Raw genomic sequence first — 144179 nt, 5'->3', positions numbered from 1 at the left:
ATTTTTAATCTCCTTGCACCGAAAAGCTTTGCAAATTACCTGCTAACCTAACCCAATAAACTTCCATATGCTCAATTCAATTTATATTATTTTTCTGTCAAAAAATATGGTAATAAAAAATAAAAAATAATGTTATTAAGAAATTATTTAAGTTATTTATTACGATAATAAACAATAATAATATACTTAATAGGACCATAATACAATACAACTATTCTGTCAATACCCCGATGAATATAATTCAAAGATTGTATCCTCAATGTAAAATTAATTATAGTTGTTAATTTGTTATCAAATTATTTTACTAGGTGATTATAGAAGAACCTCGAGAAAAACCAAATGGTTTTCATAAACGTTTAAAAAAATATCTGTTTGATTTTCTATTAGTTTATTTTATTGCAAAAATATTGAAACCGGTTTTTAACAATTATTCCACTCGTTACGGAGACACGAGGACATAGACAAATGGACGACAATAATAGCATCGATTTTAAGCATCTTTTGAAAGATTAAAAAATAATGATTCCTACAAGATGTTTGAAATCAAAAATTATCCAGGATCAAATATAATAAATGTCCGATGAAAATACAAAAAAAAAAAATTTGTATCATAATATTATAATATTATAACAATATACTAATATAATAAGATAAATCACAATAAATGAGTTGAATGCATTTAGGTTTAATTATTAAATAGCTTTAATGTGTTTAGACAATACGTTTAATGACGACCGTCACGAAACAGAAAAGCTATTTAGAGCATCTAAAAAAATAATATTTATTATTTAAATTCAGACATTGCATCAACATTAATACACCGAAGTCGTACTTTATACATAAACCGTACTAATAAACCATAAACCATAAGTTATGGTCATTAAAAATAAAAAAAATCATAAAACGGTTATACCTGTAATGAAAATAATTACGAAACAAACTTTTCAAAGTGTAATTATGAATATACAATTATATAGAGATTAAACACCAAATAAAATGTAATTTATAAATTATAGTCTACAACTCTTATTTTTATTTTCAAGAATTTATACATAATAAATTATATTTATAAATTGTATACACCTTTCATTAAAACTTAACACGATAATAATTTATAATTACCAAAAAGATTGAAAAAACTTATTATAAGAATCTTAAATTATGAATTTTATTATTTTTAATGATATATTTTTGCTACTAAATTATTTTCTATATTTTACGATTAAATTGATAAAAACATTTACATCAAGCATAATATAGTATGGATATTGTATTGATAAAAGTATACATATGTTATAACGATATAATTCATATTTACCTACTACTTTTATAAAATATTTAGATTACCTACGTTAAAAAAAATAAGTTTAAATAATAATATTATGTTAACAAGCAAATTAAGTCTTTTCACACTGTGACCAAACATACTTTCTTTTTTGATAAAATCAAAACTCAATACAATTTTCTAGTTTAGTCTTGAAAAATAAGGTCATTGTAATACAATACAAAATGTAAACAAATCTAGACTCCAAGAATAAATAATTTTTAAGTAGTTATTATGTTTTACTTTTTTAGATGTTATATTACACTTCCGTGTCATTGGTTTTATTTAGGTATATGAGGAATGTAAGCCAATCACAATTGCCGAAATTTGATGCCAACATTTTATTAGTACATAAAAAGACTTAATTATCACATACTTAATATAAAAACTGCTTTACAATTAACCATTTTAACAAAATAAATTAAATTATATATTTACCTAAACAATAGAATATTCAGAACTTGGATTACTACTTGGTAGACTTACAAAATAAGTTACAGAAAAGTTAAGTTTTTTGAAAGAAAATAAATTATAATACAAAATCAGAAATTATCTACATTCTTTTTTTTGTTTAAGGTATCATTTTGCTAATTCATAATTATTTATAGATTTTAATCAAGGTATAATAACACTGGCCAATACAATAATAAGTTATTTTAACCAAGACATTCTTTGGAAGTTGTTATGAAGTAAAGGAGTCTGACTCTGAATAGCATAATGTTGAATTAGCGTAAATATTTATTCTTAAAAAAAAAAACCAAATTAAATTAGAGGTATACAACATTTTCCTTATTTGTACTTTTTTTTTAAAGCACCCCTCATCTTTAGTCCCTCAAATATGCCAATAGGTGAGTGAGTCATTTATATGATAGTTTTTCAGAACACATAAAAATTACTTTGGCGCCACTGATATTTTATCTGATAGTAAAATATGTATACATTATACACTAAAAGTAATTATTAGATTTTTATTAGTTACTGTTCGGTTGTTATTCATTCAATAAAACATAATTATCAATATACAAAGTTAAATCAATTAAACGGAATAACTTGTTATACATACATAAACTAATGGTGTATTACACTATTGCTATTTACTTAATGTTCACTGCACAGAATCAGTATTGGCTATTGACTTCGTAAACGAATGTGTTGATTCCATTTTATTAACACGTAACATAACAAATTGTATGTAAAACAGATTTAACTTAGTTGCGTTGGATTAAATTAGCAATGTATGTATTGATTTTACAATGATGTGGTTTTTTTTTGTGTTTACACATAAATACACATATACACGATAAGTTATTGAAAATAATGTTAAAATTTAAAATTTTGAAAGTAGTTTCGGATAAAAATTGATTCTAGTTTGTACTTTAGAGAATTCAAAATTGTTTTGTTTTTTAGTGTAACTCAAAAACGAATAATTGTAGATACTAGACAATTTTCACCAAATGTTTATATGATAAATTTCTATGTAAAATACAATTTTTTTTCTCTTTTTGAACTATTTATAGACATTTAAAGTTCTTTTTTCCGTATTTTGTATATATGTTGATAAAAAACTATTTGGCGTGTAAAATTTCTTAAAAATGTAATTTTAAGTTATTTATTTAACGATTAAAAATATCAAAAATGTATATCACAATATTTTTTTAAGCGTTTAAATTTAGAATTTTAACAAAATTTGTAAAATCTCGGGAAATTTCAAATTATTTTAAGTTTGAAAATGTAATAAAAAGTTCTTCATAAAGTCACTCATATTGAAACATTTCAAACCAATAAATTTAAAAATAAATAAGCATGCTCTTTTATAGATATTTTAGTTCAAACTTGAATGAAATGATATTTTTAAACGAATAACTATGATATAGTTATTTTATTATAATTCAAAAACATTATTCGTAGGGGGAGGCTTAAAAATATTACGTATATTATGAATTTTACTATACTCAATGACATTTTAAAAATATATAGATAAATTATTAAGCTATTACCTAATTAAGCCAAAAGCCTATTCACACTATTTTACGGTAAGGTTAACTCAGAAGTTAATAGAAATAATATAACACGGTACAAGTATATTATATTAGGTATTATAATAACACTAATATAATAAATGCAATGTTTTCAGCAAAATGTTAATCAATATACCGTACTTATATCAATATGAAAAAACATAACATGAAATATACTTGGCTAATAGACAGTCTTTGCTAAAAATCGTTTTTCGTTAACAATGATATACCATTGAATTCTATCACAGTGACCCATTTGACACCTACCGTACAGTGGAACGGTACCCGCTTGCCCACTTTTTAGAGTAAATAGACCAATAATCAAAATTAAAGGTAAGAATATAATATTTTTAATAAAATGAATAAGAATTATTATTTCAATCAAACCATGTAAATATTAATTTTATTAAATATAGACAAACAATGTTGTTTACGTCCTTATGACCTAGAAGTTTGAGAAATAAGGTCAATAATGGGCTTCATAAAATTAATGGATTTTAACTTGATTAATTTTTCCTTTAAAAAAAATAAATAACAAATAATGAAAAACAATAAAATATATAAAACAACTTTATCATTTTTTATTATTTATAGTTCGTGGGTACAAAAATAAATAAAAACATATAGACAATTTTGAAGGTTGATTTTTTATGTTTTCCCGAATCTGTCGTAAAAATTTAACTGATGTATTTCATATTTTCATTTTCATCCAATAGTTATTAGTTCATAGAAATTTCAATGTAGGTATCAAAATACTGGAATAAAATTGCTGACGCGTCAATTTAAACAAAATATTTAACAACAACGTCTTAACAAATACTTTCAATTGTAATTCTAAGTCGCAAACAGCGAGCTATTGATTTACCTGTATGCCCCCTTCCCTATCTTTATATCACCTTGGCCTATAGTGGGATTGCGATTGCTTTAGCTTTAAGGTAATTTGTCAAAATCGATAACATTGCATACTTAAACATAAAGAATTTTGTTTTATTAAAATTAAATGCATTTGATCAAATGCTAAAATATCACATTAGTTTTCAAAAAAAAATTATTTTTATGCGTTTTATTTTATATACCTTAATAAAAAGATAAAATTTAATTTATTTTGACATTTTGCTAGAAATTAAATATATTTTTTAATATTTTGTTAAGAACAAATAATTGTAAATAAAAATATAAATTTTAATATCGTGCATCTATACAAAAAAAGAATGTTTCGAATGTCTTTTAACTTTCAAAAGAACATAAAGAAATATTTTAAAAGCCACCTACGCAATAAAAAGCATATTTTATATTTATAAATCTTTTACTTCCAAAATAATTATTTACATATTACATCTTATCAAATATTTATTTTATAAATATAGATAGGTCTTATATTAATTAAACAAAAAATTAGTATAAATGTTATAAAAACGTATCTTCTGACTTCTATTAAAATTATTTTCGGCTATTTCAGAACAAACCTATAATGATTATTAATATTAGGAATACTTAGTTAGCAGTATAGTCTTTATTTATAAACTTTAAAGATATAATCAATATGTAACACCAACTAAAAAATACATAAGATGGAAATTAATAGTCGTCAAACAATATGTTTTGTGAGTGATGTCAAAATTGTTTAATGACAAATATTATTAATTATTATAAACAAATAATACCAAGACGTTAATAAGGAATTTATTAGATAGAAAATTACAAATAACAATAGCGGTTTTCATGAATAATCAGGTTATATTTATACACTAATATAAATTACCTGGTATGTAAAATGTAATCAAATATATAGGTATATTATATATATAATAAATGTATAAATACAATAAACAAAGAATTTGATTTGGTTGGTTGCAAAAATACGCATTATAAATTACAATTAATAATTAGAAGCTACATAATAAAATATTATCCTATGAGCAATAAATTCAAATCACATAATCAAACTCGAAGATTATATTATTTAGTTGTGAAAATGAAAAGTTTTTAACGAACTAATTTAATAACAAGGTTTAAAATTTGTGGTGAAAACATGTTTTGTTACTATATCAAACCGTGTTTTTTATCATTAAAAATAAAAAACTTACTTTTAAGTTTTAACATCTGATTAATAATATAAACACGGTACACTAAATCTGAACAAAAGATTAATTTCAAAAATACTGTAGACGGAATCAGGGAAAACACATTCGTAGGTATTATATAATTGCGATATACCAATTTTGTATAAAAAAATCTTTTCACTGATGCCTAATTCATTTAATAATGCAATAAAGGAAATCGTGACAATATTTTTCAGATTGATTACGTACGATTAAAATACATATAATAATAATAATAAATTATTCATTTAAATAATTTTTGAATATTTTTATTAGATTTTCATATTGAAACGATTAAACGAACTAAGTTATACCTACCAACGTACGTACTACGTATACAATACGATATTAGATACCTATTTCTATGATATAAATTTAGTTATGATACAATTTACTAGACACATTTTTTATGAATTAATTCACGATTAACAAGAATTTATGTCCCATACAATTGTAAAATAACAAAACAAAATGTATTGAATTTTATCACATAATTTTTACATTTCAACCATTTTTGTAAAGTCATGAAAAAAATACTCAAAAACTATACAGATATTGTACATATATTTTAGTTAAAAAGTGACGTTTTTGTATGTTTTAAAGTTTAAAATTTTTCATTAATAAACGAACCAGTTTAAATTTACAAATTTTTATTTCATAAAAAACACCTGATTATAGTCTGTAAATAATCAATCTTACCTTTGAGTTTGTTACATGATCAGTCGCAAGCGATTCTGGAACAGTCTGTAAAGTTGTTCTCATGGCGGAAGACATTTCTTAATACATTTGAACAAGTTTTTTTAAGATATCCAACCAATTTTTAACTGAAAAATAAAAACAATTAAAAGTTTAATAATTTTAGACTTTACATTGTTAAGATTATTTTTTAAAATACTCCTATTAAATATGTACTTGTTTAAAATAGTAAATTGTATATTTCAAAAATGACAAGTATTGTTATTTTCCCCAAAAATAAATTATATATATTATATAATCTTAAAATAATAACTATACGTTTATTAACATATTAAGCAAATGCACAAATTCATGACTAAGATTTACCTAACCATAAACCATTCATTAAACGACTTGTGGTACATGCAAGATAACTAATAAATAGTCCAAATACAATTTAAATAATTTATCAGAGTGTAGACCAAAGAAATTTGTATTGTTAATGTTGGTCATCATAAATAACCATAACAACACCACTTTGAAATTATTTTCATCAAACATTTTGAGCATAAACTACAAAAGTCACAAAGTACAAATTTCCTAATTTTGCATAATAAGAAGAAAAATGTTAGTTATTGTTAGGTAACTAAAATTACTCTAGAGACTTAAAAACACATATGCACCCACTCATACATCTTGTACATATCTGTATAACTATTTTTGTTTTTATTTGTTCAATTAAAAATAAATGCATTCTAATGATTAAAATCTAATGAATATATTGTACATTTATAACTCATAAGTTGTAAGTTACACTAAATAAGGAACATTTTGTTACCAATATATTGAGTAAAAACATTATACGATGCAATATGAAGGCCCCTTAAGAGTTGGCTATTTATTTTATTTATCTTTAAAATATATATTACTAGACGCATAAGTTAGTATTAGGTTACCTAACTTACCAAAATTAAGCATATTATATTGCGTCATTTCAACTTAACAACTAAATGTATTAACGGATACTATGATTAATATCCTAATAAAAATAATTCTATTAAAAAGATATAATGAAAATAATAAACATGTACTCATAATAAAGCATTTGATCCTTATAATTTGTATCATTATTAAACAATTTAGTTTTTTAATTAAGTAATAAACATTGAAAATCAAAATGTATAAAATATCATTAAAAATAAAATAAGACCAATTTAATTTGTAAAACTACTTATTTAGTAATGAAAATGTTATAAAACTTACAGTAATGTCTAATACGTTAGATTATTTTATAAAAATAATATTAATGATTACAAGTAATTAATAGTCAATTAAAAAAAATGAATCTGATTAGAATTTAAATTTTTAAAATGAATCAAAATGATCATATGAAACTAAGTGGTATAGTTTAGTAGAAGAGCAATATATATTCACAATTAAAACATCATATTTGCATATTTACTTAAGTAAGAGTCAATGTGAAATTGATTAATGACATAACTCTACACTACAGTTAATTTATTAAGATGACGTTCAAAACATATACATAAAAACAATGTTCTATTGATAGTATAAAATATAAATATAATTACTAGATTTCAATGCACACCATAATTTATAATTAACATATACATCTATAATTTTTAAATATTAGGTATAAGATATTTGGAAAAATCAGATGTATTTTGGGAATACATAATAAAAACTAAATCTATAACAAAATGATAAATTCTGTAGTTTAATGTTATTATATTTTCATTGAATCAAACCAAAATATGAATAATTAATGTTTAAATAACTACATTAAATTTATTATATTGGGGAAAAATTGTTGCAATCTAAGATTCCCATTATATATACTCTAAATAAAAAGTGGCAGCAGGATGTCAGAGGAGTTTAAATCAAAAGTTTAATAAATTAAAACTTATAAAAAGTTTGAAATACTATAACTAAAATTAAATATCAAAATGAAATAAAATAAAAATAGGATCATTAAATGTTGGTTAGGCAATATTTTTTGATGATCCACAAATGTAGGTGTGTTAACATATAAAATTGTATTTAAATAATATCACATTAAAAATAGAAAAACAAGTCTCAGTATAGTTTATTAAATTATAACGTATTCAACGTTCTTAAAAATTTAATCAAGTTTCATTTTTAAAATATTATTAGAATATAATACAAAGAAAACTATTACTTATCATATATATAATTTAAAAAATATAATAAGCATAAAATAAAAATTTGTTTGAAAATTTATTAAAACGACTATTTTATTTTTAATTACAAAATTAATAGAAACAGTACATTTGGTATTTTGATGTATAATTTTACATTTTTATACTATATTTCACAATTTATAAACTATATATAATTTCAACCATTATTAAAAACAAACATGATATTTTTGAACAGTTTTTTATTATTTTTTCAATCTGAAAAACTATGCTCAAGCTCATCAATAATTCAAACTTTTAATAAAATTAAACTTTCAAACTGACAACAGTTGACATATAAGTTAATGAGATTGTTTATAATGTAATGCTATGTATAAACAATGCCGTTTAATATATATCTGAGGATGTTATTAGGTCATTACAATGCCTATATATCTTCCTAAATGGTTTAATCTTTATCTATGTTGGGCACTTGGGTAACATATTATTATGAAATAGTTTAGTAAAAATTTAACTTGGCATTTAAGATCCTAACTGTGAATAAACTTACTATAAGTATTGTTAATTAATCAGTTAACAACTATTTTTTTTTCTAATTAATACAGCCATCTATAATTAATTTAATTTAAAGGCACACTACTATAACACTAGGTTATAGTAACTAAACACATTAATACTCAACATTTAAAGAACACACTAACAATAGTCTTTGAAATTATTACAACTTTAAGACTCTTTTATTAGACAATATATTATTAAGATACCAATATAATACTGAATGATTTAGTTATAGATCTAATTAACTCAATTTCAAAAATTGGATATAAATAAAACGTATCTATCATTTATTTTATATCATATATCTTTTAGTCAATGGGATATTCAAAACTCAAAACAGACATGTGTTGAACAATAAATACTTGAAAAATTGTAGTTTCCTTACAATACCATTATTTACACACAAAATGTCACTCATAATTTGTAATATATACTTTAATCTAAGCATTACAAATGATATTTATTTACCTGATAACAAATATTGGGTTTAGGTTGACAATTGAAATGTACACTTTTCTTTATCACATATACTTTAACCATTCCTGCTTACAAAATGTATTCAAGGTTAAAATAAAATGGATTGAGTGCATTAAATTGACACATCAAACAAACTACCTCAAACATCAAATTTTAAGTTTTAATATAACACAAATAAATAATTGGATTATCCATATTTGAGAAAAACAATTTTTGTAAATGGTGATAATAATTTTAATTTGTTAAAATAATTAAAAACTGAATAAAACCAGAATATTTTAGCAAAAAAATACCTATGAATGAATTTTTAAATTTGTGTTTCATTTAAAATCTATTAGGTATTTATTTGTACCTAATATATTTCTATTAAGTTATATTTTAATTACTTCAATTATTATTATTATTATTTTTTTTTAATATATTTCCACAAATAATTCCATTATAATTTTTAAAATGAATTAAATAAATAGTATGTTACTTAGAAAGTAATAAATAATCTACCTAGAATTTTTTTTTTATAAAATTTGAAGTTAAAACATCAGTAAAAATGATTTTTTGTGTAACCACAATCATCAAATAAACAATACAATTTTAACTAATTTTAACAATTTAAAGACCAACATATTATTCAGTTTCATACTTAGATCTTATATTAATTATATTCATTAATTTTCAACAATTGGTAATACTACTTAGGTACTCATAGCTCAATAATTTAAAGACAACATTTAAATATGCTACTGATATACACTACTATAACATTAAGTACAGCTAAAACAATGTTTTTGTTGTCAATTTACTAAATGTTTATAATTGGCTAGTATTAATTGATAAGTTATAATCATAATAAAGTTTAACTTTACAATAGATTAAATTTAAGTTATAGTTTGGTACACCTTTAAGTATTATATATATGTCATTTATTTATCTACATCTTTTCAATTTAGATATTTAGTAAAATTGTTGTAAGTTACATAGTTTTATTGAAGTCTAATACTAATAAGAATAATAATCGTACAAAAAAACAAATAAAACTACAGGTACTTAGTATTAAGACATACACTTTTACTTCCTCTTCATACTATGTGACAATAATACATATTAAATTTAAAATTAAAACATTTGTTTATGCATAGATGAATAATTTTTATGGGTACTTGTTAAGCAAAAAAATAATTTATAAATAATGGATAGTTTTGATTTATTTTCAATTAATTTGTATATTTTAAGTAAAAAAACCATATGTTATCAAGAACATTTTAAACAAACACAAAAAACATATTTGGCAAATCAATCATTAATTAAATTTAACCACCTAATATTTCATGAATATTAGTATATTATTAGTGAATACTGAATAGCTAAACCTCTATATATTTATGCATAACATGTCAGTAATTAATTAATAAGTAAAATAAATAATTATTTTGATAATAATGTATGTTTTAAGATACTAAAATCAAATATTAAATAATAACATGATAAATTACAGAATAATACTTCAACAGTTTTTAAGTTACTATTTAATACATTTAATTGGATTATTTTAAAATTTGTATACCGAGTTGTAAATATAATTTCAAGGTAAATAGGTAGCTAAAATAAAAATAAAAATGATAGAACAGTCAAATATTTTTTAATTTAATATTTTGAATGTATCTACAAGGAAAAGTAAATAATAATATGAAATATTATAGTTGTAAAATATACTTATTTTTTGACCAAATTTAAAATTAAAAAAATTGTATTCATAATGTAAACTTAAAAATGTAAGAAAGCTCCTTACCTACATATTTGTAATAGTTTCGATAACCTTACTTAGCTAGAATATTTTATTGTCACAAACAAGTATCTACCTAATAATAAGTAATACTGTAATTGTAATTTACCTATCATAAGTAAATACTAATTATACATAATTTTGAATGTAGTTTGTAGTTTTAGTAGTAGTAGATACTATTTAGTAAAAAAATTTATAATATTTGATGATTTAGAAAATTGTTATTTAATTACCAAACTGTTTTTTTCTATTTTATGCACAAGTGTTTAGCAGCAAAAATGAATTATTCCGGAAACAGTAAGTAATGAATTATGTATTGTTCAAACACCTCAAATTTATTTTGTAATTACCAACGATTTCAATTATTACTATAGCCTAATTGAAAACAAAATAGATAGTTAAAAAAAAATTATACCTAAAATTAATGACTACCTACTAATCAACAACTAGAAAAAGTAAAATTCAAATTAACTAGATACCTTGTAACTCCTGATTAAAAACATGGAATTTTATATTAAGCTGTATCAAACCACAGTACCACGTTCATATTATTAATGATATTTTCTAACTAGAAATCAAATAATCATAAAATAATAACGAATACAAAAAACTGACCTACCTACTAAATACCAAATCATCTGTGATTATCTGATGAATTGAAAAGACATGACAGGAATGACACAAAAGTCCATAACACGTAGTGTGATGTTTCTACAGAAAAATCAAAAAGACAGCTTACAACAAACACAGAGCACTTATGGTAGAAACCTAGGTTAGATTATGTGAGCACCCAACATCTGGGCATTGAAACTTTCAATTTGAGAGTAATGCAACACCGAACGGTCGATCGTCAGAATGTGTGATAAATGTGAGCACATCCGTTGACGATTTTCGTCCGGCCAAGCTGGCGAGACGGTCTTTACGCGGGACGCTTAACCATGCCCCCCGAACCGGAAAAGGGGGGCACGCACGCACGGAAGTCCTATCCTGAGATAATATTCACCTACCTATTGGCGGTGGCCGCAGACGGGCGTCCGTATCATCTCGAGCTTCGGCGGCGAAGTCGTCCAACAGCAGCGGCAGCGACAGACGTTGTACATCGACGTCCGTCGTCCGTTGGCGTACCAGTGTACCACTCACACACACACACACACACACACACACACACACGTCGTCACGAGCGGTGTCCGTGGTGTCGGCGACGGCGCGTCAGCAGCAGTAGTAACGGCGGCGGCACCGGACAAGAACGATACACAGGTAATACAATACACCGGGGGGGCTCCCGAGTCGTTGCACACCACCGCGCGTATCAGTATGGCACTAGGTACATCGGACGCGCACACGCACGCACAAACACGCACGCACTCACACTCTATCGCACAGAGACGGCCGCTCGCGCTCGTTCACGCACACGCACGCACCGTCGGTCGGGCGCACGCGCACCGACGACGTTCACGCGCACACGCGAGCGCGCGCGCCCGCGCGTACTACGCTACCCGACCGCACACGTACGTCGCCCCGCCGCAAACGCCGCCGCGTCGTATCGCGTATTGTATAATGTAGCAGACGGCGGACGACCGATCGCCGGGCGGCCCGGCACGTCGGGGTGGGCGTCTCGACCGCGGGAGACGGAAAGGTTTCCGGAGTCGGTAACGTTTTGGTCGTAAACGCACCTCGCCGATAAATTAATTTATTTTCCAACCGTCCTGACAATGTATAATAGTATTATATTAATAATATCATAATGTATCACAAAATATTATTATCACCTCCAAAGTAGATAAGACACAAATATTGTTATCAGTTCACTCTCGCGCTGTCCCGTCCGCCCGATCGTGCGGTGAAGGGGGGAAAGATCTGCCTACCGAAAGCACGTTCGGTACGCGCGTTGGCGGTCCTCTCCGAGACGGCGTGGTCGCGAGAGAGAGCGTTATCAGAGGCTTGGGCGCGATCGTACCGATTTGGACTTGCCGATGATCGCCGTGCCTCGCGCCCCCGCTTTCAGCTATGCCCCTGATAACTACGCCGATCGCCCATTCATTTGGGCGGCGTTTTCGAGTGCGTAAAACGCGGATCACGCGAAAAAAAGGCCGTAGGCGGTTGACAGGCCGGTGGTAAGTCGGCGCGAGCGGTCCCTCTCGCGCGAAACCAGTGTGACCTCCGACACCATAACGGCGATTGGAGTGTTCATTGTTTTCACATGACGCTATAATAATACTATCGTAATTATATTTGTTTTCATTTATCATGACGTATTCATGTTGTTACGAATATCGACCGTTTTCGTACGAGTTATTTTCTTAGAGGATATTACCTATTTGATATTTCGCTTGTACATCTCGATTCTCGACGTCCAACAGCGAACACACACAAGAACTACGTAGATGTGTGGTATATATATTTTCATATCCATTTTCGAATTGTTTTCATTTTTGATAATCAAGTGAAGCCATAAATACATAAATGTGACGTAGCTCTCGCCTTTGTACAGACTTGAGAAATAATAGATATTAGGATTTGGATTTTTAACAGCTTTGTACGATTTTTGACTTAGGCTGTGAAACGGAAAACATGTGTTCAATAGCGATCGGTCTACAGAAAAATTCGATTATAAGAAAATTTAAAATGCTTATAAATAGATTAAGGCAAAATATTTTAAAAATTTCTAGTAAATGTTACTATTAAAATATTTTGTGAAAACTGAAAAACAAACATCAATGAAGAAGAGCGTTCATTATTCCGCGCAAAAGCTATAAAAGATCATCAGTGGAGAAATATTTTAAACCGAAATTATAACTTTCTAACTTAATATAATAAATTTACAATTATCTAGATAATAGAATTGTGATTAATATTACAGGTACTTATCTTTTTATTATTATTTTAAATAATAACTAAGCAAACAATCAAGTATTGCAAATGACAACTAATAAAGACCAATTTCAAATAACTATTACCATTAATAATTTTTACAGCATCACTAAATTAAGCCATTTCATTCTAAAATTATCAAGTTGCTAAAATATAATGCATAGCTACATGAGAATATAAATAATATAAAATACTATTATATATGTATATATAATTATACTATTATATGTCTAGGTATGTAAATATAAAATGTAATATACAAATATTACAACTTACAAGCTTAGTTTTTAAGGGGCGTTACTATATTTACTAATATTTTTGTAATAAATATATTATGTTATAAATACTTACAATTCTTTAAAATTGTTATATGCTGTAGTTTTTTTATATTTTTTCTCGAAAACTACCTACCAGACAAACGAAAAATGAAAATAGTGCATTTAATAAGTCTAGGAGCGGTGTATGAAACTATTAGAGTTTTTTCATTGCCTTAAAAAGTTCTCTCAGAAACAAAAATATATCTTTTGCTGTGAAACCAATGCTCATGCTCCTATTAGTCCTATTAACTCCGCTTAAAATGTTAGTTTTTCCCGCAGATGTATAAAGCTCTTTATGATTAAAACTATTGTATCTTAGCGAACAGTTTTACCAACTGGTGAAACTATGTTCACAAAACTAAATAGGCTCTATGTTATAATTTTATCATAAATTCGTTATAAAATGACTAAGTTCAGTTCTCGATTTTGTAAAAGCTTAATAGTTTAACCCAGTGGCGATGGCGTGGCGAACATAAGTCCCAAACGAGCAATTGCCCTCGTTAAATGTTGACACAGTACCACTATAATTGTGAATCAACATTCCTATATACTTTATTTTTAATAATGCAAAAGAATATGGGACGCTTTAGGCAAACCAAGACTCATTGATAAAATTTGATGACTAAAATTGTGTGAATACAGAAAAAAAATGTTGCCACTTAATCAAATTGATACCGATATCAAAAGTGGGTGGTCTAAAAATATGTATTATTTACTCGTAGTTAATATATCACTTGCCACGCCACTGTGCTAAACTTTAACCTGTTTCTTGCATTGAACATTACTAAAGATTTTTTTCTACTCAATTTTTAAGTTTCAAAGAAGTTACGTTAATATTCACAGACACTGGGGAATATTAAAATTCCCAATATTAAAGAATAAAATACTTAGAATAAGTATACATATACATATATATATTTATCTATACTTCATCAATCACATATAATATATAATAACACTTATAGCCAATACCTATTGATACGTACAAAAGGATCGATTTTATAATATATTAAACATGTTTTGATAGTTTTTCATTTGATTAGATTTTAGCCATTTCGAATATTAAATTCTTGTTAGGTAATAATATAATTTTTTTTTCATTAAGATTTTTTTTATTGAAAGAAAAAAAAATAACTTAATACATCATTCTAATCAGTATAATATGCTTATATGCATCAAATTCCAATAATATTTTAAAAATAGATACCCAAGAATAATACGAATAGATATTTTTATTATTATTTTTTTTTAGTGAAAAAAAGAATTTTTCTTTATTATAAGTATTTATAAGTAAGATATTATATAGTAATGATACCTATACTAATAAATAATAATACCATAATCCAGCTTTGCATCCGATTTTTATTTCAGGTCAACCACAAATCGAAATTTACCTTCTCGTAAAATGTATTAGTCACAAATTATTTTGTGTTTGAATATTAAAGTTCTTTAGCTTACGAATTACGATGTATTTTAAATTACATGTTAATTATAAGAATATATTACATTCAAATAGATAAGTAGGGATTAGGAATATATAAATACAACGAATTTAGCTTTATTGAAGAATTCTAATTTAGATTATTATCTAGGAGTGAACTATTGAAGACATCTTTGAGTAAGCTTGCAATGATAAAATCCTACAATATTTTACCTACACTAAAGATTAAACTATTTAAACATATCTATAAATTATTTTATTTCTAACAAAACTCGGCTATAACTACCTTTAAATATTATCTATTGAAAAAAAAACAAATAAAGAGTACCTAAATAAATTACATTTTAAAGCATTAGAATTTTATTTAAGTGTGTTGAAACTCTTGTTTTTTCAACATTAATCAAATTGATTGCTGTTTAAAACGGTTAAGAATCTTTACTGCCTAATGGTTTGTTAGCTTATTTTTCCGACACCAACTATCAATGAGAGAAAAAATAAATAATAAAAGTATTCATTTACAACTATTTTTTATATTAAAAGCAATGCAACCATCCAGTATGTACGTGTAATCGTGTTTGCACTCCGTGTAAATTATGAACCTACATAATGATTATGTAGGTGCAACTATATGATTGCGTCCTTAATATAATGATGAAAATGTAAACATATTTTTTCAATATTTTCCAAACTTTCAAAACTTGATGAATACAATTCTTCGAACATGACCTCAATTTTTATTTTTATTTCTTGAAATGTATACAAACCATATATAAAACTGTTCATTAAATAATCACACAAATAGACAAGGAAAAATAAGACATTCTCAAATAGTTAATTCGATATGTTGACAATCTAACAACAATTAGTACAATTAAATCTTCTAAGTTCATTTTAAAAAACAAATTTATTTGCTTATACAACAATCGCAGTCATCAGATATTATATACATTTAAAGTATTTATTAGCGCAATTGAAAAAATTAATTATATTGGTAGTTATTATAGGTATAGTAAAATAGATTTAGATAGTGTCGGTAAATTACCATAGTAAATAATTGCAATTAGCAGTTTATACCACCACTCACCAGTAAAATACTAAAATACACAGAAAATAATATAGGTATTACATTCAGGCCCAGATTGGGCCGACAAACTACTGCGCTAAGCGCGGTGGGCCACAAGATTATTATAATATTATGATACATGGGCCGCTTGCGCTAAAATATTCTTCTTTATTTATGCCCTAAAAATGTATTTTAACACTATCGTGTACACAAGTAAAATGTGAAACAATATTTTCAAAACTGAAATACATTTTCAATAGACTGCGAAACACGTTAAGTCAAGAGAAATTGGATATATTTTATTAATGAACGTTGAAAAATATATTTTGTTAAATATTAAAAACGATGACATTATATTATCTAATTACAGAAAAAAGTGATGAATTAAAAAATATACTATTTTATTAGTATTATATTATTGTTATTTAGCATCCTACTGCCCCCTAATAAAAGCTTGATCTTATGCAATTAAAAAAAAAAATGGCGGACCATTGAATAAGTTTGGGGGGAGGGGCTTAGCCCCTAAAACCCCCTAATTGTACTTATGTATATGGAAAACTTGTAAGTTAAATGGGCCGGTAAAATTACTGTACTCGCTAAGTTTTTAAGTCCCAATCCGGCCCTTGGTACATACAATTATATTACATATTATATCGGTCGCTGATTAGAAAATAAAATATTTAAACTTTAAAAAATAATTGTTTTAAAAATAAAAATTAATTCGATTTTATTCTTATTATATTTGACTATTAACAATAATGATATACCTAAATAAATATAATTAGGTAATAATAATATATAGATTATAGTTGTATAAATACAAATAATATATTTATTATTTATTTAGTAATAATGATAAACAGATTTATTTAAAATAAATATACAATTTATACTTTTATTTTATTAAATATTTGTTTTATTGATATTGATATAAGAAAACATAATAACACAAAAGTGGCGTACCCCTACAAGGTTAGGTCCACTCTTTTTTATAGACGATTCTCTAAACAGTTTATAATGTCAAATTGTATTATCTTATTTACAAAACAACATTTTTTTTAAATAAGTACCTATTTTTTTTACTAATTGTTATCGTTATAAATCAAATAGTGCGCTGATTTTTAATTAATATTGGATTTTTTTGTTCGTTTTTCTTAGCAATTGTTAATGACAAAAAAAATAAAAACGTAATACTTATCATTATTTTTGTAATAATAAAATATATAAATGATGACTATCCTATATATTATACAATATCTACTATATTTATGATAGTAATTTATTTAAACAAACTATACACAATGTTGATTATTACATTTTTAATATGTCGTAGTTACAATAACAAGTTACGTATAATTTTTATTCTGGACTGTACTGACTTTTACAACAATTGTTGCATAAAAAAAAAAAATAGTTTTTAAATGTTTTGACTTAATTTCCTGTTTTTCTATATAATTATATATTATTATTATCTGGTTGTAGCACCCTACAGTCGATGAGATCATTTTTTCGTTTTAGGCTTTCAGCTAGGACTTTCACTATGATCCAGAGAATTCTTTTTTTTTATTATATTTCTTATTGGAAATGAGAGAACTTTATTTGGGTTTTTCGTTCATTTCTTATGAAATATTGCGTAGTAATTAAATATTTAAAATAACACAAATCATACAATTTTTAATTTTTTTTTTCGCAAATATTAAAAGGCTGCTAAGAAACGTACCTAGATAATAGCTTGATTTGTTTCAAACTACAAAATAAATTATACACATATACTTCTAATACCATTATATCGATGATACAATTTTACAACATGTAATGAACAATAAATATAAACAATATCTATTTTCAATGAAATCTTAAATAATTAGGATGATTTAAAATATATGGGTTATAATTTTTCGTATGCGATAATTTACAGCGTCCGAATAGAGAATAATATATTGCCTCTACTTCACCCTGTGCTTAGGCGTGATGTATAGAAATCTGAGCGTAGTCTATCTATATAAAATTATTATTATATTACCTAGATATTATCTAATCTAATATTATTATTATTATTACTATTATTATTACTACTATATTAATCTAATATTATTATTATTATTATTACTTTATTAATCTAATATTATTATTATTATTATATTAATGATTAATCGTATGTTATTATTATTGTCTTTTTAAATAAACTAGGTCAACGACAGTTTGCAAACAGAACAATAATGGTAATTAATATTTGTATGTAATAATATTAGCTAGTACAATGTAAATCTACAAAAAATAATATTGATAGTGAAAAATGTTTTATTTTAATTACCGATACATTTTATTATTTCCTATCTCGATAAATATCCAAGTGGTTTACGCAGATTAAACTAAACACAATATAAACACGAACGTGTTATGTTTAAAGTCTACATATACATATATTTTACATTGTATAGTATACAAGTAGTATGTAAGTATTTATTGCTACGACCTACGTAAATATTTATAATTCCATGTAATTTTGATACGCTTTTTAAAAAAAATATATATATACAAGTTAAAATATCATAATGTATGACACTAATCTCTTGAGACAATTTATGGACGTTTGATAATTTAGGGTTCCCATATGTGTAATATATTTTATCAATGAGTTATTAATTATTGGAACTAGCCGTTATAAAGGTATAATAATTAATATCACATCGAAATGATGTTCTAAACTATATATAGGGAATAATAATATGATATTATTATTGTATATTATAAAAAAACTGCGCTACAACAGTAAGTTATATAACAGTATTTTTTTGTGTATAATTTTGAAGGTTACACGTTTCCATAGATAAAACTGTTTAACTGTCGAATACTTATGTTCTTTTTAATCAATTATTATGATAATACATTACTATCATTTTTATTATTTAAGTACTCGCAGTTTTTTAGTACCTAGAGCATATTATCTACTTATTTATATTTCTAACAAATAGGCACAATAATATAAACTATAGTAGGTATAATTAATATTCGAGTCGCGCGAATTTTAGTTTTCAATTTTACCATTTACCTAAAGAGTTTTATCATAATATTTAAATATCCATGAATATTGCATAGATAGTTTTTTCTCGAATATTATTTATTCAACTCTAATGCGTGAAATTATAGCTAGTACCTAGCTAGACATAAAACATAAATATTTCATACATTGTTTATGATGTGTCAACGTAATATAAAGTTTTACATTTTAATATTTGTTTTTTTTTAATATTCTATCTTTATGAAAACCGTTACAACATTTAACGGTTTATCGAGAAATCAATAACATGAAATATACACATAGAGGTAACAGTTAACGGAGGACAAAGAAAATAACATCCGACCAAGGATACTGAATTCAATGTATATAAACGTAACTTGAATTTAGAATAGAGTCTTTCTAAATCATTAAAAATAATGTTAAAATGTTTTACACTTATTCAGAATGAGACATCAGTAGCGATTAACTGCAAGGCATGGGCCATGAATCGTGGCTATAGATATATCTTAGGATAAACCATCAAATTCCATTAAAAGTAATGAATAATTGTAATTTTAAAATTTTAAACAATGCAATATGATTTACTTTAAATTTTATAAATGAGTTATTCAAATTTCAAAAATATAAGAACAATTAGGTACAAAAAGAAAAACTTAAAAGGAATCTTAAATTATATTTTCAAACTATTTGAAAAAGAAACAAACATTTTAAATGTCTGCTTATGATAAATGAATATTGCCTAACAAATAAAATTTAAACTCCAAACGCCTATAAAAATTAAAAATATGACTGTATTTTTTATAAATTTGTACAATTAATAGTAGCCCGTTATAACAATTTATGCGGAACTTTAAATTGTAATTTTCACATTTTTTACGAGAGAAACAAATATGTTATCAATATAAATCAATCTTGGGTTAGGTAAAAATTTAAAATAAGTTATAATATTTATAAGCTATTTAGTCACAATTTTGAAGTATTATTTTACCTACTTAATTAATTCTTAATTAATAGGTACTTACTTAGTTGTTATATTATTTAACTTTAAATATTTATTAATTAGGTACTAAAATGTTACACTATTCGTCTACTCCTAATAATGATTTTATTGGGCCTTTGTTCTTTGTAATGATTGTGGACTTGGACTTTCTCCTTAAACCATACGGCATACTTTGAGCAAGTATTCCCACTAATCACTATCTATATATTAAATAATCGTACAAGGTTACAACACTATTTTAGTCCCTACATTGTTCTGCTCAGTAACGCAACCAAGGGGGGTGTTTTAGTTGTCTGAATAGTGAACACCCCCCTTGAAAAGATTTTACGCTACAGGTTTTGCTATGTGCCTATGAAAATGGTATTTTACAACGATTATATTTTTTTTTTTTGACAATTAATTATTCTTCGTTATTGTCATTGATTATCAATATTTTTTCTTTTATAAAATAATAATACCTAGTAATAATAACATATGGTCATGAACATGTTCATGCATATAGTATACATTATAGTGATTATACAACACTTTCTTGTGTCATTCTAAATTTCAACTGATAAGACGTATTAAAATAATGATAAAAAATTAGACAACAGTCTGAACAGTCTGAATGGGTACAATAATATTCATTATAATAAAACTGTATTTATAATTCATATAATATCTAAATTATTTTCTTAGAAAATCGAGACAAAGGAATCGTCACTTTGAAAATTAAAAACTTATTATGGTAAGTTGTTAAATAATTTTTTTTCTTTAAACAAGCACTTAATTATTATTGTGAAAAACTCGATCATTAATCCTTAGATTAAAATCAAGTAGGTACCTAGTACATAACTTTCAACTTATTAAATTAACTATATATATATTGCTTCGACATCATAAGCGTGTCATACTCATGTACGACCTGAAAAATTTAACAGCACGTAATGTATATATGTGATCAATACTCAATAATTTTGATGTTTCTTTTAATACAAATTTTTATCTACTTAATTATTATTTTTTGTTCTCATAATAAAGTAATGATAATGATTTTTTAAATTTAAAACTCTTCATCCCCACTTGGTTTCACATTTATATATTAAGCTTGTGCACAACCTGCAGATTACGAAAAAAGTCTAGATACACCTATGTCAAGAACATAGGTATTAGGTACTTATTAACTTTATATTGTTATTTGTTTTTAAAGAACTTATTCTAAGTTATAAACTGTATGAATAGTATAGGAAGGCATCTAAAACAAAAAAAAAAAAAGTTAAGTCAGTAAACACTTATCAGTATTTCCTTTAACAATAGTTTAAATCATTAAATTTGTTATAGACCAAATTATATTGTTAAAATAATCAAATAGTTTACTTTAAAGGTTTCAATTTATTTAAAGTTGTTTATCTAGTGTATCACACATACTAATTTCTTAATCAGTACTTGTCTTGTTCCAGTATCATTCTAATACTAGTGTTTTCTATTACACTCAAAATTTTGTTGTCAGCTCTCATTAGTATACTCTTTCTTACCATCATTGTTCTCATCTGTGTCAGTGTTGGAAAATACTACCATAATTAGTCAACAATATGTTCCAATTGGATAATATACTTTGTCTATCATCTTAAGTTTATTATCTTTTCTTATTAATTATTTTATAAACTTTTCATACACATTATTTTGAGAATGTTATTAGTTATTAGTTATTATTGATTATTTATATTTAATCATACTTATGTCAATAAATTTATCATTCTAATTTACCAAAAAAAGTTCTTAACATAATTAAACTTTAAATTGGAAATTGTAATTATTAATTTATTTTTTTATTATTTATCTATTACTGCAAAAATTAAGTATTTAATCATTTTTAGGATTTCTGGTATTTTTATTCATTAATTTATCTATAGTTAATAATTATATAGCATAAAAGTTATGCCCAATTATATAGCATAAAAGTTATGCCCAATTATATAGCATAAAAGTTATGCCAAATAGCCCAATCAATGCACAATTAACATTTGAAGTATGTTATAAACATGATTTCAAAAATATACATATCTCATTGTTTAAATATTTAATTTTGTTGTTTTGATTATTGTAGTTATATTATATTATTTTATTAATTTTGATTAATTATATTTATAGATGAACAATCCATGTTGGATATGAATTTAATGGCATGAATGTACTCTGTGTAATTTATAACGGAATTAAACCTATTGATGGTCAATAAATTAATAATTTTGGATGACAAGTGGAAAATTATTACAACACAAAATCTGTAAGTAAAACCCTTATAGCGTGCTACCAAATTTAACTATATATAATATCTTTGTTATAAAGGTCAGCAAACAGTTATGTATAGATATTGTATAAAGAATAAATAATTCATTAAAATGTATGTCATTACAAAAGAGTTTATGTCAAATTCTTTAAAAATCAATTTTTGAATAGTTTTGAAAAGATCATGAATTACTAAAGTAATGAAGATTTCCCTATTTACAGGTACTTGTCAATAGCACATACTGAGAGAATTTTCCAGCAGAAAACTATTTATATATTTTAGCATCTGAAAAATGGACAGTCAAAGCAGCTGGTATTCAATTTACAAATGTACAGAACTAAATGAACATAGATCATATAAATAGTAGTTTTTGACTAGGTATAATATGATTTTGATCAGAAACATATAATTTTAAAATTGATTATTTTTATGCAAATTAATGTATACGGCGTAATTACTAATAAATGTTTAAACCCATTAAATCCAAATATTTCTACTATTAATGGGTTATTTTTAAATCGACTGAAAAAGTAATTTTGACAGTAAATTAAGTTAATCAAAAATATTATTTTAACTTTTTAACTTCACTTCTACTTTTTAACTAGTTAATATCCTTCATTATAAGTAATAAGTTATTAAAAATATCTATAAATATTTTATTAAAATATTGTGCCATCAACTATAGCTTAATAATTAATAAACTTTAAAATTTTACAATAAATTCTAGCTTAGAAACTATAAAACTTACCAATTTATTAAATGTAATTATTTGTTTAATTTTTGTAAATATATTAAATTGCCCAATTTTTTCTTAGTCTTAAGAATAAACAATTGTAAAAATTAAAAACAAATTAAATTAATTTTTAAAAATTTGTAAAAAATAAATAATAAAGTAAAGAGTAAATGTAATTCGTAAATTTCATTTAAATTTAAAATAGTCAATTTTTTGATTTTGGAAATAATTTTTAGTTTAAAAAAATATTTTAGAACAAATTTTATCCAGCACACAGACAAAAAATAAATAACACATATTACGATAACATTATGTGTTATTGTTGTAAATTATTATTTTTGTTAAATATTATTGGTTTTTAAATAATGTTAATATGTACTTAAAATTTTGATGGCTCGCAAATAATTTTCAGATTCCTAATGTAGCCCTTCAAAAATATTAATTGGTGACCCTTGTTTTATATTATATTAGTGGTTTAATTTTAATATTGTAAATTATATTATAATTTGTTTATTTTAGTTATAAACTAGTTATATATAAATTACTTATCCTATGTCAATATAATATATTTTTAGTGAATCTAGATCAAAATATTTAAACCAAAATATTCATAGAAATTTAAAAATTTAGAAAAACATTTTTATAAATAAACAAAAACATCTTAAAATATCTATAAACCTTAATAATATAACTATATTTTCTAACCAAAATTAGTTCAAATATTAAATTATAAAATTGCAAGCATAGAAAAATTTTTTTTGAATAAAAAGACTAATTGTAACAAGATTTTGTTTGTATATTTGTATGTTTCATGTTTGGTAACTTTGTATTCTTCTAAGACAAAATCTCTCTCCAATCCGCCTCCGAGTTGAACTTTTAATTTTTATTGAAAGCTATAATAATAAAAATAGTAAAAAATACAACCTAAAATGCAGCAGACTATACTAAAGTTACACAGCGTGAACTGTATATCATTAGATCACGATAGATAAAAAAATTAAAAAAAGATGAATTAAAACATCCATCTTTATGAAGAATAAAATGATAGAAGTTGCAAATTTTTTTTATAAAATAATTCATGTCATTGAATTATTTTACATTTTAACATATTTTATTTTGTATTATTTGATAAAAATAATAACTAATGTTTGTGAAGTATACTTTGTGATATTATTGCTATTCATTTATTTTACTATTAGTAATACAGTATATCCTGGTTGAATTAATTTTATTAGAAAATAAAATGTTTAAAAATTTGAATATTTTGTCCATGGATATTTTGACCAATTACTATTTTTTTGATAAAAACTAATTGTTTTAATAATTAATAAGTATTTTGCTTTGAATTTTCTATTTTATGACTAATATAATATAATATTTAAAACTTATATCTTACAATGATAATAAAAATAAAATAAAACAAACAACAATGTTTGTGTTTTAATAAACAATTTAAATTATTTCGTCCGTGATGTTAATTTTAATATTTTGTTTATGTTAACTATTTTAATAGGCATAGAACTCGCGTTATTTAGTAATAAATTATTATATTAGTAAATAACTTTTAAATATTTATATAAGTGTTTACTAACTTTATACTTATTCAAATAATTTAAGATTTTTATGTATATTTGTAAAAATCTTAAATATATACATACTTTTATTTTAAAAATAAATTATATTAAAATTTTTTAGATGTCTTATGGTCATTTGTTGAGAGAAACCAGTATTGTGCCAAATCTGTGGTGAATCTTTAACAGAAAAACAGCTTGTATACTGCCGAAACTAAGAAAAACTAAATTCCATATAACCTATATAAACTCACAAAAAAGCAAGTTAAAGCTGTTTATTATGAATAAAAAAAATAGTTTTAATAATAAAGTTTATTAATATTTAAGTAAAAAGTAATGCATTATAAAAGTGAATATAATGATTCTTACGGGATATATATATCAGGATAATACACATTTTTTTTATTACTATAATTTTTAAGAAAATTTAAAAATATATTTTAAAATCATGTTATAATAAATTATTATCAATATACAATATATTTCTTAGATTAACTGAAAGTACTTAAATCAAAGTTTATCCATCAATAACTAATTTAAGATTGTTGCTAATAAAATATTTTATTTCTTTTTAATACAGTATTATAATGTATAATAACAATATTTAAAAATTCTAATAATTTATTAAAAGTGGAAATTTTATAATCGTAGTTTAGTCTAAACAATTGTCATCTTTATTTTCAATTTTATAATAAATCTAACAAATTTAGTAACCATATGTTTAATTTTTGTACCTAAACATATTATGTACTAATTTATATTATTTTTATTTTCATTGCAATTTTTGTATTCCAAAGATCATAATTATGTTCTAATTCTAAACAATTTAATCATTAATTGCAAATATTGTATTAGGTGTAATTATTATGTATAATGTTTTATAGATGCAAAACAGTTTACATAATATTTAATAATTTGTTAAAATAAGAGACTAATAAATATACACTCATTTTAGTTGCATTTAATATTTAAACGATTATCACAAATTATAAATATATTTTATATTAAAAGTATATAATACCATATATATTTTATAAAAATTAACTTTTAAGAACTTAAAAATATTTTGTTTGTATTTATTTTTAGGTTATTATAAATTATTATTATTCATTACCTATAGTAATAATTATAATCAATAACACTTATAATTATAAAAAATTAACTTGAACATTTTATTTTAGGTTTTTAACAGTGTAAAATCCATGTATATTCCAACAATATTTGTTTTTTTTTAATCACATTTGATAAGTTCTCCAAAAGTTAATGTAATTATTGTCAATTATAAATTAAAAATTGGATACAAAAGCTACTTTGTGATATCTACTAAAAAAAACAACCATTAAAGTTGCCAATTTAATCAGAAAAACTAAATTTGCTTTAATTAATTTTGCTAATAATCATTAATAAATCTATGTAATCTTGAAAATTGTTCCTAAAGTAATATACTTTTTGTTTTTGAAATATGAATTGTACAAATTGAATGTGATTTTTTTTTTAATTTAAAATGTGCAATTAAACTCTTATTTAATTTAATTTTTTGTATATTATAATATTAATCGAATTAAAAAAACTATTATAAATTTAATATAAATATTATTATATTATTCATTTTTCAATACCTATTTATTTTAATAGTATCATTTATAACTATAATACCGTGGTATAATTAATGGGTATTTATTAAAATTGATATTTTTCATGTTGTGAATAATATGTTGATAATCTTAATTTATTAACTTGTAAATAAGTTAACTATTATTGCATTACTATATTTGTGTTATTTTTGTTTTTATTTGTAAAATCTATTCCAAACTTTAAATATTAGTATAATATTTATATAGTGTTACCTATAGATTACTACTTATAGTTATTATAAATAACTGCTTGTTTACATCTTGCATTCATTTTTTTTTTAATTTACTATAACAATCACCTGTTTCCGGTTTAAAAAAAAATCTAATTTTATGTCTTTTTAAGAGTATAGGCCCTACACTGTAGGATGTTTGTAAGACTACTCCAATTAGGCTAGGGAATCATATCAATCATAAAAGAACATCGCCCTATTTTTTAAAACAATAATACTTTTTACTATTATTACTATGGTCTGTTATTGGAAAAATTTGGCAGCCCTATTTTAAAACTTAAATGTTTCCCCCGAATTAAGTGAACTGTAGAAAGTATAAAACTATTAACATCTACAATTAGCTATGAATAAAATTAATACCTTATTTTACTTATTTTTTTTTAATATGTGTAACAGTAATATATCAACATATTAATACAAAAAAATAAATCTAACAGTGATAATTTGCCTAATTGATGAATAAGCAAAATAATATTAAAATATATCCTTTACAAAATATGGAAAATATATCTGAACATTCTAAATCAAAAGTTAGCGCATCTAATAAAAATTTAGTATTTACCTACTTTAGATATTTTATCAAGAAAAAAAATGAAAGTATAAAATTGTATTATTGTATAAAAACAAATTTTAAAAATTTATTTATTTTTCATACTATTGAAAAAAGCTTATGAAAATGTTTATTTTAATCTCAAATAATGTATAAAAAAAAAAATTAATAATTGTATTTTAATTTAATTGTTGTTATTATTATTAATTTGATTAAACAATAAATATTAATAAATTTTGAAAATGATTTAAAAGGATGCAACATTCAAATCATGACGATAAAGTTTGTTAAACGTATAATATTGTCAATTCTCATTCATCAGAACCTATTTTGTGTTAATATTAAAGTACATTAACCTATAATCAAACCTACAAAGTGAGTAGTGGCCTAAATAATATTCTTAATTCTTATTATTAAATTGTATTATAGGTAAGTTCACGCTAAAATTAAAACTAACAACACAAAATTGGTTCTACTGAAAGTAAATTGACCATGTTGTATATTAGTAGGACAAAGAAAACACAATGTATATATAGCTATGGTGCATTTATTAAAAGATAAAGTGTTAACAAGATAAACACAACAGAACTATGAAATACAAAATAGCTTAGAATAATAAAAATAAAAAATGAAAATTTTTGATTTCATTAAAATTTGTTAATCAAAAACATATTATTATTTGGGAATTGAAACAGTTTTTAAGCAATTTTGGTTGATTTACATACCTATTTAGTTTTCAGCATACCATTAACTTGTGTAACTTAGCAAGTATACAGTATATATGTTATTCTTAATAATTATTTTAAAATGTTGCGCAGTAGGTATTTACTTAATAATATAGTAAGACTAACACTTAAAGTGTAGTAAGTTTATGAAATTTGATAAATTTTAGATATTGGCTGATAATTAGGTATTATAATCTAAATAAATTGTATTGATTTTTTCATTTTAAACGTTATATCAAACAGAATATATTTGTTTACATTATATTTTTTCAATTTTTTTTTTATTATCTAAATAATGGTACTGATTTATTTAAATTATTCATTATTACTATTTATTAATACATTATAATTTAGCAATATTTGCACTAATACACCTTTTCTCAAACATTTTATATGGAATAAGATTTTTGTAACAATAAACTAAATTTAAACTAAATATCATGATCAACTAAACCAAACAATTTAAAATAAAAAAGATCAATTATAAATATCTAATTGGTACATATTTTTCATATACCTATAATATATAAAATAAACTATTTAACATTTTGGCTTACTCATTTTTTTACAGTTGGTGGCGGATTATTGTAATTTCTTTTTTTAATATTATATACACCACCTCTAGTTTTTTTTCTTCCCCAAATCAATTTCTTTTTGCTTTGTTTTTAAACTGCTGATTTTTGATGATTTGTTATGGTTTAAACGTTTTACATTTTTTTCCATAATATCCATACCACAGTGAGATTAGCTTAATAAACAAGAAATAAAACAAATTCAACTAAAATTGTATTAATAAATTATGAAAACTTACAAATATTTTGTATAATATCTACTGTTAAAATGAATGTTTTTTCTTCCAGTGCTCAGTTGACCTGAAATTGTAAAACAAATGAATTCACAGGCCACAGTGCTTAAATAATTTTAAATGTATCTTTTATTTCACTGATGTACCTAAATTGAATAGATTTCCTGTTTTATTAAAAGGGTATACTTTGGCTCCCCTATTTTTTTCAGAGTCTTATTGGCCTTGATTAAAATTTGGCCCATGGCCCTACGGTTACGAGTAAAAATTAAAATATATTATTAATTGTTATGAATACTATATAATGTGTAGGTGGTAAGTATAAAATATAAATGTATTATATAATATTATGTTACTTTACTTTACGGGATTTCTAGGAGTTTGCATTTTTTTAAATAATCTTTAAAAACATAGCTAAGTAATATAAAAATTTGTTTCATACCAATACGAGTTCATATTTAAAATGTATAATTGCGTATTTTGCATACTTGACCATTTTTCATTTATAATTGCATATTTGACCATTTTTAATTTTATAAGTGCATATTTGACAATAATTTATGTAAATGGGTAAAATAATGGATCTAATAAACTTTGTAGAATTAATTAATTTGTACAACCGTGCTGAAGAAAATAATGATATATTATATAAATAATATATTAGAGACATGCAAAATCCAATTAATTTTTATGCCGATAAAGAATGGTAAGTGAAATAATTTTCAATAGAAATTACCATATGTGGACGTCATGTATTTTATTTTTATTTTTGCCTAAGTACCCTAAGTTAAAACAAAAATATTCCAAAGCGTAATATTATCATGTGAGTGAATTTATGATAATAAATAAAAATTAAATAATAACGTATTATAAATAAAATAATATATTTTTTTAATATTCATTTTTTACAATTTAATTTGTTAAACACATTTTATTAATATTAAAATATTGAATATTCATAGTATAAAAAAAAATGTGCAGAGTATAATCAAGTGCCTACCTTAACTACTACATGAGCACGCTTATGAGTAGCATATATAATATATTATAGTATAATACCCAAGAAATAATTAAAATGCATTTATACATACCGATTATTCTTAGCTATGAACATAGTTCTACCTATATTAATTAAAATATTTCCACCAAATTATAATTCATAATTTCATGCATCTTATCAAAATAAGAATTATTTTTGCTTAAAACTTCTAAAAGTATGACTTAAGCCTGTTTATGAATACTTATGATTAAGCATTTAAGCATTACTTTTTAAAGTAAAAGATAAAAATAGGCTTAGGAATTGATTATAAATACGGCCCTTTAGATTCTGAGCAAAGCGATGAATGTATTGAATTTATAAATAATAATAATATGTTTTTTATGTGTATACACATTATACAATTAAACAAAATATAATATGTAGTAGAAAAAATTCTTTGGTCTTTAATATTTAAAAAAAATATCTCCCGAAAAACGAAAATAAATATGAATTTTTTTAGAAAAATCAATAAAATTAAATTAAAAACCTTTGAAATCAAGAGGCGCAAAGTTTTGAAAATATCATGGGAGCTCACTATTTTATAAATACATACAGTTTTACCTAAATAATTAGTACCTATGTATTAAACATTACTATAATCGTTAAACAATTACTAAAATATAGTTATTTGTTGTTTTGTATGTTATAACATTTTAATAGTATTAGCAATTTTAATTTTAGGGGGATGAGCTTCACCTAATCGAGCTCATGGGGGCTGCAACTCCCGAGCCCTCTTGTACTCGGTGCCCCTGTTTAAAATAATTTAGTAACTTATTTTTTTCAAATATCTTTAATTAAATAATCTTAAATTATAAATAATATTTAGTATTTTAAATTTAACATATTAAATATCGTATGTATTTGTATCAGCCTTATTTTATAAATAATTTAAATTTTTACTCAATTTTTTCGATGTCAATTCAATTTTTATGCTACACTAGTTGTCTACAAATTGTATTTATTTATGTTGTTATAATTCAAAACAAATAACTGTAGTCTGTAGATGCATGGCATTTTTACCAAATGATAATATTATTATTTTCTATATGATATAACTTTCAACAATTTTTGATTCACTTTGAGTTATTTATAAACATTTGTCATTTTTATTATTTTTTCCTATAGAACTAAACAAGTGCACATATAATTTATTTTTATATTTTGTTTACCTTCATAATATAATAATTTCGTATGAGTATATTGTAATTTAATAATATTTTTTTTTCAGTTTTTGTTCGATTAATTTATCATATCATACAACAACCCTATAAAAATCGGGTAACACTCATTAAGTCATAATATTAACTTACTCCAAATGAAGCTTATCAGCTTAAGCTTAATAAGAATTCTAAATAAACTAAATACTGAAGAAACTGCATTTCTGTTTATATTCTGCGATCAAATAATAATTTCGAAATCAACACTTATTTTATTAGAGACTCGAAATTTGCTGAGGTCTTAACTTGTAATAAACTAATAAAAAACAAATTGTAACCAAACGAATTTTTTAAATTAACGAAGATGCCGTCAGTTGAAGTACGAAAGTATTTTAAAGTACTTTCCCAAGTACCTACTTAAGTATGTAAAATGTAAAAATAACTTTTTTTTTATTAATATTTAATACATAAACATTGTATTTTCAATATAAACATTTCTACATATGTCTTATTTTAATTTTTACTGAGCAAAAGAAAAACTGCGATTAAACGAACATTCAATAGATTTGTTATCGTATCATTTATAATAGTATACATTATAATATAATTATGCAATAACTAATAAGTAATTACGAATGGTATAATTGGTAAGTTTATTTCAACATTAAATAATAAGAGTAACGAGATTATTTATTATATATGTACTTACCAAATTTTCTCTTTCTGATTTACTTCCTCAATTTATTTACTATAATATAACTACAGTTATCTAAAGTAATTTAATTCAATTTATTTTATAATAATACAAAAAAATCTAATACAGTCAATGGGAGTTGTCCGATTTGCATATTATATAATTAATGCCTAAACCTATGCGGGAACCGCCCTGCGCGTGTGCCTAATTATGTAATAAAACGATTTTTTTCCAGTAATTCTACAGTTATATTCACAATTGGATAAGTTTAACAAGTCAATTTATTTTCAATAAAAATACGTGTTTAGGTATTAAATACCAATAAAATATTTTTAAATGCCAACAATTTTTAGTAATGCGTGCCTATCTACATCTTTAAAACTTATTTATTACACGAGATATAAATAATATATATCAATATTAAAAGGTAAGTTTTATTTTATCAAATTATTTTTTCTAATATTCTGTAACTTGTAAAATAAATACCCCATTAACTAAAAATTATAACCAATGATACATATATAATCTAAACATTATATTAATTTTACATTCATCTACTATCCTGCATAGACATTGTCACTTGTCGTACCCATATAGTATTATATTGTCTCTTGTGTACGTCTAATTATTTAACTAAGTAACACATAATATAGTAAATTTTACATTCAGAAGAATTCATTTTACTGTTATTTTTAACATTGTAAAGAATTTATTGAACTATTACCAAATTTAAAAGTAAGAATATTATTCTAAGCCCCACATAGGTTTCTTACTGTACGTTTTAAAATGCTCATGTGAAAAATATGAGAAGATATACGAGTGCAAGTATTCTTTAAAAGACCGACAAAAAAAATACAGACGAAAAGTTCTATGACAACAAGTTGAATGGAATACAATATCGGTAATAAAATCCAATATTTATTTTTATTATTATGTACCTAATACGCAATTACAATTATTTTTTAGTTAACACTTAACATTAATACTTAATTAATATTTTACTAGTCTAAAAATGTTTTTATAGGTACTGAATACTCATCATATTTAGGTTTAAAATATAAACACATTTTATTCTGATATAATTAAAAACAAAAATTTTCATTTAAAGAGTAATATCGTTGATTTCAACCTCAATTATTCCGTCCTCCCTTAAATTCAATGCATTATTATTTTTTGATTTAAACAAAAATTCCAACGTTTCAACAAACAAATAATATGTTTATTTTTATGCTTGGACAGTAAAGGCATAATCAATTTAATAAAATTTATAAAATAATATTTAAGTGGTCTGTAGTATAGACAATATGGTAAACATAAATTGCTATACATTTTAACTAATTTTGAATTCAGATAAAATTTTACTTATAAACATATAGTTTTATTAATATTAACAATTACACAATAATAATTTTATTCTATAGAATTCTATAGTAAATATTAAATAATAATTTATACTACAATTTTATATTTTATATAAGTATATTAAGTAATATATTTGTAATATGACTATACCTATTATATGTTATGTGTTTTTAGTGTTTTTACAATTTAATAATTTATATAATAATAACATTAATAATCAATAAATGTTTAAAAATATTTAAAAAAAAAATATTATATTTACTTCTGGGCGTCTTGTAAGATTATTTTGCTATTGGTTTCTTTTATTCATTTTCACAAGTATAGTATTTGACGTTAAAAAAATCAGTTGTGAAATAAAATTTAAAAAATAGTTCTATAGTAGAATCCTTTATTAAAATTGTTATCTTTTTAAATAATTTTAATTTTTTGTGTGCTGCAGTGTACTAGTGTACTGTGTCCGACGTTCGTATTATTACTTTAAAAGTTCAGATTATCTAAGACAATCACCTATTCATTTTTGTATAAAAAAATAATTAACCTTATCTATAACCTATCTAACCTAATCTTTAATATGATTTTGACATAAAATAAAACGAATAACGATAAATGTTATCTTATTTTAAATTATTGCTTTAACGAATATGTAGATACAATTATTCATAAGAAGATGCTAAAATCTGCATGCGTTGTCTCTCTCTCTATCCTACGAACGCATAATATAGCAAATAAAACGTTCTGAAGAATTCATTAAACTATTTTATATTTACAACGAATTCACCTATTATAAATGCTCATAATTCGCTTCAAAATAAAAATATTAAAAAAAACCTATATAGTTCACTAGACAATATTCATATATTTTAATTTGATAATACTGCAGATTAGGTAAATTCACTGTAAACATAAAATAGTTAAATGGATTCTTCAGAACGTACAATTTACTATGTCATACATTTATAAGACGAGTATAAGGCTTACACGGGTGTATACTTTTATTTATCACTTATTACAACAAGATACAATAATAAAATACAGTATATAAAATTAATACCTATAATGTAATGTATATAATAACATTATAGGTACCTAAACTGACAATACTGTTTTCAGATATTACAAAAATAAAATTATTTTTAAATTAAACAACACATTAAACTAATACCTATTAACTGGTAATTTTGACATGTGTCATCGTAACGAATGTTAACGTATTTAATGTAGGAAGGAAAGTCCTAACACTGTCGGAGTTTCCATGTATTATACTCATTACAGGTAAGAAAATAAAACTGGTGGAGTTTACAATCGCCTATATAATTATATTCATATTCAATATATTATTATCGCACTGCAAGTATAGTAAAGTTATACACTTATATAGTTATATTATACCTAGCGGCTAACATTGAGTTTATAATATAAATAGACTAAAATTAAGTAATTATACATGCTAAATAGTAAATTCTAATGTAATACTCGTAATTAAAAAATTATTGGAAGATAAATATAAATTTTTTATACTATTTGTACATCGTTGAATGGTAATTTAAAAAAGTAAGTCATTTAGTAAGTCAGACTTATGTGTAATTGTACATACTTGGCGAAGAATTTAGCATACATAATATACCTAAAATCTAATATTTTGTTTCACCGTGTATACATAGATAACTTTGTTTATTATTTTATGTCTTATTAGTTATTATGTATAGGTTTGTATTATAATATAGTATATACCTATTCGGCTATTCCTATCTATTCGTTCATTCGCGGGGCATATCAGGTCAATATTTCGGTTTGAACTTTTTTCGTAGGAGTAGGACTTAATAATTTGGGGTGGGGAGTGGCAGAATATTGTGTGTGTATGTCGGTAGAAATAATACAATATTATACCTATAGTGTGATGTCATTTCGAAACAACTTTAAGCCGAGGTATGGAGTCGTCTGAGTGTGTGTGTAACGTGTGCACGGTTTTGATGGTATATGTATATGGTGAAACCAATAATATTAAGTATTAACTTATATTATATATATATATACATACTATAAATATATATGTGTGTGTGCATATATAAATATAACTATAATATAGGTAGTTGTGTCGAATGATGTGTATTGTTGTCTTAACTACATTTGGTTGCTACGCTGTAAATCGTTAAGTCCGTCGCGCGCGTGTCTGTGTGTGTGTTACCGGTGGCGTATTGTATACACTGCAGCGCGATCGCTTTTCAGTGTATCGAAAGCCGCGTCACGGGGTGGATTTTTGACGTAACTACGTAAGTGAAGGACGCACACAGGTAAATGCTCGCACATGTAAACACACACATATAAACATATAAAGCACAAGCATAATTTAAAAAAATATTATACTATTTATGAATTACGAGCACTTAAAACTCAAACAACTACACTATATAGTCTCGTGGATCGATAATTACGTTTTTTCATAAGAATGCAGTTTGCGAATCGCTATTGGTTTAATTGATATGTTACACTGAAATCACATGATATTAATAATATTAAGAACCATTCTAAATTAATGTTATATTATAGTATATTATGCGTTGAAAATGCACTAATGTACATGTACTCAATACTGATGTCGAAACTGCAGTGACCATAGTGGGTATAATAATAAATTAATGAGTAAGCAAATGAATCTTATGACCGTGTCGCGAAAAATATCGTCGGACCACTATTTCAGAAAAACTAAAAGATACGCATCGACAATAATAAGCCAACATCATTTACATATTAATATAAACATTTTAGTGTTATACAATGGGTTCATAATATTAGCCATTAGGTATTATGTCCCATACTGTACCGACAAAAGTTCACACCTTTCGGTTTTGAGGTTTGAAGATATATTACAGACATAGTATGATTCTAGTATATTTTCTATTTTGATCGATTGGTTCGAACTTGCCACCTTATACCACAGTATTACGGTATACCACACCATGGAGTAGGTAAACTGTGGTAAATACATTGCAAACCAACAATCGAATTTAATAATTAAATAGTCGCATAATAGTATTTAGTATTTACCATTGTTAAATTTTTCAAAACTTAATTATTTTGTACACATAAATACATAATATTCCTAGTAGTTCCAGCATACGTTCATTATGTATTTCCGGTACTTAGTCCTGTGTATAAATATCTAAATCGTTTCCAACTATATACGGGCATTCCGAAAACACTTAAGTATGCATTAAGACATAAATAATAAAAGAAAATAACTATGATAAGGTTTTATGTTTTCAATTTCAATATTTATTACGAGATATAATATTATTGAACAAATGCAGTTTAGTTCCCACGCGATTTTTTTCTTCGAAATGTGTGTTTTAAAGCGCTGAATACAAAAGTCTAAATTCAAAAATTCTCGTAAATCATTATTTTGAAAGTTATATCTTTCAAAGTTTACGATTTTACGCATTTACGCATGCATGTATCCTTTTATTTCCTACGTGTTCGTATTGGATTGTTACCTCCTATTAATTATGTTAATTTATCTTGTTATAATATTATTATCTAAAGAAGTTTTGATGAAAAATTTAGATTATACTTAGATTATTATATTTAATGACTTTCAAAAGGCAATAAAATTAATAATGTTTTATCGTGAACAAATTCTTCATTTTCCAAACATTGATAACTATAAAAACAAATTAACACAATATAAAAACTCGATATCACAATATACCTCGGGCAGTGACTACGCGTGTGTCGGCACTCGTCGCTACGCTCCGTAAATTGAAAATATCACTCGACTTGCTATGCAAAACCACCTTATGTGGGCTACAGGGTAAAAACTAAAATATGTATTACCAATAATTAATATTAATACGAAAACGTAAATAAAGCAAATTATACAGCGTTTCGCGTACGCATGCGTTATAAATGCATAAAATCGTAAATTTTAGAAAGTGTAACTCCCAAAATAATGATTTGCGAAAATTTTTGAATTGACTTTTGTATTCAGTGTTTTGAAACACACGTTTTAGAGAAAAAAAATCGCGTGGGAACTAAACAGCATTTATGCCAATATTAGATTTATTATATACTACAAATGTAGACTAAAATGCTAAATCATGTAAAGACTTGTATTGATTAGGGATTGACTAATTAAATTATATTATTAATCTATAAACTCTTATTTATATTTAGAAATTATTTAATTCATTTTATTTCATTTCTCTGTAAACGACATCAGGCGATGTCGCATGTTCGCTCATGTTGAAGATGTTTATGGAATTACATCAGTTTCAGTTATGTTATTTCAATAGTCTGTTTCGATTTAAATTCACAAGAAAACTTTTAATTATTATTTTCTTTTTAATGTATGCATTTTAAGGCTTTAATAGTTTTAAGTCATTAGCATAATAAGATTAAAACTAACAATTTTTTGTACTTACTACTTAGTAATTACTTATTAATGCGTGAAATATAAAAACTATTCTTGACTTTTGTAAAGAGTACAGTATGTCATGTTACAATATGAAGCATGACTAATAAATGTAATAACAGAGTAGGTATACATAAAAAATTAACAATATATAATAAAATTAATCTTATATTATTATACTGATTCAAGTAAATAATCTATGATTTATTGAATCCCTTTTACCATACTCCATTTTTATGAAATGATATGGTTTTCACTGTTTTTAAATCCATCAACCTAAATCTTGGCATCACTAATTCAAAACTTTGAAAACTTTTTTCGAAAATAAATCTATTAGTCACAATTTTCAAGCTAAGTATTACTAATGTATTTTTCAAGGTGCCAGGCTATAGAATCTTATGTTTTTTTTTTTATTTAAAATAAAATAGTTTGTAATTCAAATATATTTGATTTTTTTAATAGGCAAGTCGGTTATAACCTCGTACTATAAATCAAGTGAAACAACCTTGTTGAAAATTACCCGACAAACAGTCCGTATTTCCGTAACACATATACCTACTTTTTTATGTGTTCCCAATAAATTATAAATAAATAAAAAGTGATGATATAATACACAGTTGAATATTGACGGCTATTGGCTTACTATAATTATTAATTATTATCATATTCAACGTGTAAATAATAATAATTATTAGGTTATACTATTAAACAACATTAGTAGAGAATCAATAGAATGTGCTGTTTTCATTTTTCAAATATATTCATTTCATAAGTACAGATAAAAAAATTCAAAATTTATTTAATGACAAATTTGTAAAATATAACTTTGTTTTTTAAATATTTTAAATTATTTAGATAACTTGATGCACTGTAGTCTGTAATATTAAATAATTTATGCACAGAAATTTTCAAATAGATAGTTATATAATGTTGTGCTATCGATATTAATTAAAACGTGTGCCATGTTCAAGTCCAATGTCTAAACCATCCACATCCGAACAATTTGACTGATATTTTAAAATCTAACTATGCTGCGGCCGGGCAGAAGCAGTTGCTAATCTGTACTTTACATTTTAAATATTTATGTACCTATCGATTTATAAAAATTAATTTTGAAAAAAATGAATATCTTGTGCTTATTACTTTATAAGATAGAGTTTATTGATATACAAATGTGACTATAAAGCTACCAACTTTGAGCTGCACTAGCTGCAATACCTTTTTCATTAATTTAATTTATTTAATTGTAAATTATTAATATACGAGTAATATTGAATACAATATTTTGAAATATTTCATATTAATATTTAGTATTAACTAGTAAACTCGGTTGTAAGGCACTTTGTACGGTACTACAGAATTATTTTAAATGTCATCAAACTAATACTACTAACTACTATCTTACGATTGAGATCACTCGAGTTAAGATAAGTAAGTATCTGTTAAGTATTTCATATTTTTAGATATATTTTGCAGTTTATTTTCATTGCACAAATTTTCCACGATCGATTATTATCAGTATTAGTTTTACTAATATGAATAAATAATAAAATCAATAATAATACAAACGTATTTTATAGTTTTTTATTGTTAATTGTCTAAATTGTAATGCATGTATATTTAAAATGATTCATTCACTTAAGATCTATAGACAGTCCCCATCGATCGTGTAATATGATAGTATTATTTAATTAGTATAAATACAACGTGTGACATACATGAAGGCTGAATATGCAACAATTAATGCATTATCACTGTAAAGTGTCCACGATAAATTATTACCCATTTATTTTCTCCTCACAAAATATAAAGATGTGGTATGAAATAATATTGTATCATAAGGGTGTTAGAGCCAAGAAGCTTATACTGACCCGGGAATACAGATATCTAATTTTAAACAAAAATAACAAATTATAATCGGTCAAATAAAAAAGTGTATGATATCGCTTTTTTTGATTTTTATAAAAATCAAATCAAATAAGGGTCTATTTATAAGTAAACAAAATCAGTTACATACACGATACACCCGAGTATCGCTGATTGTAGGTAAAATCAAATATAAAAAAAAATAATTCTAAATTCTAAATACAAAATACAATAGCATAAACTATAACGGCAAACGCCAAATACTGTTCATATACCTACCATATCTAGTCTAGACAACTAGTATTTAGCATCATGGATCAGCGAACATCTATAGTATATTATATTTTTATAATTAATATGTTTTCATAAAAATAAAATTCATAGTATAATTACTTATCAAATACCAAGAACACGTAATAATCATTTTTTCGAAAAAAATTAAAAATACAAGTTATAATTTTTAAATAATTTATACCTATGCCCAATAGCTAGTAACTTAACATTGGTCGTTTTTGTTTATTAAGTGTACAAATTTTAAATTCCTATCTTAATAATATTATTTTATTATACATAAAAACAATTAGATTTAAAAAACAAAATCTAAAATAGGTAATGTTGATAGGTATTATAAACTATGCGAAATTAATTTGAACTATTATACTATTAAACTATTATTTTTTAAACTTTAGTATTTCGTATTACTTGATTAATTAATTATCATAAAAGTTTAAAATCAGACATTTATATGTACTTACGTACTATATAGTAACTAATAATTTAAGAGGATGCCATACTTGCATATGTTGTCTCTGTCTTACTAACGTACATGGGTTTTCTACGATATTCCAATATTTTTGATGTATTTAATATTTTTTTTTTGAATTGTAGGTATGATGTAAAATATTGCAGTTTAAAAGTATTCAAATATCGCAGATAATTGTAAAAAGATATCGTAAAACAGGCGACGCACAAAAGCAGATAACCCGATAATGTTTTTACGTTTTATTGTTTTAACTTCAATTTTTATTTTTATGGTTCAATTCACTCTGATATTAAAGTTATATAGGAAAATGGTAATTAAGTATAGCTGAACAAAAATGTACAATGCTGCGCTGTGGGTCAGAGAGAATAAACAAATAACAATGCCTCGACGGCCTGGCATTCTATTAAGCTTGTTTTTATTCATTTACTCGAATGAATACGACAACTATTTCCAATGCAATATTATTTCAATAACGAACATCAGTCGACAGTCATAATGATTACACTAATGTATTTTTTTTACAACTTTATTGCTCACGGATGTTGAGATAAACAAAATGCCCTTTTTATACTTTTATAGAATTATTATACAAAAATTGCCTTCTCGATGTTTCCTGCTGACTTTTTCACCAACAGGTATACTTGTTCATTATATTATATACAGTATACACCAATAATTCATAATACCTTTGTTGGCACTACGTCACCTATTCATTCATATTATGCAATATGCCATAAACATATATATTATTCGTGTGTTATTATATACACCGCAAAGGCATACAATTATTACAACAAATAATATTGTGGTAAATTCTTCAACTTCTACAATCAATGGTTTGTCGCTCATGAATCGTGATGTATATATTCGGGCAGTGGTTGAAGTGGTTTCCAAACTGCTATAGTTTCGCTAAAAACGGAAAATTTCTTCGTGAATACTTCGTTATTATTCGTGAATGCAGAATAATATAAATAAAATAGGTTGAAAATTATTTAATATTTTATAATTAATTAGATATTTTAGATTTTGATGATGAATATGTTGATTTTACAATCATATGTTATTTTTGTCTGTTTATACTATGTTACTGTAATGGTAAGATACCATTGACACAAAAATTAATATGAAGTTTATATATGTATAACATATTTTTCAATATTTTATAATAAAAAATAATTTAATAAAAATATAATATCTTTTGAAATATACCTTGGTATATTTTATACGTCTATTATGTGTGTATGTATTTTTATCGTGTTTTCACTTTTTTACTCAGTTCAAAGTGCGATATTATTATGTATTTATATTATAAGTAACGGAATGTCGCGTGAGTCTCAGGGCGGTGGCGTGTCTGTTCGCAGTTTGTGTATAGGCATATAGAAATACTCGTCCCTGGTACCGACTACCGACGTTATATTATTTTGCTCTTAACTCCGATTTTCTTAATACATACACACACACACGCAGACTCGATTGCTGGATTTACTTATCGTTATTTATGTTTAATTATATTTCTAAACAAAATATATTGTATTTATATAGGTTGAACTATGTTTATAATATGTCAAATTGTATAGGTACCTACATAAAGTATATTTTATAAGGTGTACTATTATACCGATATGGCGATATGGTAAGTACTAAATAAGAAGTATAATATGTAGAAGTGCTGGTCTGTTGATTTTTTTCCATTCGTAATTTCCTCGATTGCCCAATTATGTGGTTCATGTGCAATAGCCAATAGGTTATTATATTTTTCAAGTATGTAACATTATTATGGTTTCAAATCGGATGCATACACTGATACACTTGAATTATTTTAGTAGTTGGATCAGTTATTTCGAACAGCAATTCAATGAATCAACGCGGAAATATAATATTAATTATTATGTTATATTGTTGTTGCAAACTTGCAGTGAGGTTTTTTGACCCACTATCCACTTTTTTTCTATTAATACCGAAATCAAAAAATATTTAACTTTATTTTTATTTCAGGGAAGAAATATAGGTAATTATATAAAATAAATATAAAATTATGTAACTTTAAGTCCACTTCTTTCGGTTTATTTTGGAAATAATGATGTTTAGATAAAAAATAAATAATACAATTTTAAGAATAATATACTATGAAACATAACGAATTTCTATAAATATAATAATGCATATAAAATAAATATGTTTTGGAACAAAAATAAAAAATTGTGTTCATTTTTACTCAAATCAATATTATTGTACCATTTATACCTAATATTAGTTAGGTAATATTATTATGTATAAAAACTTTTTGCAAATTATAAGCTGAATTTTTACGTTAATGTATGACGTCAAAAGTTATTTATGACGTTTTAATGTTTTATGGAAATAAATGCTAGATGGGGACTTACCTATATTACTATTTACTTATGGTATTTATAATTTATTCATTTAATAATATAATTTATTATTTTTATTTAAATATTATTTAAAAAAATTAATAATAGGTGGCAACTAAATTAACATAAACTTTCTTTTTTTTTTGTTCTAATATATCTATACAAGCCTGGTGGTACTTGATATATTAGGTATAATATATTATTTGTAACAACTATTAACTAATAATATAATTAGTGTGCATTTAAATTTTTTAGTATTTCATTTATAACCCCGGTCCATTAAATTATAAACTAAACACTCGCATGGCTCTAGAGACCAACAGTATTTTCTCATTTTATATGGCTCTCAGTTCTAAATTTATTAATAGACAATACTTATTACTTATTATACAACAATTACAAGTTGACAAGCAGTAATTACGAAGTAAAATATTAACTAAACTTTTAACTTCGGTTTTTACTTAGTTCTATATTTGTATTATGTATAATGAAAATTCTATACGACGAATTTTCATTTAATTTTTCTATAATACAATGTTTTTGCCTATAAGACTGTAATATGAAAGTTTCACTATAATAAACAGTAGAGCGTCGATTATCCATAGGTACGGACCGTACCATAGAATTTTTGTAGAAATTTATTTTTTGTTTAATTTAATTTAGTTTTATCATTTGTTATGTTCGTTTTATCGTGTATCAGGGTGATTCTTTTATCATGAACCACTCATTATTTCAAAAAGTATTCATGTTTTTGTAAATATATTTTTACATTGTTTTAAATTGTTAAAAAATCCACGTTTTTTAAAAAAAATTATATTTTTAAATATTTTTTATCCTTCATTTTTTTTTAAGTTTTTACTTTTTTGAATAACAACATAGTTTTAATTTCATATTCAAAGCAGTATATTTTTCTGAGTATTTTGATTCATAAAAATCTAATTTAGGGCGAGTAGTTTATGAGTTATATAAGTATTTAAAGTTTTGATGCGCGGAGTGGAGTGGTATCTCGCAAAATGTTTGTCCACTACTCCCCTTGTCTAAAATTTAAATACGTATAACGTATAGCTCATAAACTATTCGCCCTAAATTAAAATATCCATTTAAAAAAAAATAAAATCTGTTTAATACTGTTTGACGTACGCTGTCTTCGTAAATCACACTCTTACGCCTACATTATACTGACCTACTGCACTATATTAATATAATACTATATAAGAGATCACCGTCTTTTACTTTATTATATCACGCTCTAACCGCCTTTAATCTATAAATGTAAATATGTGTGTATAATCTACTGCCGATCGTAGTTTTTACCTACGTAGCCGTTGGTAAAAACTAAAAACCAAGAATTATCGTTTTTATTAAATTTATCATCATTTTATCTACGGCTTTCTACAGCAACCTAATGTATATTAAGTATAAACTATAGGTCTATAAATTTATAATATTAAGTGAATAGTAGATTTTATAATTTTAATTTTGGTTTTTTACACTAAACTAACATATTATACAGAATACAATTATAAAAGTTTATATCATAAAATATCATACAGAGTGATTATATAAGTTTTATTTAAAATATTCTAATTTGTTCTTTTTTCTTACCATCAAAATAAACAATAATCGGACTTAAAAAAAATAATTATACAAAAAAAAAACAGAAAATAGGTAATGGCTGTCAAATGTTGTTTTTTTGGTCAATAACAATAATATTATCATTGATTATAGTCTAGTCGCTTACTATTCGTAAATATCTTAGTTCACATAATATTTTAAAATTAAATTTCTATTGTGGAATTGGTATATTTGTTGAACTTAAGTAAAATATAATAGAGCATCTTAAAGTAGTTAATATACTATAGGCAATTGGGAAATGCGCTTTCGGATTCACGGATTCATGTTTCATTTTGAGTGTTCAATCCCAAAATTAATCAAAGAATATTTGGTAAAAAATGTCAAGTATCAAAGGTTATTCATTTTTAATTTACACCAAAAAGACAAAATCGATTTTGTCAAAAACTGGTTTTGTTTAAAAATTCCCGGTTTTCCTCAATGTTTTGTTTGATTTCATCATACTTTTGAAAATAATTATAATAACAATTTAGTTCTCTTTAAAGTAGGTACTATAACTAAAATTAATTTTTCTATCAGAAATTACTCCCAAAGTTGAAAACCGAAATATGTTATACATGTATACATATCGTGTATAAATATCAAAAACACACATTTCAGTATATCATTTCATCACTCAATCTAGAATCTAAAATATAAAACGAACAAAACCTATACTTTTATTATTTTGCTCAGTATCTAAAATAGAACTCGTCATTTTTTTATATGATTTTATTTCTGGTGTAATTTGAGGTTCGAATAGATAATACTTAATTAATACGTCTTAATATGTATAAATTACTTAAAAATTCAATTCAACTGTCTGTTTTTTTTTTAATAAAAATTATTTCAATGAATTTTGACCCTAAAATAATTTTTTATGTGTGATTATTTTACGAAATTTTCGTGTTCTGTAGAATAACACTTTAATATGCTTCTGTAATGCAGAAATTTTCAAAATGTTAAAAATAGTTATCACGTAGTGGCCATATGCCCATATCCTACAAAAATTAAAAGGAAACATTAGAGAGGTAATGTTTGTTCGATTAACAACAATGGGTAGAACTATATACAAATAATGGAAGTAGTTTATATTGTGTGCTATGTCGTGTATTAGATTTTAAATGGAATCTTTTTGGATCTCTTATTGTTACATTTTTGAAAGAAATTTAATGTAGATTTGTAAATTATATTACCTATTACCTAAAGCATTAAAATAAAGGTATATAAGTACAGTATTTTATTAAGGTACTTACTATACATGAGTATTATAAATTTATACGTACGTGTCTCCTCCTCTAATGGTTAAAATATGGTTAATTGATTTTTGTTAAAATGCTTTTCATCTTGTGATCGTTATTTTTCTAGATAGGTACTTAATATAGTATAACTTTTCGTTAAATGTATCAATTGCCCCCACATATTATTATATACAAATCCGTAAAATAGGGGAAGTAAATTATTGAAGATCTGATGTCAATTCAGCCTATATGGCTATATGGCTGTATTAGAAAAATTAATTGAATTTTCTGACTATTTAGTTGACACATATATTTCATCCAATTTAATTTTTCCGCCTTTTCTGTGGGCTATGAATTCGATCGATTCAGAAAGGACTACAAATGCGTGTGAATCATTGAATTAGACTTTTTCGAAAAACTTTAGTAATGCACATCCAAATATTTTTATGAGTAGTGTACAAGAAGCAAAAAATATCACTAATAATCGCTTATACATAAAAAGCAAGTTGAAAATTTTATAAATATATATAAAAATAATAATATTAACAGATTTAGATTTTTAAAATTTATTAGTCATTAATATAAAACATAATACATACTATAGTACTATACTCTACTATACTATTCATACTATTTTACAATGACAAATTACATTGTATGCCGCTAATGTTTATAATTATTGTATTATTCATATTATTTTTATAAATTTTACCAATCATTTTATATTATTTTACTTTTTTGACAAATTACATCGCACGCCGCTTATAATTATTGTATTTATCCTTTTATTATAAATATTATTATTATTTATTTATTTCGTTATTTATTTACCTCTCCTATTTTATAGATTGGTAACATGTACCTATTATAATCATGAATATAATATGTGAGGGCAACTGATGCATGTTGGCATGTTGCTCTAGGTAGTAAAGGAGAGGGATTGGTATAAAAAAGGTACTTTTGAGGATACTGGTACAAGGCCGTTTGTAGTCTGGGCCTAACTTACCTTTACTACCTTTTTACACCTGTGACTCAACTTACTGCTTTCAAAATATATATGTTACGGGCAAAGTGGGGTAGTCGGGCATTGTGCACAATGCCCAATTTTACTGGTTAAAGTGAAAATAAAACACATTGCTCGGACATTGTGTACAATGACCGAATACGTGAAGGGTAATGTATGCTACCATGTATAAAAACTATACCTATTGTAAAATAAATATTATATTTATTTATTATTATACTGATTAGATACAAGATACATGTTAGTATACATGGGAATCGTAATTTATTGTTTGTTTAATAGGCACCTAACACTAAAAAATAGCTGTATGTATTATTTGAGCACGGATTGCTACTGTGGCATTTTGAGTTACACATTTTACCTGTTGCTTTAAATTTACACTTTTTTGTTTGACGCTTTTGCTAAGGTTAGAACGGTTAGGTTTTTAACTAAAAATTTTATCGGGCTGAGCTTATATGTCGATCAAGTCGACCTGGCAACGCGTATTCATTTTTAATGAGAGGATTGATCGTACAACAAAATCTTTTTTGTAGTACTTCCTTTTTTTTGACATGTTATTCACAAATTTAGATATAACATTGTAGTTTTCCTAGTAATATTTGTATACATCAAATTTATGTCGCATATCATTCGATTACGCCCTCCGTGTCTAATATTTAAATGAATTTAATTTATAATTTCAAATATTTTTTCATTATAACCTTTGTACCTATGATAAATTATAATAATATTTAGAGGAAGTCTATAACAGTGGTCTTCAACCTTACTGGATTTATGATCCACATAAGCTTTGTAAAAAAGCTAAAATTGCTTAAAATTGCTAAAAAGAAGACTTATCGCGACCCAATTTTAAAACTTAAGCAACCCACCGGTTGAAGACCACTGGTCTATTTAACTTTTGCAGTATATATTGTATTTTTGTACAACTGTACATATTTATATCAAATAAAATTTAATAAATTAATCTTACATAATATGCTTATGACAATTTAACTATTATTATATTTAGTTATTTAATTAGACATTTGTGATTTATATGACATACAGATTATAAATGTTATCCTGTATAAGCAAACTATATAATGCTATTAGTTTTATATATTAATTATTAAGAATTGACTTATGCATTTTTCCAAACATTATTTGTGTGTGCTTCCTTTAAAGTTAATAATAGGAATTATAAATATTAAATTATAATTAGTATGATTCTGTATGCTAAATGTTAAAAAAAGCATACACTGCAGTGATATTTCAATATATTAAAATATGATGTATTATAATGTATTACTTTTTAAGTTTTAACCCATACATTTTTATTTCGATGATTAGGAATATAACTAGGTTTAAAATGGTGGTATGGGATCCAAAATACCAATTAACCTTAACCTAATTTCCCGACCCAGTGACCTTTTTGATACTATTTCCATCCTGAAAAAACTCAATTTAAAATAAATTGTTGAACATTTTTCTAAACACTTGAAAAATGTGCTTAATTTGATTTGAAAGTTTAATTCTTTAATTCATCAAGCATTGCAATATAAAATATAAATATATGCTTTATAAAAAAAAATCAGAACCTCCAAAACATTTTCCGCTCACGATGATACGTTATAAAAGGATGGGATAAATAAATTACATTAGGTATATCAAAATTCCAGTCCTAATAACCATGATTTTTTCCAGACGTCACTCGATTTAATTTACAAACAATCGGCATTTACGACACCAAAACCTGTATATGAGTTGATTGGCGAGTGCTCGCTGAAAACGGGCAAGAACAGCATCCTCTGTCTACAAGTATTGCAGTGTTTAGTGTTGGTGTACGATTGTATCCAGCACTCTCACCACGGCTGATCCTGTACGGAAATGCTAAATGCGATCGAATCGTTTGCCAGTCGTGTCGGTCATCGTCGTTGCGTTCGCGATGGCCGCGTCTTTACTGTCATCTGCGCCTGGTGCGGCGCGGGCTGGTTTTGCTTGCCTCAGCAGTCCTTGCGTGCACGGCGTATGCGTTGACCAACTTAACGGGCAAGTATTAAAGTATACAATACCATGTTGAGATGGTGTGAGAGAGAGGGGTCCAAAAAGGGCCAATCCTACGGAATGGTGGACACGGTGCTAGTCGGTACATACGGCATACTAGATGCTTCCTATCCTTATTGCAAATAAAAGGTTAATATACACTATATAATGTTGCCTCTTGACCTCTCGTAAAGAATTAAGTAAACTGTTATAAAAAATGTCTTTAGATATTTAAATAAATTACTGGTTTCAACTTTCTTGCAGTCATTGAGACTTGAGAGTATAGAATAGAGTATCAAAACAACATAATACTCTATATCTTTATGATTCTATGGTTAAAAACAAATATGATAATACTATATAGTAAAAACAATATTTTCATGAATTGAAAAGAAAAGAGAAATATCTTTTAAAAATAATATATTGTGAATCAAACATAATATGTCATTCTTTCATTTCTTCTTGGTAATTAATTATTAATAAAGTAATACCCGACTGTTTCGATAAAAATTTTCTTATTCCTACGATAAATATATTGATAATTTACTAACGATCGCTATTCTAATTATTTTTACAATATAATGATTAAGACTATTATATTCCCTTCAAAAGTCATAAGTGATTAGTTCCGGAATAAAAATAAGCCAAAGAAGTCACTTTGGAGTCTGCTGTATTGTATAAATAATAAGGTGTTACATATATATTGTCCTATAGGTTCTTCTTGTAAGTTGTAATACATAAATACATATAAAATTAAAGTATTATTATATTAAATAAATAAATCAAAAATAATTTAAAAAAGGAAAGTAAGTGGGTAGGTATCTATTAGATATAAATTTAGGTGTCGAGTGGTCGATCTACAGGACGAGTAAGGTCATTTTATTGACTATATTTTATCGTGTACACATACACAAAAAAAGATATCATTCAATGCTTCGTTCAGAATCTAAAATTCGAAAAATTCGAATATTTATGAATAAATTGCGTAAAAACAGTCGGAATATTTTGAAAATTGCATAATATTTAGTAAATAAATAAGTAGTATTATAAATACAGTATTTTAACAATTTAAATTTTGTAAATAACTATTTTTTTTTTATTTACTCTATTCTTTTATAACTTACTTAAAAATTCTTATTTTTCCTCTCCGAAAGTAAAAAATGTAAAACCATTAACCAATACATTTATCTCTCCGCTTAGAATCTAAAACATATAACTCATAATTCATAAGCAAATAAATATTTAAAGTTTTTAAGTTATTTTGATTGATTTATTGAATTATTTGAGTTAAAATAAAGGTTATACAAATATAAGTCAATTTATAATTGTGATTTTTATTGCATTATTCCAGATAATTTTACTATTTTTTTTTTTTGTTTCTCCTTTCTTTCTCTATAAATACGGAATTCTACTCATCTAAAAATATCATATGTTATTCCTGACCTATAAATAATATGGAAATAATAAATTTAATCTCGTGTTAGGTGGACACGGACATGCAGTAAATATAATTTTAAAATGTTTGAAATGCTCTGCATTGTTAAACGTGCTTGTTTAAACGGTAGTAACTTTCTTTTTGGAATTAGGTCCACACATGACGTATTTAATGAATATTACGTTCAATATGTAATCGAAATATCAATCGAACAACTCAATAACGCGTCATTCTAATTTTTAATAATATTTTTAATTTTTGCAGCACATACACTTGTTATTGCATTGATGGTTATACAGGTGTCCGGTGTCAGACCAACTGGGACGAATGTTGGTCTTCTCCTTGTCTCAATGGAGGACTTTGTCTTGATGGAATAGCTGATTACAATTGTTCATGTCCTGAAGGCTATACTGGTAAATAATAATAATAATAACATAGTCATATTATTAATATTATTTGTACTGTGTAAATGTCGTAAGTACGCAATATTATAAATTATAATACAAATAAATTCAGTTATACACCAATATTATATTTGGTTTCATATGACATGTATGTATAGAGAACAAAGATTTAAATTGTATCGGTCGCTCTAGAATACCGAAGAAAAGTTATTAAATTTTTATTTTAAGTGTTTTGAATACTCTAATATCATCTGTGCATATTATTTCATATTTTGAAATGAGCTATTAAAGTGAGCAGTGTTGTACACTCACAACAATATGTTTATATACTTTGTGGCTGGTTCCAATCGATTATCTTTTTTCACCGTTTGAACACTGACTTGAGGATAAACAGCATTTATTCTTTCTCAGGATAGGAATTAGTACTATATTCTACATTTTTAAGCTTTAAATATTATTTATTTATCTATTTATACCCCAGGACACGATTGTGAACTCAACGTTAACGAATGTCTCTCAAATCCGTGCCAAAATAACGGAACTTGTTTGGATTTCACCAATGGATTCACGTGTCAATGTTCCGCCGGCTACACTGGTCAGTTGATATTTTAATTTATTTCACGTTTTAATTTATATAGATACAATTTTATATGTATTGCTCTGGTTTTTATGCTTTGCAACGTAAACAGTTATTTTTCTCACAAATATTTCATGTTTATATTTATTTATAGATTTGTATAGTAATTATGTTGTTGTAATTTTTGGTATTGCATATTCTCTAGATATTTTTTGTGTATAGGGAGTGATTGGATGAACTCAAGAATTGTAACGTGAGTGTAGTAAATTTAATGTTTTTTTACCTGTAGTACTTACATTTATTTTGAACACAGATGTAGTAAGAATGCAACAGATATTTTTATCACATAATAATATAATCTATTACCTATTAATAACAAGTATTTTATTTTATTGATTTAAATATTAATAAGAATGTTAATATGTTTACTGTCTATATAATTATACCTACTGAATAAAATATTTATTACAGTTATAGAAATGATCATTGTATTGAAATATTATGAACAAAATATAGAATAGCTATAAAAAAAATGTAGAAACATTTCGGGGGATGGAGGGGTTATAAAAGAGAAAACATTTAAATTAATTAACAAATAAATAATATAAATGAACAAGATATATTTGAACAATAAATAATTATACCATATCATATATTCCGAAAGAATGATTATAAACAATTTCCAAAAGGCGCGTTTTTTTACTCTAAAATACTCTCTCTCTCTCTCTCTCTCTCACACACACACACACACACACATACATACATATCTAAATTAATATATTTTAGGTGAACAAATGAAGATAATAGTGCCTGCTTTTAAAGGAATTTAGCTTATTATTATTTAAACATATTATAATGAACTATGAAGTTTATTAAATGCAAAACGGTAAATACATAAAATAAATTTGCGTTTATTTTGCCTTATATTAAGTACACAATTTAATTATTTATTTTTTTAAATAAATTTACTTTATCAAAATTGTCAATTGTATACGTTTTCAGGGACAAGTTGCGAAATCGACTTGGCTGTGTGCAATTCAACAGGTGAAATACTATGTAAGAACGGTGGCGAATGCATTGAAGGTCCTGGTGTGTCTTTTTCGTGTAACTGCTTACCAGGTATGTCTCATTGATGACGATCAATTGACAGTTATATACTTAATACCAATACGTACCATACTCTACATCATAATAGTTATAATTTTATAACAATAAATCGTGGTGTCCATGTATATTTACTTGTTATAAACGTCTACCTAAATTACAACGTTTAGATTACGATAATAAAGCATTGGCCGTCAATAACACTATAATAAAAATATTATACTTATGTTTAGTCATCATAATAGTACCTACCATCATATATGAATTATATGAACATTGTTTGTCAACGTCGTCAATGACAAGTCATGTCCTAAGAAAAAACCAAGTTTCGCTATAATGCTATAAATATTCGAAAATAAGACCCAATATAGTATAAGTACTCATTCCATTAATATCAATGGTTTTACTTAAAACTTGTAGATTATATAATTAATAATTGATAAACAACCATCATTAATATTAATAATATTTTTAATAGAAAAATTTCAATGTTTCACGTTTTTATGAAATATTTCAGCATATTATGAAATATTTCATACTTCAAATACTAATCATAAGTATCTCTCAATATAACCATTGTGATGTGTAGGGTACGGAACATCATCCACTAATTTTTATTTTACATATAATTTTCATAGACACAAATATTTGACTTAACTATATAAATATCGAATTGCATTTTACTAAACGTTTAACGAACCGTTGGCGCCTTAATGAATGATTAAAATTGTATTCATTCATAAAATTTTTGTAAGCTTTCAATAATTTAATTAGGTTGTTAAAATATAGGTTACCAGCTCATTAAACTGATAATATAATTTTATATAATTAATTAATATAAGTATATTCAATATTCATACATACAAAATATAATATATATATATATACATATGTGTATCATTTTTTTGATATATATATATTTTGATTTTGTTTATTTTTCCACCCTTTCTATAAATAGCGGACAATATCGGTGAATGTGAGTATCCGGTATTTAGAGGTTTCACTGTATTTATTAATACCTGATATGTATGTTATAAGTACATGTATAAATGTATTTATGTATGCACGGAAAAAATAAAATTTTATAATTTACGAAATACAAATTCTCCTCGTCATTACACCACTGTCTAATTATAATACTAAGTTAAGGCTTATGTTTGGGCATATGTATAGGCAATAAGTTATGAATAGATTTTGGAGAATTCGAATGCATTTATTTAAGTATAAGAATAAGAAATACAATTTAAGTATAAGAATATAAGGTACACATTTTTTTAAAATTTGTAATGTACATTTTCATTTTTGTACTGTACACTAAAATAGGGGATGACCGCTTGCATATTAAGATATAGCATAATATTTCACATTTCAGGGTGGAGTGGGTGGACTTGTGAGGAAGAAATCGACCAGTGTGATTCTCGTCCATGTAAAAACGGTGGTCTGTGCATCAATAGACAGACAACATACTCGTGTGCCTGTCTTTTTGGTAATAATTACTTATAGACTATAAATAGTATGCTTATTATTGTTTAAATGATTGGATATTCGCAAAGATTTAAGTAAAATTATGCCTACAATGGCACTGGCTTATGCAGGTTACACGGGTCGTGACTGTGACGTGACACTGCGTCTGTGCGAAGAACATGAGTGCCAAAATCACGCACTTTGCTTAGTCGAGGACCAGATATCGGTTTGTTACTGTGTCCCGGACTATCATGGGAAATACTGCCAATATCAATACGATGAGTGCCAACTAGGAATAAGGTAAGGATATTTAAAAAAAAACCGGTACCATATTATCCTGGTATATCTACGCTTTGTAGAGCCATAATAATTTAATGTATAAGAAGTAAGCACATTGCTAGCTATACCAGGTTAAACATTAAGGTATATTTACACTAGTAAAGTAGTAATCGATATTTCTCATTTAGAGGCATGTATGAACTTTAAAATTAAAGTCAATTTACCTATTATCAAATTTCAAGGTAAGAATATTATTTAGATCATTTCATTTGTATTGGTATTGTCATTTTAAAATGGGTTATAATTATGTAAAATATTAGGTATAGGTAACTTTAAAATTTTTATAATTCACTTTAAAATAATATGAATTTATATTATTATTATTTATTATTTATATTAATATAAAAGTATATGATGTGACCTAGATAATATTCTTACCTTCAAGTTTTTAATTGTTTGATAATAGGTAAATTGACTCCAATGTTAAAGCTAAAGCTAACAACATAAAATTGATTCTACTGAACCCTGAAACAACAAATTTGTTGTTTTATGTTCGTAAGACGTAGAATGCGAGTAATGCATTACGTACTTTTAAAACAACGTAGTAAAAACCGTTTCACACGGACAAGGACTACTCAGGCTGTAATCCAAGTAAAGCAACCAAACTTTAATAGGTAGGTATTAGAAAGAGAAAATTTTGGACTTAACAATATCGTTTTTAGTTTTCCTATATCGAAATCACAAAAAAAGGTTATTCAAGTTCAAAAAACATAAAAATAATGGATTTTGAAACGATAAGAACTTTTTTCATATCACTAAGTGATATAAAAAAATTAAAAACGATGTTGCACAGCCAATGTTTTCCTTTTTATAATGTGGAAATTGGGTTGGTTAACTTGGATTACATGTTACAGCCTTAGTGTTTCTTGCCCGCATGAAACGCTTTTTCTATGTTGTACGTTTGTAAGACGGAGACAACACATGTGGATGAAGCTTCCCCTAAATATGTATATATAATCATTGTGGTGTTAAGTACAACTTTACAAGTTAATAATAAAATATCCTGTTTATAATATCAAAAGGGAAAAAGTAATTTTTGGTATAAACTGAAATAAAATAAATTACTGCATATGTATAAAAAAAAACTTATGCGAGGTGTGTGGTTTATGCAAATATTGAAGTTTTTTGCTGATCACTTGTCGTTTTTTTAAAATGATTTATCAAAGAACACGAATTTATAGAATTTATAAAAAAGTATTGAAAAGTAAGATTATTTTATCTATATAGTTCATAACAGATGCTTTTATCGATATTTTAATTACGAAGCAAGTTATGACAATTTTAAGATTATAAATTTTCAGTAAATTTTTAAATGACTTTATTAATTTGTTTTAAAATTAACATTTTTGAGATTATTTAAATAATAATTTTACCTTTTTATTAAATAATAGGTCAATTCATTCAGATTTTTAAAATAATTTCAGAATTATACCGATTATTGTATGAACGTAAAATATACCATGTTGTACGTTTGTTAGACAGAGACAACACATGTGAGTGTGGTGGTTTCCTCATAAAATTATTATTCACCTGTTTTAAGATGTGACAACGGCGGGACGTGTGTGGACGGCGTGGACGGTTATTCGTGTACGTGCCCGAAAGGCCTAACAGGCCAGTCGTGCGAGTGCGCGTTCCTGGACGATCACACGGCCAATTGCACTGGCGTCGTGGTGCCATATTACACGTCCAGTGGCACTGAGGAAACAACAACCACAACCGCCGCTGTGACTATCACCGCTCCAGCCACCCAGGTGGACGGCGAATACCCGACATCATTCGAGACTACGTTTGGAACGACAACGTCGCCGTCAGACGGCACCGGTTATTTCAGTATCTTCGTAGCTTCGACCACATATGCGGCGGACCGTCGCCCAGCGGCCACGTCCACCGAAATGTCGCCCGAACCACAGCCGTATACTGCCTACACGGATGCGGACGTGGGCGATGACGCATACGACACGACCGTGACACAGTCGACCGACACGATCCGCCCCGCTACTGATCAGACGTCCTCGCCCGACAGTATTCCCGACCAGGACACTACGACCACCGACGACGATGGAGCGATCAACACCTACGAGTATGACGCGCCCACGAACACGCCCAATCGGAGGTCGACCACCACCGCCACTGCAGTTGTGGCCAGTCGACCGGCCATCAGCATCTCGACGGACGCAACAAGTGAGGCAGCGGATATACCAAAACCGATAATTACCACCACCACCGCCGCCGCACAGTCGTCCAGATCGACGATTAATTATCGACAATCCGTGGTCACCGACCGAGACACCGGCACGTCGTTCACCGCGTTCTACGATGAAATGTCCACGGATTTCGATTACAATTTCACCAGCTTCGCAGTCCCGGTCACCGATCGCGGTCCGAGTGTTCGGGACCGGAATTGCGCCAATGTTTTATGTTTGAACGGGGGTCAATGTGAAAAATCAAAAACGGGACACAAAGTGAGTATGTTTGGTAACGCACTGCCACACGAATGGAAACATGTGAAAAAAATATTTTTTACAGTTCCGTGACGAAATTACATTTTACAGGTATACGGAAAATAAAATTGTTTTAATTTAGTTTAAGTAAAAGCCAATCGTTTTCTTATTAACCAATAATTTCCAGTTTTATCAATGTTATAAATGTCAATTTTTTATTTATTTGTGATAAATATCAAAAAAATAATATGACATTTTATTTCGTATTAATGAATAATAATTATGCGACGAACATCATACACATATTATTTGAATTTTCATATTTAATATTAATATTATTTAATTTATTTATTATTTTTTTTTTTTATTCGTATGTAGAGCAAATTAACTTTTTATGATCTTAATTTATGTTTTCCTATCAACATAGTAAAGTGTCAGGAATAAGATGGCACTATTGAACTAGGAGAATTTTTCAGTATTCCATCGTCATGTGTTCATTCTGGTCATAATAATATAATATATAAATTAAAGATCTTCATATTTATACTTACTGATACTTTTTTTTAGTGCAAATGTACATTTGGGTGGAAAGGTGAAATATGTAATGAGAAAATCGATATCAAGGTATCTGCGTTTACAGGACAATCATTTCTCAGCCATCGACTCTCTAACCGTTCTGGTGCTGAAATATCAATGGAAATACGAACCCTAGCGCCAAATGGAATTTTATTTTACGCACAAGTTACCACACACATGTACATGTGTCTTTATTTACAGGTAAATAATAACAATTAATAAATAAATACATTACTATTAAGACACACAGTGAATATTATTATAAAAAACAGATATATTAAAGTAAAAATAACATAATTATAATGTTCTACATAATATTGGTTACAGGATGGTTTGTTAAAGTTTCAATTCTCGTGTGGAGTGCAAACAATGTTATTCAGTGAAACCAGATACCGAGTGAATACGGGTCATCGCCTGTTGCTGACAGCCGCGTAAGTTTAAAATGTCAAGACCAAATAAAACACAAACCAATAAGACAAATAGTGTAGTAACGTAATTGTTACTAAAAATTACATAAGTTACTAACACTAGAAACGTTAATCTTCCAAAATAAATAATGTATATATTTAACATATATAGGTATATTTATAAAATAACATTTTTATTTTTCCCTTAAATTATTGCATAAAGTAATTTTTTCCTGTTATGTAATAATATGTTAATATATTGTCAATGTTCTCATATTATCTGTGTTACCAAAATTACTCAATAATATTATTATTTCATAAATTATGATGATTATAGGATTAGCACCACATTATTTTTTTTCAAACAAGTTAGATATAATACCTTTTTTAATTGAACTCTTATATGTATATAGGTACTTAATATTTTTTTAACGAAATCTGGTACCTACGATTTGTTTCTAAGCCATAAAATGAGTTTTAAGGCTTGTATCCAGTTACACCACTGGAGTAGTATAAATATAAATACCAATAAAGTAAACCAATTTCTTAACTGATCCTAGTTTGGAGCATGCCATGTCACATTCTATGTCCGACCACTGTAAGGCGTCTCTTAGGGTAAACGAAACGCTGGCTATGAGCGGTGAACAGGCGGCAGATACGGCGCCGGAGAAAGCAAAAAAAGTGGCATTGTTATATTTGGGAGGACTTCCGGCTGGTCAAAACGCTACAGCTGAACTTCCCGTCGCAGTAGGAATCACTGGTTGCATATCGCGTTTACAAGTAAGTGCGGTCTAGACTATCTGCAATGTTTGACTTTATAAAATCAATGGTATGGTAACATCATAATGTTATTGTTATATTAATATGATTTACTTATACAGATTGACGAAGTCGTTCACAACGTATACGAAAATGCCACTGACGGGTATGGCGTGATCGAATGTGCTTCATTGACGTGCTTGTCCAGTCCCTGTCAAAGTTATGCTACTTGTGTAGAGTTCGGAGACTCGTGGAACTGCCTGTGTCCATCAGGGTGCGTTTAATAATAATTAAACTAGGTTATAATAACCTAACCAGTGTAATGTTGATAATAATAATAATAATAATAATAACTACAAACCAATAATTTAAATTTTAAAAAATTATATTTTAAAATAATATTAAATATATTTGATAGCTATACCAAACGTCTATAATTAATAGTATATTAGGTAAATGTTTGCATTATTTATACGTCACGTTCAAATAGCATTATGTAATTGTAATATTTTATTTTTATTTTATTAAAATTGATGCCAATCGGCTTTGTCGTTTTACAATATAGCATAATGCGAAATATAAATACAATATACAAATATAATAACCTTAATAACAGTTTATTTATTTAAAACTTATATAACTTAGTCTAAAAACTAACTAGTTATAACGCTTTGTCCAATTGCAATACTTAGAATAGGTCAATAACGACGATAATTTTCATTTCGATAGGCTATTGTAACAAACGACATATTTACTACACATATACGCCTTTACCAAATAGCTAATTATTATTATTAATAATTAATTATATTCGTCGTCTTAAAGATTTGTCGGGAAAAATTGCGAGCGGTCAGTATGTGAAAACAATCCATGTAAATTTGGCGCCACTTGTGTGATCTACCCCGGAAGTGGGTTTATTTGTTTGTGCCCACTTGGAAAACATGGAATGTATTGTGAGCATGGTAAGTAATCATAGTATATTATACTCATTTTCATTAATTATTAAATATTATTATTTCCGTTGTTTATTAAATACATTTATAAAAAGTTTTCAGTTTTTAATCACCAACTGTTGAACATATTTAATAATAATCTTAAACTTTATTTACCCTTAAAAAATGTTTGTATAGATCTTGAGATTGGAGAACCGTTTTTCCCGGGCAGCGTTAGCGGACTTTCGTCGTTCGCCGCATACTCCATACCGGCTGAGATCCATCAAAGTTTCGAGCTGTCGATGCATTTCGTGCCGAATTTTATGGACCAAATCGCTTTGATGATGTATATAGGTCACGACGCATCCACCGATCACGTAGCCCTGAGTTTTATCAAGGGATATATTGTACTGACGTGGAATCTTGGTGCCGGTGCCAGAAGGATTTTCACGCCAAAGCCGATAAACTTTCAGCCGAAAAGGGCGCATGTCGTAAAATTGGGCCGAGATGGAAAAACTGCGTGGCTCATGGTGGACAACTTCCCAAACGTCACCGGTCAATCAGTCGGCCGCCTCTCTCAGCTTAACACAAAACCTGTGTTATACCTCGGTAACCACGTAACACATTACCTATAATGTATATCTATTCTGTTGTTTACTACTAACTATACTTGATGCCAATATTGTGTAGGTAACCCCAAGCACACCACTGATCGTACTTACGGATTTACGAATATTAGGGCTGTCACGCTGATGAGTGATGGCCGAATATCCGACATATTTTTGAGATGATATTATAAATATTTAGTATTTTTGTTTCAACATTCGCTTTCATTCATAAATAATAATAAACGTGTTGTAGAAACTTTAAATCGCGAGTAAAAACAAATTATTTTTGTGCAATATTTTGTATTAAATGTATTATTACTAATCATTAATAACTAATAATTATATAATATTGATGGAGAAAAAACAAAAAAAATAATTTGATAATATATTAATGATTATAATATTTTAAAACAATGATCATGATGGTAGTTAATATTAATATTACCTAATACAATAGTTTACGACAGTCCATAGTTCGTATTCCGTATTCGTGTTGTAGGTAGTAGCAGGCATAAAAGACAAAACTACAAAGATATTATTATCTTGGATCGTACGATTACGATTTATTATTTGACTACTTGTCTTTGCAAATAATGATTGTGTTAAAATCAACGCCTTACAGGCTTACAGCTGTAATAACCTGTAGAACGAACACTTGAAAACCTCAAATCACCCAACTTTGAGCAGCTTATAAAGCTTATTTTTCATATAAGCACACTTATATGAAAAATAATAATTTAAAATTCATAAAAATATCCCTACTATTTTATGACATTTTAAATATAGATTGTCATTTGAAAATCAAAAGTTAATAGAGATTTCACTATTAAATATAAGAGTGAAAAAAAAATAATAATGTTGTATTAAAAATCACGAAACTAAAAAAAAAAAAAAAAAAAAAAAAAAAAAAAAAAAAAAAAAAAAAATTTAAAAGTCAACACTAAGATAATGAGTGTTTAATGACAAAAGAATCACTCTGTAAACCTATTACACAGCTATACCTATATACCTAATATTGATGAAATACGCGATACGCGTACGCTGTACGAAATAAATTAATAAGTTATAAGATGGAATTTTATTAATTTCTAATTATTTTTACATGATCTATTAGAATAGAATTTGAATTTGAAACTGCCAAATCTGTGCTTTTATACACTTACATTTATATATATATTTGTTTTGCAGAGCTGCATACAAATGCATTGATCATCCATTCATCCATAAACATTGAGTTTATGGTAAATTATTACCATTATTATAATTGTATTAAAATATTCATAATATAGTAAAATTAATTATCACTGGATAAAATAATCAAAATAGTATAATACAGTTATGATTAATTAATTAATAATATATTAAAATTGCTCGTAATATTTACACCATTCAGTAGTATACAGATCAATCTTTTTGTTCCTTTAAGTTTTAGTTTTGTAAGTAATATTAATATTATCATATCAAACCTCTGCGAAATTAAGCTTACTCAGTAATTTATAACTACATCTAGAAAAACTTGTTTTTGCCATAAACATTTGAATATTTGATAAGCGTGTGAAACTGTGAAGTGAATAGATAAGATAGCAAGTGAATTTTCTTCACTTTTTAACTCATTTTTACTAGTTTTCATAGTTCAACTATTAGTAAAATAATTTTTGCTTATCAGTTTCAAGGTTATTGTTTTTTTATACCTAATACTACTATAGATTTAAACAGCGTGTTTAAAACATATTTATTGAAATAATATTATATCTTTATGTCATCCTAGGCGGTCACGAGTCTCCCGGAATGGCTGACTTGCCACACGACTTACCACTGCACACTGGATTCGTTGGATGCATGAGTGAGGTGAAGCTGAAAGCTGGTCACGTGACTGTCCCACTGAGTCTGTCACGTGCATATTCCACAGTAAACACCGGCAGGTCCGTTTCCCAGTGTTCGACTAACGAGTGTTATCGAAACAACATATGTCAACACAACGGTGCGTGCATTCAGCACGGTTCTTCGTTGGCGTGAGTGTCTTCATGTTTATTGTTTACATACATTTTATATTGGTATTTTTTTTTTTTTTGTAATGTCATTCATTTATCACATTTCCTCCTTCCCATAATAGGTTTAATCTGTTTTACATTAAACTATAATATGTATCATAAATGATGGGCAAATTCGTAAAACAAAATAAATTCATTCTTAAAAAAATCGAAATGTAAAACTTAATTTAACTTAGGTTAGGTTAGGTTAAAATAATGATTAAATAACATTGAATTTAAAAAAAATTCGAACTTTATACTCAAAAGTATAATACTCAATAATTACTCATAATACTTCAAATATTTTTATAAGTCTCTGAAGTTTAAATTTGGCAAAATTTAATATTCACGGTAAAAATAACCATTTATCATCATGATTTTCTGACTTAAATATTATTTAAAAATAAATAACCATAGAGAAAGTACTTAAAATTTTTACTAAATGTTCATATTATTTTTACTCTTCAATGTCGATGTACACTAAACACCTACTGTATAATTAAATTCAAAAATAGGTATACACTAATTATGTGTTATTGTATTTTAAGATGTAGATATGTCACAGTTATTAATACTTATTTTTTCACTAAATGAAAAACCTTAAAGTACAGAAAAATATAAGTACATGATTTATTTAAAAAAATATGTTAGTATTTATATAAATTGTAGGTATTAAAAGAAAAATCATTAACTTTAAATATAATTTTTATTTATTGCATTATAGCATTTGTAAGGGTAATTTTGTCAAGGCAATTATATATATGTCTATATTATGTATATTTACTGTTTATTATATAATATATAATATAGTCAATAGTAATATAGGTAGTGACAGTTAGGATTTCGTCGATTCCACCAGTACGGTAGTATTATTTTTTGTATATATAATGCAAACAACAATAATATTATATTTTTAAGCTTTTTATAAAAACCATTATTTCATAAATCCTGTTTAAAAAAAAGGGTCACTAGAGATCAAACCCACACATGACCTCTGTATGTATACACATTATACACCTCTAAATACTAATAATGTTAAATTATCGCTGTATATTTTTTTAAATGTACTGTAAAAGGTTCATTACAGTGGCCAGTCTAATAAATCATGAAAATAAATAGCTTAAAAACAAAATTTTTAGCATAATAATATCATTCTATTACCGTGTTATATAAAAAATGAACAATTTAATGGTTCAATCAAATTTAAAGAACTAAAAACACTAAATCTGTTTAAGGACCATTATCCCTTTATTGATTAATTTAATATTTAATGATTTTTCAAGCAGCCCAATATGCGACTATTGAGACCTATTATTATCGGTTGCTTTCTTGCAGGTGCGTGTGCGACGACGGGTGGTACGGTCCTGTGTGCTCGCACCGTTATAACGCATGTGACGCGAATCGGCACAACTGTTCGGACGGATCTACCTGTGTACCGGTGGGCGCGGGATACGAGTGTGACTGTCCGGCGGGCCGAACCGGCAAACACTGCGGCCGAGAAGAGCGGCTGTCCGACGTCCGGTTTCTGGGCAAGCGGTCGTTCCTGTCTGTGTCCGCGGCCGCAGAGCTCAATATGCAGCAGTTCAGTGTTGAGCTTGAGATCAAACCATCCGTCGAACACGGCATCGTGTTTTTCGTCAGACATGACGTGGCGAGCAAGAAGTTCATGTGCCTGTCACTGTACGGTGGTGTACTGGAATTGAGGATTTCTGTCCGAGGTATCAATCCACAATCATATTATTATTTAGTTCGTACTACACATTGGCACTGTAATTATTTTCTACGTGTAGGTGTAGTGGAGAGTGAGACATATAACGAACATGAATATAATTTAAGTCATCATACCATCATGACTATACGGTTGTAATGATGAACTTGTATAATTGTACTATTGGTTTGTGTTATTGAAAATGTAACCCCCCAAAAATATAGGAGGATTTATCATTTTTGGACTACTTATATATTTTGAGAAGAGCCCTAACATAGTAACATCTGCAAAAACCTAATCTCAATACGATGATATACTACATACTTATTCTACTCAAAAAGAAAAATGCGCCCTTGTTCAAAATGCATACAAATTATACTTTTCTAATATTGATACAATAACAATATTATACATATATTTGAGTATTATACAAGTACAGTATACCTACCAAAGTAGGTAAACAATGTAAAGATAATATTTTCAATGAAACAACATAATAAATTAGACACTGTATCTTGGCAGGAAAATCTCAATAAAACTTACAAGATGGGGACAATTTGTGTATTCTTTGTTAAAAAAAAAAAAATATACAACTCATTATAAAAGGCACAAACATCTTTTTCTTCAAACTTTTTTCAAATAAATTTAACTTTTAATACCTAACTAATACTTGAAAGAACACCAACTGTCTCTTAAGTATTGTTCTTGTAATATTGTAATGTACAATTATTGCAATTATTAACAAAATGATATAAACTACCGCAGGAAAAGAACTATATATCTGAAGCTTAAAAATCGAATAAAATAATAATAAAAAATATAGTCTTATTTCTTTATTTGGAAATTGGACCTATACCCATATGACTATATAAGTATAGTATATATCATATAAATACAAATTATGACAATAATAACAAAACGTACTAAGTACAATAATGTAACAATACTATAATAATTAACAATGCATAAACAAAGTTTTAGAAATCTACAGTAGTCAGAATTGGAATAAATACTAAGTGATTTCTCAATGATTCGTTGGGTAATAATAAATAATTTAATAATCAGCGTGAAATCAATAACAATATAGTATATTGTTTGTACGCTTTAATTAATAATACGTCCAAAATATGTCAAATACGAACAGAAAAACATCTGATTTAAAAATTTTACATTTTAATGTACAATAAAATATTATACTTGTGACTCTTCGGGACAACATAAAATGCCCATTCAATAATTCAACCATTGTCCACAGTATTACTAACAAATAATAATAAAATAAATTACTACTTACTATACTTATTTAGTAATAGCCAATAGGTATATAGTCTGACAATAGGTAACCGCTGAGAATCATGTCCAATTTTTTATTAAAGTACTTAAGGTTTGAAAAGGTTTTGTCTGTGGAATGTTTTAAAAAAATAGCATAAATTTAAATAAGTATTTACATTATTTCAAAATTATTAACGATAAGAATTTAAAATATTCTTCTTTTTTTTTCTTTTTTTTATTGAATGATAAACAGGCGGGTAGCCCTTTACAAATGATATAATATAACATAATGACAACAACCAAGAAACACATAAATGCTGTAATAATAATACAAAATTTAAATACTGATTTTACAATTAAATATATAGGACTTAGATTAAATGTACACGACTAGAAACAATATAGTGACTAATGAAAATTAGATAAATTAGATTTTTTTAGTAACAATAAAGTATTAAGTTTAAAATTGATACGAGTAGAATTAAAAAAATCAAGATAGTGGAAGATTGTATTGGCTAATTTAAGAGCTTTTATTTAAATTATTATCATCACAATAAAAATGTCAACTTATTTTAAGCTATTAAAAATATTTGCAATTTTCCATATAGTTCTTTTTATAAAAAATGATAAAAATGTTATGATCAATTGTTAAAACACATTTTTTACATAAGTTTCAAAAATTTTCAAATTATCAAGATTATGAAATCATGATAATGTCGAGGGATATAAATACATAACTTTAATAAATTTAGTTACTATAGTTTTTCAAAACTCATACTTAAAAATAATTTTTGGAGTGGAATAGTGTATTTATTGGTTTTACAGTGATGCAAAATAAATAAACAATGTTTTTTCTGACATCGCCTTTATCAGTAAAAAAAAAACAAAAAATATTCAACTTTGCTAACTGTTTCTTGTAGTTACTTGTCTAAAAAAATAGATGAGAGATTGAAAAGAAAAAAATTCAGTACTCTTTAAAACTTTAATTGGGGGAAAAATTTTATTACATAAAACCAATTTTTCTTTTTACATACTAAAAAGTTATAATTATAGACTTCAAATGAAAAAACATTTAGGTTAAATTAATACAATTTTTGGTATTTGTTAATGCTAAAACTTTTGTCTTTCACATTAATTGAGTTATCAATAATTAAACATTTTAAAACAATTAATTATAAGAACAAATAGCAATTATTAAATTGTATTTATTTATTTTGATTAGATAAATTATAAAAAAAACCTTACTGTTGGAAATCATAATATTAATATTCGTTGTATTTGCAAACAACCAGTGCTTGTTATGTCTGTTGTTTGAATTGTGCTGTACATGTATTTCTTGCTCTAGAAAATAGAATAAGTTTTTAATGTTATATTTCAAAATAAAATCGATTAATTGATATATTAACTATTATATTTCAATAATATTAAAAATTATTAATCTCAATTATATACAATATAAAATTTTAATAATTTATAAAATAATTTAATTTTTTCCTCAAAAATATTGTACTTTATTCTCACTATTTCAATATAAAGTGTATTGACTATACAAATTAAAATAATTGAAGTATTAATTATTAATAGTATTATAACTCATTAAATAATTATTTAAGCTGCAGAAAGTTTCACATCTACAATGTTTATTATGAACAAAATAAAAAAAAATATTCTAGTTTCTCCTTTAAATATGACGTGTATTATATACGAGTATAATGCTAATATGGCAGAATATTACAAACGATAAAAACAATAAAGTTTATGGTTTTTATCATTAATTTTTATCATCTAATCTTTAAGAACTAAATGTCATCAAAATATTACGATAAACTAAATAGAGGGCCACATGCCCTTTTATGCTAGTGTTTTCTTAATAAATCGATAGTTTATTACTTTATTACTATTGCTATTTAACATCAACATAACATATATACAATAAGATTGAATCAAAAGTTATAGAACGAGCGTTTGTTGACAGTTGTCAACTAAGTAATATATAGAATTAATTTAAAGTATAATAAAATATAAAAATTCTTAAAAAAAATTCTGTTAATATTTCAATATCGAAAATAATTTAAACCGGAAAAATCACAATCAATTTTTATGACCGTTTGAAGTTCAAATGTTTATGATATTGAAAATTTGCCCATAAATAGTTATTCTTATTAAATAGTTAAGTTAACCTTAAAGATTTTTATATTTTTTTTACTCGTAATAATTCAAAAACGAATACCCATATTTGAAGTTTTAATTATTAAAAATGCACAAGCACAATTTTTTGGTTATATGAATTTAAAGTTAAAATTTTTACAAAATTCTTCAAAATCAGAAATATTATAAAACAAGTAAGTATTTTTTGTACACAAATTACAAACATACAATTGATGTGATTTAAAATTTACATAATATTCCTCATAACGCAGGGCTCGGATTTATATGTATTTATGAAACCAAAATATTTATTTATGCTACCAAAAATATACATAAATATATGCTAAAAAACTCAAAATATGTATTTTACTAATATGATTTATTTATTAATATTTAATTGTATAATATATCCATATGAGTTTCTAATGAAACAAATTATATTTCAAATAGTAAAGTTATTTAAAAAAAAGTAATAAAAGTTATAAAATATACATAAAAAAATCTAAAAAAAAAAAAAATATTAATTATCTTGATTACAACTTATAATAACATGCATTTTTAAATTTTCAAATTCAAAAGAACATAATAATTATTGGCATTTAACAAAGTTTCCCATCTGGTTGCAATTGGTTGTGGAGGGAGGCTTAAATCCGGGTACATATTTTTAAATATTTTGATACTGCTAGGAGCTTTTATAATATCTTTTTAACTGTAGATATTAATTAGTCTATTTTGTAAATTTTGATCATGTGGTTTCTGCTATTTATTTAAATGCGTGTACTAAATACGTTGAACAGATCATTTAATGAACAAATTGTCAAAATATGTAGGAAAAAATAGAATTATTGAGAATTATTTATAAACATGTGCTTATGAAAAAATATGTAAAAACACTAAAAACATGTAAAATAAAATGTAGTTCATTTCATTGGAACTTCCTTGAAACGAATTTATTTATCACCTAAATTAATTTATCAAATCACAGTAAAAATATTTATTTGAATATAAATCCGAGCCCTTATGATACTTATTAGCCATAAGTAATTTATACTAAAACTAAATAATTTAAAAATAATTCTAACACAATTATTTTCTATAGATATTTATTTTTAATAAATTGATCCTTGATAACTCGAGCTATTAGCTATGGGATTTTATGTTTGTTACTCTAAGGTATGGTAATGTAAGTTTTTAGAGTATGTGATTAGTGTTTGTAGTTTCTCATTAAGAACCTGGGAGTGTCACACATACCAAACCTAGCAATGCTGAATGGTGCACTTATTAGTGACTGCGCCCAAACACCAGTACACCACATCATGGCCTTATAGATATTTTTTCTTCAAATTTGAATGAAAATACATACTTTAACGATGTTAATTATTTTTATATAAGTAGTTCAGATATAATGTACGATGAACCTATTCACACTGTTTTTTGGTATTTAATCAAAAGTTAATAACAGTAATATAATATAGTAAATTAGTAAAATATGTATAAATGTATAATTATGATAATTAAATACTAATAATATAATATATGCGATTATGTTTTCGACAAGTATTAATTCAACCTACCGTAATACTAAAAGTAAGATAAATAACTTTCATCATCAGTGATGATTTAATGATAATTCAATGATATATTATTGAGTTCAAATTTATCATAATTATACAATGACCCGCTCAACTCATAAATCATAATGTATAGATAGTGATACCAACTTGCTTACGTTTTTTATTGATTGAATTTAAAATAATTATTTATTATTATATAGAAAACAATAATAATGTAAAACCATGTTATCTATTGTAGGTACCTATACCTACGATAGATTGTTTTCTGAACATGAATTATTTTACAAAATGAGGGCTAGAATATCAGATGTGTATATAATATAACTAAACTATGAAATAAAAAATAGCCGAGAATAATAAAAATTATTATTAATTAACGCGTTTAGCGCAACGCATTCCGAAATTCGCAAATACCTATGTCCATTTTAATTACGTCCGACGCGTAAGATGCGTACGATAAACTATAGACTTGCTACAAATATTTTTAGTGCTCAATAAATGAAAAAAATTAATTCCCTTATTACCCATTTTAGTTTGCTTAGCTACTGCATTTCATTATTTATCCTTTCTCTATATTTAAGGTGCCATTTATTCCATAAAAATAAAATTCAGTCATTCAAAAAAGTAAAAATCTTAAAAAAATTTAAGGATAAAAAATATTTAAAAATATAATTTTTTAATAAAAACGTTGTTTTTTTCAAGAAAGTTTTCACAACTTACTGAACTCAGCAATTCATTTTCATTTCTCTATAATGTAATTGGGATTTCTGATTCTTACGAAATTATGAAAATGTTTAAAGATTTATACAAATAGCAGTAATAGCTCTAACTTTGAGTGATGGATTAAGTTTGAATATAGTTGCTATAGGTATGTCACAAAAAATAGGGGGAGTGGAGGGGCTAGGTTAAAATGAGAACACAAATTTTTGTTTTTAGAGGTGGCAAAATTTGATTTTGCCTAGGGCACTATTTTTACTTGAGCCGGCCTTGGTAACCAGTAAATGGTATCTTGTTGATACTTTAAATTTTTAAAAATAAAAAAATTCTCAGTATTTTTCTTAATATTCAGGAGAACGAAGAAAATTTTTATGTCAAATTAGCTTTGACAAAATGTATTTCTTTGTTTTGTAATAATTCAAAAACAAATAAACTATAGAAACTCTTTTACAAAATCATATTCTAAACGTGAACGTGATGAAATAGTTTTAAAATAAATACAAGGTTATAAGTTAAATAACCTATATTAAAAAAATGTTTTAATCAATTTAAAACACACCATTCTTTTTTGTACACCATTCTACGGTAGTTAATATTAATTCAAAAGGTATTCTAACTGGACCTTAAAGGTACATATTTTTTTTTTTACATAAAAAATAGACTATTTAGTATTTTGACTTACTTGTCTAGTTTCATTTGATGAAGGAGATTAATTTCTTTTTTCAATTTTATACACACTGCCTCTAGTTGTATTTTTTTCTTTTCCACTTCGATTTCCTTCTCCTTCCTCTTTGTTTTGCTTAACCTGGACGCCTCATTATTCTTCTGCCGTTTTTCATTGTCCAAATCACGCCCGGTTGAATTCATGATAATTGAACTAGATTCAAAAGAAATTTAATTTAATTTTTATAAAAAGTATACTTACTTATAAATATGTAAAAAAATAGATATTTTTCACTAATATTTGCAAACCTTAAAATAAATTCGTCCTCGTTGATATCTAAATGTAAAATGAGTGTATTTCAAAGCGTTCAAATAGTTAAAATGGTAGTAGTATTTCACTAATGTACCTAATTTGATAATATTTTCTGTTTTATTATTCTGGCCCATTATTCCCTATTGAAAATATACTGTACAGAATGTCTATAAAACATATGAAGGTATTTAATAATTATGTTGAAAAAACTCATTTAAAAACTATTAATGGTTATATGTGTGTAATTTGTAATTGGTAAAGCGTAAAAATATCTTATAAATTACTTATTAATAATATAAAATGTGTAATGTATTCCTAAACTGTTTAAGGGAGGTGTAGATATTCAATATAATACTAATGAACTATTATACCAATAATTTACCATTTTACCAAACCACCGTTTCTATGAATTATAATTATTCTACATCACTATCACGGATTCACGACAATATTGTGCGCAACGACAAACTTATTTTGAATATGTCTCCATATATATTGAAAAAAAAACTTTATTTATTGCAGATTGTGGTAATATGTGCATAATCGAGCATAAAAAAAATTGAATAAAATGTTGGTTTTAATTCCACATTTTTAAAAATAAATATAAAAGTATATTTATTTTATTTTATCTGGGTGAAAACAAATATCAAATCATTACTACATTTTATAACTAAATACTAATATAATAAATAATAATAATTTATAATTGTAATATATATAATATATTTGTATATTTATATGGTGGACACTTTAGAGATTGTAAAATCTGGTTGCTTTTTTAACAAGCAATAAAGTTTTATTTTGCATATTTTGCATATTTTTGAATTTTTGTATGTATATTTAAAAATGTTTATAGCATACAAATTTAGGCCCTATATATAACTAATAAAAATAGTGAGCAATAGTAAAAAGTGCTGTCTTAATATCTAAATTTTCTGTCATTGATAAAATTAGATATGTGCAGAATTTCTTGGTTTTGTGTAAAACTATCATACATTACAAATGGTTAACTATTTATTATTTAAAAATGTTGTTAACTCAGGTGGAATGATCAACCCGTTAAATGAAAGTGAAATTACTGATGCCATTAGTTGTTTTTGAAGAATTCGTTGTACTTTAGTTTTTTTTCAGTGAATCATCTGTGTATCTAACCAGTTTCAGTAACCTACGACAATAATAATAATTTTAAAAATAAATTAAAACAGTTTAAATTTATATATTTCAAAAACAACAATAAGTTACAAAAAAATTAATTAATTAATAAATTTATCAAATTTATCAAAAACTGTTTTAAGTACTAATTTAAGAAAAAATGAATTATTTTAAAACATTTTATTAACAAAAGAAAATTTTTAATTAGAAAAAATAATAATAAGTTGTATTAATTTAATCTGTAATTATTGTTTTTTTTTTTAAATCCTAGTTCTAATTATAATTATTGAATATTAATAATAACAATTGTTACCTGTAAAGATGCTGTGCCCATTTTTTTTTATAATAATTGCTGAGTACCGAGTTTAATGGTTCAGTATGTTTTAAAATGTGCACTTTTCCAATTTATTAACAATTTGACCATCCATACACAATTACGACATAACATTTTTTCGTACTACACTTGATACATCGTTAACTACTTTTTTTATCGATCTTATATATTTTTATAAATATCTACTGTAAAACAATAGATCTTGACCTTTTTTAGATTTTATAAATACCTTATAATGACTAGTGAAAAACGTACAGAACAGTACAGTGTAGGTATTAGGTAGACACGAAAAGAGAAGAGTTCACTGTTCAGTCACAATATTGCGTACTAACCCGGCTATAAGAAAAAAACTATAATAAATATAGAATATAGATGGTCTCAAAAATGAATATTGCAAAAATACAGATATCGTGTTAACTATAATTATATAAATGGTGCTTATGGAACTAAATTATTTTTTTATTGTATTTCATTTATCGTTGTATCATTATTTCTGACTACAAAGTTATTTTAGACTTAAAACAGTTAACATATAATACTCATTAAAAAGTAATGAAGTATTTTTAGGGGCATTAAGTTAAAGATGGATTAAAATATTTTTCTTATTAATTTTAGATAATATACTTACCTTTTATATATATTTCATGAAAAATTAGTAATAGGATATAATATAACATGGACAATGGTACTCTTTTAAAAAACGCGTATGTCTAACAATGAGTTGACCAATTAGGTCATCACGATAATCAGTACCTATTTTAATAAATTCAGATTAAATATATTGGAGTTCTTTAGTTTTGGACTTAAAGTAATAAGAGTTTTGGATTTGTTATCTACTGATTCTAATCAAAATTCGACGCCCGTTTTAAAAATATTAATATTCTATAAAACTTTAAAAAGTGCTTTGCTGTGTTTACCTGTATGTGATTTTATTAGTTACTTCCTTTATTATTTTAAAAATCATCGAAAAAGAGATTTGAAATATTAATTAATAAAGATTAAGTAATGATTAGCGTAAAACATTTTATTGGGAGAAAAAAAACTAGAATTAAACATAGAAATATGTTTATTCTGATGATTCACTTAGTGGTAAAATCATATTTTCTAATATGTACCTACAGGCAAAATTAAGGACAAAATACTAATTCTTACAGGTAATTTTTACATTAATTAGGTACTCAATATAATACAACAAAATGAACATATTGCACAAATGTATTTAATAAACGATGTGTTATTAGTGATATAAATTACAAGTAACCATAACATTTTTTTGTGAATATTTATAAAACATTTAATAGGTACTTACATAAGAATTATAAGATTATAAATAATATAAATTGTACCTAGTTATATTGTAAAATAAATATATAAAGAGAGAGTAGAAAGGAGTGGAATCCTGCATAAATTATTGAGTGTTCTTATATTTTGAAATTAATATTATTTTTATCAATTGAATTATGCAAAAATTGGATATTTCGTGGACAACCTTTTTTGTATTTTTACGTTTTTCTGGTTTATCGATTCTTTTAATTTTTATAAAAATTAAATAAGTATTATTTAAGTTTATGTCACCTCCCCCCAATTCAACTCTAAATTTTATAAAATAATTCCAGACGACAATCAATGTAGTCACTACAGATTTTCTGATTTCCTTCTCTGTATGTTTCTAGTGGGTGAAACGAGACGTCAAGACGACGTACTGGTTGTCCGCAGCGGTCGGGTGTTGACGCTGTCGGAATGGCATAGCGTAAGAGTGGGCCGGTATCGTCGCAAGCTGTACTTATGGGTCGACGGGATGGTTAATTACGCCGTCTTGCAGCCATCGGAGGGCATTTCAAACTTTGACAATCTCATATACTTCGGTATGTATAACGGACTATGACAAACATTCTACCCAGGAGTTATTTGACTGGCAATCAAATTTGTTTCATCCTAGTTATATGAACAGTGATTTTTTTTTTGTTGATATAAATGCATGTTCATTATGAAGTTTTGTAGATCAAGTTGCCGTCTAATTAATAATTACTTAACAAAATAGCTCATACTTTGTACTTAATAAAAGCCTTTTATTATATTTAACTTAAAAAATATTTACTTACATAGTTTTTTATCTAATAAATCACTTTTAATTTTAACAATGTCAATATATTTTTCTCGGCAACCGTAAGACGAGCATGTTTTTAATTATTAATAATAAATTATAATAAATAATAGATTTTTGCGCACTACCAGTCGCGGCCCATTGGAGAAGTTTCGATATCCCACAGACTTACCCAATATGAAAAGGAGTCTTAGAATTACACCTAAAAATGTATACTAAATTTAATAAACTTTAAATAAGTACCTACTATAAAATAATGTGTTTGAAATCAATTTTCCTATGTTTTTTTTCAAACTTGAGTCTCCAAATCTAAGTGAAAAGCGCGAGATCCAGGACTCTGTTTGCCATCGACACATACTTAATGATATATATATAAATGCTTGTAATAATCAGTTTTAACATGGATTAAGGTGGTTTGCCGGATCTGTCCCGCATGCCACCCGGCTCCACGGCTGGACTTCCGGTTCCGTTCACCGGATGCATACGCAGACTGTCGATCGACTACGAGACGATACCACTCAACTATTCGTCGATCACTGCTGGTAGAAACATAGCTGATTGCGACGGTACGCCGTGTGGCGGTGACTTGTGCCATCACGGCGGCAGCTGTTGGTTGGATATGGACATGAAACCACACTGCCATTGCCTTCAGGTGGGTTCTCGTTTTTTTAATTTTCCATCATGTCATACGCGTTTCTGGTGGCATCATAAATGTAATTGTATAAATATTGGTTTGATCCCAAAGGAGTTCACCGGAGAATCGTGTAACAAGCAAGCCCCGTGCACCGAATTTAAATGTCAGAACAAAGGCCACTGCGTTAGTGAAAGCGGCAACACGTCGTTTGTGTGCAAATGCCCACCCGGCTGGGACGGGCCATTCTGTACAAAAGGTATGTTCCAAAACATGTTCCTAAACATTTAGGTGCGTATTCAACGAAGTACATCGCATGCGGGTAGTGTCCTCTTTATAAATTTAATAGTGATGAATAATATTGTACTTTTAAAAATCATGTATTTTTTTTAAATTTTTAATTATTTATATTATATGACTGTACAGTAAAGTATACATTAGAGCAAGGGTTACCAATTAATATTTTTTAAGGGACACATTATAAATCTGAACAGTTTTCGCGGGCCATCAAAATTCTAAGTACATATAATAACAAATATAATGTTGTCGTAGTATATGTTATTTATTCTTTGTCTGCAAGCCGGATAAAATATGTGAATCCTGCATTAGAAATATTATAATTTTGTTTGATTTTTCAAAAATATATTCAGTTTTAAAATTTTACCTGGGCAGTTTACATATCACCTCTTTGAACTTGATGAGAACTTAGGCGCAGTTTACAATCGCTAGTACACTGCAACAGTATTTTCGGGGCCTCTTATATTGATAATATAATAAAAATACAAATTTATAATTGTAATTATATAGGTAGGTTATACTTTAAAGAATTAAACACGCAGTAATAACTAAATCTAAATCAATAAATCATGACTTATTTATTTTTTATCAATAATTATTAATTATTTTATCTTCCTAAAGTACACTATCTATTTCTATAATTATATTTTTCTTTAGATAATAAAATATAATCAGGAAAAATCCTAAGATACAGAAGATATTAATCATTTAAATTTAAATTAAGTAGCTTTGCTAGTGATAAAAATTGCAATTAAAATATAATTTTTGAGATTCAAAACTCAATTAGTATATTATACATTTTTAACTTTTTTAAAAAAAAGTAACTCCATAACCTGTGTAAATTGGTGTTCACTAATCATTTCACAAAATTTAGCAATATCATATTATAATATTATTAAGTAAAAATAGACTATAATCCCATCAAATATAATCTAATCTTATTTTTATTTATAATTTTCAAACTTGTATTCAATAACGTGCATACACACACAAATACGTACACCTATATGCTATGGAGTATCTATAGTAGTAAAGATGGTGTTCTGTAAAATAAAATACATTAGTTAGTTTATTAAGTTAGTTGAAGGTTCAATATTCATTATCCTTTTATTTCTTTCTCTTTTTTATTTAGTCTACAAATGGTCTTACATGTATCATTATTTTGAAAATCTGATTAAAGACTTATCAATAAGTCATAAGTTATTCTTCTTGGAATTAATTATTAGCTATAGATACTTAATTGTTTCCAGTTTGAAAAAAAACATTTGAAGTTCAAAATCAATTTCTCGCTATAAATATTTTTGACTAGCTTTAAGAATAAAGTTACAAACACTTAATTGGTATTTAAAAAAACTTAAAAGTACTAAAATATATTGTTTAAGTAATAAACTAATAATATTTAATTATGATAAAAAAATATATTGTAATCCTTTTTAGAGCTTCCAACTGGTCCACCACTATTCAAAGGACATGGGTATTTAGTTCTTAGTAAACTATCCTCACTAACTAAAAGAGAAGGTAATGACGAAGCAACTGTGGATAATGAAACACAATTCATAAGTGTTAATTTTTCAACTGTATATGACAACGGATTGCTAATTTGGACATCACAGGTACTCACTATAATGACTTTTACTCACAAGTGGTGCAAACCATAAAATGGAGGTATTATATAGTAACCAAAGATGTCTTGAATGTATATTTTTATTGTTTGAAGGAAGAGTGGTACATGGGTTTAGGAATAATTAATGGATTAATGACAGTAACATGGGCACAGAGTTATAAAAGACCCAATAAATTGACAGCACCAATGTCAAATATAACCAATAGTGAATGGCATACGGTGAGGTTGAATGTCACAAAATCAGATATAACATTAGAATTAGATAATTGGATATCAGATCCATATCGCCACAATATAGATTCTTTTAATTTGAACGATAACATAATTTATTTAGGTAATAAATAAATTTACAGATTAGTATTGTTCATGTTTTCTAAGAAAAAATATTTTTACAGGAGGAGTTCCAGAAGAGAAATTTTTTTTAAATGACAAACAAGAGTTATTTAAAAACAATTTTCGAGGATGCATTGAACAACTGACTGTTCAAGAAAATGTTATAACTGATTTCAAACACTATGAGAGCGTAAATGTAGATGTGTGTGATACATGGTGAAATAGTATCAGTTATATAAATGTGAGCAAATTAATCAATTCTAAAGAGTTTAATTTCAATCAGTCAATCAATATACTTATGATTATTATTAATATTTATGTTTATTTTATATTGTCAATTTTTAAATGATATCTTTTCATATCTTCTGTAGTGATTTCTGTTGGAGCTCCAGTCAAGAGGTCTTTTCCTTCAAAAGTTTTAGGAAAAGCAATAACATCACGAATGCTATTTGTATTACATAAAATTGATAGTAATCTATCAACACCTAAAAATATCAAAATATTTTTAAAAGATAATTTTTTAAACCAATTAATAGTAGATTATTTGTAATGACTTTTACCTAAAGCTATTCCTCCATGTGGAGGACAACCAGACTTTAATGCTTCAACTAGATGAGAAATAGTATCTATAGGAATATTTAAAATTGATTCGATAACTTTAGTTTGTAGATTGGCATCGTGAATACGAATTGAACCTCCTCCTACCTCATTTCCATTCAATACTAAATCATAATGGAACCCTTTAACCTATAAAAATAGTTTAATAAATATTGTTATAGAAATGTTTGTTTAAAAAAATGTTAAATTAATTAACCTCTAATAAGTTGTCAGGAGTAATTTCTGTTTGTGGTTGAGTGAATGGATGATGAACAGATTGAATATGATTAGAATCTATTTCAAATAACGGAAAATCAACTATCCAAACAAAACGCCAAGGAACATCACATGAATTATCCACTTTGAAATGCTCGTTTATTTTACCCAATGCTGATAGCTGTAATTTTAAAATTAAACATATTAAAACCAAGTAGTTTAAAACTAATTATCTAAGACTAAGATAGTTCTAGACTGGAAACAAAGGCCAAATTTGCTATTTTTTCCTCTTGTACAAGATTTTCCTAAATCTTATGTTACGACTCCTCGTCACTTCTTCCCATTTGTTTGTTTTCCAGACCATTCTATTTTAGTCCATACTAATAACTTACAGCTTTATATTTTGAACCACAAGCAATAGCTACTAAATCATGTTCCAATATATTTTCAACATCAAGTATAGCTGCTGCGTCAATCCCATTGAAAATTTTTAGAAGATTGTCTTTGAATGTTTTTATTGATTTTATATTTAAGAGACTGAATTTAACATCTGGGTAATTGGTGGATATTAATGTTTTTAAATCATTTATTTGTCTCTTTGTCAATTTATTTTCAGAATTTTTTAAAACAAGTGCAAAAACTTCATTTGATGCATTTGATATGTACTTAGTCCAATTTGAAATCTGTAAATAATAATTCAACACATTAATTTAAAACATTTAATTTATCTGAATTTACTTTATTTATATATGATAGACACAATCATAGCCATAAATTACTTGTTTATTTTATAGGAAGAACAAATGTTTAAAAAATAATCACTGAAATAAAACTAGGAACATTTTATTATACTTATCAATAAACTATAAAAGGTTAAAAAATAAAATATTTAATGATTGTATCTCTCTTCAATAATAATAATAATAATAATAATAAAAATCAATATTTTGTTGCTAATTTTCGTAGTATTAGAGTTACATATTTTAATTTTTTCTAAATTATTATAACACTAAGTGTCTATTAATAATGTAACGCAACATTGATTGTTTTTATTTGCATAACAGTTAAAATTTAAATTTAATATTAGAATATGTGTATCTTATTAATATCAGCAAAATTTTTTTGATCTCTATCAGGCGTTTTATTTAATTTTTTTTAATGGTTGGTATTAAAATGTTTGCAAGCAGCATTAAATTTAATATAGGTAGTATTACAGTATAAATATACTGTATTAGTATGCATATATATATATATATATATATTTTAAATGTAAACAACTAGGAATACAATTCTTGACTTATATTTTTATTTTTGATGGGAAATAATAAATATATGTTATTGTAATTTCTTATTATTTCAAATCTTGATCAAACGATAGGACAATAAGTTTATGTCATGTGTACTGTGGTTGTTATTAGAACAGACTCAAAACATTGAAACATTGTGCCATGACCTCATGTACCTATACTAATTTTATTATTACCTATATTTATATTAAATTATTATCTTTTCTTTATAATAAAAGAGGTAGAATATTATGATTTATTGACAACTGTTATCAATTTTCTCTTGGTAGTTGGTCAACCATTGAGATCATTAGACCCATAGACTTATAATGATTAACAAATTAAAATACCTTTATAGGCATAATTATGGATCACATTACAGCAACAAAAATATACATAAAAAGTAAAAAAGTATACAAAATTATGAATCAATATTATATTTAAAAGTTTAAAACATATAGTGACGATTTTATTTTTAGGAGGCCAAAGAAAATGTTTTACAAAAACCATAGGTGTAAACATACACTCAAATGACATTCCTGCTCTTGATAAAATAAATTATTGTATGTATTCAATAAGTATGATTTGTTTAGAATTCATTAACACCAAAATATGATTTGACAATAGAATTATTGGCTATCCCCCAGTTTGCAATCTAACACAATTTTACATAATATCTTATAATTTGAGTATAGTATGCTATTTATTAAATGTTTTTGTGCTTTGGATATCCACAGTGTAATGATTCCATACTATCTATTATTTTAAACACCTTAATAAATTTTATCTTTGGTAATTACTAATGATACACATTGTATCTTTATATTTTCTGGTGTTAATGTTATAATAGACAACAATTATATATACCAATATATGTATATTATTACAATTATAGTTAAGTTGGCTTAGTGCGGTTTGTGGTGTATTACAGTTTGTTAATGAGAATAGTATAGTAGATAAAAATCTGATTTTTAAAATTCTTGTAAAATAATTGTATAGTATATTTTATATCGAAGAATGGTTAGACTATAATTATAAATAATAATTAATAATGTATTAATATTTTTATTTAATAATTATTTGATTCATATACAATTATTAAATTTAATATTTGTATTGTAATTGCATACTTTACTTTAATAATTATTAATGGTATATGGTATATTGGGAAATAGCTCAATATTATTAAATAAAATAATAAAATAAAAAGTATAACACAAATAAGTTAGTTTTATTGAAATATTACTTTTGTATTACGTCCGATATCTGGTTTATCACTACCATATGTTAGCATTGCTTCCTCATATGACATTCGAGGAAATGGTATATTTATTTTTCCCAATTCTGATGGCCAAATAAATGATAACAACTCTTCAATGAGTAACATGACTCCATTTTGGTCAGTAAATGACATTTCAATATCCAGCTGAAAAAATATGTTAATAGACTACAAGTTTATAACTTAAAACTAGGGTAGAGAATATTAACCCTAAAATTATGTAAGCAATATACATTTAAACCCCTTAAATATGGACTAAGAATAAAATAACTCCTTAATTATTAAATATTATATTATTATAATTATATTTATATATAAATAAAATAGCATCTAAAATGATATTAAGATTAAATAAAACACGGACAATACATAGGACGGTAAGGTGTATACACTCAAATATTCAATTAACTTGCAACAATTGTGCAGTGCTAGGATTTAAAATAATAAATTAGTAAAAGAGTTGTTTTTCTTTTGAATATTTAAAGTGCAGTTGCAGTATACATAAAAAACTCCCAAAAAAGAAATATACTTTAAAAAGAAAAAAATTAGTTATAAAAGTAAATCAGGTGTGTCTCAAAAAACAAATCAAATATGCAACATATAATTATAAATTTAGCTTAAGGTTTTGACCTAAGGGCGTTCTTCAATAACTTTTATATTAATACTAGACAAATATGCAAAGACTCATAATATTATACTGTCATTTAATAGCACATACAATATATTATGATAATTAATTTATTGTCTCTTGTTACTATTTACTTGGGTGAATTCTGGCTGTCTATCAGATTTGGCACCTTCATCTCTGTAACATTTTGCTACTTGAAAATATCTATCTATGGAACCAACCATCAGCATTTGTTTTAATTGCTGAGGGCTTTGAACCAATGAATAACATTTTCCTTTTTCGTGAGTGGGTACAATAAACTCTTGTGCTCCCTATAAATAATAATAGGTTTATTCAAATAAATGTAAATTATTTATGTGCATAATAATTACACCATGAGTTTTTTTGAACAATGTAGGAGTTTCTACTTCGACAAATTCTCGCTGATTAATTAGGAATTCTCTCATTTTCATCAACAGCTTTGATCTTAGACGCAAATTATATTGCATTTCAGGATATCGCAAATCAACATAACGATATTTTAATCTTAACGATTCATTGGCCTGTAATTAACATTATATATAAAAAAAAAATTAATTTAAGAAGTCAATATATAATATAAATTGTCTACACTCTTTGTTATACAAATGAACAGCATTGCAAGTTTAAGTTTAGTAATTTAATTTCAATTTTGTATGCTTTATTATGGTTAGCGTTATATTAGAGTGCATTGACCTATTACTAAACTTTAAGATAAGATAAGTTTATGCTATTTCGATGGATTTTTTATACTGTTAAAATTTTAAATGAACAATATGAATTTTGAAATTATAATATTTTATATACTTGTAACTGTAGTCTGTAAGTAATAACTAACTTAAAAATTAAATATCAGAAAAAACATTGGTTTTAACAAGATAACATTATCTAATGTTCTTGCTTTTAAGTTTTATGATTCACTCTAATATTTAACACAACAAATGATCATGAACTAATGTTTATGTGTTGCTAAGTTATGGTTTAGGTAAGATATAAAAAAAAGCTAGTAATGCTACCTTATTAAATTTCCGTAGTTGAAATGGTAATTTTGTACCAACAGCATTAAGTAGCTGTAATTTATCGACAATTACTTCGATCATTCCTGTTGCTTGATTCTATAGTATACATAAATATGTAAATATGTATAAGTATAAACTTTGATGAGAAAAATTAACTCACTTTGTTTATTTCATCAACGGGTCTTAATTGTACACAACCATGGCACATCAAAACTGATTCTAGTGATATTTTTTTAATAAGATCATTCAATTCAATGCCTGATTTAAAATATAGTAATTAATTGGTTGGTAAAGTTACAGAGATAATTAGGACAAAAACAATAATAATACTTGCGTTTTCAGGAATAATGAGTTGTGTTGAACCGTAGCCATCTCTTAAAATTATAAAACGATTCAACCGTATATATTCTACCCAACCACAAAGAATAACTGATTTTCCAGAGTCTTCAGTTCTTAGTTGGTTACACGTGTGAGTACGAGAGGTATATAAATTAACATTTGAAAAATCTAAGAAGGAAAAATTATAACAGTAAAAATGAAATTACCCTTCTTATTATGATATACAGTTAATTAAAAGACATATGATGATAGTGACTGCTTACTGTGAAATCCAGACGCGTGTTTATGTTCTTTTACAATGTCTTTATCGTTTACAGTTTTTGCAACTGTAAATTTATATCGTTTTGTAAGTATATTTTTCTTTATGTTTACTGACAATATGCTCAAGTCCCTTGAAATTAATCTCTATAAAATAAATAAGTTAATTAAACACGTAATTACTCCATAAATTATACCCTATTTGAGTTAAGAAGCATAGGAAAGGGAGGAACAAATGGACGCTGTTTAATCGTCATAAGCTGATTTTTGTGAATGTTTCTTATCCTGCATAGAGTACAACATTTATATTATGTTTAAGTTCAAAAACACAGCTGGTAGCAACCCGTTTTTGTTGACCAATAATTAGGTTAGCTAACACTAATTTATCCTCCCCACAGTCAACCATTTAAACGCCTGCCGCATACTTTAGCCACAACCCTGTGCACTAGTCAAGCCGCCGACTATGTTTTTTTAACTTAAATTTTATTGAGTATACAAATTAATATATTCATAACTTGCCTGGTAAATATTTTTCTGTAGAAAGATATTTGTTTTACCGCTAATTAAGTATTTTGTATGATACATATTTCTTGAATAATTAATATAATTTATTAACTCAATGCCTATTTCTTTAAAATATATATTATGCTTATTGTTGTTTGAAATGTGTTACGGACTTTTGCACTGAAAATTTTTGAATAGTTAAAATGTCTGTCCAACTAAATAACCACAAATATAATACTCTATTCAATACATACCATTACTTGTAGTGACCACAATCAATGATATTTATTTAGTATAATATAATGTAAGTAGTTTAGAAAATCATTTACAACTGCTGTACAATTAAGTAAGGTAATAATTGAGATTGGTCATTATTATTGATCATCACACTACTCCGTTACACAAATTATGTTGATACAGCTCGGAGTCTTTTGTCTATAAAATAAATATAACAATTATTCTATTTTACAAATATATTTAAGTGATATATGAACCATTTTTGACGATAAGTTGATTGTTTTAGTTTCATAAAATTAACGATTGTGCAAAAAACCATAATTAAGTCGAGTTTCTATGGAAATTGAAAGGTGTACTTACTTTCAAAAATCAATCGTACCGTTTCGAGAGAAAATTTGAGGGCTTATCATTTTTGAAAGAAAATCGTTTTTGATAACAAGAATATTATCTTAAAATTTAAATTTTGATAAAATATGTTGAACAGTTTTGACAACAATTTATTAAATTGTTTGCTGTCGGCGGTACGCAAAACTCACTCATTATTTCAAATACTATTATTTGTTATCTACGTAGATAACGTGGAGGCAATAATATCAATAATAATAATTCAATACCTATTGAATATTGTCGTTCATTTACTTGTTTATGTACCTTACGGCTTACATTATTGTTCGTTACTTCATTAGTGTTTAGTTCAGTAAGATTCGGATCTCAGATGTGATTATGTGAAAGTAAAATATCTACAAATGTCTTTTTTTTCAAATTATAGAAAAAAAACTTGCCAAGTCAGAGATCGGCATGTAAATTTTCCCGATTTTCAATTTTTAGAAATTTATTGTATGCAATATGTATGTATAATGTATTTTATTTTCATTTTCATTTAGTGAGATAGATCTCTGAAACTGGAGAGCGGATTTTGTTGTTTAGGGTCTTGTTAGATTCACTTTGGCTAGGAGAAGTGCATTGAAGATTTTCAGAACTTTATCTTTTATAGTTAATTCACTACAGAGCTTCAAAAAAAATTAAAACACATTTTATTGGGCGTTTTTTTATGTTTTTCAGCTTTATAGCTTTGTTGTAAGTTAAAAATTAAAGATAAAATTCTGATAAAATCTTCATAGCACTTCTCCTAGCCAATGTGAATGTAACAATACCCCAAATAAAAAAATCCGTTCTCCAGTTTTGGTAATCTACCGCGCAAATGAAAATCTAGCAAAAAATAACTTTTTTAACTGTGATAAATTAAATAATTTTTTTTGAAATTTTTTAATCTCATATTTTGTATCTACTTGAAATCCCTTTTTAACGTGTTATCAATCAACTTTTTAGCTATAATAGTTTTGGAGAAAAGTTAAAAAATAGAAATTTTGGGACTATTTATTCCAAGGTTTTTGTGGATTCAAATCGTTATACCACTTGGGTGTGATATCGGATCTCTCAATAATATTTTATGTTAAAGCTAGCTTAATTATCCACCTACTCATTACAACTGAGTTACATTTTTATCATTTTCCTATTTAACAACAATTCTTGTAGTTTTAAAATTTCAGAATTTTTTCATTTCAATTACCATACTTGATTAAAAATCAAGACAGTAAAATTTGAATTCTTACATTAAAACATATTTTATTTAATTTCTATTAAAATAGAATGTTTCATTTCACCTACTTTCTACGGTAAATGCTTTTACCTATGTTTTTGATATTTTGAATAAAATTATCAACTTGGCAAACACAATAATTTTATACGAACTTTCTAGACGGTATTGATCGAAAACGAAAATGATGCGTATTTCATTACGGATGATGTATAATATAATATATCATATTATACAACAATTATAAACATTATGTTATTGTTGCACGTTTATACCGATAACTAGAGTAGACAATGCATGATTATTTTCGATTAAAATAACTGGATCAAACGTACACTTTTAATCGTCCTATATAATTATTACATTTTAAATTTATCAACCAATTTAGTTCCCCAAAATTCACTATCATAATTCATAATTAATAATTAAATACATTTTTTTTATCATTAAGTTGTTTCATAAAGTAACGTTTCATTTAATTGTTTGGTTACATTACTATTACTTAAACATTTTTTATCAATAACAAAAAAAAAAAATAATTGCATCATAATAATATATAGGTATTTATAATAAATTACTAAATATTGTTAGTATTATTAGTTACCAATTGATTTATTAAATTCTATACTATTCATAAACCCTTCTCTACGATTCTATCAGTTTCTATTGTTGTTGATGCTTTACTTAAATTAATAAAAAAATTTATGTGTTTTGATGATTTTTCATTTTTTGTGCTCTCTGACACTGAACAGTATTTGTACACCCACAACAACGCTTAGATTCCGAGCAGAGCAATGAATATATTAATTTTATCATGATGTATTTATTCTTTTTTGTATAAGGTATAAGAATACGATAAATGTTTCAATTTTCGAAAAATAGGTAGTTGTGAATTTAAAATTGGATCTAATTTGTTGATACTAGAGGTCAAACTTAAAAATTTTCAGAATTAATTTTTATAATTGGAAAAAACAAACAAAAAATGAAGGAAAAACAGGAGTTTTTGAAAAAATTGATTTTGTTTTTATTTAAGTTACTAGAAAACAAAGAACCGTAAAAACTTATAACTTTTATCAAATTTTTAAATTATAGTTTTTATTATATGTTATATAAAAATTATCAAAAGGTATAATTTATTTTCATTTTTTTTTATAATATAGCTTATTGTATTTTTTTGGAGTGTAAGAATTTTAATTTGTGATTTGTGAACATCAAAATATACAATGGAACAGCATAAAATAATATAAATGATATGAAAACATTAAAAACAACAAATGATAATAAATTTATAATTTTATTTCTAGGCTACTGGTCAATTTTAAGTGATTTGTTAATTGCGATCTTCACTTCATCTGTACTAAATAGTAGTTTGCTCACAAAACATTGAACAGACAAAAGTATTTTTTATAAACATAAACATTATTTTTGTACAATATATATTTATATACCTCAGTGATAGTCTAAAAAAAAACGTCAAAAATTATAGGTTAAAAAGCTTTTTTTTCTTTTTGATAATAATAATTGGAAAAAAATGTTTGTAGTTTAACAATAGTATTATTTGTTGTTTTGTATGAAATTTTTTTTTATCAAAAGTTAAAAAAGTATAAATTAAAATATGACCTCTATAAATTTCAACATTTTACATTTTAAATCTATACTTCTTTTTGAACCAAGTCCTTAGCATATTAAAATAATAAGATGATTTTTCTCTTGTTTCAATCTCATTACTAGAGATTTAGTTAAAAGAGGTTAAATTTGGCAAAGTATGCATATAAATATGTCAAAAAATATATGTTCTGATGTATAATAAATTATTATTATACTATTTAATAATTATTATTATACTATTTAATAATTATTATATTACTATTATAAGACATAACAAAATATAAGTAAACAATTTTTAAGTATATTTTGTATAAATAAAGTAAATTGAACAAATGAATATTTTCAACATATAAACGACGACAACTGTCAGAGTGAATATTTTTACAACATTAGTTAGTATTAAAAGTATTTTTGTACTTCTTCTTAAAAAATATTCTCCCGCTATACTGAAATAGATCTGTCTTATAATCAGCCCGTAGTTTAAAAAAATAGTAGACCCCTGGGGCCTGGACCATAAGAGATTTATGTTTTCATATGTATTTTTTAAGTACACATAGCTTAGCAATGGTTAACATAATGAAAAAATGTATTTAATTTAAATTCAAATAAAAAGGATAATCTTGTATAGGTTATGCAAAATTAAAAGAGTTCTAAGTAAATATATTTATTATTGTTTAAAAATCAAAAAATTGAGTTTAAAAATGGTATTTCTTCATTTTATTTATTTTTGTTTAAGTATAAATTACATTAATCTAAATAAATAATGTAATAGTTAATGAATTTATACATAATAATACATTGATACATTGAGCAGATTATGATAATATATTTTTTAAGTTATACATTTTATTTAAGATTTTTAGTAGTTACTTATCACTTATATAATATGGATTACAGTTTTCAAAATATGAAAGACAACATTTTGGTGACCTTATATTTATAATTGACAATTGTAAAAACACACAGTTATAAAAACATTGATTTTTATTAAAAACAACCTAATTATCAGTTTTTTATTATATATTGATACAACTCTTAGTCCATAGTCTACAAAATTAAAAATAAAACTACTAGGTACTAACTTGATTAAAATAAAAATGTGTAGCTAGAATCAATTAATATACTGTTAAAACATAAAATGATTGACCAAGTGGATCACATATGGAGCTATAGCCTACAGCTGCAGAAAGCAATATTATTACCTATCTACTATTTTTAAAGAAATTATACAAAAATATTATGTGAGGAAATAAGAGAAATCTCCCTTTGGAATGTAAAATGTACTGTACTATTTTAAATTTAATTTTAAGGATTATAATTGAAAATTAAAACTCAACCAAATATATAGTATATAATATTATTCTTATTGTAGATTTAATCAAACCACTTATAATATTTAAATCTATAACATAAAAGTCAATATAAATTATCATAAATGTTAATGAAACATAAAGTATGGATGCCGCTTTTCGAGAGCAAAAGTATTGAATTTTTCTAATATTAAACGGATATCCTCGAGTTCTCTATACATTGATGCAGTTTTCCTTTCCTTTTTAAGAGAATAATTGCCTCGCCGTTTAGAGCTTAAAATCTTTATATCCATTTTTTCTAGTTTAGCTATAGTTTTTTCAAGACAACCATCTTCACGGCATTTATTTAGATAATCATTAATTTGTTTTGGGTGTATTCCTCTTAAATGACTGAAAGTTTCATCCCACTCAATTAATCTTGCAATGAACTCATAACTGATTTTTTTAGCTTGAGTTTCATTTGAAGGGTTGACGACTATTTCTGGTTCAACATAATTATTATCATAACTATTAGGCAAATATAATTGCAGTGTTTCTCTTGAAACTGTTAGTTTCTTTCCCTTGAAATCTTCTATTATATATTCCATTCCATACTTATTGTTACAAAGACCTGGCATTGTATTTCTACTATCCATTCTTAGCTTCATTTTCAACATTTTTTTTGCCATAAATTCATCTTTATTATTTTCTGTAGGTGCATTGCTTGTTACTTGTGATGTATCACGATTAACTTTATTTTCATGGTCTTTTATTAATTTTTCTAACCACTTTAAATCTTCTTTGTTTGCCTGGAGTATAAAAAGTCTGGCCAGGAACCAAAATGTAGGTTTTGGTGTAAGTTCATCTTTTTTTGATGCAAGTGAATTTATAGGAGTATCAAGTTCGACTTTGGTGCTACCACAATCATCATTGGAAAATGGTTGATCTGATTCTTTACCTTTTCCCTTACCATTAATTCTTCTACTGAAACTTTGTTTCTTTGAAGACATTATTGTTTTTTGTTTTGTTTCTGTGTTATGGTTTAACAGCAGCCAGATCTGTTAAATAATACATAATTATATTAATTTTAATTATGGATTTTTGATCATTAAATTAATACATGGCAAAATATATTTATCCTGCATAATAACAACAAAGATTATTTCTTAATATTCATAATTTGTTGGTACATAACATCATATTATAGTTTTTCTAGTTAAGTATGATATGTAACATGAATAATTAATACTAGTTAATTGAATAGGTTGATCATTTTAAATTCATCAAATCTATTTTTTTCAATAATGATTAACAAAATATATTTTTAAATTAAACTATATTTAAAAGATAAATTTATGTTAAAACTGTATTGTTATATTGCTAAATCAATAAATAATATATCATGTGATTTGATTGATTGAGATTTATATACTTAACTTGTTAAATTTTGATACAAAACAATATATCAATAATATGCAGTAAATGACTGTGTCAAACCTAATATTCAATGTCCTAAAATCGATACAAAAAATGTGATACAATGTGCAAACAAATTTAACTCTAAAATTTAAGATTCAAATTTGTAATTCCGTTTGAAATATTTCTATAATTAATTGTATTTTAATAACTTAATAGTTATTTTACGCGAATTGAAATTTTCAATATTTACTATGGCCTAGTGCAATTTTTTTTAAAGTAATTGATATAATATACTTTTCAAGATAATTAAGAAAAACAAAAAATACAATTTATTAATATTATTGTTAAATAAATTATTCGTTTGATGGTATTTTTAAAAATTATATTTAAACATATTAATATGTAATTATAAAAAAATATAATACAGTTTAAATAATTTAACTATATGTGGATTTAACAGTTAATTAGTAAGACAATACAAATGAGTACCTACATTTTTATCTATCCTAAATTATAGCAAAAATGTTTTATAAACGGTATGTTACATCTTACAAATTATCTTAATATTTCCGAATACTTGAACATTACAAAACAAGACACTTAGACATAAATACAACGATGCACATACCCAACAATTGTCCAATACAACTATTACTAATTACCATGACATAGTGATCCTCCTTCCATTATGTACATATTTATAAACCAATTAATTATTTTCCAACAATAATAGATAATAATATATATATATGTACATATAAAATAATAGGTATTCTCTATTTTATTCAATGATTATTTTGACGGTTGTATTAATTAAGATACAACTATAAGCACAAACAAAAACCAAGACCAATAGATTTAGCACTACACCAACACAATTATTGTTTATATAATAATAATGTTATTTTTATGAAAAAATTAATAGTAATTTGTTTCACAGGAACGTTGTGTATCGATTTGTACAAGAAACGTTGATATTTTTTTCTTAGGATTTAAATTTCTATAATCAATAGCATGCGTGTATATATACCGACAATACTTGCGGAAAATAACAATATTTTTAAATCATTATACAGTCACATTATAAGTAACAGACTTACTCGAGAACTGGATGATTAAAAAATCGTCAACTTTGGTCGTTCAGCTGTATCGACGTCGGGGAGAGCAATTGGAGCGTAGATTCGTAAAGAAATACCGATTTTGTTCAAAGAAAGTGTAAAAATTAAAACTAACACTAAATCTATGATAAAGATCAAAGAAGTAAAATTATTACATAAACAGGTGTAGCACGACTATGGCGGACGGCAGACGCTATACTCGTAGGACTGAATCGTATAATCGTGGTTTAATCGTGGTCATATGTCATTATTACATAGCGATGGAGCTGACCGGCTGACACATGTTGCAATTTCGAGTTGCGCAGATAACACAGCAACGCACACACTGACCAGTCACACCACCCTCTCCAAGGAGAATAAATTTAAAAAATGTCTTATCATTTTTAACAGTCTCTTGTTGCACGACGATCACGGCGGTATGAGAGCGTCAAGATAACAAAACAATAGATGACGACCACACCAGCAGCTCTACAAATCTACAATGTACCTAACGTGTTATTATTTATTAGTATTTAACGCCCACAGTTCACGCCCCATAGGCCACACATCTGTAATCTGCTTACCACCATTGTTAAGTTTTACCGACCGACGAGAGTGACGCTGCTACACAGTACACAACACTCGTATTGTGTTTATGTACATTTTGATTAATAACGATATCTCAGATCCTCTGTTGTTATCCAAAATGATATTCATTGTGTAAACAGTGGTCGAAATGGTTTAAAGCAAGTGGAGGGGTGCCTAACAATTCAGATTTCCTCATTTCATCATAACATTCTTCACACTTTGTTTAATATTTTTTTTTATACATTTAGCAATTGATCGACCCACACTTAATTTACCTAGGTACTATACACCTGTCCCTATTTTTTTTTTTTTTATAAATTTTGCTACTACACATTTAACATATCTAGACAAATATCTTTTAAGGGTTGTACCTAACTAGAAAACATAACCTTTCTGTGTGTGCTACTACACATTAAAATAGGAACTGCCATAGCCATCTACTTATCAGTTATCAACAAAAAAATGTCAGAAATATTACGTTTAAAATTTTAGTATATATCTACGTCCAGTGGCGTTTACAGGGTAGGGCAACTAGGCCCGGACGCAAGGTTGGATACAGTGGTCCTAAACGGGGAAAGGGGCAATTTGTTAGTTATCAACTAAAAAAAGGTCATAATCTATTTAAAAAAAAAACTATTGGAATATATGATACTTTTTTTTGTAAACAGGGGAGGGGAGGTAATCGCCCTCATTGCCACCCCATTGTATCCGCCCTTGCCCGGACGCCAGGCCTGCCAAATTTTTATTTGACCGTTTGATTTTTGTTATCACAAACAAAAATGTTGTTATTCATATTTATTATTGAATATTATTATCATAGACATGTCCCATGTGATAGGACCAATCTTCCCTAATAGTTATAAACACACACACTCAAGAGACATATTTAGGGAGGGACGAAGGGGGAAATCGCCTTGGGCACCAAATTGTAAGCCTCTAAAATGGGGTGTCACGCTAGAAGTTAATATTTTAGGATTAAGTTTATTTTAAGGGAAAAAAGGAAGCCAATATATTTTTGTATCTAGGAATTTCAAAATTGTAAATACGCTTCGTAACACACTACAGAACAAAGCGAGCCTACCCAATTATTTTGTGCTGAACACACCACTGTCTACCTCTCTACTTATTACCATTAATTTCGTTATTGTTCAGTGATATTTTATTTGTAAAAACGTATATTTTTACATTTTAAACGCCAATCGACTTTAATCTATCTAACTTTAGTTAGAATATATTCATTAATTATATTATTGGCTCTAAATAAGGCTCTAAATAATATTATTGCGAAACGGCCTAACTTAACAATACAATAAGTCTAGTCAAAATATGTTATAATTATTTTCAACATAAAAATTAAAAATTTTCTCTTAAATAAAAATATAATTCCAATACAATACTATAATTTAAATTTTAAATTAAATCATTTTAAAAATATACAAATGTTAATATGTTCATTTAAAAAAACAAAATTTAGGAGAGATACGTTATTCTAGACAAAATAAGTAGAGGGATGAAAAATTTAAATTTAAAAAAGTAGAGGGATATCATCCCTCTGTATTCCCGCCACTTCGAGCACTGCGTGTGAACTGTATACAAACAAAACCATTTGTTGTTTAGTGATAGGAGCTAATAATTTAGTAAACATAAAACGATAAGACAGTTTTGAGATAAAATGATCGCTAAAATGATTTTTAGTAAACAGTTTGCTCTCAGTACCTTCACGAAAACGCAGTTCTCTGTACATTTTAAAAATAGTATGTATTTATTGTATTTTAGTTAAATCAACTGTACTGACGATAAACACTAACTTATGCATAATTTAATATGAGATATAATGTAGTTTAATATGGAAATTTATTTAACAATATATTTAAAGTTTTTTTTAAGTAATTTGATTCTTATACAGTCGTATTTATAAGAATTTAACAGTGTCATATTGCTATATACATATATTTTTAATTTAAGATTAGTTTAAATTGTGTTTAGGTGAAGCAGAAGGTTTAGAAAGCAAATGGCAATGACATCATGTATTTTATTTTCAAATGATTTGGAAGATAAAATATGTACTATAAATTAAATTAATTATGTTGAAATGGAAATAAGTAATATGTAAACTAGTTCATTTATTTCTAAATATTTGTTAATAGCTGATCTAGACAAAATACAAGAAGTAGTTTAAATGAGTTTACAAATAAATATAAGTCACTAAACAAGTAAATAATATAAAACTAAGTGCAAAGAAATTTGAATATGGTTATAAAAACTTAAAACACTATGCAGGTTTGGATTTTATTAAAACTTCTTTGTTACTTTTGATGAAGATACAAGTGATACAATTCATATTAAGTTCTAGTTATCTAATATTAACTGAGTTTTAAAAACTATTCTTAAGATTAAATATGCCATTTGTTGGTCTATATTAAAGGCTTAACATACATTTTTCAATTGCATCAATAATTTTCTGTAGTCATAGATATATATTATAGATATATTATGTTTAAGAAATTAATCTATAGACCAAATAGAGAGATATTATGTTCTATCATACTTCTTTTTTAATGCAATCCAGTTTTGGTTATTATTGATTGTTTCAAAATTGGATTAAAAAAGCTTAACTGTAAACTTGATTTTCTTTCAAAAATAAAAACGCTATGGAATACTAAATTTTTTTTTTAAATTAATCTTAATAAAGTGTTACATCATTTATTTATTTCTTAAAAATTGTATAACTAGTAGATATAGTTTTGGCTGATTTACTATAAATTAATCTATTGGTTTTTATTTTACTCCTAAAAAAACTGCTTTATTAAAAATTAAATCATAGTCACATGCGTGTTCTACCAAAGACACAAAGAGAATGATACTTTTTAGGATTAACATATTTATAAAAATGTGTATATAAAAATATAGAAATAAAGCATCTTGGCTGATTTTATTTTTTATTGAGTAAAAATAAAGATAAATGAAATGTATAGTCCATATCTGTGAACATATTATTGTTAATTACACCTTACATTATTGTATGAATATTTGTGTTGAGTATACCAATATGTGCACATGATTATAGAAAAACAAATATTAATTACAATGTCTTCTGTGTTTTATTAACCAAAGTTGTTTTAAATAAAAATGTATAGCTAGAATTAATTTGTATAGTGTTTTAACATTAAAAATAAAAGTCAATAAATAAACAAACATGTAGTATATCCTTAAATAATTATAAAAAATAAATAACACAAACAATAAAATCATCTAGTACTTTCTAGAGATTTTATACAAAACTATTATCTGAGAAATGAAAAGCAATCTTTCTTGGTAACATACATAAGTACTGATATATAAATATGAATTTGTGTGACATTAAATTAAATTACAAAATATTATTTCAAGTTATAACTGAGTATTATTCAATATATTATCTTTTATTTAATTTTATTCATCATCTGATATAATAATACATTCGTCTTCAAATGATTTATTTTTTATAGTATCGTCTATATTGATTATTTCTTCTTCGGCACTTAATTCAGAATCATTAACATTAGAAGAATTATAGGATTGTAATCGCATAAGGTAATCGTTGCGTTTATCTAATAAAAATCTAATTTCTTCATATTCTTTACTCGTTTGCGCTGTCTTTCTATCATTTTTCTGTGGATTGCCTTGTTTTTTAAAGTTTAAAATCTGATCATCCAGTTTTTGGAGTTCATTTTTTTTCATTTGGTGAGCATGACCTACACGGGCTCTTTCTAGTAATTTAGTTAAATGGTTTTTATTCATTTTTTGTAAATTTCTTAATGCATCATCACATTTAGTCAATTCTTCAAAAATTTCATCATTAACATCGGCATCCTGTGATGGTGAATAGGGTAGGTTTGAAGATGATTTCACCGGCTTACTTTGATTACCAATTAACCCTAATTTCTGCAATTGCTTTCTAATATTTTGTTCCCCATAAAATTCTTCACAAACATTACTCATTACTTCTGGTTTGTCTTCAGCATCACCATCACTAACACTATCATCATCTGTATCCTTTTGAGACATATTTGAATGCTCCAAAAGAGCTGCAATTATTTTTTGGTATATTGGTGTTGATTCATTATCGTCATGTGTAGCATTATTAACTTTATTTATTAATTCTACCACTTCAGGGGATACTCGATCTGTTAGACGAAGATTCATATTTGACTGATGAGAGCATGAAGCTTGTAGTTTTTCCATTTCTAATTCTTTATGTGCCCAGCGTTTTGAATAATGTTTACCTAAAGGTGGTATTTTACTCAGTTTAGAGTCATAAGACATAACTAAATTTTCTAACCAATTGAGATCTTCTTCGGTTACATCAGCAAGATAAGGATCAACCAGAGACCAAAATTTTTTTGCTGATTCAGTTTTGTTTGGAGGTAGTTCATCTGTGTCAGAAGAAAAATATTCAAAATTGTTTAAGTTTGAAGAACATTCATCATTGTGAAATGTTTTTACAGCAACTTTTGTTTTGATCACAGGTAGTTCAGAATTATTTTCTGTTTTATTTTGAGGACAATCCATTAGCACAGAAGCAATCAAATTAGAATCATTTTTAATTGTTTTTTTGCGTAAAATTACATCAGATAAGAATGATTCAAGTTCCCATTGAATGCGGTCTAATTGATCATCTGTTATAATTTGTTCACTATTTTCATTTTGATTTATTATTGACATGATTGCTGAATTATGTTTAAACTGTAGGGATTTTAATCTGGATAACGAGAGTACTCTTTCTTCAACAGCTGCATGCATTTGTACAGTTGATGTACTATCAACTTTGGTATCATTAGTTTTCAGTATATTAGATGACATTGATTGATGTAATTTTGAACCTGTTTTAGTTGATTTTTCATTACCTCTAGTTCCTCCATCACAATGAGTTTGTTTTTTTGAAGACATTATGATTTTTGTATTATAGTTAACAGCAACCAAGCCTGTTGATTAATACATAAATTTATTAATTTTGAATTGGAATTGTTTTAATCATTTAATTAATAAATAACAAAATACATTTGTTCTGCTATTAAGATACAGAATAACATTGTTGTTTAGCTATAACATTTAAATTTTGTGAAAATGTCAAAGAACACATTGTAAATATTAAAATATGGTTTTATTCTATTCATTACATAAGTTTGGTTGTTTACAAAAACAATGTGTTTTGGTTATTCCTGCAAAAATGCGATATTTTAAAAAAAAGGAAAATATATATAACTTATATACTTTCCCCCCTTTTTTAAAAATATAACTGCTTTGCTATCTAGTAAATATGAGTATACCAAGTCACTAATGAATGTGTTAAATAAATCATTGTACATAAAAAATGAATCTGAGTGAAGGCAGTCTATCAAACTAGTATATTACCAAGTATGTATACATTTTTTTTTATCTACATAATTATACTTAAGTCTTGAGTGTAAAATAAATATTTTAATATGTGTACTGTACATAATGTTGAACCAACAATTTTTAATACTATTCCTGCATCATTTGTTTATAATATTTTTAAGTTATAAATCATTGTTTAACAAAAATAGTTCTTAGCAATGACGGTTTATTAGCCTATATTATTTATATGTACATTTTATGATATTTTTATATTGGTATTAAAGTAATTTATTTTAATATTAAAAATAATAAAAATAATAGCACAATATGTTGTAGTTAATTTTCTATTGAAAACAGCATTAAAAAAAGTCATTGTGTGAATAAAATATATCATTACCTATATGTTGAGAGGACATCATACCTGAATGTGTTGTCTCTGTCTTACGAATATAGAACATAACTAATTTGCGTTCAGTGAAATCAATTTTATGCTGCTAATTTTAATATTAGAGTAAATCTACCTATTATCAAACTTAAAGGTAATATTATCTTGGCATATCATTAGCTTTTATTAATATTTTAATTTTAAAGTGAATTACAAGTATTTTAAGGTTTTAATATTTTATATAACTCATTAACTTACTGGCAACACAGGTAATGATGTTCTCTTAAAAGTTTAAAGTACCCACAAATAATATTTTTAAATTATAACAAAATAAGTAAAATATTTATTCTTCATTTAAATATGTAATTTTTTCCAAATTTGTAATTCAAATTTCTATTACAAATACTATTTAAGTATATTTTATTTGATTTTTTGATTATATAGGTAAGATGAATTATTTATGAGGAACTTTGTACTTAATTTTCAAATTTATCATAAAAATGTAATAATTCATACATTTTCTATAACAAAATAAATTGTAAATTATTTTAAATTTGCCATTTTTTTTTTCAAAATTTGAATTTAATAGTCATGTTAAAAATATTGTGCATATGTATCCTAAAATTGTTTTAATAGCTATAGTAATAACATATGAGAAATCTTATACCTTATTTTAGTACTTTTTAAATAAGCAAAAACATTGTTTTTCATTTTTATAGAAAAAAAAAAAAAACTAAAAAATGTCAAATTTCATACTTATTTTAAAATTTCAAGTATCTATTGTCATTCTTTTTTTTTTTTACTACAACAAAATTAGAAAATAATATGATGAGGAATTGTTATACCGTGCATAAATATTAAATTTTGTCAAGTTTTTAAAACCATACACTCATAAAAATTGTAAAATTATGCTCAATTTATTTTTAATTCTACTACAATAATAAACTTATGTGTACTAAATTTTCAAATAATAGGTATGAATTAAGAAAATATGAATTTTTAATTTCAAAACAATTTCCAAATTTTTGCTTTGATAAAATTTGTAAAATTCCAACTAAACATTTTTATGTTATAGTAAAATATTGTGACTGTTTTCGTTATTTTATAAATGGTAAATTAACAACTTATGAGAAACTCTATAATAAATTTCAACCAACCAAAATATCGCTCAAAATACTTAGAAAATAATACCATGTATAAAAATACTAATATTAACTTTGATGAAAATTTCTTATACTTAAGGTTAATTGTTCAATTATATCAAAAAACAAAATAAATTTATCTAAAACTATTATTATTGTGTAAGATTTTACATTTTTCCTAAAAATTATTTTCTTGATTAGCACTAAATATTTTTACTTTTGAGTAAAGTAAAGTTTGAGTTAAGTACCAACTAAATTTGTAAGAAAAATCTTAGTTTTTCAAAATTAAGCATATTTAGTTTTTACTGCCCTAAAAGTTGACAACAGACACAAAAATAAAAAATAAAATACAAATAACATAGTAAAACGTCCATCATTTCTCACAGTATTTAAACAATAATTTAATAATCATTATTTCTGCATAAAAATATTGTTCATTAAAATATATACTTAAAAAAAGGAGGTTTCTATTTGAAAAACTAAAAAGTTTAAATAATAGAAAATAACAATCAATTTGTTTTCAACTAAATATATTACTAAAGAATTAAAAATGATAAGAATTAAATTGAGGTAAAAAAAAATATATAGGTATACCTATATATAATATATTTGAAAACCAGCTATATTTCCAAATTTAATTTACTAACTTTTAAAGCTGAAATTGCCATATTACAGCTTTAGTTTTAAATGGCCTACATACTGCAGCAAACAGTTCGAAAACAAACTATTCATACTAACTAGTTTATTTTCAATATTAAACATAATTACAATAAATTAGTTTAAGAATGGGAAAAATACACAACACTAAATTTAAATACACTTTTTTAAACAATGTGCCATAAAAATCTTTAAAAGCTGCACTTATTTATCATGTTTGAATAATATTTAATTGCATAATAAAAAAAATTTGAATTATAAATGCTAAGATTAGCGCAGAAATTTAAATTTTTAATATAGTTCTCTAAAGTGAAAAAAAAATGGAAACTCTTGTACTTGAGTATAAAAATATCTTTATTAAGTTCATCGAGAGAAACAAAATTGGACTTCAGAATTAGCATTTTAATCATGAATTAAAAATAAATCAAACAATTGAATGCATTAGAAAATATTTAATTGTCTAACTTAAGTAATATTACACTTATTTCTCTTAAACCCATCAGACTCATGTGCAATATATATAAAATGTATTTATGTAAAATAGTTTTTTTTTAAATGATTTTTAAATTATCTTATAGTATAATCACTTAGAAAAAAACAACAAAAGATAGTATTTTTACACAAAAATTGTTTCCAGTAAAATTATTGGTAAAAGATGGTCATACAATAGTATTTAGACATGTCCAACAAAAAATTTAAATCTATTATTATTGCCGTTGTACGTCTTAGTGCTTGACAGAAATCTGTTTTGAGGACTATTGGAGGAAGAGAGATTATACTGAAAAGTATAATTAGTGACACTACAATCACAGTCTTATAATTATAACATTGATGATAAATTTAGTATCACAATAATTATGATAACCATATTATATTATATTCACGGACTAAGATATAATCTTAGATACATCTTAGTCCGTGATTATATTCTAGCTGTTATAATAATTTGAACATAAATTAACGAGATACGAATATAATGGTACATAATATAGGTAAAACTGACCTCCCCGAGTATAAGCGATTGAAATAAGTTATTTTTGTAATACTATCTACCAATATTATTCATTTTAATTTAAAAACCATATCATAATAAGTACAGTTATAAGTATGTAAAAAAAACAAGGTCCAACTCCCATGTGGTGGAAGCAATCATCGCTATTAATTAAATCACAACGACGCACGAGGTACCTACGCGTCATCTACAAATGAGGTAAATAGCAACTGTTACGTTCTGTGGATCACAGACTTACTTGAAAACCAGACGATTAAGCAAAATAATTCTCAAAAACCAACGAGTCACGTCGATCCACTGCGTGTTCGCGTCAGAAGAATGGGATTTGTTCACGATGATCAGCTATTTTACTAGGTACTATGCGTAGGACACACTAAAGAAATAAGACGTATGAATGGAAAAAAAATAAGGAACATAAAGTCATAAAATCGAATGAGTCGAACAATGTACGCATGATCAGACGTGGTTTCACGGTGATACGCTGCACGCTGGGTGCTGGGTCGGCGGGAACAAAATTGCTGATATCACACTAATTTGGTTAGGGACTCCAGCTGATAGACGCGGTAGAGTGTAGACACGTGTTGCGATGTTGCCATAATTGCATATATTAATAAATAATAATTAAATATATTATTTATAGTTGGAGTACAGCATGAATACACGATTACTTATAATCACATATTATTATTGTCACGGTTGTAACTTGTAAACAGAGCAATAGTTAAATCGACTAGAAGATAGCAGTCAAATTCTTATGTGATTGCCGATTATAGTGTCAACAAGTCCTTAGTTAATATAATATATATCCACCTTGAGTAATACTTATCTTCTTATATTAGTCATAATTATATCTTTTTAACATTTCGTCATAAACAAATTTCAGATATATTAATAATATGATAAAATAATAATATTATATACCTACTACCTATATTATCAAACATTGTTATTTAGTTAACGGGCTTAGCTTTACATTTCATATTCATATTTTAGCAGACAAGCGGCCAAAAAATGGAGGGCAGGTAATTACAAATTTATATTAATTCAGATGATTGAAACTATAAAATATTAAAAACGAGGTTGAGAAAAAAAAGTGTCGCCATATATCATCGACATTTTACCAATAAGTAATGTTATTTTAACATTTTGATTGCACATTTTTTAGGAGTTAGCTGTACAAAAATCCGGTCTTTAATAATAACCTATTTCGCGTCAATAGTAATGCATTATTGCATTATTTTTGTATCAAAAACTTACAAATTAACTAGTTGTTATAGTTGTAAAATATTTACAATATTGAATTTTAAATGGCGCCGATCGTCGTGGAACATTTTTTTAAAAACAAATTTTTTATTATCATTATTATTAAAATAATTTTAAATTAATATAATGTAATAAAATTAAGTGGTGTATTTACTGTCCAATTTTCTGCCTTCTGCCATTTATTTGTATTTCTTTTGGGAATACATTTTTATATGAGACCAAGCAAAATCAAATTATTTTTACCTAAACGATAAAAAAGATTATTTTTTAAAATTATAAAATGTAGAATAAGCATAAATTTAAGAAGAATTATTGCTTTTAATACATAGCAGATTGTGATGAACACAAGGTGGATATGACAAAAAATATTAGGTATATTAGATTTTTTTATAACAAACTAATCAAAAATAATTAACTATATACTGAAAAAGGGGGAAAGTAAGGTATATAAAATAAAATTCAAAATTGTGAACATTATATTATATCCATAGTGACATAGCTAATGACTAATAAGATATAATCATTTATTATATTAATTATTATTAGTTATATTTAATGCCTTTTTTTTTTAAACTTCGGCCTCCTAGATTTTAAAGATCTAAAAATTGGCCCCCTAGTAACTTTTGTGATACTTATTCCTGCATTTATTTTATTAAATATTTAAATGTGAATAGATAATAGCACCAATAGCATAAAATTAATTGAAATGTTTCAAAAATTGTATTGTATACATATAAAATACAGTAAATTAATAATAGAATAATATACATCAAAGTTTTAAATTCCTACAAAAAATAATTTGAAATTACAACAAAATAACTAAAATCGTTATTCTTAGTTTAAATTTTGTCAAAATTTAAATTCAAACACTTGTATTAAATTGATGTGACTTTGTATAGTTGGTGTCGTCATTAAGTAGGTCACTATTATAGTTGTGTTAAATTTGAATTTAATGATAAATCATTGCTTACACAAAAAACATTTGAGCGGACGGCAGAGACAGTAGTTTAGCTCTATTTCTAAGAATATTTTAAATATCTAATGAAATCACCATTAGTAATTATTAATCTTTTATTAGTAATTCTATAATTTGTACTTATTATACTAATTTTTCCGAAATACATCACATATTTTGTATAATTATACATATATTTACAATTATATATAGGTACATACATTGTGTATTCTTGTTATTAATAATTAATTTATTATAAATCAATACCAGTACTAGATGTAGTAATGTAGTATGTACCTACCGTACATAAGTGGTATGTCGTATGTTTAACTTAAAAATAGTTTAAATATCTTTGAAATTATTTATTATCAATTATCATATTATATAATATACATAATAAAATGAAATAAAGTTCGATTACCTAACAAATTGTTTGTAATTTTTAATTTTAAGAGGACGGTATACATGTCTAACTCCATCTGTAAAAACTGTTTTACACGGGAAAAAATCGAGAAGGCACGAGATTATCATAATATAAAAATGAGAACTTTGACAGTGAAATTTCGTTTTTTACTTTTTAAATATCATTAATACGATAAAAAATATTGTTTCCAAATCCATTATTTTGATGTTTTTAAGCTTGAATACTTTCTTTTTTTGTTCTGATATCGAAGAATTTTAATTGATATTATTTTACATTTAAAGTATTAAAGTTCCTCTTTTAATTTTGTAAATTTGTAAAACATTAATTTCTTAGTTATAACTTCTAAGTTATAATAACTGTAGCTTTGATCTTAATTCTTTTCAATGTAAAACAGTTTTTTATTATAAACATTTCAATTATATTAAATTTTTTTTAACTATAGTATTACGTTAAGATCGTTGTGATACCGAATATGATTTCTCCTTTACTGGGCCGTCATTGTTGACACTCAGTACGACTGCACGAACGTAATTATTTTTACGATTAGTTTTTAAATTAGTTAAATTGTTTAATCTTGTTCTTATTATAGTATTTGCAACAATTTGAAAATAATTTTGTTGGTTATTAAAAATGCATACAATTTTTTATACTTATACCTAAGGTTTGAAAATTCAATACGAGGCTCACATAAGGTTTACTTACAAGAATCATAAAAAAATGTCGAGTGTAAGTCTAATAATATTTTTTTTGTGTGTTAAAAAAAGGGTTTAAAAAAAATTTCCATTCTTATATTCCATTTAATTATAGAATCAAAATCAACCCCTACCCCCCTATATACGCCACTGTTGCGAAGTCTACATTTTTACGAAAATTCACGCATAATATTGTTTGGTTATTGAAAAACTTCAAAAACTATTTATTGAAGACATTTTAAATTAGCACAATGTGTAATAACTAGGGCTAGGGACTTCATGCCCTAAAAAATCTTAAAATATACATACATTTATGCCCTAAAGAATCACTAAATATGCTATTAAAATATGTATTTAAAAAAAGTATATTTGTAATAAATAATTATATTTGTAGATATGATACATAAATAGATAAATGTGATTTATTATTTGAGATATTATTTTCTTTTTTTCAAATTTGTTTTCATCTTACATTAAGTTTTAGTTAATAACAAATATTTTTATTTTTTTTTTTAAAAACAACTTAAATAACTAAATATTTTAAATATAGTACTAACTATTAATTACCTTGAGCATTACATTATTAAATTATTAGATATTTTCTTAAGTTGGGAATTAAAAACTTACGCATTCATATAAATAATTGTAAAATATGTACTTATAAAATGAAAAATGGTCAAAATATGCAACTATGCATTTTAAATATAAACTCGTATTGCTATGAAACAAATTGTTATATTACTTAGTTATGTTTTTAATGATTATTTAATGATTAACTCCTAGAAATCCCGAGCCTTAGTAATAACTTACGAAATAATTTTCAAAATATTTTTTCTTTCCTTAAGTTATTTATAAATTCTAGAATTTGAAGTACTTAAAATAAAAAATATATTTTATTATTTAAAAATATTTAATGGCCATGTTGAAATAACCGTGATGAATTATTGTCCTAAATATATATATATATATATTGATATAAGCCTAATATAGTTATTGGAGTAAAAATTATACTTGGGGCCAGGTTTTCAGTGTTAGTTTTAACTGATAGTCAATTAACCATAAGATAATTTATAACCAGTTAAAGTTCTGAAAGAAAATTTAATCAACATCATTATATTTTACAGTGTTGTATTTAAATGGTGGAGGGGGGTGTTCTACATGTTGTAAATGCAATAGTGAAATTAATTTTAATGACTGCTGCATGTCTTGAGGTAAATTTTTAACTTCGTTCACAGTTTATCTAAAATATCCAGGAATTATTCGAATTTCACGGGGTGATTAAGGAATTTTGTAAACACCCTCCCTCCCTTATACATTAGGTTAAAAAATGTATACACATAATATTACCATAATTTAATTTATTAGGTTTCTGTTTCTCTATGATATAATCTAGTCATGAATAGTGTCATAATATTATATTCTAGGTTTCAAAATTAATCAAGCAATTCAATAGTTGGTTCAATCTGCTATATTGCTATTAGATATTGTGAATGATAGCCAGCGGTGGCGAGAAATGCGGCAACAGGTAAAGGTGGGATCGATCGCTTGGCGGTGGCGTTATATGGCTTTGTGGGAGTATACGGTGGTAAGGCGATATCGTTGAGAGAAAGTGGCGTAGATCGCCAGAAAATACGTTTTCTTACTACTTTAATTACTTTCTAAGAATTTAAAACTAAAATAATTTTTCGAAATATCTAATGACACGACACGATGACAGTGAATCCTCCTTTATAATTTTTGGTTGTATGTTATAGGTTTATCCACCCGTAGTTTTACTATGGAGGGCCCAAAGACGGATTTACACAATTACCGCCCCAAAGCAAATTTTATTTTACCGTCCCATTAAATTTATCCATTAATAAAACGTATTTTTAAGTACTTATTTGGTATAATTACTGAGTATATTATTTTATTTTCTATTTGTACATAGTAAATAGTAAATTAGTAAATACTAACGTACACACGTACTACATCAAACTTGTTTCATTTTTAGAAACAAGGAAATAACACCTCAATTAAAAATGAACTCAACAGAATTAAAAAAAAAAAAACAAAGATTTTCTTGTAAATAATTCATTTTTTCCATAACATAAGATACGTTTTTGATTTCTGAAATAGCATATATTATAAAATTATATATTTGTGTAATATTCCTTATTTTTTCAATCATTTCATATTCACGAAGTGATCAAAACAATCATCACAATTGACAAAATTTTATCTTTCAGATAGAAAAAAGTTTTATTTTTGTATACGTAATACGTATGTTATATCCACATAAACACAGTGGCTCTGGTTAATAATTAGATTTAATATTTTACTTCTTTATAAATAAAAATAATATTCTTTCGTCTTCAATAATAATAGATAGTAATCGTTAAATAGAAACATTAAAACCAACACTTGATAAATATTTATAAAATTAATTTAACCTTTGATATATGAAAATGTATTATTATATATTATAGATAGGTAGTTTTCTTTAATTTTAAAGATTAATTCATAAAATTATCTTATATTATTTAAAAAAAAACAAAGTGTTTTCAATAAAATATTGGTCTAAAATTGCGGCCCCTAATAATTTTCGCTCTAAGCAACTGCCCACTTTTCCAGGCTCTAAATTCACCACTGGGCAGGTCCAAGGATATACGATACTGCATACTGTACTATAAAAATATTATCGACTATTGATCATTAAGTTCGACTGTTGTTAAATGAATCATGACGAAATAAATAGGGTTAATACTTTTAAATAAGTTCACAGTGAACTTAAAACTAGTAATAATTACACTTCGGTTAATATCTCTTCCATCGTTCTTTATTGGTAATTGAAATATAATTTACCGTACATACAATAAATATTACTACATAATTTAACCATGGCTAAGTACTTATAGACAGGTACTATTAGTGTTATTACAGTATTTAAATGCTAACATAGGTAAAATGTTGGGGCTTAGCTTCAATAGTTTTATTTAAGCTCCACTCATTGAATTCATAAATTCTTTCTTAAATCAGTTAAATCTATATTTAGTAGTTATACCTGATAAAAATAAAAAAAAAACAATTTTAAAATTAAAAAAAAATAAGAAATTAATTATAACATGGATTTTAATTGGTACACATCATAATAAAATAATCAATCTTCCAATAGTTTGGATGTTTATTTTTTAAATGTATTACTATCGTAACAATCAATCGTAATTGATTTTGCATTGTTATCAGATTAGATTACTCAGTTGGATAGTTTTTAATTTAAATTACAATTTCTAGTTTTTATTAACTTAGTTGTTGTTGAACTGCAATATTACATATAAATATATCATTAAATAATATTAAAACGAATAAAAATTCTTTAAAGGCTGTCAGTTTATAATTTGTATATTGACAGTTGTTTTCAATGTGTTTGTAGCAGTTCACTAAAAATTATATATATTGACATAGTGTAATCATTATAAGTGTTAAGTGTTATTTTTGTACTAATATATATTGTGAACTATTCCTAATAAAATAATACATAGAACAAAAGTAAAAATGTAACTACTCAAAGTATTACTATTAAATATGTTGAGAATTGGTCATGTATATTTTGTTATAAAAGTAAATTATCATCTTTATATATTATTTGTTTGAGTATATTAAAAATTATTAGTGTTCACTAGAATTTGTTCATGACATTAATGATTTTCAAAATATTTCTAAAAAAAATTAGTCAATTTATCTTAACTTTTGTCAGTGTTTTTTGTTTATGAGCTTGCATTTTATTTTGGTATTGCAGATTGGATTATGAGTTATGTTTCTAGAAACATATTATTCTCAGCAAACTAACTGTAAAGGCAATTTATCATTAATTAGCAATATTTTTTTAATTCTTATTAATAAAAGTAATTAAATAAACAGTATGAACATTCTATAATTTTTAATAGTACAAACTTTATTTTTATTGAAATTTGTCATAACTCGTACGATATATTTTTATTTTTGAGTTTTCTAAAAGATTAGCTAATTATGTTTATTGGATATTATCAATATTTTTATGTATTTTATACTTACCATTTATGATAGAAACTTACATTACTGTTCTATACATAATGAAACTTGGATAAATTCAATAGAGTTTAACTCATAATAGTAAAAATTTATTATTTCTTTTTTTGTTTTCCGTGTAGTAACAAGGTTATAAATTTTTGTCTGCACATACTAATAATGAATATTGGTTCTAGTTTAGTTTTTTTCTTTTGATATTTGTTATTTGCTTAATAATTTACATTTTACATTATTATAAAAATAAAATATAAGTTCAATTTAAATATAATTACTAACTGCTTATATCATGGCAAATAATTTACAATTTATTTACCAAAATAATTAAAAAAACATTATTAAAAATAATTTCAATAATTTATTATATATTGAAGATTTTATACACATGAATGGTTATCTAATTAAAACGATAAATCAAAAAATATATCCTTCAACTGGGAAAAATGGGAAGTTCTGTATAATTGCCAATAACATAAAGAATTATGAATTATTATACACAATAATGCTTAATAATTTATAACCTAAATTACATGCCTATCTTAAAAATAATTTTTCATCAAAATATTGATAAATTTAATACATGTTTAACAAACTTGAATGGTATTGATGATAATAATTTTCATACTGTAATCTTAATATTCATAAATGAGTGAAATGTGATACATATGTAGGTTTCTTATAATAATATTAGTAAGTTAATATTATGTTACAGATAAGTAACTTAATTTACAATCATTTATTCAGAACTAAGAAATTGTTTGGTTGAAATATGTATGCTGGTGTAGATTCATTAGCTAGTGAGGTCATCTGTAAAAAAATGTATTATAGTGAGTTGATTATAAAAAATAAAATTAATTTATACATCATACTTGTATGATTTGAGGTTGCAAATAAACCATTTGAATTTGTTGTGGTTGAAGAGAATTTTTATTTTGTATTTGAAGTGTTTGCAAATTATATAAGTTAGTCGACATCTAAAAAAAAAAAAAACTTTAAAATTCTAATCATATGATTTGTTTCTAGACTCCTTTAATAAAACTTTAGATACCTAAGACTATTTTAAAAGTTTCAATACATAATTTTAACTACTTGAAATAATAATTATTTTATATTATGTATCATTTTTAGTATGACTTTAAATTATAAACTTAAATGTAGTCAGGGCCAGATTGGTCTGGCAAGCTACCGAAGAAAACTTAGTGAGTCGCTCAAAATATGGCCTGGTTTTGAGTGTTTGGTCGTATTTTTATTTTTTTATTTTAGAGATAAATTAGTACAAACATAGATAGAAAACATAATTGATTTGAATTATTTAAACTGTAAAGTAGCTGTAATTAAACATTAAAAACTCTAAAATTCGGTAGGTTGATAGTATGTAGTTAATAGTTCACAACTCTTACAGGTAAAGATTTTATTTCTTTAGTATGATTAACAACATCTATTAATTGAAGTACACAATTTGAATTTTTATTTAATACCTGCATATTGCATTGTAACGGTATAAGTTTGATTTGACCATCTATTGCAATTGTTAAAGTACTTGTTGTAAAAATGTTTGATGTGATACTTGAAATCTATGAGTAAAAAAAAATATATATATTATCATAAAAACAAAGTAGATATACTAATTTATTAATAACTCAATGACTGAATATAAATATTTAATACTTAGGTATACTTGTTACTTGTATAACTTAAAAAAATTTAGATTATACTTATAAGACAATTTTTAATTATCTAATCAATATATCAGTTTCTTTTTATTATACTTGTAATAAATGAACAGATTTTCGTGCAGCGAACTCTTAAATAACGTGCAATTAAAATGCTGAAATGTGCAAAATAGTGTAAAAACAAATTTTTATTAGGAATTTTGTAAAAAAAATTTCATTACAAGAACCTACTTCAAATTTTATTTTTATTACTATTATTTTTATAGTATTATATTATATTATATATTTTATTTAATATAAAATATACAATTAAAAACAAATTTATTATTATGTAAATTTCCAAATATTTTTCTGTAAAATTATATCTTCTGTCTATTTTCTTATATTGTGAAAACACGAGTTAACTACGGCTGCAGCGGTTAGACTGTAATAGTGTATGTGTATATGTAATTGATAATTGTAATAGTATCGTCATTATCTCAATTACATTGTATTATATTGATATTATATAATTATATTATTAGATAATATAAAAACCCAATAATTCATATAATAACATAATATAGTAATGATAAAGTAGATAGATGTTATAATAGATTATGGAGCAAAAATATTTGTAAAAATGTACTAATTAGTACATTTTTGTAAAAAATAACCTGAACGTGCAAAATAAAACTTTTTTTCTTGAAGATTGTTTCTATAGAATTTAAAATACGTAATAAAAATATGCGATTGGACAGAAATCTGGTCTACGTCTACTTATAATAGTTGATTATAATACAGTCTAATATATAGTCTATACTTACTTGATTTTGGATACCATAGTCTAAAGGTACTACTTGATTGTTTATTGGTTGTACAGTTTGTATTATTTGTCCAATACTAGACGCTGATGCATTATTTCTTAGTAGTTGTTTAGCATTATTAAAATAATGCTGAACCTAGAATTTCAAAATACAATTTTTTTTTTTAAGTTAAATGACAAGTTGATTTTCTTTATTAATATTTAACTGAATAACAGATTTTAAAATACTTTATCAATGAAAATGTAATACAAAAAATATAAGCATGCTAAATCATAATTTAAATTTATTAGCATTAATATTTTATGGAAAGGTAATATTTATTATACTATAATAAATCATTAGTGAAGTGCATTATAAAAAAGTATTTTAGATCTGATTTTATATAAGATAGATGTAATGTTGGTGTTGTGATAATTACTTGTTTAGAATTTTTTGAAGTCTTAACTTCTCTTTTATTATTTTTTTTTGTTGCTTCTACTCTAGGCACTATGTCAGTAAGAAAATCAAATTGATTATACATGGAAACTGCCATACTAATATCATTTTTCATTAATGTTCGTCGCCGTTGGTTTTTGGCATGAATCCACCCGAAAAGATTTAATTCCTTGGTAAATATTTCTACTGCTTTCGAAAGTATTATTGTAGATTCTAAATTGACCCTATCCACATTATCATCTAATTTCATCACTCTTTTTATCCTGCTTAGTGGAAATGCTTGTGTTTTAAAGTTTATCTGTAAAAAAAAAAAAAAAACTAATCCATCACAATTATAAGTTTAGTTTATACAAGAAATGGTTTTTACTGTTCCAATATTTTTAATTTCTTCAATTGTTTTGGACCAAAATTGGTTTAGGCAAATATCATTGCAAGTTTGACTGTTCTTTTCTCTGGGCATTGTTATAGTGTTGGGATCGTCTTTAGTTGGATTGTTTTTACATTTTTTTACTGTGGACCTGTATAACACGTTTATTATTACAACATACAGCACTCAATAGTCGACCATCGATACTTACGGATCCATCAAGAATATGGACGTAATTATTGTATTTTCACTAGTCACGATTAGGAATCAATTGAAATTAATTAATTTTCAGCTTAAATCAGCACATCCGATTAAAAAAAGAAGTATCTCTAGTTGTAAACAAAATAAACGTTAATGTCCAATAATTATTTAACGATACATATACGACGTCCAACCGTGTTTCTTCTACATACTCGACATAACAGCTAACGAACTAAACTAACCTATAAGTATTACCATTACTACCGGCTAACCTAATTTAATTCGCGTTTCGGTTTTGAATTTTACGTTCCAATTGGTTCGAGGCAAGGGGGCGGGTCCATTTTTCTCCAAAAACGAGATATCGTTTTCCTCCACTGTCTATTTTCCTCCAAAAAAAATAAAAAATAATTCTTGACCTTTTTCCTCCACTTTTAATTTTTCTCCAATTAATGAAATAATAAAATCGTCATTCGTTGTCAGAATGTTAAATTAAAATTAAATATAATATATAATTATAAAATTATAATATAAAATACACCGTACGCACCGAACATGGAGGGTGGCTAAAAACAGAATAAATATAATACAAAAATACGTACGTCGATAAAGATGCATCAACCAATCAATAAATAAAATAGTAATAAAAAATTAGATAATAATTAATTTTAACGGGTTGATGATAATGCAACCATACAACATGTAAAATATAAAATATAATAAAATCACTACAGTATATAATATAATATTTTTTTATAATTATAGGACATTTAAGTAACAAATGTTCACTTGCTTAAAAAAAAAATAAAAATTAGACATAATATGAATAATTATTTTACTTTTTGTAATTACATACCTAGAAATTAAGCGACCAGAATTTAATCAACAGATACGTTCAAAATGTGATCCTAGCCATATTCTATCTTTATAATTCGGAACGCAACACTACAACACACACTAGCTAAAATATTAGAGGAAAATAGACATAATTTTAATCAAAAATGATGTGGAAGAAAACGGAAATACAAATAGGAAATACAATAGAATTTAATTTTTAATATTGAATACCTAAACTAGAATCAAATGTTAGATTCTAGGTTTCAAAATTAATCAAGCAATTCAATAGTTGGTTCAATCTGCTATATTGCTATTAGATATTGTGAATGATAGCCAGCAGTGGCGAGAAATGCGGCAGCAGGTAGTGGTAAGATCGATCGCTTGGTGGTGGCGTTATATGGCTTTGTGGTAGTGTACTGTGGTAAGGCGATATCGTTTAAAGAAAGTGGCGTTGAGCTTAAGGTATGGTTTCCAAGCTGCGACTAGTCGCTGCGGTCGGCCGCAACGACCAGACGCAACGATTGCGTAATTGACTGCTTTATAAATAAATGCCTTATCGCGGTTTCCAATGTGCGATCGACGTGCGCGTGTCAACAATAGTCGTTGCGTTCAACGATCGTACTGCACTTGAAGCAGTGTATGCGTGCGCCGCACTGCGATTTTATTCTGAACATATTTGTTGTATATTTTTATAAAGGAATTTATTCAATCGAAAAATGTCGAAAACAACGAAAAGTCTATTCGCTATAACTGATGATGAACTGTTAGTTGAAGAAGTGAGTAAAAACCGTGTGTTGTATGACAGTTCGCACGAGAAACATAAAGATGTCAATTTTAAAGATGTAATTTGGAATAATATTTCTTCCGTTGTTGGGCAATGTGGTAAGTACAACATATTATAAGAATAAACAAATTAATATTAATAATAAGAAATAATTAAGACTTTAACGTACGTAAAATAATGAAGCAATCAAATACTTACAACATTATATGTACATATATATATATCATAAATATATAATATATCTATACATAAATACACATTTCAAAAGTGTTTTTAAAGCATAAATGTTATATTTCATTCCTTATGATTTATGAATATTACTTATTTACAATTAATACTTAGCAATTAACACTTATGTATTATAGCTGAAGATTGCAAAAAACGTTGGCGAAACATACGAGATACGTATATGAGACATAAGAAAAAACTCGGGACTGGATCGTCAGCATTAGCAAAAAAGAAATGGTTTTTGGCTGACAGTTTGACATTCTTGAACAACGTAGAATACGAAAGAAAGTAAGTACTCATACCAAAAACAATACTTTAAATTGTTAACTCAAATTAACAAACATATTATACTTGGGAATGATAACATTCGTTTATATTATATCACATAAAGTCTTAAAATACTATCACCTAAGTTTTATACTAGAACGCTACTTAATAACAATTTAAAACTATTTCTTTTTACCTTTATATAATACTGTTAAATAAAATGACTAAAATTAAAAATTGATGTATCATATTAAAATTAATTAAAAATGAATTTATGAATTAATAAATAAGACATATACCAATAGCTATTAAATATATATTTAATATTTCAGTACAACAACAAATATAAATGCGAGTGATACAACGACAAATGATACAACAACAAATGTTAATACAAATGATTCTTTTATGGATTTCTTAAGTGAAGAAAGTAGTGAGTTATTCGATGAAGATAATACTACTGAAAAATCCACTAAAGAGCCAAATTTTAAGGAATTTCAAAAACCAAATAAAAAATTTAAATCGAAGTACAACAAAAAAGATTTTTCAAAACACCAATCGGAAAGAACTGTTATTATTCAAAATTTACACAAACAAAATGAAACAATTTTAAATAAAGTGACTAACAATGATGAAACCGATTTATTTTTCCAAAGTATTGCGGCTATGGTGAAAAAACTACCTCCTAGAGGCATAAGTGAGGCAAGACTTCAAATTTTAAAAACGATATCAGAACTCGAAGACAAGTATTTGATTAATCCTCATATACCTACCCCGGGGGCATTTTCAACAACCACTGTTTCTGAATATGATTACAACATAGCACATTCAAGTTCTACATCATCATGTCAAAGTTTGTCATCAAACTCACAAGGATTTGCGCCATTTGTATACGAAAATAATTTTACAAATCAATAATAATTTTACATTTTTAATATTGTTTTGTAACAAAAATACAAGTATTCGATTTTTTAAAGATATTTTTAAACTTTTCTGTTGTTAATATTAGTATAACAAAAGTACAAATGTTATGTTTAAAACTCAAAGTATAATAATTTTTAATAATTTTTTGTTTTACATTTTTAAATTGTTATGTTGTTTTAAAAAGATTTAAAGGAATTACACATATTGTTCATAAAAAACTATTAAACATACAAAATAAGTATTTAAAATAGTTACTACACATTTTATATTATTTGTCTTCCTGCCATGACACAGATCCTTCATTGTTAAAAAAATCCTTAAAAGAATCTCGAACTAAAAACCCTTCTGCATTTGTAAAACCACCGCCTCTTGTTATTGGTATTAGGTTGTTTATTTGGAGTGTTGTACTTGACTTACGCTCTTCAAAAAATGCTTGTCCATTCTCTTCTAAATATGCTTCTCGTAGTAAATTATGTAAACAACAAGCAACTACAATAAGATCATCACACGTCATTGGATCAATGTTAATGGGCTGATAAAATACACGGAATATCTGGCTTAACAATCCAAATGCGTTTTCCGTCACCCTCCTAGCACGACTCAATCTATAATTAAAAACAGCTTTTGATTTTTCGTGTCTTGCAGATTGTCGAGTATATGGTTTCATTATATTAGGGTGTAGTCTAAAAGCTTCATCTCCAACTATAACGTGAGGTAATACTTTATCAGATCCAGGTAATTGTTTTTTTCCAGGAAAACCAAATGAACCATCCAGTATTTTTTGACCCATAGCAGATTTTAAAAATATGCCACTGTCTCCTTCTCTGCCAAATGAACCAACATCAATAGCAATAAATGTATAATTGGCATCGACCATTGCTAACATTACAATAGAGAAGTAATCTTTATAATTAAAAAAAAGTGATCCTGTTTTTTCTGGACATCTAATTCGAACGTGTTTTCCATCTATCGCTAGAACGCAGTTTGGAAAATTCCATTTAGTCCAAAACTCTGATGCTTTTTTATTTAAGTCGATAGTTGACAAATCTGGTAGAAAAATTGGCATAAGGTGTTTTTTTAACGTCGAAAGTGTATCTTTTACGATAGTACTAATGTAACTGTGTGAAATTCTGAACGCAAAAGAAAGTGACCGAAATGATTCCCCAGTAGCAAGATATCTGCAGAATGTAGCAAAAAAAAAAAATTAAAATTTGATACGATCTTGAAGATATTTTTTTTGAAACACCACTAATCTATTCATTATAATTATTTAAATAATTATGACATAATTCTAGTTTAGCTACCTATCATTTAAAAAAAATACGTATTTACCTTAAAGTAACAGCTAATTTCTCATCGGGCGAAATTGGAATTTTTATTCTGTTTGATGCAGGTAATGTTATATCGTCTTTTACTAATGCTAATATAAAATTAAACTGATCATAATTTAGCCGAAAAAATTCGCGAAATTTATTTTTATTTTCTCTTAAGTGGCTATTTATTAAAACTTTAAAGAAGCCTTCTTTTTCTCTTGTTTTAAATAAATTACTTATTGGCTTCCTGCAGTGTGTATTTGAAGTATACATTATTTCTTCTTCTTCCTCCTCTTCTAATAAATTTATAATTATATTATTATTATTTATAATAAATTGTTCCATTTTTCGTGATTTGTGACGACAAATTTAAAAAAATACGTGTGTGCACATTGAAATATCGGGCTAAACTAAACTGAAAATAAATGCCAGCCGCAGCATTCAGTCGTATTGTAGGAAACCAATAAACACGCAACGATCAATCGTTGCGTCTGGTCGTTGCGGCCGGCCGCAGCGACTAGTCGCAGCTTGGAAACCATACCTTTAGTCGACTGAGTTCGTAGTAGGCGGCAGAAAATACGTTTTCTTACTACTTTGATTACTTTAAAAGAATTTAAAACTAAAATATTTTTTCGAAATATCTAATGACACGACACGATGACAGTGAATCCTCCTTTATAATTTTTGGTTGTATGCACGGTGATTATAATCTACCATGGTTGTATGTTATAGATTTATCCACCCGTAGTTTGTAGTTGGTTTTACTATGGAGGGCCCAAAGACGGATTTATACAATTGCCGCCCCAAAGCAAATTTTATTTTACCGTCCCATTAAATTTATCCATTAATAAAACGTATTTTAGTAAAAAATAATGTGGAAGAAAACGGAAACCAACCTTTTTTTTTTTGGAGGAAAATGGACAGTGGAGGTAAACGGTATCTTGTTTTTGGAGGAAAATGGCTACGGCCGGGCAAGGTGTATTGATGTATTGATAAACTTTAAGTTATCGGATACCTTGTATCCAACTGCCACACCTATTAGAATATTTTACTCCAGTCTCCAGGCAGTCGTAAATATACTTCAAATAGTATTTAATTTTTAATATTGAATACCTAAACTAAATATATATTTTATAGTTTATTTATGTACCTATGAACTTATTTTAATATGGGCTATACCTAAATAATTGCTATACGTACAGCTTGTATTGTATAAATATATATTAATATTCTTATTTAATAAAATATCATTAAGATTTATCGATTGATAGTTGATAAATTTTATTTGTATACAAATTACGGGTTTTCCTTATTATTATTATTTTTTTGTTATTGTTCTTATAATTTTGAAAAGTATGGAGAATTTTTTATATTTTATCTACCTCAAATTTTAAAATGATAGTATTTTTATTGCTCCGATGACAGAAACAAAAAAAGCATCATTGTTGAATCAATACATTGTTTATTCATTCAGAATTAAAAATAAACTAAACGTATAGTGTAGGAAAAACTATTTTTATATTGAATATATGAAATACCTTTGTTGAAAAATATATTCCAGATATTTGATTGTGTGTTTCCTTAAAATTTGTTATACACACGTCAACAAGGTGCAAGAAATATTATTAAAAATAGAGAATTAAAATGTAAAATAGAAAAACGTATGCAAGTGAGTATCGCTCCGTTGTATATTAGGTGTCGATTAAGTAAGTTTAATGGGTATGTTAAGTTTGAATTCAATGATATAATGGCATTGACTTCATTGTACGCGTAAAACAATTATGAGTGAAGACGGTCTGTCAGCCTATATCACTAATTATATGTAAAAAAAAATATAATATATAGTAAATAGCTTATTAGGTAAAGTAATTTATTTTACTTTATTAAGAATACAACGTAAGTTGAATTAATTTTTGCGAAAATATTATCTCGTGTACAAATATAATAATAAATGTAAAAATGTCTACGAATAATATTAATTTTGAATTATTACTAAATAATGAATTTCGTTACTCATGCGTTCAAATATTTAATTTAAAATGTTTATAAAAAAAAATTATGCAAATATACTTTATAGATTTTTTGGCTTCAGTTTGAACTACCAATTTGCTTTAAATTTTCAATCTTTAGCTATCACAATTTTTACATTTTATAATTTTTTAACGGCAAAACGATTTTCAAATTTTTTTCATTTTGAGTAATTTTGTCAAAATTTTAACTTTTACAAATGTTTATAAAAAAAATCGTGCTAATGTATTTTAAAAAATTTTAAATACCTGTTAGAACAATTTGTATGCGATCCTGTAGTAAATTTTCAAAAATTTTACCCATTGAATAATTTTTTTATTGACATTTACAAATCAAAAAAAATTAAAAATTTCAAATTTCTATAAGCTATTTCTATTTCTATTAACAAAAGCGTCAAAATATTTTGAAAATTATTTCATATGTAGAAAGTGATAATATACAAATTTGAGAAAATTTCACGTAAAAAATAAAAGATTGAGAAGAAATAATGGTTATAGTGCATATGCGAATATGGAATGTAATAATTTGAACTTTAATTATAAAGTTTTATATAATTGTTAATTATGACATTCTGGTAGAATTTTTTTGTATATAGATTCAAAAACTTATGACGAATCTTGTAATTAATTTTTTAAATTTTAGGTATAAAAAAAAATTGTTTTCATAAATTTCTAATGACAAATTAATTTGGAAATTTTCGAGATTTTGCGGATTTCATCAAAGATCATGATTTAAACGTTTATAAAATAATTTTGTGGTTATGTATTTTCGATATTCATATTTGACGTAGAAATAACTCATAAAAAACTTATATATATTAAATTGTAAAGCATTTTTACTCATTCATAAATTGCTTATCGTCATTTATAAAAAAATAAAAATGTCAATTGCCATGCAAACATTTTCAAAATAGTATTATGTATAGAAAATAATTATACAAACATTTAGTGAAAATTTCATGTACCTATATGGTTATTAGTTTTCGAGTTACACCTAATAAATACAATAAATTTTATCAAAATCTGGATTTGCGTAGGTATAATTTATTTTTTTGTTTTCTTTGTTGTATTGAAAAATACTGGAAACTTTTAGTTTTTTGTGTTTTGACCTTTTAAAGTACAATCTAGATTCCAGTTTCTATCCAAAATTACATTTGAATTGGGAAATATTTTTTCATCTATTTATGCATGTATGGTTAACAATTTTCCGTCTTTATCCCAAATGGAATATATTTGCCGCCGCCACCTATCCCCCAAAAATAACTTCAACAATACAATAAAATACTCTTAAGTAAATATATTTTATATTTAAGTTAAAGTTTAAATAAAAATCATTATGATTCAAATATAATATCTGTTATTTATTTGTATCAAGTAAAAATGCATACAAAAAAACATAATATTTAAAAAATATAATAAATAATAGGTATTGGATAATGATATACTAATATAAGTGATTTTAATGCTAACAATTCATAGTTTTTGTTTACAAAGGTTTTTTCTAGATTTCATTTAAAAAAATTCATTAAAAATATTATCTACATATAGTAATGATGAGTTAACTCACTCACTTTTTTCAGTTTAAAAAATGAATCTACCTTTTGAGTACAATTAAGAACATTAATTGACTTCTCAACCTTTTTTTATTGTTTTGTATGTTGAGACCTAACTTTTTTCTATTCATATTATTTTAATATAATATTTAAAATAAAAATAAATAATACTATAAGTATATTCTATATTTGTAATATATACAGAAATGTATCTTATTAATTATAACAAATATATTAGAAAATTTTAATTATTTACATCACACATTTATAAAATATTGGTACTATTACATTTAAATATTGTAAAAAAGATATTATAAATTATTTGATTTTTTTACATTTTATTTATTATTAAATTGAATAACCACATGCATTACTAATTTATCTACAGTGAAGCTGTAGATAAATATTTATTTATAAATATAAATATTTTAAACGATGTTTAATTGTAGTAAACAAACTGTTATTATATTCATATGTTGTATTTATATTATATATTATCCTATGCCGTATAAACGTATTAAAAAGCCAGTCGGCGTCAAATTAAAAAAGGCGGGCTAGTGGGTATCGCTCTGCTGTTAGTACTGTATAGTAGAATGTAGAGACGGAGAGTAGGTCACTATAATGGATATGTTAAATTTGAATGCAATGACAGGTGTCATTGTATACGAAAAACGATTCTGAACGGAGATGATATGTCAGTCTAGAATAATTAGTAGGATATAATATTATATTATTACCTATATTTAAATCGTAATATATTGTAATTTTACGCGATTTCGTAAAAATTAAATTTAATAGGTACGCTCATAAAATTATTTCTATATGGATACTAGAATTTTTTTTTATAGTTACTTGAAGGAAAACTTATGAAGAACCTTGTATTGGGTTTTTTAACCTTATATATAAATCACAAACATTTTATGAATTTTCAACTTCAAAATTCATTGCGATTTTAACATATTTCGTAAATATTTGAACTTAAAATGCTTTTAAACAAAAATTGTGACTAACAATTTTTGATTTTTTTTACTGCGATAACTGATACGTACAACTTATAATAAACCTTATATTAAACTTTAAAGATTTTTTGGATTGCCAATTTTTTTTATAGACATTTCAAAAAAAAAACTTAGAAAAGTCAAAAATCAAAGCATTATTTCTACTCCAAACGTGACAGACACAAATAAAAAAACATACGTCATTGTAAAATCAATACATTCCTCACTTTGTTCAGAATATAAAAAAAAAAAATAACAAAATCGATTTCGAGTAAAATTCTCGTTTTTACTGGTAGTTAAGAAAAATACTACATTTTTTTTACGAATGACATAAATATACCTATTAAACAATATTTTTAAATAATTAATGCCTACCTATGTTTAACGTGGTTTTATTTTTGAAATATTACATGTACGCTTTTATATGAATTAAATTATAATACATTAAGTCCCTATCATTTTTTAGTTAATCAAAAAATAAAATAATTAATATCTATTGTTTTAGTCGATTTTATTTTTTAAAGTACCTATTTATAGAAAAAAATTAAAGCATAAAAAAAAAAAATTATTTTTCTACAAAATATATAATCAAACAATAAATATACAGTTATTCAAATATAAAATCGTTATTTCTAAAATATTCCCTGTTAAATATGTAAATCATCAACATTTTTAATTCCCATCAATCTGCAATCTTAAAATTTAAAAAAAATTAAAATACATTTATATTCGGTCTGTAGTCACGATGCAACTTAATGATATTTTGATTTTTGATCAACTATCAGGAATCGTCTCCTTCGGTTTACGAGTATGTGGTTTATTTTTAAATACATATTTTATATAAGTGTTTTTACACTGTCCTTATGAATTTAAATAAATTTATAAATATATTTATTATAACCATAACATATTCCTGAGTGATGGACTGATTAGATATAGTTTTATTTTTATAACTTTATAAGACATAAATAGTAAATATATTTATCAATATTTATATATCATATAGGTACCTAGGCATGTACCTAATATAGTAATATGTATATATTATTTTACATATTTACATGGGTATATAAATACTAAAATATGGTAATATACTAATGTATGCTTAATGTTTTATTTTATTTACCTAGCTATTATAATACGCATAAATGCATAATGCATGTAGGTAGGTATATAATAATGCATATAATACGATAGTAGTAGTGTATTAATATTATTAATGGGTATATAATATTATATAGTAATAAGGTAGGTACCTCTATTTACTTGTTAGTGATTTTATTACGTGCGTATGTACTTATATGTATTTTATAAAAAGACAAATACAAATTCCGTAACCGGGTAACGTTAGTTAAAAAATTATAATATAATAAATTCAAGATTGTAAATGAATATTAAAGATATTTTTACTACCTTTAGTTTTCATGCATTGATTACGTATACAGAGTATATATATATATATAAGACGTGTATAGCAAATGGCCCGGAATGTAAGTTATAAGTGCTTACAAAATATATTATGTCAATATATCATATAAGTTAAATTAAATTATATTGTTTTTTTAATATTATATCGCGTTTTAGTGGTGACTGACTATACTATACAGACATATAGTATACAGTATACTTCAAACCGTAGTATAATTCATATAATAGTGATTAAAGGCGATTCTTAAGTGGCATGAGAAGGTTGGTACCTAGTCGGTGAGTAGTAGGGAATTGTTTGCCGGTCCAGATAACGTTTACCGCGTCAGTGTCGCGTCTTGCGTCTGTTCATTGTCGTCTTATCAACAGCTCGCGTTTATTTAGTACGAAAAAACGTTGTTATCGCCGCCGCCGAAAACTCGGACGCATCGCCGCCAATAATCGCCATTAGCCGTTGTACAGTAAGTCTATTGGAAATATCGTAAGAGTAACGGCGGAAAGAGTTAATACGAAATTGTTATTCATATCGACAAGATGGCAGGCGGCGTCATACTTGAGAATTTGAGCGGAAAGAAGTTGTTTGTGCTCGTATTGTCATTGCTCTTTTGCCAGCTAGCGTGTTTTTTGATAGGTGGACTTGTCGGTAAGTCATTGTTCACACGATTAAGCCTGAAGGCTGAAAATATTACTTTAACTTTATTCGACGTTCATGCTTTGTTTCGTTTGCAGCTCCTACGCCGTCCGCTACCGATATGGTATTGGCGTCAAAGTGTTTGTACAATGACAGCAATCCATGGTCGTACATTAGAGGCGAAGGAAAATGTTTCTCATATCACTCAGACATCTATAAAGACAACCCTGTCGCCAACACTATGGCCAATGATATTGTATTCACTTTTCAAGTAAATGATTACGCCCTTAGAAGATGGCATAATGTCATTTCACTTTGTATCTATTAATTATTGTTTTACTAATTTCCAGATACCTACTCCACGCGACGGTCAGACATTGGATTATTCTCGATGGCAACAGAATCTCATAGGTGTCCTCAACTTTGACATTGAGTATCATGTTGGCACTATTATGGGTATGAATATAACGAGTTATGAATTATGCATTTTATCAAATTAAGCTAGTAATTAATTAATATTAAGTGATCATAAAATTGTGTTCACATTTTACTGTAAACAATTGTACACTGTGATATTTTAATGACAATAATTATAATAAAGCACTATTCAACAAAAGCATTTTGTCCTAAAAATTGCAATTATTGAATAGAAATTCTATATGATATAGATTACCAATATTTGAGTCATTTTTATTATGAAAAAATAGGTATACAGTTTTATTAAAACAATTATAACATTATTAGGAGAATGCTATACCCGGCATGTGTTACATCTTACAAATGTAGAACTTAGCATTAACTGTTTTGTGTGAAATAGAATTACACACCGTAGTGATAGTTAAGACTCCAAATTGAATACATGCAATGTAATTGAGAACATTGTTTGTGAAATTTTGATTTTTTTAATATCATTTATAAAAAATAATAATCTTGTAATTCTAATAACAAGAAAAATTAAACAATATTTCACACACAAAGTTCTTCTTTTTATGTGGTGAAAATTCTGTCTTTTACTTATAATTGTGGCCTTCTCGGTTTTTTCCTATGCAAAAAAAGTTTTACTTTATTTTACATTTATAAGACAGAGAACACACGTACACATGTGTGTAGCATCCTTTTAAGAATAGGTTAAGTTTCCTAGTTTAAAACAGTCTGGTATAATATTACTGGCAAATTAGGAAATCTCGCACTATATATGAATCTGATTTTAGAGGTCAAGGATGAAAAACTCTGAGTAATATTTCTTTTCTTTTTTTTTAAATAATTATATGATTTAATTTCTATTCAATTTAAAAAAAATTCATTGCTCAAATGTTTTTTGAAATATTTGAAAATATTAGTTTTTTTTTTATCCATGATAAATATGATATGGACATATAGTATAATATGATGATCTGATTTGAATTATTTTCTTCAAATACTTAAGTGGTTGTTTTAGAATGTTTTTGATAAAATAAATTAATATGTAATATAAGCATGATTTGTCATTATGCTATATTAATTTTTTTTTTTTGTAATAGCTCGTCGTTAATTTTGAGGACTTAGATTACTTTTTAATATCAATATGGATTGAAATATAATAGTTAATAATATTCATTTTTGTTTCAAATATTTAGCCTGCATTTTTTTATGAATATTTATAATTAAAACATAAACCTATTAAGTATAATGATGTATAGATTATAAATTATAATTTAATTATTTGACTCCATATGTTACCAAATATAATTTTTTATTGCAATGAAAAGTATTTTATAAAGTAATACAATTTTATAAAATAAATACAATTTTTAATCAAAAAAGTAGTGTAGTTAAATATTTATTTATTGATATATATTTTTTTAATTTATTTAAAAATCTAATATTTTTATGTAATTTTTTAAATAAAATTAGTCAAACATAATTAAATAATGTTTATTGAATATTAAATATTAATAAGTACATACATAAACATTTTTTATTAATAATATTGTTTAAAAAAAGAGATACTTTATTTCTTACCTACAGATTATAAAACCAAATTGTTTATTTTTAAAATAATTATAGAAAACTATAATGTTCATTTTTTTTCTAGATCGTAATCTTGAGATAACGTTAGATACCAAACTTGGTTATCGTAATATAGGAGACAAGGATGGGGATTGGAAATTATTTGCTAATTCTGTTGAGAAGCGTAATCTTGATTGTATTTCAGAAGAGGTAAATATTTCTTACTTTTAATTTTTAATTTTTGTTATATTCAATGATTTTATGTTTTAGAAAATAGATGGTCATAATTATCAATGTGGGTTAGTACCGCTTTTTGAACTCGGATCTTTACATCATGATTATTATTTAATCAATATAAAAATACCAGTAGATGAAGAAAATGGAATTAACTTTGGTTTAGGACATTTAAAAGATGTTTGGCTTGTGGTAAGAAATAATAAATGTTTTAGATTCATAAATAATTTAACTACTATGTTTCTTTAGGTAATAATTACATACTAGGCAATTTTTTTAGTGGTATTTTTATAATAAAAAATAAAGTCAAGTTTACACTATTTGTTTTTAATTTGATACTTAAAAATATAGCTTAAATTTTACAGTTATTATAATATTGATTTATCATCTGATTAAAAAAAATTTAATCATTATACTTATTTGATTAATAAAATTTTGTCTAGTTATCCATTATGTTTTTATAATGGTTTTAAAATTTGAATTAATTAAACTTTTTTTATTAAGGTGTTATAATATTATTTAATATTATATTATTAATAGGTTATAAATCAAAATGGTGGTTTTACTAGCGTATGGCTTTATATGAAAACAATATTTTTCCCATTTATTGTTGCTATAATGATATGGTTTTGGAACAGAGTTCATATGTTGGCCCGAAAGCCAGTGTTGCTTGAACGCATGTTGATGACTATTGGTTTTGCACTAACTCTTCTGAATCGTAAGTAAAAATTAAAATACTTTAAAATAAATTTACAAAATCCTAAATGATATGCATGAGTTTATAATGAATACAATAACTTAAATTTAAAATATAGTTTTTTTACACCATTTTTAATGTTAATCGCGTATCTTAGGGCAGAGGACTTGTAGCCATTAAAAAAACCATTTATGCATTTATATGCAAAATAAAATTTTAAAACTGTGAAAGCATGAAACATATTTGTTTTGTATTCTAATATTTTTGTGACTGAGCAAAACAAATATGCAAATGCTACTGGTAGTAAGTAAATTTGTTCTAGTATTAAAAATAACAGTTTTCTGGATTTTTCTCAATATTAAATTTAGCATGTGTTAAAATGGTAGTGATAACACATATTGGTATAACATCCTCTTAAAAATAAAAACTGTTGGATATGTTTTACTATTTAATAAATATTAAAACAAGATACATGTTAAAATATATTTTTAATTATTTTTTTTTGTCTAGTTCCTGTTGAATTTTTGACATTATACTATGATATGCCATTCATGTTGCTTTTGCAAGATATAAGACAAGGTATATTTTATGCGGCATTACTTTCATTTTGGTTGATTTTTGCTGGTGAACATCTTATGGTAAGTGATTTAATTGTGGTTTAATTTACTAATTGTTATTTTATATTATCATAAATAATGTATACAAAACTTATTTTTTTTTTTTCTATGTTCTCCATACAAACTGTCATACTTTATAGATCCAGGTAAATTTAATTTATTTTAATACTTGTATGTATTGATAGAATGACTATTAAAAACACTATTTATAACTCTTTTTATTCATAATAATCTTATAACCTTTATTTTAACTTAATTAAAGTTTAATAAATATTATAATGTACTAACAATGTTAGAATATTAACTGTTGAAAATTATTCAAATTTCTATATTTTTGAAATTCATAGGATTCTCAACAAAAAAATCTACGCACATATTGGAAACATTTGAGTGCAGTCGCTGTTGGTTGTATTTCACTGTTTGTTTTTGACATGTGCGAAAGAGGAGCTCAATTAAGAAATCCATTTTACTCCATATGGGCGACCAATACTGGCACAAATCTAGCTGTATCCTTTTTATAAGCATAATATTATGTTTGGGAATTTTTATTTGCTGAAAACAAATTTTTCTTTAACTTAGACTAATACAGTTAAGTTTCATAATATTGGCAGCATTATCTGGTGGAATGTACTTTTTATTTTTATCATATATGATATGGAAAGTCTTCTGTAATATAAGCGCACGAAGATCAGCATTACCATCTATGTCAAATGCTCGAAGGTTACATTATGAGGGCAGTATTTATAGGTTTAAATTTTTAATGATAGCCACTCTACTATGTGCTGCATTAACTGTAATTGGATTTATATTGGGCCAGGTAAAATATCCATTTTTTTTCCAAATTATAATATGTTTATAATTAGATTTTTTGTATGTTCTTGTAGGCTTCAGAAGGACATTGGAAATGGAATGATACTAACAATCTAAACTATGCATCAGCATTTTTGGTTGGAGTCTATGGAATGTGGAATATTTATATATTTGCACTCATTGTTCTTTACTCTCCTTCTCACAAGCACTGGCCATCAGAAATTGGTAATGCTACTGATGATAATTATAATGTTATTATTAGTCTAAATTATATATTATATAAATACTGAATTAATTATATTTTAATTGATTGCTATAAAGGTGTAGATTATATAACAAATGTAAATATGTTACATGTGTTATTTATTCTGTAGTATGGTTAATATAGTTTATAATGAATAACATTTTGTTGTATGGAAAATATATTAAATTTGATTACAAACATTTTTAGTACACAAGAATTAGGTATCATATTTTTGATATATAAATTTATAATCCAGTGATATTAGGTTTTCAGCTTGGAAAAATTTCCACCTAGCTGAATTTTGGTACACACCTTTATGACATCGTTGTAAATAACATGTGAAAAGTCGCCATCTGTATCATGTACGCGTCAAAGGTTGTTCGTGGTCGAAGGTTACGAAATTGGCCTTATTTTGAATATCTCGCTTTTTATGAGTCGTACAATAAAAAGTTCTTATCGTAAATTGTAGAGGAAGTAATTATCTACAAAAAAGGTCTTACGACATTTTCACGTAAGAGTTATAGTTTTTACGTTATAAAGCAATCAAAATGTACACTTTTAATGAAATATGAAATTTTTTGCTCAAAACAAGTAGCCTTTGCGTTAATATCCTGCTTTATACTGGTTGTACAAAAAAAATTTTCATACAAAAATTGTAGAGGACAAAATTATCTACAAGATCATATGTATACATATTTATCCAATCGCACTTGCGGTATACGAATTTTAACGTTTACCGTACAAAATTACGATAATATATTAATATTATATATTATGTATGTATATAATATAATAACCATAATAAGAATGCATTCATTTCCACACCACTATTGAGATAGAAGCACAGCGTGTTTTTTTTTCATGCTTTCCCAGGCCTAATCCATGTAGTCAACAATTATATTATCACATTAAAGTTATCTAATAGTCAAAGTAAAGACTACTTAAACGCAAAGGCTATTTGTTTTTAGCAAAAAATTCATATTTCATTAAAAGTATACATTTTGATGGCCTTATAACGTAAAAACTATAATTCTTACGTGAAAATGTCATAAGACCTTTTTTGTAGATAATTACTTCCTCTACAATTTATGATAAGAACTTTTTATTGTACGACTCATAAAAAGCGAGATATTCAAAATAAGGCTAATTTCGTAACCTTCGACCACGAACAACCTTTGACGCGTACATGATACAGATGGCGACTTTTCACATGTTATTTACAACGATGTCATAAAGGTGTGTACCAAAATTCAGCTAGGGGGGAATTTTTCCGAGCTGGACTCCTTTTTTCGTGTAATTTTACATTTTAATTTTTAGATACAATAAAAAAAAGTCAAGTCAATGATCAAAAATAATTTATATACCATTTTTTTTTCGTGTAAAATTGTAAAAGAAAATGTCTCTAACTTAGCTATAATCTCTTTAAAAAAATAAATTACTGTCCTATTAAAATATGATGATATTGATCGAGGATTTAAAAAGTAGAAAATTTCGTTTTTAATACATTTTTGTATTGTATCTATTACTATATTTTATATTTATTGTCTTATTTTGTCAATATTATTATTTATTATACGAAGTTTAATTATACGTCATGTTGCGTATTATTAATTTATTAATTATTCATATTGTAGGTGCAAGAAACTCTATTTATTAAGACTATTTGTGCACATTTGAGTTTCAAATTTGGGGAGTTATACAGGGTAATTCAATTCTTTTATCATTAAACACTGATTATTTTATCAAGTATTGACCTTTTCATTTTTTTTTCAAAATATTTTGTTTCATGCTTTTCTCAAACTGTATGAAATTTTTTTTTCACCCTTTTTTTTAATTTGTAAACCACTTAACTTTTTATTTTCAAATGGCAATCTATATTAAAATGTACTAAGAGCTATTTTTTATGAATTTTAACTTTCATATAATTTTCGTTAAATTTTTTATCGGGATATAGTCTTTCAAAGTTGGGTTGTTTTCGGTTATTATAATACTTGATGTTTCATATCTCATATCTAATAAATAAATAAACTCGTTATTGATGCTGTGATGAACTTTGTACCTGTAGTTACCAATGATTCATAGATGTAAGACAAACACCTAAAAACCTCAAACCACCTTATTTAAAGAAACTTTTTACTCAAGTTAAATGAAAAATAATAATTTTAACGTTAAAATTCATAAAAAAAATAGCCTTAATATTTTATGAAATTTTAAATATAGGTTGCTATTTGGAAATCAAAAGTTGATAATGATATCATTATTTATTATAAGGGTGAAAAAAATAAGAATGGTATATAGTTATAGAAAAGCATGAAACTAAAAATTTAAAAAAAAATTAAAACTGAAATAATAAGTGTTGAATGATAAAAGAATCACTCTGTATTTGCAATTGACGCACAATAGTGATATTTTAAACATTTTAGGCTCCGCAATTTTACTCTGCCCCGAGTCTCGCAAATCATCAGGACGGCCCTGCAATAGTTGATCTCTAATTAGGTTTTAACTAACTACCGTTCCTGTTAGCTTATTATTAATATCACTAATGATTTTTGTTATCTACCTCACTATTTTTTTTCAATTATTTTCACTCAATATTTTTATTTTAAAGTATAATACATAAAATAAAAAGGTGACAAGATTTGGGCCCTTAACTTTTTATTTTCTAAATTGTAAAGTTTAGTGATTGAATATTGATAGATTGCACTGTTTATACTTGTATAACTGAAATTTAAACGGTTATATTCTTTTATTCAAAATATTCACAAATAATGAAAAAAAAATAGTAAAACTGCATTATAGGTATAATATATGTATATATATTTGTATTCTAGTAATATTAGTATTACACATATTATAAAATATATATACATATTAAGAAATTATATTACAATATATTTTTATAAATCTTATTTATACTATTATTATAAGTGAAATCTTATAGATTAATGTATATGATATGAATTAATAGTGACATAAAATGAAAAGAATTAATTTTAGTTTATTTAATAATAGACAGTCTAATTGTAAATAACAACAAATCAATTTTAATTTGTGATTATTTTTAAATTTGTGCATTTTAAAATGTATTGGTTTAGATGTGAACAACAGTTCGAGTGACACAATTGAATTTAGCCGTCTTCCTACAGAGCCAACAGAAATGTCATCTCTAGCTTCATTCTCTAGAAAATCTGCTTTTGACTGAACATCCATCCAAATGCCATGACATCTTCCTATGCCCTAATTTTAAGTTTATCATGACATTTTAAATATTTTCCTTACTTTTTATTTTTAAGTCTGTGATAGACAAACACAGTACAATTATCATTAATTTACACTTAAGATCTTATTTACAACAGTATTATTTTGAATTTTTTTTTGTACTTTTTTTACTGTATTTTATTTTAGTTAGTTTATGCCCTTTTATAACTTTACTTAGTACTTTAATTTAGTACTGAATATTTATAAGTAACAACATTTAAAAATTTAATATGTGTTGTATTATTGTATGAATATGTGTTTAAATTACCTACTTAGATTAATACTAGCTTTATTTTATATACTTTTTAAATTGAATTTAAGTATTACTAAGTTTATTTGTGAATGTATTAAACATATACATTTTTTGTTTTCAAGTTTTAAATCTAAAAAATAACAAGTTGTTTATGCACTGTAGATTTTTCACTGCTAATTGTTTTTAATTAGTGATGGTATTTTAATTTTGTCACCTTATACACTTTGCCATAAAAAAAAAAATATTAATTATTTCTATAATAGTTTTCAATTAGATCCATGTTTTCACTGAATTCTGTATTGCTTGAAACAAAAATAAATACATTGTATGTATTTTAAGTGTATAATTTTATTTTAATTCAAACATTTTTTATAAATTATTAACATATCATCATATCAATTATTATTTTATTAAGAACTTAGAATAGAAAAAAACATACCAACTTTGCGTTATACAATAAAAATACTTGCTGTATATCTTAATGATAATATTAAGTAATAATAATGTTGTGTGCCAATACTAACAAACTTTTAACTGACTAACTTCATCAAAGTTGAAATAATAATAATATAATTATATTATATAACTTTTATTCATTTATTTAAATTTAATTTAATAAATATTTGAAGTGCAAAATATTGAATTTTATTTAACCTCAATTGTTGATTTACATTTGTAGTACCTGTCCCACCTAATTTAGTGTAAATGGTCTCTCCAGGATTTTATAATGGCTTTCTATAGTTATGACTTGTGACTGGGGCATTTTCATAATATGTTTATATGAGCCTGCTATCCAGAGCATTTATGTTAGGTTATAGTGTATTTCATATCAAATACAACTCGATCATAACGCACTAGGAGGCAGTTTTTGGTCAGGGTTATCCATAATAGGGCGTAAATGAGGCGAGAAATTTAAAATTATTATATTTACAGAACTATTATTTATTATCATTAATTTACGAACCATTGATTTGAGTAAAAACCGTCAGTGGGTATGCTCTAATCAAGTCTTATTTGATGTGAAATGCACTATAGTAGTTTATTCTATATAATGTATAATGTATATAATATATTTATTTATATGCTTATATACTATTTTTGTGATTATTATTGTTAGAATAAATTTCTGACTGAATGCCTATGTATACATATGTATTTTATACAATAAACACAAAGTTCACAAAAACACTAATAATTTGTGAATAGCACTATTTTAACTAAATATCTATCATTAAAAGAGAAAAATAATTTAATTATTTTTTCAATACTATCATTCACAAAACCAAGCTAGTTTAAACAATAACCTTATATATTTATTTGCATAAATTAATTTTCAGTAGCTAATTGATAGTTTATGATAAATGATAAAGAAAAAAAAATTAATAACCAATTTTATACTTAAAGAAATACAAAATGTTATTTTATTATTATTTTTAAATTGAAATCAAATATTTTTAAGTCAGTTTAATATTACAAATAAATACCTATGACGTTAAACTTAAATTTAGTGTAGTTAAAACTATTTTAATACAAGATATAATATTATACATTATTTATACAATTATTGTTTAGAACAATAAAGTATAAATTATCAAATTATTAGAAAATTTTGTAAATATCATTCATTTAATTTATTTAAAAGAATGATAAAATTATAGCTTAAGTGCAGTATTTAATAAAATATAATACCCTCAGCAAATATGTGTTCAGTAGAACAATTTGTGTGCTGTTACCATTGATATTGAAGTAAATTAATATAAATTATTTAATAAACATAAATAAAGTTAAATGTTAGAACATTACATCTGTGCTAAAGTGTAAGTTTTTTTTAAGTTTGTCGGTTGTCTTTTCATTTTTTTAAGTACATACAGTGAATTTCACTTAATGTAATGACATTGGTTTAGATCATTTTGATTCTATTAACCAGTTGATTCCATAACACATTTTTTTTTATTGATGAATTTATATTTATATGTATGTTTAAAATTAAATTAAAATAAAGTAAAGAAACTATATATTTTTTTATTATATTTGAGAATCTACTAATTTCATTTTCATATTAGCCTGAAATTAAAATCCATATTCAGTTAATATAATATATACATAATTTTTAATCATTTAAAATCAAATAAATAATAATGTATTATGTATGTACATTGTACATTATACCTATAATTTTTGGAATAACTAAAAAGTATCATTTTTAAAATATTTTTGAATAACTCCTTTTAACTTTTTCAAAACAATTCTTGTTTCTTTTTAGTGAAAGTTTGAAATAACATTAAAATGATAAGAATGTTCTTAAAAATGATTTAATTATCCGGTACGGATTCTAATAAAAAGTTATGTTAACATTAGTTACATAAGATCTGGTTTGGGATTTTCAATTTTGATTTCAATAAATGGTTGATTCTATAAATCAGTGATCACATTAAGTAGAACTCACTGTAGCTGGTAATTAATTAAGTTTAACTTTAAAAAATGTAATTTAATTAACAAGTTTTTCTCCAATATGTTGCATACTTGCATGTATAATCTATATTAAATTGAGTCAATTGAGATGCATAGTATTGATGAATGTATCATTATATTATTTATAATAAATGTGATTCGTAAAATTATTGTGTCACTATAAGTATTTTCATTGTATGCGGTACCTATACAGGAAAAACGAAAATGATAATATAACTATTTATCAATATAGTATAAATTATTATTTTATTTTTAGTTTCATTCTTGGAGTTTCTAAAATCTTTTAGAAAATAAATTTTATCATATATTTAACTGTTCGTGAATTATATTGCCTTTCCTGTATAAAAAACTATTTTCTTCACAATTATTATTTTCGATAGACTGTATGTTTTTATGACATTCTAGTATAGTTAATTTTACTACTAACACATTAGGCAAGTGTGTACTGGTCGTCTGTATATTACTTAAGTGTCAAGAGGGTCACAGTCAGTGGATATTTTAGGGAATTATCACTGGATGACATTAAATAAAATGTTCATATTACATCGTTGCATGTCATCATAATCAAAATCAACATATTATGCCTACAAACATTTTCAACAATAAAATATATAAAACATAAAATATTTTAAATTTGCTACTGCACACAGTGTGTACAACGAACGGTCGCACGGGTTAGGTTTCCATTCTCAATAGGTAATTATTAAATTTTTACTTTCAAATTCAATTATCAAACGAAATGATATATATATATTTAAATAACAACATTAAACATAAGGAATAATATTATTAAATAAATTATATAATAATTTCAAACATTGTAATTTTTACAAAAAATCGTTGTCGCTCGACGCCTAGTAATTAAATATATCATTTACCTGGCGACAAAAAAATTTCTCATTAATGTCACCCAGTATATTAGTTAAAATATCCACTGGTCACAGTAATGGATGTATTAAACTTGAATTTAGTGATATACTGTCTTATACGAAAAATAATAATTTTTAGTTTATATTATCAAGTATAAATTACGATGTGTCTTGTGATATTGTTATGAAGCAGGCAATTTATTTTACTATTAGTATGTAATACAATAAATTGAATTATATTTTCTCAAAAACATTACATTTTAAAATATCATATTAATATATTATACCCATGTATAAAGTATAATAATATAAGCTCAAAAAAGACTGGCGCATAGGGAATATGCCAAATCCACTCCGGGATCTAGTCTATATTTTTTATATTTAATTTAGAGAGAATCAATACATAAATGCATAAATAATAATGTAGTTAGTAATGATAAAAAAATATGTATAAAGAGGACAAAAATAAATCTTTTCGTAATAAATCATAAAATTATTTTTGATTTCAATTTTAATTAATTAATTTCAAACACGCAGGTGACAACCGCGTCACACCGCTCTTAATTTCTACCATTTTTTTTTATTTCTTCCCTGGGATTCGTAGGAGTGGTCCTTATGATACTTATGTGATGAATATTATATTTTATATTACATTATTATTTTAATATATTTTAATTACCAACTGAAATTAATTATTGTTATTTCAGTATTTGTATGATTGATATTTGATATAATTAATAACAATTATATTTATTTTATATTAATTTTCTTTTTTCTACATTTTTTATTGTTTTAAAAAATAGTGGTTTATTTATTAATAATTATAATAAAAAAAAATACTTATATCCGATGTATACATCGTAAAACAGTTATGACAAATATAAACCTAAAGTGTATACAAAATATAGTTCTTATTTGTTATTTCTCAGTACAACATTTCAGGCGACAAATTATTGGCTATCGGATTACAATGCCCGATAAATACTTAAAATATTATAAAATATTTACCAAGAAGTAACAAAAGCTTTTTATTTATTTATTAAAACGTAAAGACGCTTTGACGACAATTATAATTAGGTATAACCATAAACGCTATTTGAGGGAACTTGCGGGAGATAAGCCCCCTCGAAATCAATCGCAACCCCCTCAAAATGGTTTGTATATATCCACCTTTATATATCTCAGGGAGCATACATACAGTACATACCTGCAAATTATAATAGCCCCTTCAAATTTAAAACTCAAATTGCGCCTATATGGGTATAACGTATTATATAATTGATAATAGTTAATAGTTAATATTAGTTAATCGTAGGATTAACAATTTTTAAAAATATTTATAAAATGCAGTTTTTAAAATACAAGGAAAACTAACATTACATTTTATACATCTATATATATTACTGAGTATTATAATATTATACGTAAAATACCTACTGTTAAAGTTTTTTTTTTTTGTCCGCGATGAGAATAATATTTTGGAGTCGTATAGTGGCCGTTTACTCGATAGACATCATAATAATGTTCAGGAGCGAATGGAAGTTCCGATATTCGTGTATATAGGAGACGTCGAGACCTAGTAGGTAAAAAATACATATGTTAGTTCCTACAAAAAAAAAAAAATAGGTACATGTTTCTAAGTTCCTACACAGTAAAAATAGGTGCATGTGTAAGTATTTTCCTATATACAGTATAAAAAAAGTACGTATTTAAGTTCCTACACTGTGTATATTATTATATATAATTTATAAGTTATAAATCTAATATCAGTTTTATATCTGGTAATCGGTAAAAAACGACTAAGTGAAAAACGTTGGTTAAAAGATATTAAAATAATTGTCGTCATAAATAAAATTATTTTTAAATTACATAGAAATTCGAAAGCACACTTATTGAAATAAACTTTACATTTATATTAATTTTTTTAATATGTAAGTTATATATATATATATTATTAGAAGTAAGGCTTCAACATCAGTACATCACAGGTCATTAGCCTAAAGTTATATTTGTATATCTATACAATGATACACATGGATTGCGATAAACCAAATTTTATCGTTAAAAATGTAATCGTATTTTATACGTAGGTACCTACGTAGTTTTGATGAGCGAAGTCACAACGATAATAATAATAATATAGAGAACAGACATCAAATACTTATTGAGTATAATAAAAGTTTAAGTTACGACTTTGGATGTTATGGCAAGATTATGGATATAAACTACAGGTTCTACTCATAGGCGTGCGCAGACTTTAATTTCCGGTCCAGCCTGGAAGAATTAATGCCCCAACACTTGAACAGTGCCCCTAATTTTTTTTGACACATTAACATACTGTAATATAATATATTACAACATAATTGTAATAATTGTAAATTTAAAATTGTGTACATGTATATACCTATGCAAATAGAATCAAGTTGTATGTGCAATGTGCATACGACATTAATGTGCTAGGCATAAGTACTTGTATATTTTTTAAGTTAAAAATAAAATAAAATTACATATTATATTAATACATACCAATGCATTTTTTATATCTAATTATAATACATATAAACTTAGTAGGTAATATAAAAATGTGTAATTATGTAATAATTGATAAATTAATTTTCTTATTTCCCATAGGCGATAGGCCATTGTCTATACTATGGAGTATATACTCTTTAGTACTTCTTCAGTCATACTAGGTACATATTTTGACATTTAATGCACAATGTTTTAGTCAGATAAATAAATCAATAAAAATTATGTGGTTGTACACAAATATTTTTATTTTATTTCACTATTACGACAAATACAATTTTCATGATCTCCACGAATATAATGATAAAGTCAAATATAATATACACAAATTTGAAATTTTACTATGCCCCTAAAAAGATTCCAGTCGAGCCGGGGCTCGTCCGGCTCGCCCCGTGCGCACGCCTATGGTTCTACTATATTTTGTAAGACATTAGGCGTCGGTTACGTCTTGATCGTTCGACGTGAATACGCGATACTTTACGGAAATTTAAAAATTAACTATAAATAATTGACTTTTTATGATATACTTATGCTTAATTAATACCTATTTGAAATTTTAAAGTTGACCGCATTTAACGTTTTTTGTCGTGTCGTATACTATTCGATATGATATCTATATAATTTATTTTTATTATTATTTATTTATTTAAATATATATTTATTCATAAAATGTCGTTTTATTCCTAGTTTCTTATATCATATAATACTGTCATAAATTTTAATATAATAATAATTCATTGATTATGTGGTTTTAATATTTCATCTTTACTTACTCCACACTATTATAATCTTCTAAATGATATTATTTTCACATCATTAGTTTGATAACTTCCAAATATTATATAAAATACAGTATATTTTTTCTACATCTGTACCAACCTGTCTTACGCCGTGTAGAAACTAACATATACATACCTTTTTTCCCGTGTATAAGAACTTGCACATCACATATGTAGGAATTAACGTATGTAATTTTTTACCTGTTACTCTATTTAAAAATTAGTAACAATAAAAAATAAGAAATAATTAAACTACGCGTTTAATTAGAAATATTGAAATGTTTCAGACCGATTTTCGTAGGAAGCGGAAGTGATTTGCAATATAAATATTGCAAGTCATATATACGGCTGCATCCGAATTGCATGCCATCTCTTAGAGAGGTATGTCCAAATTGCATGCCGTGTACTCACAATTTTATTTATCATGCACGATGCACTTATATACACAATTTAAACTTTAATTTTGGTTTTTCTAATTATTTAAAAAAAATAAATAAAATATGGTTACAACTGATTAGTTTCTAGATTGAAATATTTTTATATCCCAGTAAATATTTCACCGTATATTTTTTGATTTATTATTATTATGATTTGTAATTTTTCAGTGTAATTTAGTTAATTAAATAATTTTAAGATATTCCCTCTTTTTTTCCATTTTGACATATTTTATTATTATATATATATATATATGTATACTTGTACTATATTGTATATTGTCAAAAAAAGTTCATTAAATTTTATAATATTATTATTTATTTAAAATTTCATTTTAAAATGTAAAATCAAAAATAAAGTTTAAGTTGTGCACGTAAGTGCATGATAAATAAAGATAAACTTGTAGGTGGTAATAGGTACACGGCATGCAATTTGGACAGATCTCTCTAAGAAACAGCATGCAATTTAGACATTCCAATTTATGTTTATTTTTTTGGCACGCAATTCGGATGCACCGATATATACATATCTACTTATACATGGGTTTACATGATTATAGTAAAGTTAGTATTCCTTGTTTTGTTGCTTATACAAAATAAGTTACCGAGTACCACACATGTACTTCCATTTTTAATAATTTTTACGATTTGATAATTTTCCTTTTTCTGTTATTTTACATTACTTTAGTTTTATTTAATTTATTTGACATGCTTCTATGCTACGGTAGTATAAGTATTTTCTTTTCTGATATCTGATCTGTACAAAAACAAAATATATAGTATTACATACTATATATATATATATATATATATATGTATGATACAACATGATGAATGTGTGCGTCTAAACAATATTTGTGTATATTCAAAATCAATTTTGCTATTATTTGAGCAAGAAAAATACAAATATATTTTTTTAATTAGTGAACATTATGAAGCGTCATCTGATGATAGGTAGTAGGTAGCTACATGACATTTTTTTATCCTGTGAGCTGTTCTATTCATATTATAACATAAATAATATGGTATGAATAACCAATTTTATAAATATTAAAATAAGGGTCATTGTAATAGATGTATTAAATTATTCAAATTATAATTTAATAATATATTATTGTATACAAAAAACAATTCTTAGCGGAGATCAACCAATATCACAAATATATTTCTGATTTCAATATTTCATAGTATATTATTTAATATTATTCTATATTAAAGATATTAATTTTGCAATTAGTATTAATATAGATTGATTTAATTGTTTTTGATAACATTACACTTGTTATATAATTAGTATTTTATTTTTATGATATTAAATATTTATGCCATATTAATTCGGATATTATAGTTAATAAGTAATAACGTTAATATCACCTTACCTAAAAATAATGTGAATAGGTTCATAGTATAAATAAACAATACCTTAAAATGTATCTACATATTTTGAAAATTTTATTGCCTACCTATAGTAAAATTTAAAACATAAACGTTTTAATTGTCCATTAATTGCTTAATATAAATTAAAATATAGATAACAATAATGAATTATAACAAAATAAGTGTAACAGTATATTTTTTAGAATTTTAGTTTCAGTAAATATTAATTATGAGGAATATTGTACTACATTTTCAAATTTTGGGCTATATAAATTGAAGATTTTATACATTTTTTTACTACAAAATACTTGTAGTTTGTGAATTTTTGAGTTCTCAAGGAATTTTGTAAAAAATCTACTTCAAATAAATATTGAAAACATTTTCCTATGTATAAGTTCAAGTAGTTCAATTTATGAAGATCTTGTATTAAATGTTCAAGAAGTTAGACCAAGTGAATAATGTTGTATCGTAATTTATAGGAGACAATTTTAAATTTAAAATATCTATAATTAGCACAAAAAGAAACAAAATATTTAAAAAAATTATATCAAGTGTAGGAAATTCAAAAAATAAATATTTAGTGAAAATTGTATACGTCCATGGTTATTCGTTTTTGAATTATAACAAAATAAATTAATTTTGTCAAAAACTGATTTAATGTATAAAAATTTCGTTTTCCTTTAATTTTTTTTTTAAAGTAAAACAATTTTGTATGTGTTTTTGATCTATAGTATTTATTTTAATGTATTGTCTAATACTTCTTATTTAATTTCTACAATTGTACCGCAATAGTCTTTAAGGAAAGATCTATTACTGTCAACACAAAATTATCTATATAATTATATTGTTTGTTATTAGTTTTTCTTTTTAAAAACAATTATTATATTAGATTATCTGCCTTATATAATATAAATGTACCTAATATTTAGATAATAATGATAATATGTATATATATAATATTTACTGAGCAGACAATTAGTTATGGTCCGCGGGTATGTACAGGTAAGTATCTATATAAGGGGTAACATTGGAAGTGATTGAGGGGAAGAGGGATGATGAGATGGATTCTATAGAACCCAAAAGAATAAGTTGAATGATGGCAACAGTAACAGCAGCCGGCGTCCGATTATGTAATAACTAATAATAATATTAATCTTTTTAATTTGTAATTACGTTTTAAATTATGAATTATTATAATATATTATATTATTGTAATATTATAATATTTTAATTGTATTTTTATGTTTGTGTTAACTATCTGAAACGTATATTATATTATTTACATATTGTATAAAATTGGATAAAAAATGTAAGTTAAATAATATTTATAAAATACCCAAATAACTAATTGGTTCAAAATGAAAAATGAAAATTCAATTTAAGTTTCCCCCCAAAAAAAAAAATTTGTAGTAGCTCAGAGTTTCTACCAATTTTAGTACGCAACTGTATACACAAAACGTTGTATACCACTGATATGATGTATCAGTGACAAATTCAAGCAGGGAAATACTAGAGGATTTTGATATAAATAAGATTAGATACTTTAGTACTTAGTATAATATAATGTATTTAGCTGCGTGGTAGCAATACACAATACACAGAGCAAGCATTGATACAATGAGACATTTCGTCAAACTTATTTTTACCGGTCTCAATGATTAGTATTATACATTTTGTAAAGTAATCAAAAACCGTTCGTTATATTATAATGCGATGACACTCTGTGATAAAATGAATGTTAAATGATACATTAGTAGGAATAAAATTTATACAATACAGTATATACTGTATATAGGTATTAAAATTAAAATACTATAATAATGGTTCATATTCATCAGTTCATCACTATGATTATACAATATACATTAAACCGACCCTTTTTGTAACGATTATTTTTTACCATAAAATCTGAGTGTACGAGTATATAATAATAAAATATACATTTTGTATTTTTTTTTGGTGGATTTAAAATACACGCTCATCGTAGGAACTACACACTAATAAAGAAGTAATTTTTTTTTTTTTACTTCTGCAACGACCGTTTTCATACAAATCTTATTGTTCGACGATTCTGTGTAGGGTCGTGGCGCGCACACATACACAATATACATGCACCGCGTTACCACGTTTTGAATGCACCCGTACCCGCGGGCGATAATATCCCGAACCCGAGTATAACAAACACGAACCGTACACTGACTTATAATATATTACGTTTCTTTACAACGCTGTCACGTACATGTACAGTTGGCGTCGCACTGTCGCAGTAAATGCTGTATTCCTCCCGCCGGGATAATAGTCTCATAAACCGGTTTGTCACCAAATTGTCAATATCCAATGTGTAAGTACTAAGCATCACATCGAGCGAATCACTTTATTTGAAAGAGGCTTAGCAGTGTAGACGTCATATTCATCACGCACGCATCACATTTTAGGTAAGTTTTACATTATCGCGTAATTGTATAAGATACGTCTTTAACTTTATAATTACTGACGTCTAATAAATTATTTTCGATTATCAAGTTTGCTTTTCTTGTCGGTTATTAATTTTAGCCAGTTGGTCAGTCTTTGTCAGATTTTAATATTGCATCAACTTTATTTGTGTATGTAGAATATGTAATGTACTATGAAGTTATGTATTATAAAGTGTGTTGTATTGTGTAATTAGGGTTCCAATATAATATATAATAAATATATATGTATAGGCAGATATTATAATCATTTTGTAAATTCAATGATAATTATTCTTTTTTTTTACAGTATACTGTTATTTTTAATTACTATATAATATTATATAATTATATTTTGTACATTTATTTATATTATTACATGGCTGACTTGTTAAAAATTATTATTTTTTGTAATTTCGAAATCTTATTAAAAAGGATTTGTTACTTATTCTAAAATTCCAATCTACTATATAGTATAGACATTCGGTGTCGAACGTACCTCGTTATTAAGTAGGTTACTGTAATAAATATGTTAAATTTGAATTCATTTATTAATTATTGCATACAAAAAACAATTATGAATGGTCTATCGTCTATCAGCTTATATTTTTAATGATATTTTTTATAGGTACTTATTTATATAGATTTTAAAGTAATTTTCTTTTCTTTTTGATATACAGTAGATTGAACAAATTTTTAACAAATAATTTGATTTGTAATTATTATAGCGCTATTACTTTTTAGAATAAAATACTTGTAACAGTTGTAGCTTATAAAGTTATAAGTATTAAGTAGGTAGTATAAATAGTATAATATAATTTGATAGTAAATGAAAACAGGACAATTAAATTTAATATTTTCTCTTCTGTGTGTTCTAAAATTATTATTTAACACTTTTATTGTTTGGAGATCGAGTTAGATTATTATCTAGATTATATTAGATTGTTAGACTACTTCGAGAAATTGAATGAGCTTTATTTTTTATACGTCGCACAATAATACAATATAAATAACTTTTCATAAAACTGGTACAAAAATTTAGTATTACATTACTTAGGTATGGAATTTAATAAAATAGAAATTCTTTATCATTTAAATTAAACCATAGTCTACTAAATAAGAGCGCACCGTTTTGGCGCATCCAAATAAATCGCGGAGCGACGTCCCCCTTACCCCTAACAGAGTATATTGAATATTCACTCTATCATTGTTAGTTGGCTGTGTTCGCCGCCGCCGTGAATACACGTTTTCGATGTTTTCGTGCGCCACCTATAAACGCTCTTATTTGGTACAGACTATAAGTATAACACTATTAATTATTAAACTATTAAACTTAATAAAGATTTAGTAAAAAACTTTTTAGTTTAGGAAACTATAGATTTTTAGTAAATTATTAAATAAATACATATAAATCTTCTATTAATTAATACAATTCAAAAATTCAATTTATTTATATTGTGTATTTTAATTACTGAAATCGTAAAAGCTTATTAGTAGTATAATTAGTAACTGTGTAAGGACTGAACAGAAATGTTGTTTGATTTTTTTTTCTACACGGTACCTACCTAAACATAGTTTTTAATTTTAATATGTTTACTTAAGATATTGTATTGATTAAATATTACACATAAATTATATTATAATTCTACGTTAATCGTATATATCTATAAAGTATTTACCCTTCCACGAATTAATTTATCGAGTACCACATTGTGTGTCCAAGGCAGTAATCAGAAAAAAATTTGTAGGACTGTAGGAGTGCTTTTAAACCATCAACTCACTATTCAGTTACAGCTTTACCTGCTTTAAGTGAAATTTATGCAGATTAATAAAAATAACTGATATTTGTTTTATCTGATTTACAGATTAAAGTGCCCATAATGATTGAAGATATGCAATTATTATTTACAATTTAATAGAAATACAAATATTAACAATATTATGCGATTATACATGAAACAAATTATGTTATTTTCAACGCTCAAGATGATTACGGAACTTTTACAATGAGCTATATCTGCACCTCAGCAGATGATAGACGATCTGCAACCATTAACGTTGTTCCGGCAGATGGACGAGTGACGCCTAGTATGCCCTAATCGTATAGACTTCGACTAGTCGTAGCTGTTTGATATGATGATGACTTGTCGCCATCACAATTGATAACAATTGAGTGTAGGTACACTTTTGACGCCACCACCGCTCTGACCATGGACATTAGAGGATAATCTGTACTATAATACACGTCACATCTGCGCCTACAATGCCATTTTATCCAGAAGCCGTAGTTTCGACACATTGTTACGAACGTTATTTTCCAGCTGTGACAGATGGATTTCTAACCGGACGATAACGTGCGGACACCGTTGGCTGCCCCAGGTTCAGCAGGCCTGTTATTTTCAATTTGGTTCAAAGATTGCAGACAAGGCGTGCTAGACACTTGTTACAGTTTTAAATAAAATGTAGTCTTCCCGCTCGACAGCCAGCTTTCTATATACACGAAAAATTATACCGTGTTATGTACATGTTTAATAAACCGAGGTTCGAATGTAACAAGTATAGTTCCATTTCTTCGTTTGATGAAATTAGAAATAACGATCATTCAAAACTTTATAAGATGACCATTTGTGATTTGTGAATGATCAACGAAGACTAATTGTACTCATATTTTAAAACATGATGTACTCACTATGAAGGTACAATTAATGTTGTCGATTATTCAGGATGATTCTGTTAAGGTAAACACTGATATTCTTTAAAGTCTTTAACGTTTTTAGAACTATTTTAGATTCTAAAAAGACTAAAAGAGCAATAAATATACTGATATTATAATGATGTGATTTTTTTTCTATATACATAATAAGTGGTTAAAAAATGTTTCAAATTTCAACTTTGAGGAGGGTTTCTGGTAGGAAATTGGATCTAACTTATACTTTTATTTTATCAAAATTAAAACTTTCCAGTATTTTTCAAAATTATCAGAAAACACAAGACCAATATTTGACAAAATTATTTTTTTTTTATTTCTGTATTCAAAAATGACTTAAAATGTTCACCAAATATTCATATTAAAATTTAATAGATTCAAATAATTGAAAATATTTCGGATGTTTTTGAGCTATTATTATTTATTAGTTTTTAATCATCAACTTTTTTTAGGTTTTTTCGGTGTATGTATGATATAACTTTTTATAACTTTTGTTTTTGAGTAAAAAGTTTGAGTGTAGCACATGTTTTTCATAAGTTGTTTATGTAGCATCTGAAAAATATCGAATAAATGTAGTTACAATATTTGTTTATAAACAACACAAATTCAAATTTTTTGAAAATCACTAAAATTTACACAAATTATTTTGTAATACAAAATTCATAAAATTTTTAATATTAGTACTAAAATTTGAAAATTAAATACATAGAGTATGTATGATATATACATATGATTTTTTTATAAGAATTATAAAAAATAAGTGCACGTCCTCAAATATTGTTAAGAGCGTTTCAAGTTAAAATTTTAGTAAAATTGGATACCTGTAAATTAATGATTTCTCAATTTAATACTGGTTAACCTATTAGTTGTTATAAAATTTATTTAAAAATATTGAAGGTATAATTTTTTTATACACATTCGAAGTTAACATAATGACAAAATGACAAAATGAATTATGAATTATAATTACCAAAAATTGTAAATTATTTTAAAGTAAAAAATGTTAAATGTTCAATTTTTATAGCTAAGGGTTAAAAGCTAAATACTTTTTCGCCCTTTATTGACAATTTAGATATTATAAAACTATAATGGGTATTAAAAAAAAAATATTATTTTTTTTGCAGGTATATCATGGTTTGGAACATTGCGAAGGAGTATGAAGTTATTTTTGTTTTATACAGATTAATTTTTTAAACTTAAGTCCCCATGATTTATGAAATTTTCCACACGCAA

At 25.5% G+C, this 144179-nt stretch overlaps 8 protein-coding genes and 1 long non-coding RNA gene across 11 annotated transcripts; 4 read left to right on the top strand and 5 right to left on the bottom strand.

Annotated features, from left to right (window-relative positions):
- The first annotated feature begins 21421 nt into the window (after positions 1-21421).
- Positions 21422-25912, top strand: LOC113558846. The gene is made up of 4 exons (XR_003405716.1): positions 21422-21558; positions 22962-23097; positions 23322-23478; positions 25529-25912. It is a non-coding gene; the product is annotated as an uncharacterized LOC113558846 (long non-coding RNA).
- A 9930-nt stretch (positions 25913-35842) lies between these two features.
- Positions 35843-77095, top strand: LOC113556915 (protein eyes shut). 2 transcript variants are annotated; one of them, XM_026962140.1, is made up of 22 exons: positions 35843-35888; positions 48566-48910; positions 50604-50752; positions 51225-51338; positions 52323-52439; positions 53797-53910; positions 54020-54188; positions 55768-56689; positions 57236-57445; positions 57572-57675; positions 58212-58431; positions 58533-58684; positions 59236-59372; positions 59541-59951; positions 61719-61962; positions 63316-63698; positions 73535-73726; positions 74376-74617; positions 74711-74855; positions 76331-76506; positions 76611-76851; positions 76913-77095. In XM_026962140.1, the coding sequence occupies exons 2-22, from the start codon at positions 48756-48758 to the stop codon at positions 77068-77070; spliced, it is 4755 nt and encodes a 1584-aa protein (XP_026817941.1). In that variant the 5' UTR covers positions 35843-35888; positions 48566-48755; the 3' UTR covers positions 77071-77095. The 2 variants fall into 2 exon arrangements, with proteins under 2 accessions (XP_026817941.1, XP_026817942.1); XM_026962141.1 differs by lacking the exon at positions 76913-77095 and having other exon boundaries at positions 76615-76772.
- Positions 77035-83747, bottom strand: LOC113556916 (aspartate--tRNA ligase, mitochondrial). 2 transcript variants are annotated; one of them, XM_026962143.1, is made up of 14 exons: positions 83592-83747; positions 83249-83429; positions 83010-83174; positions 82496-82637; positions 82224-82400; positions 82054-82151; positions 81891-81989; positions 81228-81398; positions 80991-81167; positions 80196-80375; positions 78056-78346; positions 77665-77844; positions 77411-77597; positions 77035-77335 (listed from the first exon to the last, which is right to left on the bottom strand). In XM_026962143.1, exons 3-14 carry the CDS (start codon positions 83073-83075, stop codon positions 77172-77174), a joined length of 1932 nt encoding a protein of 643 aa, XP_026817944.1. In that variant the 5' UTR covers positions 83076-83174; positions 83249-83429; positions 83592-83747; the 3' UTR covers positions 77035-77171. The 2 variants fall into 2 exon arrangements, with proteins under 2 accessions (XP_026817944.1, XP_026817943.1); XM_026962142.1 differs by having other exon boundaries at positions 77172-77335; positions 83489-83736.
- Positions 83748-87874: 4127 nt separating this feature from the next.
- LOC113557841 lies at positions 87875-90399 on the bottom strand. Its single transcript, XM_026963383.1, has 2 exons — positions 90245-90399; positions 87875-88783 (listed from the first exon to the last, which is right to left on the bottom strand). The coding sequence occupies exon 2, from the start codon at positions 88733-88735 to the stop codon at positions 87875-87877; it is 861 nt and encodes a 286-aa protein (XP_026819184.1). The 5' UTR covers positions 88736-88783; positions 90245-90399.
- LOC113557840 (transcriptional adapter 3-like) lies at positions 88768-99850 on the bottom strand. Its single transcript, XM_026963382.1, has 3 exons — positions 99622-99850; positions 94296-95793; positions 88768-88783 (listed from the first exon to the last, which is right to left on the bottom strand). The coding sequence occupies exons 2-3, from the start codon at positions 95756-95758 to the stop codon at positions 88768-88770; spliced, it is 1479 nt and encodes a 492-aa protein (XP_026819183.1). The 5' UTR covers positions 95759-95793; positions 99622-99850.
- Positions 99851-107493: 7643 nt separating this feature from the next.
- On the bottom strand, positions 107494-110584 carry LOC113557839 (nuclear transcription factor Y subunit gamma-like). Its single transcript, XM_026963381.1, has 8 exons — positions 110550-110584; positions 110254-110292; positions 110043-110193; positions 109659-109973; positions 109241-109375; positions 108240-108335; positions 107631-107735; positions 107494-107568 (listed from the first exon to the last, which is right to left on the bottom strand). Exons 1-8 carry the CDS (start codon positions 110582-110584, stop codon positions 107494-107496), a joined length of 951 nt encoding a protein of 316 aa, XP_026819182.1.
- A 1209-nt stretch (positions 110585-111793) lies between these two features.
- Positions 111794-113274, top strand: LOC113559163. Its single transcript, XM_026964789.1, has 3 exons — positions 111794-111959; positions 112227-112377; positions 112689-113274. The coding sequence occupies exons 1-3, from the start codon at positions 111794-111796 to the stop codon at positions 113272-113274; spliced, it is 903 nt and encodes a 300-aa protein (XP_026820590.1).
- A 274-nt stretch (positions 113275-113548) lies between these two features.
- On the bottom strand, positions 113549-114866 carry LOC113557837 (protein ANTAGONIST OF LIKE HETEROCHROMATIN PROTEIN 1-like). The gene is made up of 3 exons (XM_026963380.1): positions 114830-114866; positions 114613-114700; positions 113549-114458 (listed from the first exon to the last, which is right to left on the bottom strand). The coding sequence occupies exons 1-3, from the start codon at positions 114864-114866 to the stop codon at positions 113549-113551; spliced, it is 1035 nt and encodes a 344-aa protein (XP_026819181.1).
- A 6076-nt stretch (positions 114867-120942) lies between these two features.
- Positions 120943-129363, top strand: LOC113556222 (protein wntless). The gene is made up of 12 exons (XM_026961044.1): positions 120943-121239; positions 121326-121498; positions 121578-121683; positions 123302-123426; positions 123487-123642; positions 123991-124168; positions 124658-124785; positions 124905-124910; positions 125112-125270; positions 125354-125581; positions 125649-125799; positions 128914-129363. The coding sequence occupies exons 1-12, from the start codon at positions 121131-121133 to the stop codon at positions 129018-129020; spliced, it is 1626 nt and encodes a 541-aa protein (XP_026816845.1). The 5' UTR covers positions 120943-121130; the 3' UTR covers positions 129021-129363.
- The last annotated feature ends 14816 nt before the right edge of the window (positions 129364-144179 follow it).

The sequence above is a fragment of the Rhopalosiphum maidis genome, chromosome 3, assembly GCF_003676215.2.
Source record: "Rhopalosiphum maidis isolate BTI-1 chromosome 3, ASM367621v3, whole genome shotgun sequence".
NCBI lineage: Eukaryota > Metazoa > Arthropoda > Insecta > Hemiptera > Aphididae > Rhopalosiphum > Rhopalosiphum maidis.
This window is presented reverse-complemented; position numbering and strand designations above follow the sequence as displayed.

Excerpts from the sequence above, each read along its gene's own strand:
- LOC113559163 (XM_026964789.1), top strand. The coding sequence starts at position 111,794 with ATGTCGAAAACAACGAAAAGTCTATTCGCTATAACTGATGATGAACTG. Across the intron at positions 111,960-112,226 it reads TTCCGTTGTTGGGCAATGTG|CTGAAGATTGCAAAAAACGT; the intron begins GTAAGTACAACA and ends TATGTATTATAG. Across the intron at positions 112,378-112,688 it reads AACGTAGAATACGAAAGAAA|TACAACAACAAATATAAATG; the intron begins GTAAGTACTCAT and ends TTAATATTTCAG.
- LOC113557840 (XM_026963382.1), bottom strand. The coding sequence starts at position 95,758 with ATGTCTTCAAAAAAACAAACTCATTGTGATGGAGGAACTAGAGGTAAT.
- LOC113556222 (XM_026961044.1), top strand. The coding sequence starts at position 121,131 with ATGGCAGGCGGCGTCATACTTGAGAATTTGAGCGGAAAGAAGTTGTTT. Across the intron at positions 125,582-125,648 it reads TTGGATTTATATTGGGCCAG|GCTTCAGAAGGACATTGGAA; the intron begins GTAAAATATCCA and ends ATGTTCTTGTAG. Across the intron at positions 125,800-128,913 it reads GCACTGGCCATCAGAAATTG|ATGTGAACAACAGTTCGAGT; the intron begins GTAATGCTACTG and ends GTATTGGTTTAG.
- LOC113556916 (XM_026962143.1), bottom strand. The coding sequence starts at position 83,075 with ATGTATCATACAAAATACTTAATTAGCGGTAAAACAAATATCTTTCTA. Across the intron at positions 82,401-82,495 it reads ACACGCGTCTGGATTTCACA|ATTTTTCAAATGTTAATTTA; the intron begins GTAAGCAGTCAC and ends TTTCCTTCTTAG. Across the intron at positions 80,376-80,990 it reads GACAGCCAGAATTCACCCAA|CTGGATATTGAAATGTCATT; the intron begins GTAAATAGTAAC and ends ATATTTTTTCAG.
- LOC113556915 (XM_026962140.1), top strand. The coding sequence starts at position 48,756 with ATGCGATCGAATCGTTTGCCAGTCGTGTCGGTCATCGTCGTTGCGTTC. Across the intron at positions 57,676-58,211 it reads CGCCTGTTGCTGACAGCCGC|TTTGGAGCATGCCATGTCAC; the intron begins GTAAGTTTAAAA and ends AACTGATCCTAG. Across the intron at positions 76,852-76,912 it reads CGATAACATAATTTATTTAG|GAGGAGTTCCAGAAGAGAAA; the intron begins GTAATAAATAAA and ends ATATTTTTACAG.
- LOC113557841 (XM_026963383.1), bottom strand. The coding sequence starts at position 88,735 with ATGTCTTCAAAGAAACAAAGTTTCAGTAGAAGAATTAATGGTAAGGGA.
- LOC113557839 (XM_026963381.1), bottom strand. The coding sequence starts at position 110,584 with ATGGACCCGCCCCCTTGCCTCGAACCAATTGGAAC. Across the intron at positions 109,376-109,658 it reads CTTCAAAAAATTCTAAACAA|GTTCAGCATTATTTTAATAA; the intron begins GTAATTATCACA and ends TTGAAATTCTAG. Across the intron at positions 107,736-108,239 it reads CGTTACAATGCAATATGCAG|ATGTCGACTAACTTATATAA; the intron begins GTATTAAATAAA and ends TTTTTTTTTTAG.
- LOC113557837 (XM_026963380.1), bottom strand. The coding sequence starts at position 114,866 with ATGTATACTTCAAATACACACTGCAGGAAGCCAATAA. Across the intron at positions 114,701-114,829 it reads ACACTGCAGGAAGCCAATAA|CATTAGTAAAAGACGATATA; the intron begins GTAATTTATTTA and ends ATTTTATATTAG. Across the intron at positions 114,459-114,612 it reads AAATTAGCTGTTACTTTAAG|ATATCTTGCTACTGGGGAAT; the intron begins GTAAATACGTAT and ends TACATTCTGCAG.